The 139400-nt window shown below is 41.9% G+C and overlaps 1 protein-coding gene across 5 annotated transcripts; it reads left to right on the top strand.

Moving 5' to 3' along the window:
- Nucleotides 1-48346: 48346 nt before the first annotated feature.
- Nucleotides 48347-138975, top strand: LCOR (ligand dependent nuclear receptor corepressor). Of its 5 annotated transcripts, none has more exons than XM_040992388.1 (8): nucleotides 48347-48473; nucleotides 49463-49536; nucleotides 83625-83690; nucleotides 84016-84095; nucleotides 101389-101521; nucleotides 107716-108003; nucleotides 110603-110696; nucleotides 130869-138975. In XM_040992388.1, exons 6-8 carry the CDS (start codon nucleotides 107766-107768, stop codon nucleotides 135184-135186), a joined length of 4650 nt encoding a protein of 1549 aa, XP_040848322.1. In that variant the 5' UTR covers nucleotides 48347-48473; nucleotides 49463-49536; nucleotides 83625-83690; nucleotides 84016-84095; nucleotides 101389-101521; nucleotides 107716-107765; the 3' UTR covers nucleotides 135187-138975. The 5 variants fall into 5 exon arrangements, with proteins under 5 accessions (XP_040848322.1, XP_040848321.1, XP_040848323.1 ...); XM_040992387.1 differs by having other exon boundaries at nucleotides 48347-48477; XM_040992389.1 differs by lacking the exon at nucleotides 83625-83690.
- The last annotated feature ends 425 nt before the right edge of the window (nucleotides 138976-139400 follow it).

The following is a 139400-nucleotide window of genomic DNA, read 5'->3' as shown; positions in this document are numbered from 1 at the left end:
TCATGGCTTCATCCTGACATGCCATGGCTGCTGCAGACATTTGGGAAGCAAACTAGCATATAGAAGATCTCTTATCTCTATTTCTCTCTCTTTCTTTCTCTCCCTGTCTCCCTCCCGCCCCTCCCCCCGCCTCGTGTATGACTGCCTTTCAAATATTTCTTGTACATTCTGGCAAACATGGGAACCAGGGCAGCGGGCAGGCCTGGTGGGCGTTATTATGGGTCGCTCTGACTAGCCTGCAGCTCCTGCTGGTTTATATAAGGGCCGAGTGTGTGCTGGGCAGAACCAGGCTAGAATGCAACACCCATTGGTTCCAGTGGAAGTCAGGGCTGGAAACAGAACCAACCCAGCGATTGCAACCACCAGCTGATTGGGGTGATGGGCTGTGCCGGGCCCTGTACTTGCTAGCACATACAAGAATCTGGTCTGGGAACATCTCAGACAAAGTTTCTTTGAGGATCTCCCCAATCGAACTGCCGGACTCAGAACCCTAACCATGAAGACAAGTACAGGTTCCATGGTCTACCATGCAATGCAAATGTCAGAGCCGAGCCTCCTCAGAGGCTCAGACGGAGCAGTGGACAGCATGACCATGTGCACATGGAGGATATGGCAGTCTATCAGAACCTGCAGAGGATACGTGGCACCACAACAGAGGACAGAACAAATCAATCAACTACCCCAGCCATGTGTTGGCAGTGAAAAATTGGGCAGAGACTCTAAGGTGGACTGTGTCAATCAGTGGATTCTGCAGTGACTTCATCGTGCTTGAAATGGCGAGACTGGCAGCAATTCATAACTGTTGAACTATCAAAACCACTTGAGCAAGACCCTTGAAGCATGCCCCATATCAGGGACCTGGGATGGGTAGAAAGCTGGGAGGAGCTTCTCCCTTTATCTCCCCCTTTATCCCAGACACGGGGAAAAAAAAAAAGAAAATGTGGAAATAACAGTCTTACCCACTTTCCTGTAGCCCTTGAACTTTTGGGCCCTAATTAACTATGTAAAGATTGTCAAAAATTAAGAAAAAAATGTGCAAAAACATTAAGTAAATAGGGCCTGGTGCTGTGTACTTTTCGCCAGATAAACTGTGGTAGCCTAGTGGTTGAAGTCCTTGCCTTGCACGCCCCAGGATCCCCTATGGGCGCCGGTTCTAATCCCAGCAGCCCAGTTTCCCATCCAGCTCACTGCTTGAGGCCTAGAAAGACAGTAGAGGACTGCCCAAAGCCATGGAACCCTGCACCTGGCTTCAGGCTCCTGGCTTCAGATTGGCACAGCTCCAGCTGTTTTGATTGCTTGGGAGTGAATCAATGGATGAAGATCTTCCTCTTTATATATTTACACAAAAATTAAATAAATCTTTAAAAAAAACAAGTAAATAAAACAAAACTATTACTGGAAGTAACTAACCCATCATCACAACCATGACATCAATGCATTTATGAGGGTGAAGTTGTCATTATCTAATCACTTCTTAAAGTCCTAACTCTCAAAATTGTCATAATGGCAACTGAATTTTAGTGTGAGTCCTGGAGGAGGCATTCATGCCAAAGCAGGAAATTGGTTAGTTTGACTACAAACTGAGTTAATAGTGAAAGTGAGAAGAGGCCTTTAAATTTTACTCTGAGTTAGAAAGCTATTGGAGAATTCCAAGCAAAGAAGTTGATTTCTTCTAAACACCAGATACAATTGTTAGATTAAATAAATCTAGGAGATTATGGTGAATTTAGCCCGAGTTTCTTCATCTCTAAAGCTCAGAGTTCAAAAGCATAGTGAGGGAATAGGAAGAGGAAAAACATTCGCTTTCTTTTTTAAAAAAAAATTTATTTATTTTTATTATAAAGTCAGATATACTGAGAGGAAGATCTTCCGTTTGGCCCAGTGCTTCACTCCCCAAGTGAGCAAAATGGCCCAGATTCAGCCTGGCTTCACTGCTGGTACTGTGCTGGAGCCAGGAACTTCCTCCAGGTCTCTCACCTCCAGGTCTCTCACGCAGGTGCAGGATCCCAAAAGCAGGGAACTGGATGGGAAGTGGAGCTGCTGGGATTATATCCTGTGCCCATATGGATCCCGGGGTGTTCAAGGCAAGGACTTTAGCCACTAGGCCATGCTGCCAGGCCCAAACATTCTCTTTCAAACCCTCTTCTCCTAGACCTGGTTTGAAGTTAACAAGGCTTAGTTCCAGCATATATCTAACTGCATGCACAAGAAGGAAGGCAAGCAGACAGGCTGGCAGGCAGGCAGGCTGGGTGGGCGGCAGACAGCAAGGCAGGCTATTTATGTACAGTAAAGAAAGAGATAATGACAAATAATTCCAATGAATACTATCACATTTTCTGCCACTGAAGTAGAAATTGAAGAGCATCCCATATGAACTCCAGTTCAAGTCCTGGCTGTCCCACTTCTAATTTGGCTCCTAGTTAACGCATCTGAGAAAATGGTAGATGTCCGAAATGTTTGGGCCCTTGCCACTCACATGGGAGAGCCAGATAGGAATTCCAGGCTCTTGGCTTTGGCTTAGCCCAGTCCTGGCTATTGTCCAAGAAGTATCACACTCTTTCCCCCACCCCTCTAGACCAAACATACCTCAGGCACCCCTCAAACCTTCCAAAGACAGATATAAATTCACCTTCCTTCATTTGGGGAGGCCTCTAAACCCTCCAAGAGTCCAAGGGACTAACTCTGTCATGAGTCCCAGTGCAGACAATTAGGGTCTTTTCAAGATTAGGCCATGCCCATTGGTGACATTCATTCCTTCCCAGCCAAACTTCCTGTGGCCCCAAAGCCAGGTACTTAATAACCATGTCCCAGGCAAGTCCAGGCACTGTATTCACTATCTACTTCTGCATAATAAATCATCTCAGATGGAAATGTTGTTTGTTTTACTCCATTGGATATAAACAAATGATACCCCCAGATAATAGAAAACATGTGAAAGGGCATGCTTCAATTGAACACTAGAAAATCAATGCTTAGCTTTAATCATATGGGGATTGTCCCATGGGTATTGTCTTACCTAACACAAAGGACACTTTGTAATAGAAGCTGACTACACAAATTTGCAAAACTCAAACCAGTTTTCCAACCTATAAATCCTTCACAAGTATAAGGAAGGCCATTCTCTTTTTAAAAAAAGATTTATTTATTTTTATTGCAAAGGCAGATAAACAGAGAGGAGAGACAAAGAGGAAGATTCTCTGTCTGATGATTCATTCCCCAAGTGGTCACAATGGCCATAGCTAAGCCAATCCAAAGCCAGGAGCCAGGAACTTCCTCCAGGTCTCCCACATGGGTGCAGGGTCCCAAGGCCTTGGGCTGTCCTAGACTGTTTTCCCAGGCCACAAACAGGGAGCTGGATAGGAAGCAGGGCTGCCAGGACAAGAACTGGCACCCATGTGGGGTCCCAGCACGTTCAAGGTGAGGACTTTAACCACTATGCCACCACGCTGGGCCCAGGAAAGTCATTCTTGAGAGTTTTTCATTTTTTCTACTTCCTAAAAATCAGATTATTCTTGTGTAAATGGGCAGAATGCTTGTCAAAATGTCATTCCACCATAGTAAAAGTAAAATTAATTCCCAAAATGTCCATATAATCCAATGGCAAAATCCACTACCAATATGCCAAACAACAACAACAACAAAAATTATTGGAAGAATTCAATGTAAATTGTTTTCTCACAAATTGGAAAATGCCATTCAGTTAAATATTAAAAGCTATTTGGGTGACCAGTGCTATAGCACAGTATGCTAAGCCTTCACCTGCTGCACCAGCATCCCATATTTGAGCACTGGTTCAAATCCCAGCTGCTCCATTTCTCATTTAGCTTCCTGGAGAATGACCCAAAGCTTTGGGACCCTGAACCCTCATAGGAGACCCAGAGAAGGCTCCTGGCTCCTGGCTCCTGGCTTCAGATCAGTTCAGCTCCCACTGTGAAGGCCATATGGGGAGTAAACCAGTGGAAAGATAATTTCTCTCTCTTTCTCTCTATAAAATCTGCTTTTCAAATAAGAATAAATAAATCTTTTTTTTTTTTTTTTTAAGGAAAGTAAAGCTATTTCTGAGTAGGCTTTTGGTGCAGTGGTTGGACAGCCTGGAAGAGCTATGCAGCACACTGGGGTACCTGGGTTTGAGCCTCCTGCTCATGGACATCTGGCAGGCAGCAGGAGATAGATCACATACTTGGGTCTCTGCCATTCATCTGTGAGACCAGGATGTGATTCTGGACTCCAGACCTCCACCTGTCACAGTCTGGGTTACACTGGGCATCTGGGAAGCAAACCAGCAGATGGGAGATATTGGTCCGTGTCCCTCTGCCTTAAAAAGTAAACAAACAAATAATGTAAAACATTTGAGGGGCCAGGATTATGGAGTAGTGGGTGGGACCATTGCCTGTCACACCAGCTTTCCATATGGGCTGGCATCCGCTTGTTCTGCTTTCATTCCAGCTCTCTGCTAATGCTCTGGGGAAAGCAGCAGAGGTCCCCTACCACCCACACAGGAGACCTGGAAGAAACTCTTGATTTTGTCTTGGCCCACCCCTGGCCAAAGCTGTGGCCATTTAGGAAACAAACCAGTGCATGAAGCATCTCTCTCTCAATCTTTCTCTCTCCCTCTGTGTGTGTGTGTAATCCTGACTTCCAAATACACATCATTTAAAAAGACCATATTTTTAAAAAAAACATCTTATTATTTATTTTTATTGGAAAAGCAGATATACAGAGGAGGAAAGACAGAGAGGAAGATCTTCCATCCGATGATTCACTCCCCAAGTGGCCGCAATGGCTGGAGCTGAGCCAATCCAAAGCCAGAAGCCAGGAGCTCTTCCAGGGTCCCAAGGCTTTGGGCCATTCTTGACTGCTTTCCCAGACCAGAATCAGGGAGCTGGATGGGAAGCAGAGCTGCTGGGATTAGAACCGGTGCCCATATGGGATCCTGGTGTGTGCAAGGCGAGGATTTTAACCACTATGCTATCGTGACAGGTCCCATATTATTTTAATATTTATTTATTTTTATTGCAAAGTCACATATATAGAGAAGAGACAGAGAGAAAGGTCTTCCATTTCATGATTCACTCGCCAAGAGACCACAATGGCCGGTGCTAAGCTGATCCAAAGCCAGGAGCCAGGAACTTCTTCCAGGTCTCCCATGCAGGTGCAGAGTCCCAAGGCTTTGGGCTATCCTTGACTGCTTTTCCAGATCAGAAGCAGGGAGCTGGATGGGAAGCGGAGCTGCTGGGATTAGAACTGGTGTCCAGTACATACAAGGCAAGGACTTTAGCCACTAGGCTATAGTGCCAGTTCCAATATTATTATTTTTAAAATTCTGAGTAATTCATCATAAATATTAACTGTAGATGTGCAGGATTTAACATATTGTGTGGCAATGGTTCTCGAACTTGAACTAGCATCAAGATCTCCTAGAGGGATTGGTAAAAGCCAGATGGTCTCAGGCGCGGGGCACTCTCCAGGAGGTCTGTGCTGGAACCTGGCAACTGTCATTTTTCTCAAGTCCCCAGTAGACGCTAAGCCTACCTGGGAAGAACTCTGAGAGCCACTGTCTCACTGCCTATTAGACTAATTATAAAACGGGTCTAAATTCTGTTTTCATCAGGGCAGAAGGGAATCCAAATGTAACTCTAGCCTGGTGAACCAACCCAAAGCTAGCTGTCAACCTTTTCTTTGGGGTTAACTGCTTTCTGCAGTGCAAGGGAAATGCGAGGAAGGAGGCTAGGTTCCAACAGAGGTGGAAAGAATGTTGATGTCACATTTTGTATGTGAAACCAGCCTGCTGGAACCACCAAAGTAGAAGTGTGATGGATGCCATGGGCACTGAAATCTCACCTCAGCCTAGCCTCTGCACCCTGCCTTTCCCACATTCTTGCCCTTTAAAAAAATGCAAAAAGAGTAACCATCAGGGCCTGGCACAGTAACCTAATGAGTAGAGTCACTTTTCATGCACTGGGATTGCATATGGGCACCAGTTCATGTCCTGGCTGCCCTGCTTCCCATCCAGCTCCCTGCTTGTGGCCTGGGAAAAGGTGACCCAAAGCCTTGGGATCCTGCACCCCTGTCGGAGACCGGGAAGAAGCTCCTGGCTCCTGTTTTCAGATTAGCTCAGCTCTGGCATTGCAGCCACCTGGGGAGTGAAGCAGCAGATGGAATATCTTTCTCTCTGTCTCTCCTTTTCTCTGTAATTCTGAGTTTCTAATAAAATAAATAAATAATTTTTTTTTTAAAGCCAGTGATTTTTTGCTGTGATCTAATCTCTCAAAGAGTGTGAATTAGGTCATGAAGTTTGCCAGAAGTTATACATATAATTTGTTATTAACATGCTGAAAAGCACTTTCACAATACTAGTCTCAGATCTTGCGGAAATAAAAGTGAAGTTTCAACAAAATTACTAATTGAATGAGCCTTGTCAAGGAGACCCAGGAGTCTCTAGGAAACAGGGATGTGAAAGCTGGTTAGTTCCTCCCTCTCACCACTGGCATGTGAAAGGGCCTATCAAGGACGGACACTACCCAGAGGCTTCAGGTGCCCACCAAGAGTCGTCCAAGCCTGCTTCTACAGTCACACACCCTCTTTGTTGCTCTCTATTTGTCTCATAGCACCTGTTCGCTCATAACATTCATGCAGCTCAGCTAAGCTCCACTTTTCCTGTGTTGCTCAGAACACTTACTCAAAACTGTCTAAACCTAGGCATCCCAAACTGCAATTCCTAGGATGACAAATTAAACCCTTTTTATTTAGGCAGTTTCTGAGTCTGCATTAACAGGCAATCCTCAAAGTACTCCTACTAGGTCATTGAACAGTTGAGGAAATTACACCATACTGTGGACAAATGACTGGCTCAACCTTATAGTTAAAAAATTGGCAGTGCCAAGGCACAAGTATAGGCATTTGAAGATCAAGTACTCAAAGTTTCTTTTTTAACATATGCCATTCTTTTTTATAAGATTTATTATTTTTATTGGAAAGTCAGATATGAAAATGTACATACCTGAACATCTTAAACTTTTAATGCTTAGGGCCCAGCGTGGTAGCCTCGTGGTTAAAAGTCCTTGCCTTGCACGCCTGAGATCCCATATGGGCACTGGTTCTGATCTCAGCTGCTCCACTTCCCATCCAGCTCCCTGCCTGTGGCCTGGGAAAGCAGTCGAGCATGGCCCAAAGCCTTGGGACCCTGCACCTGCGTAGGAGACCCAGAAGTTCCTGGCACCTGACTGAGCAGCAGCTTAGCTCCGGCTGTTGTGGCCACTTGTGGAATGAACCAGCGGTTGCAGGATCTTTGTCTTTGTATCTCCTTCTCTTTGTATATCCCACTTTCCAATAAAAATAAAATAAATCTTGAAAAAAATGTAATTTGAAAACCAGTCAGATTATCGCCCCAATTAAGATAATAAATAGATTCATCAGTCTTTAAAGTTCATGCTCATTCCCTGTCTCCCGACTTTGGGCAATCACTGACTGGCTTTCTTTCACCATGCATTAGTGACAGCTCTGCATACATGAAATCATACCACGTGCACTCTTTCCCCCTAAAGTCTTTCATTCTGCATAATTCTAGACTCATCCACATTGCCACACATATGAACAGTTCATTTCCATTCACTGCTGAGTAGGATCCAGTGGCACACATAGACCTTATACCTACTGCCTCACATTTGAGTTGTTACTGTATGTTGACTATTTCAAATAACAACAAATGAACAATTACGTGCACGTCTCTGTGTGGACATAGGCTGTCATTCCTCTGGGGAAACACCTGGGAGTAGAACACCTGGGTTACATGATCGGTGAATTTTCACTGTTAAAGAAACTGCTAATCTGTTTTTCAAAGTATTTGCATCATTTTACATTCCCACATCCTCATCAATCCTTTTCATTTTGCCCATGCTAATAAAAATATAGTAATATGTTGATGAGATTTAAACTTGTACTTGTTGGGCCCAGCACAATGGCCTAGCAGCTAAAGACCTCACCTTAAATGTACCGGGATCCCATATGGATGCTGGTTCTAATCCCGGCAGCTCCACTTCCCATCCAGCTCCCTGCTTGTGGCCTAGCAAAGCTGTCAAGGACGGCCCCAAACCTTGGGACCCTGCACCTGCATGGGAGACCTGAAGGAAGTTCCTGGCTCCTGGCTTTGGATTGGCGCAGCACTAGCCATTGCGGTCACTTGGGGAGTGAATCATCGGACAGAAGATCTTCCTCTCTGTCGGTCCTCCTCTTTGTATATCTGACTTTGCAATAAAAATAAATAAATCTTTTAAAAAATAAATAAACTTGCATTTCCTTACTGGCTACTGATGTTGCCAATATTTATGCATATTTCCTTGCCATCTGTGTATCTTCTTTAGTAAAGTGCTTTTATTGTTTTCTCTTCAGTTGTTTATGTTTTTTATTGAGTTTTGAGAATTCTTTCATATTCTTGGCCCTGGTTTTCATTAGATAGATTTAAAGTTATTTCCTCTCCACTTATGGCTTTTTTTCTTTGCACTACCTGTTACTAAGAGAAAAAAATCACATTTTGATGAAGTCTAATTTATCAATTTGTTCTTTTATGGGCTTATGTTTTTGGTGTCTTTGCCTAAGAAATTGCTGCCTATTCCCAAATATATAAATATTTCCCCTACATTTTTTTCATAAAAGTTTAACAGCTCTGGATTTTACATTTTGGTTTTACATATTGGATGTATTCCAAATTAACTTTTGCATATAGTATGAAATGTAAATTGAAATTCATCTTTTTAGTATAAATAAGCAAATTGTCCCAGCATTACTTGTTTGAAAAACTTTCCTCTTTGTAGTGAATTGCAGCTTTGTCAAAAATCAATTGTCTGAATAAGGGGAAGTCTACTTCTGGACTCTATTAAGTTTGATTCATCTGTTTGTCTTTCTGAGCCAATACTACATTGTCTCGATTAGTGTGGTTTCGTATGTCTTGAAATCAGATTGCATTGCTAGAATAATATTGTGTAAAATGTGACAATACCCATATATATAAAAGGTAATAAAAACATAAACCCTACCCCTTCCCATTCTGTACATTTTTGGCACTTTATTGTCAGGAAAATAAATAGAAAGAAAAGTAACTCTTATTTAAGTATTTTATGATCATTTCCCCCTCCTTGTGGGTTTAGGCAATATTTTTTAATATTCAATACTTGAGAAATCATTACATCAAATAGTTCATCTCTATGTGATGGCACTATCCAGTTTTTATATTATTATTATTATTATTACAAAATCAGATGTACAGAAAGGAGGAGAGACAGAGAGGAAGAGCTTCTGTCCCATGATTCACTTCCCAAGTGACCGCAACGGCCAGTGCTGCACTGATCCAAAGCCGGGAACCAGGAATCTCTTCCAGGTCTCCCACACGGGTGCAGGGTCCCAAGGAACTGGGCCATCCTCGACTGCTTTCCCAGATCAGAAGCAGAGAGCTGGATGGGAAGTGGAGCTGCTGGGATTAGAACCGGCACCCATATGGGATCCTGGTGCATTCAAGGCAAGGACTTTAGCTGCTAGGCCATGCTGCCAGGTCCTGCACTATCCAGTTTTTATATATTTTTATTCCATTTCACTTTATTTGAAATGCAGAGAGAGAGAGATAGAACAGAGTTTTTCTACTAGCTGGTTCTCTCCCCATGTGCCCAAATAGCCAGGACTGAGCCAAGCCGAAGTCAGAGACCAAGAAACAACACTCAGCTCTCCCAGGGAAATGGTCCTAGCAAATGAGCCATCACTTGCTACCTACCAGGGTGAACAATAGCAGGACGCTGGGACTGCAAGCAGAGCAGTGACTTGAACCCAGCCACTCCGATATGGAATGAGGTGTCCCAAACGTCTCAACTCCTGTATCAAACTTCTGCCCCTGCTTCTTTTTAAAGTCTATTATAGGTATAGTGATTTAGCATTTGGTGTCAGTGGTGCTAAACTGAGATAAGTAATTCACCATGACTCTCCAAAGGAATGACAAATGTCAGGGGCCAGCACAGTGATCCAACAGGCTGATTCTCTACCTACAAGTGACGGCATCCCATGCGGACACCACTTCCCATCCAGCTCCCTGCTTATGGCCTGGGAAGGGAGTGGAGGGGCTCCAAGTACTTGGGACCCAGTACCCAGGTGGAAGACTGGGAAGAAGCTCCTGGTTCCTAGCTTCTGAGTGATTTAGCTCTGGCCATTGTGACCATTTGAGGAGTGAACCAGTGAATGAAAGATTTCTCTCTCTCCCCTCCTCTCTGGAATTCTGCCTTTCAAATAAAAATTAAACTTTTACAAAGGAGGAGACAAATAAACAAGCTAATACAAATGGGCAAAGGATAGGAACAAAAATTCAGAGAATTCTAAGGCAGCAATAAACTATAGCCAACATTGTGGGGCAGCAGATCAAATGATGGTGAACACTGGAGGGCTAAGTCCCAGTGACTCCACTTCCCACCCTGCTTTCTGCTAATGCACTTGAGAAAGCAGTTAGTGGCATAAAGTACTTGGCCTTGCCAGCCATGTGGGATACCAGGATAGAGCTCCTGGCTCACCATGTTGCTGCCCTGCCTGTATGGACATTTAGTGTTTGGGAAGTGAATCAGTAGATGGAAGATCCCTATTTCTCTGCCTTTCCTTCTTTGCTATTCTGCCTTTTTATAAATCTTTTTTTTAAAGATTTATTTTTATTATTTTTTTTTATTGGAAAGGCGGATATACAGAGAGAAGAGACAGAGAGGAAGATCTTCCGTCCGATGATTCACTCCCCAAGTGAGCGCAACGGCCGATACTATGCCGATCCGAAGCCAGGAGCCTCTTCTGGGTCCCCCACACGGGTGCAGGTTCCCAAAGCCTTGGGCCGTCCTCGACTGCTTTCCCGGGCCACAGGCAGGGAGCTGGAAGGGAAGCGGGGCTGCTGGAATAGAACTGGTGCCCATATGGGATCCCGGGCATGCAAGGCGAGGACCTTAACCACTGTGCCACCACGCCGGACCCCTATAAATCCAAAAAAGCAATAAAATGGGCCCGGCGCGGTGGCACAGTGGTTAAGGTCCTCGCCTTGCATGCCCGGGATCCCATATGGGCGCCGGTTCTAATCCCAGCAGTCCCACTTCCCTTCCAGCTCCCTGCCTGTGGCCCGGGAAAGCAGTCAAGGACGGCCCAAAGCTTTGGGACCCTGCACCCGTGTGGGGGACCCGGAGGAGTCTCCTGGCTTCGGGTCGGCATAGTATCGGCCGTTGCGCTCACTTGGGGAGTGAATCATCGGACGGAAGATCTTCCTCTCTGTATATCCGCCTTTCCAATAAAAATAAAATAAATCTTTTTTAAAAAAGCAATAAAACGATGAAATGTTCATTCCCGGGGTAGTACAAGAACCACACACTTACACTACTAGTTATCGGCCTCGGCCATGAGATGGAAAATGGCCCGTGTGGTTGAGGAAGGAGCACACCTGCTCACTCTCCCAAGGGACTGGTTGGAAATAATCCAAATTCCTCAATGTTTCTTTTCTTGTCTGAGAGGTTCTTTCTGGCATATTATATCACATTGTCAGCCACAGAAGACAGCCCTGAACAGGACGTGAAGTAGCGCCACTGAAACGGTGGTGGTGGCGCTTGGCAGCCTGCACTCAGCGCTGCTCCTCCTCTGTCCCTCAAACACCCTGCACTGTGGCTTTCATAGCTCAGAGAAAAAGAGGTGGCCGGACTGCCTCTTGACCATTTCAGACTGTCTCCTGAGCATGCTGCTCCTGTGAGCCTCATGAGGGGGTGCCGCAACTGCTGGTTGTTTTCTTTTGTTTTAAATTGGAAAGAGAGATCCACAAAGAGAAGGAGAGATAGAAAGATCTTCCATCCACTGGTTAACTCCCCAAGTCGCCACACAAGCTGGAGCTGAATCCTCTGATCCAAATCCAGGAGCTTCTTCCGGGTCTCCTACGCGGGTGCAGGGTCCCAAGGCTTTGGGCCTTCCTCCATTGCTTTCGCTGGCCACAGGCAGGGAGCTGGACGGGAAACTGAGCAACCCAGACAAGATTCAGCATCCCCTTGGGATCCCGTCACTTGAAGGGGAGGATTAGCAAATTGAGCCATTGAACCAGCCCTGCCACTCTGTGTCTGCCGGTAACTTATCCGCCAAAGGACTTACCAACAACATGCGCCGGAAAATTCTCATTTTACAATAAAGCCTTTCGCTTTCTTGTCTTCTTTACTTACAGGTCAAGAAAGAAGAAGTATTTAGGGGAAGCTTTCGAGGGGATTTTTGATCCAAAGAAAGAAATACAGTTCAGAAAGGGAACCTCAAATTTATCTGGCTGCCTTGTTCATATAGAAGAGGAAACTGTTAGGGAAGAGAGGAAAGACCTCAGATGTCAGAAATGATGTAAGTATGCAACAATTGCTCCTAGATGTTGCCATAGCTCACACAAAGGGTGGTTACTCTATGGAGGCAGGCCTGCTGAACACTCACACACTTGTCAGTAGACCCTGCTGCACCGACTCACCACTAGGTGGCACTGTGCATCACGGGGCTAGCTATGATAAAACACTTGCCCGGCCAGACCCCTTAAGTTTCTTTGTTTTCATTTGTTTGTTTTTGGGTTTTTTAGGATTTTTTTTTTTATTGGAAAGGCAGATACTCCATCCAATGGTTCACCCCCCAAGCAGCCACAGCGGCTGGAGTTGTGCCGATCCCAAGCCAAGAGCCAGGAGCTTCTTCTGAGTCTCCCACCTTGGAGCAGTGTTCCAAGGCTTTGGGCTGTTCTCAACTGCTTTCCCAGGCCATAAGCAGGGAGCTGGATGGGAAGTGGAACAGCAGGGATTAGAACCAGTGCCCATATGGGATCCTGATGCGTTCAAGGCAAGGACTGAACTGCTAGGCTATCGTGCTGGGCCTGCTTCAGTTTCTGTGGACTTGTGCCTTCCAGGCCTATTAACTCGTGATTTTCCAAAATCCATGAGCTCTAGCCAATTTTTTAAAAAGATTTATTTATTTTTTTATTACAAACTCAGATATACAGAGAGGAGGAGAGATAGAGAGGAAGATGGGAAATGGAGCTGCTGGGATTAGAACCGGCAACCATATGGGATCCCGATGTGTTCAAAGTGAGGACCTTAACCATTATGCTATTGCACCAGGCCCTGTTACTGTTTCTTGATGGCTACCCAGGGCTTCAGCCTAGAAAGGAGAGGCCATAGGAGCCAGTTACATCACCAGCGGGATTCCAGCCGACCAATGATACACCTGAACGGACATTCCTTACATAATTGGGGCATAGACAGCCCATTTGCCAGCCCACATGTCCAGAGGAGTATAAAACTCTTCAGTACTATCTCAGCTGCCCTTTTCACTTTCTCCTTCCCTCCACACTGCACGAAGGGGGCCCAGGAGCAGATTTTCCAATAAGGCTTCCGTTACAACCATGGACAACTTGCTGATATTTTTCCACCAGCGGGCGGGCAGTTGGCGGTCATCATCTAACATTTCTTACCTATCAAACTGGTAAAAATTGTCCAGCAAATTCATCTGGAGAAGATGTGGGCCCGTGGAAGTCCACAGAAGCACAACCATTCCAGAGAGGAATGTGATTATACCCAACTACGTTCATAATGTTCTAGAAACCCACCTTAGGAGTCTACCTGGAATCTATACCTCCACCAATATGTGCTACACAAGAGCAAGGTGCTTCACCACAACATTGAGCTGAATTACAAGATATTGGAAACAACCTAAATTCTCTGCATGAGAGACTGATTGAACAAACTATGACACATCCACAAAGTGAGTACTTTGCCTCTGTAAAAGAATGAGGAAGATCCTGTGAATTGCGGTGATGCACCAGCTGTCTTAAATGAGAAAGAGCAAAGTGCAAAAGGGCGTTTACTCAGAGATCCTGCAGCTCTGTTTCTCTCTCCCCAGTGGCACAATCGCTATCAAGGAAAACGATTATAGGAAACATTAACATCCAAAAAAAGTTTAAAGGTTCTGAAACCTGCCCTAAGGACATACAGGAAATGACGAGGGAATTATTCAAGAACATCTACTATGGCGGGGCTGGCGAGGTCGACGAGAGCACTTGCCTCAGTGACAGAAGCCACTCCTAGTGCCATGCTTCCATCTTCCCTCAGCCGCCTGCCCAGCACCAGGGCATCTCTCCAGGAGGGTCGGGAAAACTCCTTACCCTCCCCAGCTCTGTACAGCACAGCATAAATTCAAGGCAACATCTGACAAGAGGATTAAAGTTCCCTCCTCATAGTCCAGCCTCCTGAGTCCTAGAGACTACACCCTGACAGCAAGCCTAAGACACTGATGCCCCAATCCCAGCCCAATGGCAGGTGCAGGTTTTTAAGAGCCACCTTTTCTGCACAGGGCCTTGTTCATGAAGTAAAACTACCTACTAGGAGAAGCTGCCACTGTCCCCACCCCCAGCTCTACAGTTATTCACGTGAGTCCCCCTCACCCACAGTTACGATTTTCAGCATTCGTTGCCTATGGTGAGCTATGGCTCCAAAGTATTCAGTGAAAAATTCCAAAAATAAACAGTTTACGTGTTTGGAATATACCTGCCCTTCTAAGCTGTATGATGACATCTGCAGCCCAGCCCGATCCCACCCTGCAGGTGCGTCTGGCATATCTGTACTGTGGATACTCCTGCCCTGTAGCCACTTCACAGCTGTCTCTGCCATCAGACGATCACAGTGCTTGTGTTCTAGTAATCCTTACAATTCCTTTGAAAAGATTTATTTGGAGCCCAACATGATAACCTAGCACCTAAAGTCCTCGCCTTGAACGCACTGGAATTCCATGTGGGCGCCAGTTCTAGTCCCGGCAGCTCCACTTCCCATCCAGCTCCCTGCTTCTGATCTGGGAAAGCAGTCGAAGATGGTCCAAAGCCCTGGGATCCTGCACCTGCGTGGGAGACCTGGAAAGAAGTTCCTGGCTCCCGGCTTTGGATCGGCACAACAACAGCTATTGCGGCTACTTGGGGACTGAGCCATCAGACGGAAGATCTTCTTCTTCTCTGTCTCTCCTCCTCTGTGTATATCTGACATTGCAATACAAATAAAAACATTTTTAAAAATATATATTTGTTTATTTGGGGTCCGGCATGGTAGCCTAGTGGCTAAAGTCCTTACCTTGCATATGCCAGTGATCCCATGTAGGCACCAGTTCTAATCCCAGCTGCTCCACTTCCCATCCAGCTCCCTGCTTGTGGCCTGGGAAAGCAGTTGAGGACGGCCCAAAACCTTATGGCCCTATATGCACGTGGAAGACCCAGAAGAAACTCCTGGCTCCTGGCTTCAGATCAGCTCAGCTCCGGCCATTGCAGCCAGTTGGGGAATGAATCAGTGGACAGAAAATCTTCCTCTATGTCTCTCCTCCTCTCTGTATATCTGACTTTCCAATAAAAATAAATACACCATTTAAAAACAAAGATTTGTTTATTTGAAATTCCAGAGAGGAGTGCGATTATATCCAACTATGTACATAATGCACTCACGTAGCAATGTTCTAGAAATCCAACTTAGGAGTCTATAGAGTTACAGAGATTGAGGAGAGATGGTGAGATCTTCCACCTGGTGGTTCATGCTCCAAATGTCTGCAAAGCCTGTGACTGGGCCACAGTGAGCCAGGTAGAAGCTGAGGACCTGGATGTCCTTCTGGGTCTCCATGTGGTTGCCAGGGGCCCAGGCTTTCGGGCTGTATTCACTTGCCTTTTCGGGTTGATTAGCAAGGAGCTGGATCAGAAGTGGAGCCAACAGGACTCAACCTGGCACTCATTTGGGGTGTTGGCTTAACCCCCTGTGCCACACACCACCCCTCAAGCAATCCTTATTTTACTTAATAATTGTCTTGTTGTGCAAAAGTTCTGACACTATCAATTCATAAATGGCCAATTGGGTCCCGGCACAGTAGCCTACTGGCTAAAGTCCTCGCCTTGCACATGCTGAGATCCCATATGGATACCAATTCTAATCCTGGTAGCCCTGCTTCTCATCCAGCTCCCTGCTTGTGGCCTGGGAAGGCAATAAAAGATGCCTAAAGCCTTAGGACCATGCACACATGTGGGACACCTGGAAGAAGTTCCTGGCTCCTGGCTTCAGATCAGTTCAGCTCTGGCCATTGCAGCCGCTTACGGAGTGAATCATCAGACAGAAAATCTACCTCTCTGTCTCTCTTCCTCTCTATATATCTGCCTTTCTAATAAAAATAAATAAATCTTAAAAAACACACACACAAAGAAAAGAAATGGCCAATTGGAAAGTGCTTCCTTTAACCCAAAGGTAAAAGAAATACTTCCATTACAGTACATTGTTATAAATGCTGTATATTATTATTTGTTATTATTGCTAATATTGTATGAATTATAGGTATGCAGTACAGGGGAGATAGTATAAATAGAATTTGGTATTTTCTGAGATTTAAGCATCCACCTAGGGTCCAGGAACAATTTTTTAGAAATATTTATTTATTTTTATTGGAAACTCAGATTTACAGAAAAGGAGATACAGAGAGAATGATGTTCTGTCCACTGGTTCACTCCTCAAGTGGCTGCAACATCCAGAGCTAAGCCGATCCAAAGCCAGAAGCCAAGAGCTTCTTCCAGATCTCCAAGGCTTTGGGCCGTCCTCGACTGCTTTCCCAGGCCACAAGCAGAGAGCTAGATGGGAAGTGGAGCTGCCGGGATATGAGCCAGTGCATACAAGGGATGCTTGTATGTGCAACGCAAGGATTTAGCCACTAAGCCATCATGCCAGGGCCCCTAGGAATAAATCTTATGAGGATAACAGGGACTAGTGTATTTTAAAATAATACAAGAAAAGAAATGCTGTAAGACTGGACTTAGGATTCTAAGAAACCAGGCATGAGCAGCAGTTGGCCTTGGGGTTAAGATGCCTCTTGGGACACGTGTGTGCCACATCGGAGTGCCTGGGCTTGTGCACCAGCTTCACCCCCAATTCCCCTGGAGGAAGCAGGGACAGCTTCAACACTTGGGTCCCTGCCGTCCAAGAAGCATCTGCCTCCTGCCTTTGATCCAGTCCAGCCCTAGCTGGTGGAGACATTTGAAGAGTGAACCAGTGGACAAAAGTTCTCTTCCTCTTTCTCTTTATCTCCACCTTTCAGATAAAGGAAAATGAATAGTTTTTGATAAATTAATCCTAAAAGTATCCTCAAATGTGTGAGGAATCACACTCTGTTCCTATCTAACCGCAGACTGACAAAAAAGGCCTGGGAGCTCCGCGGGTTGGGGCAGGGAGCGGGATTTCACCTGGGCTTTATCATGGAGTGATCAGGATGGACTGCTTTGTGGGAAATACCTGAGGTCATTATCTTTAAATCTTTCTGAAAAAAGAAACCATGAGAACCAGCCTTGTGGTATAGCAAGTAACCTCGCTGCCTGGGAAACACATTCCTTAAGGGCACCAGTTCAAGTCTGACTGCTCCACTTCCAAGCCAGTTCTCTGCTAATACCCTGGACAAAGCAATGGAAGATGGGCCCTGCCACCCATACGGGAGACCTGAATGAAGCTCCTGAGTCCCATCTTGAGCCTGGCTCAGTCTTGGCTGTGGCAGCCATCTGGAGAGCAAATTAGCAGATGGAAGGGCCAGCACGATAGCGGAACAGTTAAAGTCCTCACCTTGAATGTGCCGGGATCCCATATGGGCGCTGGTTTGTATCCCAGAAGCCCTGCTTCCCATCCAGCTCCCTGTTTGTGGCCTAGGAATGCAGTCAAGGACGGCCCAAAGCTTTGGGACCCTGCACCCATGTGGGAGACCTGGAAGAAGCTCCCGGATCCTGGCTTTGGATTGGCGTAGCGCTGGCCGTAGTGGTCACTTGGGGACTGAACCATCAGATGGAAGATCTTCCTTCCTGTCTCTCCTCCTCTATGTATATCTGCCTTTCCAATAAAAATAAATAAATCTTAAAAAAGAAAAAAAAATTAGCAGATGGAAGATCTCTCTCTCTCCCTACCCCTCTGACTTTCAATAAACAAATAAATAAATAAATACTTTGAAACAGAGAGAAAGAGATTGAATATAAGGCAACATAAGGCAGTCATTAAGAGCATACAGTTTGAGATCCACCATTCATTTGCCAAGAGACTTGGGTCAATTTATTTAACCTCTGTGGCCACAGTTTCCTTATCTTTGAGATGGAGATAATTTCAGGGACCCACCTTAGCACAAAAATTAAGAGGTTTGTGCATATAAAACTGCAGTGAGTACACAGACGTCACTAAACAAGCATTAACTAGTGTGGTTATCACCATTGTTCTGGGCAGAGCTCCCATCTCCTGTCTGGAAAACATAATCCTGGCTCTTCTAGCAGGGAGCAGGAGAAAATAACTGACTGCACTGGAACAGCTGACTGTTCTCTTTGCTCTTTCCTTGTGGGTTTTTGCCCATATTTCCCTGTATTGTTTCCTAGTGGGACTGGGCAAAGAGCAGTGGCTAATGTCCCTATCCAACCCATCATTGCCAGAATGATTTGCCAAACAAAACTCTCAGTAGTGAGAAGTTGAGTAGGTTAGATTACACAAAAATCTAAGTTACATACCTGAAAAACATTATAAGCAACCCATACAATCATCTTTAAAAAGCACTAAAAAAAAAAATCTAAGATAACCAGCCATGTGTGAAAAGGAATTGTAATACATGTGGCATGGAAATGAAGACCTACTTAGGGCTTATGGTTTGCAATGCCAAGGCAGCTAGCCAGTCTCAGAAACCTGCCAGGGCAATGAGGGAATTCACAGTAAAAACAGTGCGTGGATTCACCTGCGTTCTGACTGGAGTTATTTGGCCAGCCAGAAGGAAGGTATCTTACGTGACAGGACATGGGAGCATATTTGGTTTTCTCTGGCTGACCTTGAGGTATAACTTAGAGGGAGGAGGCAAAAAGCAAGAAAGCCATCAGTCCTTACTATCTGGGTGGGCTACTGGGACAGGGTAGCTGCAGGGATTGTAGGACCCACTGTCATACATGATCTGTTTTTTTATATTTATTGTATATATTAGAATGGTGAAGAGACAGAGAAGCATGATATTCCATCTGCCAGGTCACGCCCAGATGTCTACAGTCAAAGCTGGGCCAGGCCAAAGCCAGGAATCAGAAACTCCAACTGAGTTTCTCACATGGGTAGCAGGAACAGAAATGCTTAGGTCTGCTGCCTCCCAAGTTCATTAGCTGAATCCAGAATTCAATCCCAATTCCCACATGGGATGTAGTTGTCCCATGCAGCAGCTTATCCCACTGCACTACAACACCCATGCCATGACCTGTTTTATACTGTACCAGGGTTATTATTCTGTGTAGCCTATAATCTAAAGGAATGAAACAAAAATTTCTGATGTCCCAAATAGTTAATATACATTTTATGGGTTTAGAGTTGGAAGTAGCCAAATTAGTAGATTCAAATCATTAAAATATGACTCCACTATAAATATTAAAATAATTCAACCTCACAAGAAACTTAGAATAAAATAGTTATTTGACAAAGATATCACATTTTAAAATTTTATGTATACAAGGACAGGATGAACAGAGTGAAAGATAGTCTTCCGCAAAATGGAAGAAAATATTTGCAAACTGTAACTGATAAGAGATTATTATCCAACAAATGAAAACAACTCCTACAATTCAGAAACAAAAGAAACAGATTGAAATTGGGCCAGGTACTTCAATAGCCATTTCTCCTAGATAAACAAACAAATGGCTGACACACACATGAAATTTTCCCAAATCATTAGAAAAATGCAAATCAATGAGCCAATGAGATATCACTTCCTACCCACTGAGATGGCAACTATCAACAAGCAGAAAATAGGGAACAGGCTTCAGGCTGAGAGGCCACTGCCCGCATCAGAGTGCCTGGGGCCTCATCCTGAGCTCCAGCCCCTGCTATGCAGACCTGGAGAGACAGAGTGATATCTCAGGAAATTCGGTAGCTATAACCAGTGTGGGAAACCTGGATCAGGTTCCAAGCTCTTTTCTTCTTTTTTTTTTTACTTTTTAAAATATTAATTGCATAGGTGACAGAATTCACACCCATGTGGGCCTCCCATTGGGAGGGGGGTGGGGTTGAAGTATGGAGGAAGGTAGGTGGGGAAGAGAGTTTGAGGATGTTGCTTGAGTTGTTGGATAGTTCTGACATGCCAGCAGCAGCTTCACTGCACCACGGTTGAGAAAATCTTTCCAAGGTCCATTGGCTGACCAAGTCCACCTTAGTGTCTCCACAGATCCAGGAACACGCTGCAAGGCTTGGCCAGGAAGATGAGCCCAACTTGTGCTGCTTTTGATTCTCTGACAGGGAAACCCACATCCTCTGCTGGCCTAGATGATCTTGCTGTCATGTCCCCTGTGTGCATTGCACAGGCATCAGCAACCGAGGAGGCTCAGTCTCGACACCTGCACTCCATGGTCGAACCACATTATTGTGATTTTTCCCTGTGGCTGGGATTTGAGTCTCTTCCCCACACTGGGGTCTCTAAGGTGTGATCAAATGACTGTTCCACATCCCTGGGTGCTGATATAGTTTGTTAGCCAGGAATGGTGCTCTCCCCTAATGCCCCTGCAGGCAAGGGAGAAAAGAAAAAAACTGGAAACATTCGTCCCACCTACCTTATTCCATACTTCAACTCTCCCCACCCTAATGGGAGGCCACATGGGTGTGAATTCCTGTCACCTATGTAATTAATATTAAAAATAAATATTATATTTGAACTAAAAAAGCAAACAAAACGTAAGAGGACAGTGAGATACTAGGAGGCCAGGGCTTGGTGTAGTCAAGGGGAAAAACAGCTCTGAGTGCCAGAGTTGCCTCCTGTTAGGCTCCATGCCCATGTCCCACAGCCACCCTTTCCTGAAGGGACAACCCATCCTGTCAGACCCTGAGGATGTCTTGGACAAATGAACCAGGAAAGGGAAACAAAGTAGAGAGCAAAGATAAGAAGCAGGACATCACATGCAGCCGTACATTTCTTAAGTCCTGCCAGTCATGTTCATCCATGTCTAGACGTAATCTATTGGCAGACTCACGGGCACCATGAATTAATTTCACTGCGTACTTGTGATTTTATGCTGTTGTTTACATAGTGAAGATTTTTGCTAACCTTTCCTCAGCAAGATTACAAGACAAAGCTTTTCTCTGTCTTCACCCCCAACCCTTTTCAATATAAAGAAGGACCAGGTGTTCTTCTGGTATAGGATTTCTCAGACCTTAATGAGCCTAAGGATCATCTGGTGGACTCAAAAGAAAGATTTCCCTCTCAGCACAGAGATTCTGATCTTTTAAAAGGTCCCAGGTGACCCTATTGTGCAGCCGTTTTTAAGGTGCTTTCACTTGTCTTGCTTGAAAGTGTGCTAAATTGCCTGCTCCCTAATCTCAAGCAGAGTGCAGTATGACCCAGTTCAGCCAATTATATATTCTGAACTTTGACTTTTGAGGGAGGGAGTCCAAAGTCTTGGGGTCAACTAGAAATCACTGATGAAATTGCAGTAAAACTGACACAGTCCAGAACTACAGGATCTTATCACATGCTAAGCAAAACTTTCCTGGGTGGGATAAAGCCCACTGATTTTGCTGAGCCTTAAAGATGCTTTTTAAAATCTTATCTGACAGTTGGATGTGAAACTTTGGATGCATCAATTATTGAAACTCCTTAGCACACAAAAATCTTTTTCCAAAAATGCAAAAACTACAGTCAGTTTAACAGAATGTCCTAATGCTGTGGGGCAGGCCTCTGACTAGGCTTGTTCCAGCTTTTGTCTCTACATGAGAAAGGATTAAATGAAGAGACACAAACATGAGCATGAAAGCAAGACTCACTTAAATTCCACACTCAAAGAATGAATATGGGCAAACTCACAACAGAATGAGCTGCAGTTAATAAAGGTTGGGATTATCCTTTCACAGATCTGGAGGTATAAGGGTGATTAACTGAATATTCATATAATAACCAGCCATTTCTATGCCCCCTTTTGTGAGATCTAGGAAGTGTCATGTCCTCAGGTACGTGATGTACACTGAGTTCAAGTGCATCACAGGAGTAATATGGCAATCCTGGAAATTTTATATCCCCAGCAGGCACACTGCATATTTCTAGTGAACGAAATCCTGGCAGATGTGCCTGTTAGGAAGGGGCTGGCAGTCATCAGTTCCTCTTTGCTCACTAGCTCCCTGCCTATATCATTTAACCACACAAAGACTGCTACTTCTTACATGTGAAAAGGAAGTCCTGGGTAGGCATTTGCCTGGTGGTGAAGATCCTGTTTGGGATATCTGCATTCCATACCAGAGTGCTCGGGCTCACTTCCAGTTCTACTTCCAGTTCAGCTTCCCACTAACACATCCTAGGAAGAAGCAGCAGTAAAAGCTCAAGTGCTTGAACCCCTGCCACCCACATGGGAGAGTTCTAGGCTTCTGGTTTCAGTCTTGTCCAGCCCCAGCCATTGTGGACATCTGGCAAGTGAAACAATTCTCTCTGCCTTGTTAATTATTATTATTATTTTTTTTTTATAAAGGATGTCCTAACCATCTTCTTCATAGACTCTTTGAGGGCATAAAATGAGAATCCGTGTGTGGAAATCCTACAAAGAAATTTATTAAGATTGGTTGGGTGTCTATGCCCATGTGCTTTTGTATACACAAACTTCGTGAGTACGGTAGGATTTCAGATATTTGTAGAATGAATAGGATTTGAACTGACAGGGAGACATGATAATTTACCATGTAGGAAAAATGAGTGGATATACTGAAGAGTAGTTCATCTAAACCAAATCCAATTACAGGAGAAACATGAGAGGCCATAATGATGCCCATTACTTACTATAATTATTATTTACTGTTTTGAAAATCCTTTCCAATGCAGTATGGAAACATAAGCAAGGAATGTATATTAAAAAGGAAGAAACAAAGTTCATTATTTTAGATTATTGTGTTTTAGTACTAAAAAACTAAAAAGATTGAAAATATTGAAATTAACAAGTGGATTTAGGAAAAATAGGAAAAAAAATCCTATTTACAAAGAAGCAATACAATTTCTGTAACAGGCAGGAAAAGCCTGCAAAATTCTGCATACCTGTGATTCTGAATGCACTTGCCCATCAGCCCCCATCAAGCACCTGGTCCAAGCTCATGCTCCCCATTCTGTTTTCCTTTCTACTACCATCTCCGTCAGCCCACACTGATTGCTCCCTGAAGACAATCCCACGTGCTGCACACATTCATTTTTAATGAACAATAATGAGAGACCATCTTTTGTCTTATGGGTTTTGTGCTAACATTCTAGGTGGAAAAATCTTCCCTGAGAAGGGAGCTTCACAAGGGTCCCTCATAAAAAATGTTATTGATGCTTTTCTTGATGCTTATCTGCCCTCCTCCTTCTAGAGCTCACTTCCCTTCCGTCCTTCTAGAGCTCACTTCCCTTCCGTCCTTCCAGTGAGTACGATGGTGAGACATACTAACCTGCAGACTTGGAGATAAGCCTGTCATAAATGCCAGTGTTTATACATGGAAGTAAGCAGCTCAGACGGAGGGAGACTTTATAGTCTCACAGCCTCTCTTAGCGGGAAGCCATCCCTGAAGTCATCAGTCTGGTCCACCAAGGCCTTCTGAGGATGTGGTAGCCACCTCCTAACTGCTACCTGCTCTCGGAAGGGAAGCATCACCAGTGCCTTACCCTCAGGTCTGGAGTGCCTTTTCCTGTCTTGGGCCCTGTAGGGACTTGGGCCCTAAACTGAATTTAAAGTTGAGGAATGTTGGAGGTGCTGGGCTGCAATGGGAGGGCTGAGTGATCATCCAAAACGAGGCAAGCAGAGTGGGAAATACCCCTAGCAGTGTTAGCAGGGCTAACATGTGGGCCAGATTCAGCACTGGCAAAGGCACACTGAGGAGTTTCAGTGGGTGCTAGTGGGCATGACGCCTCCAGTTCTCAGCTCCTGCTATGCCAGCTCAGCTGGAAGAACGGGCAAGGATGGATATTTTAGGCCTTGAGGGTTTGCCTGACTCAATTTCCATCCTCTGCAGGCCCACCCAGTTCCTGCCTCCAACACATGCGGTTTCCTAGGAAGTTGAAAGGTGCCAGTGGGCTTTGGCTACCTTACATGGATTAAGATCTTACTCTATGTCAGGCACTTTAGTTTCAAAGTATAATTTAATCCTTCCATTGAGCTATTAAAATGGAGCTAATAAAAAGGAAGCAAAAAACAAACAAAAAAAAAAAAGGAAAACAAAACAAAAAATTTAATAAAAATAAAACTTAAGAAAAGTAAGTGGCAGCATAATCAAACTTTAGTCTAATGTCTGATGTCACTTTACAAAATAAACATTTTTAAAATAGTATTTTTGATGATGTTTACATAGTTGAAAAATATTTTCAAACTGGCCAATCACTTTATATTTACAGAAAAGATGTAAAGTTAGTACAGGGGGTTCCACATAACCTTTTAACTAGTTTTACCATTGTTAACATCTTACATTAACATGGTTCATATGCAAAATGAAGAACCTAACATTGGTACGCTAAACTCCAGACTCTCTGTCTCTGGTTTTAAATTAGTATTAATAAAATTTCAGAAACATTTTTCACTGTTTCTTTCCCACTAATGTCCTTTTTGTGTTTTAGTATTCAACCAAGCACATCACATGATATTTAAGAAACCAAGTTCTTTTAATTATCATATAAATCTGCTTAAAAGGTCATTTCCAACTCCATTCTTATACTCCCTTCTGAGACACTGCATCAAGCACAGGATAGGGACCAACAAGCCAAGAAGTTGTGTTTTAAAAGCTACCTAGCCACTTCCTTTTTTAAAAAGACGTGTGTGTGTGTGTGTGTGTGTGTGTGTGTGTGTGTGTGTGTGTGTGTGTATCCATATCCAGGAACCAGGAGCCTCTTCTGGGTCTCCCACGTAGGTGCAGGGCCGTTCTCAACTGTCTTCCCAGGCCACACGCAGGGAACTGGATGGGAAGCGGGGCTGCCAGGATTAGAACTGGTGCCTATATGGGATCCCAGTGCATGTAAGGTAAGGACTTTAGCCACTAAGCTACCACACTGGGCCCAGCCTAACCACTTATCAGCATTTCCTGAACTAGCATCTAACAGGGAAGGTGCTAAGGAGCTCTGCTATTAAAAAAAGAGGGAAGGAGATTATAATAAAGTGACCTAAGAAATACTAGAGGCCAATTCCCTTCTTTTTATTTTCAGGATTAATTTCTGTTTATATGGAAGGCAGATTTACAGAGGAGAGAGAGAGAGATCTTCCGTTTGCTAGTTCACTCCCCAAATCATCATAATGGCCAGAGCTGAGCTGATCCTAAGCCAGGAGCCAGATTCTCCCTGGTCTCCCATATGGGTGGAGGGTCCCAAGGGCTTGGTCCATCTTCTGCTGCTTTCCCAGACCATGAGCAAAGAGCTGTATCAGAAATGGAGCAAATGGGACATAAGCAGTATCCATATGGTATGCTGGTGCACAGGGTAGAGGATTAGCCTATTGAGCCAGGGCACCATGGGATCAGGATGGATTCTAGTTTGGGGATTTTTTTAAAAAAAAGATGTATTTATTTTTATTGCAAAGTCAGATATACAGAGGAGGAGAGATAGAGAGGAAGATCTTCCATCCGATGATTCACTCCCCTAGTGACTGCAATGGCTGGGGCTGTGCTGATCTGCAGCCAGGAGCCAGGAACTTCTTTCCGGGTCTCTCACCCACAGGTGCAGAATCCCAAAGCATTGGGCCATCCTTGACTGCTTTCCCAAGTCACAAGCAGGGAGCTGGATGGGAAGGGGAGCTGCCGGGATTAGAACCGGCACCCATATGGGATCCTGGTGTGTTCAAGGTGAGGACTTCAGCCACTAGGCCACGCCATTGGGCCCAAGTTTTAAAGAGATTCCCACACTAAGTTCAGATGGCTCCTTGTCTTTCTCTATTGTGGAGGACAATCTGGATATGATTCTTTATCAAACTAAACAGGAACAAAATGTTTCTGTTCTCACTTATCATTTATACTTACATCATTGCATCTCCCACCCATAGACTAGGTATCTGTACTTTGTACAGTTCTTCCTAAAGTCACGCTACTTTTAAATTTAATTGTGTTTGAGTAGGCGGATATGGCAAGAGGGATGCCCATAGTTAATCAGTAATAGAGAGCAGTAGATAAAGCAGGTGGTTCCAGCTGGGTTGGGCACCATTTGGCCTCCCCTCTCCGTGAAGTGGCCCTGAAACATGAATATTCTGCACTTGTTGCCTCTTGCTGGCTTTCATCCCAAGAGCCGAGAACATGGATATCACTCACTCCTTTTCCCTTTGTCCGGCTTCTTGCTGAGTTGAGTAGGTTTGACTAAAACATCCACCACTCCTAGCCAGTATCCAACATTTGGACCAGAGTTACTCATTCCTTTCCTCAGAATATTAAATACCTGTAACAAGCCCAGCCACACTAGGTCAAATGAGTAATAATGGATAATATTTACAGATCTCTTGTTCATGTGTTAGGCATTCTTTGTACATTATCTCCTAGGACAACCCTGTGAAGTGGTCTTTTTTTCTCCCCATTTTAGATTCAGTAAACCAGGGATCAAATAACTTAAATAATATTTTGATTTTACATAATTAACCAATGACAGATTAGATATTTGAACCAAGGAATATAAAATTAACACCAAGGCAGATACGTATAGTCCTACCCATAGTTTTGGTTCTCAGAAACCTCATGCTACTTTGATGTCATGCTGCATTGGGTGTGTTTTTATTTTCTATCTTTCCTTACATTACATCCTCCTCTTGTCTAGTAATTTTTATTGATTTTTATAATTGTGGATGCTGTATTATAGAGCAGAATTTTTTCTTCCTGGCATGAAATTAATTTAACTTAAAACACCTATATCATGCCATAGGCTTATTTTTGGATTTTTAAATAGCTGGCCTATAATTTTCTTATTTTACAACTAAAACAGCCTTATTCAAAAATAGTAAGGGGAGGGCCCAAGGCTTTGTGCCGTCCTCCACTGCCTTCCCAGGCCACAAGCAGGGAGCTGGATGGGAAATGAAGCGACCTGGATACAAACCAGCACCCATTTGGGATCCCGGCACTTGGCAGGTGAGGACTTTATCCAAAAGGTTACCACACGGGGCCCATGCATATTTCTTGAGCCCTTTTTCTGTGCAAATCTCTCTCTAGCCTCCACGTCACACTCCACAGCAAGTTGGGTCTGATTTGTCTCCTCAGCTTAGCACCCTCTTCATGCTCCTCTTGGGCAGGATTGGGAAAGTGTGTCCTGTACCACAGCTGGGGGGGAGGGTTGTGCTGAATCTGAGGCTCACATCATATATTTCCATTTGGTTAGGGATAACAGCTAAGCATGACCTGTTGTTCAATGCCTAAAGACAGTTACTTTATATATTTTGCCAATGTTATAATTGTTAGCAGTGGGAGAACAAGTCTAATATCCACTACTTCCACCATATCTGGAAAGCCTAGAATTCTATTTTGTAACAGTCTGATAATTTCTGAATTTTAACTGGAACCTTAATCCAAATAGATTAATTATGATTATTGCTGTATCTGAATCATCATCTAACTTTTTGCTATGCACAGCTTTGCAAATTTTATTATTTATTTTCAAATATTTGAAAGACAGAGAGACAGACTTTCCATTTTCTGATTTACTCCCCAAATGTCTACAACAGCCAAGGCTGGGTCAGGACAAACCTAGGAATCTGGAACTCTAGTTCTCTCACATATATGTCAGTGGTACAAGCTGCAGCTTCACCGGGTCCACATGAGCACCAAGCTGGATTGGAACAGAGGAGCCAGGATTGGACTCAAGCAAACTGATCACGGATACAGCCATCCCACGCAGCATCTTCACTGTTGTTCACATAATTGAGTGGGATGTATGTCCATGAGGGCCACTGATCAGGTTGGGGAGGATTAAGGCATGGAGGGACAATGAGACAAACCTTTCCATTTCTTTTCTTTATCCCCTGTGTCTACTGGGTGGGGAAGGAGAGGTGGCCATTCCTTGTGTGCCCAAATGACATCAGCACCTGGGGATGTGGGAGAGTCATTTGATGTTGGCTTAGTGACCCCGGTATAGGGAAGAATGTTCCAAAGATGTACCTGAGTGGTTTTGATAGTTCAGAGACATTGTTGGTTTTCATTACTCCAGGGGTGAGAAAATCTTTTCAAGGTCTATTGACTGATCAAGTCTACTTTAGTATATCCACAGGTCCAGCAACACTGCAAAGCTGCCCAGGAGAATAGATGCAACCTGTTCTGCTTTCCATCCTCTGATGAGGCACTTGATGTCCTCTTTGAGCCTAGATGAGCTGGCACCTGGGCATGCTGTCCACTGCACAAGCATCAGCAACTGAGGAGACCCTATCCTGATACAAGCACTCCAAGGTTAAAGTACATATATTGTGGGCCCGGTGCTGTAGCATAGCCTGCGGTTTAAGTCCTCGCCTTGCCTGAACGCACCGGGATCCCATATGGGCACTGGTTCTAATCCCGGCAGCTCCGCTTCCCATCCAGCTCCCTGCTTGTGGCCTGGGAAAGCAGTGGAGGACGGCCCAAAGTCTTGGGAACCTGCACCCATGTGGGAGACCCAGAAGAGCTCCTGGATCCTGGCTTTGGATTGGCTCAGCTCCAACCATTGCGGTCACTTGGGGAGTGAACCACTGGACCGAAGATCTTCCTCTCTGTCTCTCCTTCTCTTTGTATATCCGCCTTTCCAATAAAAATAAATAAATCTCTAAAAAAAAAAAAAAGGTACATAAGGTACATATATTATGATTTTCCCCTGTGGCTGAAATTTGAGTCTAGTGGTCTAGTTGGCAAGCTCCCAGGATGCCTCATCTGGGGTGACCCCAGACCTGACTCTTACATGCACCAGGTTTGCTCCATCCTCTGCAGCAGCTAACACATGTACTAAAGGATGCAACTACCTGGTCAGTACCTCCCCCAGTTCCATCTCTCATGTGAATGGATGGGTGTTGCAGCCTAGCCCACCCAGCCCTCCACAAACCCAGACCTCATGCACACCAATGGGAACTGTAGACCACTAGGCCGGCATGTCAGCTCCAGTTCCTCTGTGTACCAACATGTGCAGCAGTCTACTCTGACCTGTCTCACATCCCATCTGCCTCTTAACACACTCATGGGTGATGCAGACCTAGCACACACATGTGCTGATGGGTGGTGCCACCTTGCACAGCCTGGCTCGCTCCCAGATCTGGCTCTCATGCTCACCAGTGGTAGATGCAGCCCAGCAAGGGGGTGCCCACAGTTCCCTTAGTATGCCCACTCTCAACCCCAGATCTTGTGCTTGCCAGTGGGTTCTATGGTCCAGCCTGACATGACTTACACACAGTCTTGACACTTGCCAGCAAGATGCTGCAGCAAAACCCAGCTGGCCCACACTTATTCTGGCTCTTGCATGTGCCAGTGGGTGCAATGGCCTAGCCTAGCCTGACCCTCCCCCAAACCTAGCTCACATGCAGGCCAGCAAGTGTTACAGCCATGCTCAGCATAGTCAACCCCCAATCTCAGCTCTCATGTTCACAAAATGAGAGCAATAAATCTAGCAGGGGATTCTCTGAAGTTTCACTACTAGGCTTAACTTCTGCCCTGCGTCTCGTGCATGCCAGTGTGTACTACAAACTGCAAAATGGCCCAGCCCGTTCCAGCTCCTAGCTTATGTTAGCGAGTAATGTGGCCCAACCAGCCTCCAGTCCCAGCCCACATGTGAACTGGCAGGTGTTGCGGCCCAACCTGGCCCGGAATGCACCAAGTCTTGGCTCTTGCACCTGCCAGCAGGTGCTATGAACTGGCCTACAGACCAGGCCCATATGTATGTGGATGGATACTGCAGCCTGGCCTGGCCTGGGCTGCTCCCAGCCTTGGCTCATGCACTCACCAGCAGGAGCTGCAACCTAGAAAGGGAGTTCTCCAAGTTGCCCTTTCAGACCAGCTCCCAGGCCTGGATGCTTTGCCCAGCCTGCCATGTATGCCTGGCATTCACTGGCATGTACTGCAGCCTTGCCCAATCAGCCTGCACCATTTCAGCTCTCACCAGTGGATGTTACAGCCCAACCCTGCCTGATCCATCATCAGACCCAGCTCTTATGCGGACTGGCGGATGCTGCAACCTAGCCCAGCCCATCCCACATCCACACAGTGCTAGCAGTTTTTGAGGCTTGGCTTAGTTTGGCTTGCCTTCCAGGATGTCGTTGCCCTGCAGCGATGGACTTGGTGCACAGAGTCAATAACAACATGCATGGACTCTGACTGATGGTCCAAAGCCAGAGTTGATTAATGGTATCAGACTTTATAGACTAAGGGTCATATGGGATAAGGGAGGAGGTATTGAGCTTATCAACAAAACCCATCTACTGTTTCTATACTTTTGTTTGGAACTCCTTTTGTTTTGTATATCCCAAGTATTCTCATTCACATGCTGTCCCCTCAGCTGTTCTCACACAAATGATACCCATTTAGTTATATGAATGGTATACACTTGGTTGTTCTCTTACAAATGATGTCCAATCAGTCATACAGATGGCATCCATCCAGTTCTCATACAAATGTTATCCAATCAGTTGTAAATTTGTGCTCACTGATCTTCTAGGTCAATGTCGTTCTACACCCAGGCACAGCTCACACACATGCTAAGGTGTGTTGCAGCCATGTCCAGCCCAGCCCGCTTCCAGCTTTTAAGCTCACCAATGGGAACCACAGCCTAGCAGAGGAGTCCTGTTAGTTCCCCTACCGGGCCTGTTCTCAGCTTGCATCTTGTACCTGCCAGTGGTGCTATGATCCAGCCTGGCATGGCCCACTGCCTAGCTCAGCTGACACCACTGGGGCTCTCACAGAAACCAGTAGGGACTGCAGACCCACATGGGTGAGCCCACATATCCCCTACAGAGACTGTCTCCAGATCCAGTTCTCTCAAGTGTTTGTTCGAGTTGTTGTCATAGTCCAGATTTCTATGGCCCATCCCTACTCTGACACTTACTGGTGGATACTATGGCTCAGCTGGGCAAAGGTAGGCTCCAAGCCCTAGCTTTCACTGGCAGGTGGCAGACAATGTCACCTAGTCCAGCCCATGTCTCCTAAATGGGCAGGTGCACTGCTCTAATGAAGTCATGCCCTCCGGTTTCCCTTCTCTAAGCCACCTGGTCTCAACCCCCTTGTTTATCTGTGAATGTAGTGGCCTAGACCGTGGAAGCCTCCAGAAGTCATTCCATACCTGTAAAGTAATCCCTTGGCAGCCCCCCATTCCCTTTCCTTCCCACAAAACCCTTCCCTGCATGGGCTCCAGAGTTGTCTTCTGGCAGAGCCTGCTGGCTACCTCACACATATCTTAAAAAAAAAAAAATAGGCAAGTATACTGACACACTAGAATACTTAATATAAATTTGGCATTAGCCTGGCCCAGGATGCCTGCCAGCTAGTGGCTGCTTTTCTGCCAGCAGTTTAACAATCTAGGCAGTTCCTTATAGCCTGGGTCATATTAGTTCTTCAAACATTTCTTTTTCTTTATTTATGCTCACCAGTGAATTTCCCAGAAATCCATAAATCAGCTCTGTTCTATTTTTCTGGTCTTTTCAATCCCACGTTCATAATTTTTATCCCCTTGTGTTTTTTTTTTTATTTTTTAAAGATTTTTATTTTATTTTTATTGGAAAGGCGGATATACAGAGAGGAGAGACAGAGAGGAAGATCTTCCATCCAATGATTCACTCCCCAAGTGAGCACAACGGCCGATGCTATGCCGATCCGAAGCCAGGATCCTCTTCTGGGTCTCTCCCGCATGGGTGCAGGGTCCCAAAGCTTTAGGGCGTCCTCAACTGCTTTCCCGGGCCACAGGCAGGGAGCTGGGTGGGAAGCGGGGCTGCTGGGATTAGAACCAGCACCCATATGAGATCCCGGGCGTGCAAGGCGAGGACCTTAACCACTTGCGCCACCACACGGGGGGGGGGGGGGCTTGTTTTCCTCATTACATTACAGGTAATTTATTCAGATTCTGTTTCCTTAACACAAATTGGAATTTTTAATGTTTTTGCTTCAGCCAACAGGACTACCATTTTGGGAACGGATTATCTTTTTTTTTTTTTTTTTAAGATGTATTTATTTTACTGGAAAAGCAAATGTACAGAGAGGAGGAGAGACAGACAGGAAGATCTTCCATCCAATGGTTCACTCCCCAAGTGAGCACAACAGCCGGTGCTGCACCGATTCCAAACCAGGAGCCTGGAACTTCTTTCTGGGTCTCCCACATTGGCGTAGGGTCCCAAAGCTTTGGGCCATCCTCCACTGCTTTCCCAGGCCACAAGCAGGGAGCTGGATGGAAAGTGGAGCTGCCGGGATTAAAACCAGCACTCATATGGGATTCCAGTGTGTTCAAGGCGAGGACCATTAATGCTATTGCTATCTTGAGGGGCCATAGATTATCTTTTCCAAATACTTTTCCTTATCTAGGCCTCTCAGTTTGAAGAGGCTTATCTGGAAATAGCCCAAGATTTGGAGTCTGATCAACTGAGGCATTTAGAGTTTTTTACCTTTACCCTTAGAGCAATACAAATTTGTAGGCCTCTTACTATTCATTCTGTTATCCTGCTTTCAGCTTACTTTCTGTGAGTGACCACAGAAAGTGGTTTTATTAACCTCAATTTCCACAAAGTATTAAAGAACCTCTTCTGGGTTTGGCTTATCACTTAGGATACTAGTTAAGATGCCCATCAGAGGTGCCAGCATTGTGCTCTAAAAGGTTAAGCCACTACTTGCAGCGCTAGCATACAATTTTGATGGGTACCACCAGTTTGGTGGGGGTCAATTCAAGTCCTAGCTGTTCCACCTTCCAGTCAACTCCCAGCGAAAGTACCCAGGAAAGCATTAGAAGATGGCCCAAGTGCTTGGGTCCCTGAATCCATGTGAAAGAGCTTAAAGGTCTATTCAGATTGGCTTAGCTCCAGCCATTGTGGTCAACTGGGAGTGAACCAGTGAATCAAAGATCTTTCAGTCTCTCTTTCTCTCCATAGATCTGCCTTTCAAAAAAAGAGACAGACACCTCTTATTGGGTGTGGCTGATAACTTCTTTCCTTTCTCATGATAAGCTAAGAACTCAGAAGGGTGGAATGGCATTTTTGTCTGCTAAAAATACCTTTTGGGCAGAAGTATGCATTTGTACACTTTTAAAGACTTCCTCTTTTCTCATTACTATAGAGAAGTAATCCCGACTACCTATTAGCCTATCTATCACAGTTACAAATTCTGGATAGGCTTCTCAGCCTAGCTGCCTACTATTGCAACCTGAAAGGCAGCAAATGACGGCTAAAGTACTTGGATTCCTGCCACCTACATGAAACACTGATTTGAGTTCTGAGTTCCTGGCTTCTGTCTTGTCCAGTCCCAGCTATTATAGGCATTTGAGGAGTGAATAAATAAGTGGTAAATCTCTGTTTCTTCGCTTTTCAATAAACAAAATTAAAATTTTAAATGATTCTTATACACTTCAGTGAATAACTGTAAAGAAGGTAAAATACAGGCCCGGAGTGGTGGCCTAGCAGCTAAAGTCCTTGCCTTGCAACTAGCCGGGATCCCATATAGGCACCTGCTTTTTTTCTTTTTTTAACTTTTTCCATTTTTTAAATTATATTTCTTGACAGTCTTTACATAGTTAATTAGGGCCCAAAGGTTCAAGGGCTACAGGAAAGTGGGTAAGACTATTATTTCCATATTGTTTCCTTCATGTATCTGAGATATAAGGGAGAAGCCCCACCCAGTCTCCCACCCACCCTAGGTCCCAGATGTGGGGCATGCTCCAAGATTCTTGGTTAAGTGGCTTTGATAGTTCAACAGTTATGAATTGCTGCCAATCTCACCACTCCAAGCATGATGAAGTCACTACAGAATCTACTGAATGACATAGTCCATCATAGAGTCTCTGCCGTTTTTCACTGCCAATATATAGCTGAGGTGGTTGATTGACTTGGTCTGTCTTCTGTCCTTTTATGGTTAGGGCTCCGAGTCCAGCAGTTCGATTGAGGAGATCCCTAAAGAAACTTTATCCGAGGTGTTCCCAGACCAGATTCTTTTATGTACTAGCAAGTACAGGGCCCGGCACAGTCCATCACTCCAATCAGCTGGTGGTTGCAATTGCTGGGTCGGTTCTGTTTTCAGCCCTGACTTCCACTGGAACCAATGGGTGTTGTAGTTTAGCCTGGTTCTGCCCAGCACACACTCAGCCCTCACATAAACCAGTGGGAGCTGCAGCCTAGTTGGAGCGACCCACAATAACCCCTACCAGGCCCACCCCCCTACCCTGGTTTGCCACTATGTGTAACAGACCAGTCCAGTCTGTCCCACACCCCATTCCACCCCAGCCGCTGCTGTCTTAGTTTTATGTCCTCCCTTGGAAGTGGTAACCCAAGAGGGATGAGCCCACTATTTCCCTCCCAGGCCTCTCCCACTCCCAGATTCCAGCTGATGCTGTGGCTAAGCCCAAACAACCCTCGCCCACTCTAATATTGTTTGCACTAGTAGGAATAATCAGCCCAGCCCGGCTTTTCCCTGATCTAGTCCACATGACGCCCACAGGTGTTGCAGCCCTGCCTGGTCTAGTCTGCACCCATCCCAGCTCAACCTCTCCAGTGGGAGTAGCTGTCCAGCAATGGGCGCCGGTTCTAATCCTAGCAGCTCCGCTTCCTGTCCAGCTCGCTGCTTGTGGCCTGGGCAAGAAGTCGAGGATGTCCCAATGTCTTGAGACCCTGCACCCATATGGGAGACCCGGAAGAGGTTCCTGGCTCCTGGCTTTGGATTGGCCCAGCTCCAGCCATTGTGGCTACTCGAGGAGTGAATCATCAGATGGGAGATCTTTCCTCTCTGTCTTTCCTCCTCTCTATATATCTGACTTTCCAATATAAATAAATAAATAAATTTGTTTAAAAAGATCTGCAACGAAGATGGGAATTAAAATAGGTAAGAACTGAAGGTTTTAGAGAGTATTCTGGTAACACTGAGAATCTACAGATGTATTTTCCTTGGAAACACACTGATTCAGGAGGGTAAGGATCCGGGGTTTGCTCCAGAGCAGAAAGTCCCAAGTCAGAGAACAGTTAAATGGGCAGAGATCTTGGTATGGTGGAGCTTGCAGGAGGAAGTATTCTAGGGGTTAAATGGAGGCATCTACTAGCTCTTAGCCTTTGAGGAATGTGGTAACTTTTGAAAATTTTTGAGGTAGCAAACCAAAAATCTTGTACAAGTGAAACATACACTGCAGAAAAGCTTCATTAAAAAAAAAAAATCCTGGTGCCCAGCGCAATAGCCTAGCAGCTAAAGTCCTCACTTTGAATGCACTGGAATCCCATTTGGGTGCTGGTTCTAATCCCGGCAGCTCCACTTCCCATCCAGCTCCCTGCTTGTGGCCTGGGAAAGCAGTCGAGCATGGCTCAAAGTCTTGGGACCCTGTACCAATGTGGGAGACCTGGAGGAGTTTCCTGGCTCCTGGCTGCAGAATGGCATAGCACCAGCTGTTGTGGTCACTAGGAGAGTGAATCATCAGACAGAAGATATTCCTCTCTTTCTCTCCTCCTCTCTGAATATCTGCCTTGCCAATAAAAATACATAAATCTTAAAAAAAAAAAAAATCCTGTTTCTCAAAGCCCTAAAGAACCATTTCCTAAGAACAGAACAAATCAGGTAGATTTTGTCTAGCTCATTCCCATTATATCCATCTTTGGTCAGTCCTATACTGAGATGAGATCATTAGCTTCTTCTTCTGTGAGCTCAACAGATTAAAGGTTGAATTCCCAATGAAAAAGCAATAAACAAAAATGACAGGAGGCCATGTCTGCCTTGAGCTTCAACAGATCAGACTTAAAATCAAACGGAAGTCATCCAGGGTAAAATTTCATGCCACCAAACTGGAACTCAACTGTTTTTCTAATCTCCTAAAAAGCAAAGCAAAACAGGAGAAATAAGAGCTAACTTTCCCAAACTGGACAATCTCAATCTCAATGACAATGAGGTTCCCTCTCCCTTATTCCTTACACAGAAAAGATAACCTGAAATAAGATGTCAGTCATTCAGTTATTTTTCTATTGCTCTGCATCCCTTTCCTCACTTACAAAGAAAGTAACTTTGAAATAATCAATTTGCTTTTCAGTCTCTTTCTGCTTTTTGCAGCTCTTCTCTGTTCAAATAACTAACCCCATATTACCAGCCCATTGGGTCTTACTTCATTTTATGGAGTTGTTTGCTTTAGAACTGAAAATGAAACAAGGTGTAATCTTTAAAATTGTTATAATTCTGTTTTTATCTTTTCGAAGATTTATTTATTTGAAATGCAGAGTGACAACGAGGAGAAAAGAGTTCTTTCATCTGTTGGTTCACTCCCCAAATGTCCACAACTGCCAGAGTTGGGCCAGTCTGAGGCCAGGAGCCTGGAATCCCACCTGGCTCTCCCACTTGTGTGGCAAGAAATCAAGTTACGTGGACCATGATCTGTTGACTACCAGGTGCACAGCAAGAAGCTGGATTGGAAGTGTTACACGGTGTGAGCTATATCATGCCAGACATGGCTAAGGTTTATTAAGGAGTCTTTATTAACCAAGCTTGGTGCTAACAGGGCCCACCAGAAATAGCAAATCACAAGTCCATGTGGCAATCCAATCAATCATAACCCCAAGAGGAACAAATGGTCATTACCCTCAAGTCCATACACTAAGCTAAAGATCTATGTCCCAGATTCCCCAACAATATAAGTTATCCTAAGAGACACGCAAGGAATAACCTGGACACACTTACAAAGCTGTGGACATTCACCCCTACTTGGTCCCCATGCCCTCACTCCACCACTGCTAAGCCTCACCTCTCCAGGAACCCCTGAAAGCACACAAACCAGAAATACAATGCTATCTTCATTGTCCCACCCAAGCAGTAAACAGAGGGTGAGGAATACAGACACACAGGGACCATGCTCACGGGATACCTGTCCTCAGAGATACTGGAGAGGCCAAGAGTCAGAATGCTAGAGCAATGGGAGAACATGACCGAGAGTGCTAGTCCTTCCTCACCATGAGCCTTTGTGTGGGCCTGAGCAGAGTGGTTACACTACAATGCAATAATGCCCCCTCTCAGATGACAGGTTAGAGTCACAGGTGGACAGGAGAGAATGCCGTGGTGGTGCGGCGAGGTGGCTCCCAAGCTCCTGACCTTGATTTAGCTGACTCCTTCACGGCAGGAAGGACAACAAATGTCGCTCAAATGAAGCACATTGATATGAGAATACAGGTACCCAAAAGGTGGCTTAACCCGTCATCCACAACACTTACCCCTAATTTTGTCTTTTGACAGCTGATCCAGTGCATTCACAGTCCTTTAGACATGATCTGTAACACAGGATTGACAGTATCTGGGCTGAGAACGCTGAGACTAAAAGGCAGATTCACAAACCCACAATTATCATCAGAGTCTTCCTTGAAACTTAAATTGACAAAACAGGCAAGGATACAGCAGAACAAAAATACTACTAACTGAATTTATTTTATATAACAACAGCAGAACAAATTGGTCTCAGGAATACACGCAACATTTCCCCAAGACAGATGGTATTCTGGGTCATAAAATGTTTATAAATTGAACAGGATTAAAGCTATACATATGTTCTCTGACTAAAATGGGGTTAATTCAGAAATGAGAAATAGGGCCCTGTGCAGTAGCCTAGTGGCTAAAATCCTTACCTTGCATGTGCTGGGATCCCACATGGGCGCTGGTTCTAATCCCGGCAGCCCTGCTTCTCAATCTAGCTCCCTGCTTGTGGATAGTTGAGGATAGCCCAAGGTCTTGGGACCCTGCACCCATGTGGAAGACCTGGAGGAGGTTCCTGGCTTCAGATCAGCACAGCACCAGATGTTGTGGTCACTTGGGGGGGGGGGGTGAATCATCAGATGGAAGATCTTTCTCTCTGTCTTTCCTCCTCTCTGTATATCTGCCTTTCCAATTAAAAAAAAAAAAAGATTCTCTTTCTGTTATTCTCTCTCTCAAATGATTAAATAAATACATCTTTTTAGAAATTCTTATTTCGGCCTAGCACGATAGCCTAGTGGCTAAAGTTCTCATCTTGAATGCACTGGGATCCCATATGGTTGCCTGTTCTAATCCTGGCGGCCCCGCTTCCCATCCAGCTTCCTGCTTGTGGCCTGGGAAAGCTGTCAAGGACGGCCCAGTTCCTTGGGACCCTGCACCCACATGGGAGACCCAGAAGAGCTCCTGGCTCCCGGCTTCGGATTGGCGCAGTACCGGCCATTGCAGTCACTTGGGAAGTGAATCATTGGATAGAAGATCTTTCTCTCTGTTTCTCCTTTTCTCTGTATATCTGACTTTGCAATAAAAATAAATAAATCTTTTCTTTTTAAACAGAAATTCTTATTTCTTTTCATTTGAAAGATATTCAGAAAGAAATAGATCTTTCATTTACTCAAATGCCTACACCAACCTAAAATGGGTCAGCAGAAGCCAGGAGGCAGAAATCCAATCCAATTTTCTCAAAAGAGTGGGAGGTTGAACTGTCCTCTCCTGCCTCCAGGTGCACATCAGTAAGAAGCTTCAACTGGAGGCAGAATTAGGACTCAGGTCCAGGCACTCCAATACGAGATAACAGATAATAGCACGAGATAACAGTCTAAACTACTATGCTAGAGTAAAACATTTTAAATCTATGTATCTGGCATCTATTTGGTATATCAACTGGGATCCATGTCCCACAACAGAGTGCCTGGGATTTGAGTCCTGGTCCTGCTTCTGATTCTAGCCTCCTGCTAATGCACACCCTGGGAGGCTCAGTGATTGCATCCCTGCCATCCAATGAGAATTGGCTTGAGTTCCTGGTTCCTGGCTTCAGCCTGGCCCAGTCCTGGCCACTGGAGACATTTGGGAAATAAAATCAATGGATGGGAACTCAGTCTATTAGTCTGTACCTTTCTGTTGCCTCTGCCTCTCAAAACAAGCAAAATTCTGCGTGTTCTATTTTCTCCATCTCAAAAATGAGACTTTTATGTTTTTTCTCTCCATCTCTCCAGTAACTCTTTCAAATAAATAAATATTTCAAAAAGTTCCACATTGCAGAACTCTTGTCAGCATTACATGAAATAAGGCAAGTAAACATGTTTAAGACATAGGGCTTTGAATCCTTAGTCATTACATAGTGGTTTTTATTTTTGATCTTAGAATTCATATATATTATTCTGGTGCTTCCTAAACTGACAGATACTTAACATGTCTGCATCAACTTTTTTTGCAGTAGCAATTACTGTACTGTATATTTGCAGGAATATACTTAAGATTCACCCACAAGGGTGAAAACGCTGTTTCTGACCATCTGCATGCAGCACTACTTGCAGCAGCAAGTGTGAGTTCAAGGCCCAGTTCTATTGCTCTGCCGCTTCTACCCTGGCAGTTGATCGGAATCTCTGCTGGAGTCTGCACCCTTCCTATTCAGATCCACGAAAACCAACTCTGCCAGCCGGCTGCTGGATAGCTGCTACACAACAGGATCTGAATATCAACCTTTTACAAGATTAAATGAATGCTAATCAGAATGGCTGTTCAGTACTGAGGAATCATTTCTATTTCGTGGAATTTTTAAAATGTACATTTACTAAATCTCCGCAAGGGCAATTAAATGTTTTCTGTGATCCTAGCAAAATTTCCTTTTCTTATTTAAACTAAATATTTTGAGGACTTCCCTGGGTTTTAAATACTTTCATTTAAAGTATTTATACTTATTATACTCAGATGTATTTTACAACTTTTCAAGCATAAAAAATGCAACAGAAAATTTCCATGGAAACAGCTTTTGATTGCTAGCTGGTTATAAATAACTCTCCTCTGGTTATTCTTTCAAAATGACTCCTTCTAGTTATCTAACATAGACAACAATAAATGACTTCTTTTCTAAAAACTGGAAGAAAATATCATGAGTTTTGGTCAATACAAATCCAAACCAAATTTAATTTTTGAGGGTTTAAGAAAGAAACTAAGAAACTAAAGCTATGCTAAAGATAAATATCTTCTTTTTTTAAAATGAAACATTCTTTCTTTCTCTCTCCCTTTCTCCCTTCCTCTATCTCTTTTCTTTCTTATTGGTAAAGGCAAACATATATAAAGAGATATAGGAAAAGATCTGTCAGCTGGTTCACTCCCCAAGTGGCCATAATGGCTAGAGGGAGCTGAGCTGATCTGAAGCCAAGAGCCAGGAGCTTCTTCTGGATCTCCCATATGGGTACAAGTTCTCAAAGCTTTTGGGTCACCTCTACCACTTTTCCAGGCCACAAGCAGGGAGGTGGATGGGAAATGGGTCCACCAGGATTAGAACCGATGGCCATATGGAATCCTGGGAGAGCAAGGTGAGAATTTAGCCACTAGGCTATTGCATTGGGCCCAGATACAAATATCTTCTCTTAAAAATTTTAATTATAGGGCCCGGCACGGTGGCGCAAGTGGTTAAGGTCCTCGCCTAGCACGCCCGGGATCCCATATGGGCGCCGGTTCTAATCCCGGCAGCCCCGCTTCCCTTCCAGCTCCCTGCCTGTGGCCCGGGAAAGCAGTCGAGGACGGCCCAAGGCTTTGGGACCCTGCACCTGCGTGGGAGACCCGGAAGAGGCTCCTGGCTTCGGATCGGCATAGTATCGGCCCGTTGCGCTCACTTGGGGAGTGAATCATCAGATGGAAGATCTTCCTCTCTGTCTCTCCTCTCTGTATATCTGCCTTTCCAATGAGAAAATAATAAAAATAAATCTTTAAAAAAAAATTTTAATTATATTCATTTTATTTGCGAGATCTTTCATCCACTGCTTCATTCACCAAATGTCTGCAACAGCTAGGAGTCAGCCAGGCCAATGTCAGGAGCACAAAACTAAACCCTGTTTACTCACAAGGGCGGCAGGCACCCAACTTGAGCTATCACCTACTGCCTTCCAGGATGAGCTTCAACAGGAAGCTGAATCAGACACAGAACTGCTGACTTGAACCCAGACTCTTTGATAGGAGATGTGGGTATTCCTAAGAGGTAACTTCATTGCTGGGCCAAATGCAGGCTTAACTTAAGTTTTTATTGCTTAACACTGTTCATAGCTTAACTAGTGAATTGATTTTACTGTCATTTGGAAAATATCTCATAAATTCAAAATTTTACTTACATCATTGTGTAGTTTTAGTCACAGATTCTTTCTATATAGAATTATAGTACTATTACTAATATGAATATGCTGCCCTCTTTTATTTTTGATTAACTCTTTAAAATATTTTTTAAGTTTTTTTTTAAAGATTTATTTATACTTACTGGAAAGTCAGATTTACATAGAGGAGAGAGAGAGGAAGATCTGCCATTCACTGGTTCACTCCCCAAATAGCCACAATGTTTGGAGCTGAGCTTATACAAACCAGGAGCCAGGAGCTTCTTCCAGGTCTCCCACACGGGTGCAGGGTCCCAAAGGTTTGGGCTGTCCTCGACTGCTTTCCCAACCCACAAGCAGGGAGCTGGATGGGAAATGGAGCAGCTGGAACATGAACAAGCACCTATATGGGATCTTGGGTTAATCTTAATTAACCAAATGAACTAAAAGTAAACAGTCAGATACCATGTTTATCATTCTAATTGGCCAGGTCATTCTATATAGATTGATTTAACCTACGAGTAGCAAAGATTGAAGCCTATGAACATTTATCATGGTAATCATTTTTATACATATGAATCCATCCAGCGTTGCAGGATTTGCTCCTGGGTTACAATTTACCACATTTTGTAAAAAATTTTCGCTTTTTTTTTTTTTTTGAGATTTATTTATTTTCATTGGAAAAGCAGATCAGATTTAGAGAAGAGAGACAGCGAGAAAGAGCTTTCATCTCTGGTTTACTCTACAAATAGCCACAACAGCCAGAGCTAAGCCAATCCAAAGCCAGGAGCCAGGAGCTTCTTCATCTCCCACATGGGTGCAGGGTGTCAAGGTTTTGGGATGTTCTTCATTGCTTTCCCAGGTCACAAGCAGGGAGCTGGACGGCAAGTGGAGCAGCTGAAATACAAATTGGTATTCACATGGAATCCTAGCACGTACAAGGCAAGAACTTAGCTACTAGGCTACCGTGCTGGGCCCTAAATAAATTACTTGTTTGTGTGTGTAAGAGAAAGGGGGAAGGGAGGGAGTGGGAAAAGAAACAGGGAGGAAAAGAGAGCAAGCGGGGAGAGGGAGAACAAGAGAGAGATTTCCCATCCTCTGTTCAATCTCCAAATGCCTGCAATAGCCCAGTAGATGGCATGTGCATGGTGATCACATGGGGGCACTCTGTGGAAGGGGCTGCAGTAGAGGAAACCTAATGAGGAATCAGTGTAGCTGGGAAATCATTACATATGGAGGAAGATCAAACATTTAAGTAAATGCGTTAGAGCAATATTTAAAAATGTTTGTATTGTGTTTTGAGCAACGTGAAGGCACAGTGTTAAGATGCACTTAGAGATGCAGACATAGAGACACTTTGTCCACATGTACCTATGTTCTATCTTTGACAGGGCCTAAAATCAGTGACATTGCAGTGGCAATGAGCATGTTGAAAGCCCAGATCTTTCTTTTCTTTTTAAAATTTATTACATTTTAATGGCAGAAGGGATGGGAGGGTTAGAGAGAGTAGGAGAGATGGATTTTCCATTCACTGGCTTACTCCCCAAATGCTTGAGACAGTTGGGCTTGGCCAGGAGCCAGAAATTCCACCAGGGCTTCCCACGTGGGTAGCAGGGACCCAGATAGTTGAGTCATTCCTAGCTGCATCCCAGGTACGTTATCAGGGTGCTTGACTGGAAGCAAAGTAGCCAGAATTTGAATCAGTACTCTGATAAAGGACATGGGTACTGCAAGCGACAGCTTAACCACAAAACCCACCCAAAGAACCCAAATTTTGATTTCTAAACACTATCTTCCATCAAAGAAACCAGAATTTCTTGCAGAACTGACTCCAGAGACAAGAAAAATACAAGGTGAGCCTAAAACATTCATTTGCACTAGAAAATAAGCTCGTGCTCATATAATGAAGGGGAAAGACCAACAAGACCAAGAAGTAAGCTTGAACAGGTTCTCAATGGCCAAATCGGGAACAATTTGAAAAGGAAAATAAGTAACCATAGTAACAGTAATACATTACAAGCCACTGAATGATATGGGAATCCATAAGCCCATACTGAGATCAGAAACTGAATAAGTAAAAGGGGACAAGAAAAATGCTTACATTAGGATGCTAACTAGTAAACACAGAAGGAAAGACAAAAAACCATAATGACTGTGTGGGCATCACCATCGAGGTGACCAATGAACTGGTATGTGAAGAGGAATGGGATCTTGGCATGATCTCAGACCCTCCTCCCAAAAATACTTGTCAAGTAGAAAAGAAACAATGGTGATTTTATGGTAGAAAAAACCATTGGAGCAGATCAGTAGCGTTCTCATCCAAATGGTATGGCAGATCCACACTGCAAGCCTTCTGAGTAGGGGTCCTTAAAGGGTTTTGGCCTGCTGCTTTGTGGGTTTCTTGTTGACGCAGCAGGTGGCAGGGCCTGGTCCTGAGCCAAAGCTGGGCAGAGGGGAGGAGACTTCTGATGAATGCCAAGGCTACTGTCTTCAAAACCATTAAGGTCACACAATGTTAAATCAAGGAACTTTTCCTAATGGAAAGAGATTGAAAATTCATGACAATTAAATCCAAAGTTCCCAGACAGGAGTTCAGGTAGGTTGAAACACTGTTGAGTTAAATTTTAAGGTGGTCGGTGTTGTGCCAATGTTGATTTCTTGATGTGCAGGGATGTACATGGTTATAAAGGACAGTGTCTGCATTGTGGACACACACACTAGGTATTTAGAATATTTAGGATAACAAGGCATCAGTTCTCCTGTTTTCTGTCAGGTTGTTCAAAAGGATTCCAATTAGCAACCAAACGATATGGATAAATACAGAGCAGGAGGTGGGGGGAAGTAGATGTAAAAAGCCAGGGACTCAGTATAAAGGGGACATGAGAGTTCCTGTGATTTCTTTTTTGCCTTTGAAATTATTTCAAAATAAATAAGGAACATTTCTGTTCACATTAAAATGAATGCACAAACTTGTCTACACAAAAACTGTGTACCAATATTCATAGCAGCATTATTTATGGCAGTCAAAATACTGAAAATAATAAAAATATCCGGGCCCGGTACTGTGGCCTAGCGGCTAAAGTCCTCTCCTTGAATGTGCTGCATCGGGATCCCATATGGGCACTGGTTCTAATCCTAGTAGCTCCACTTCCTATCCAGCTCCCTGCTTGTGACCTGGGAAAGCAGTCAAGGATGGCCCAAAGCCTTGGGACCCTGCACCACGTGGGAGACCTGGGGGAGGTTCCTGGTTCCAGGCTTCAGATCAGCACAACTCCGGCCATTGCAGTCACTTGGGGAGTGAATTATCAGATGGAAGATTGGAAGATCTTCCTCTCTGTCTCTCCTCCTCTCTGTATATCTGACTTTGCAATAAAAAAAAAAAAGAAAGAAATCTTAAAAAAAAATATTCATCAGCTGGAATCTATACACAAAATGCACAAAATGCCATGTATCCTGAGGATGAAGCAGCATCTGGGAATGAAAAGTGAATCCTGACACAAGCTGAAACACTGCAGAATCTTCAAAGTAGTGTTCTGGGCCCAGCACAGTGGCCTAGCGGCTAAAGTCCTCGCCTGAATGCACCGGGATCCCATATGGGCGCTGGTTCTAATCCCGGCAGCTCCACTTCTCATCCAGCTCCCTGCTTGTGGCCTGGGAAAGCAGTTGAGAACAGCCCGAAGCCTTGGGACTCTGCACCCGTGTGGGAGACCTGGAAGAAGTTCCTGGTTCCTGGCTTTGGATCGGCACAGCACCGGCTGTTGCACTCACTTGGGGAGTGAGCCATCGGACAGAAGATTTTTCTCTCTGTTTCTCCTCCTCTCTGTATATTTGCTGTTTCAATAAAAATAAATCTTTGAAAAAAAAAAAAAAAAGAAAGTAGTGTTCTGTGTGAAAGCAGCCAGTCACAAAAGAGCACATATCATAGGATCCCATTTATAGTGAAACGTCCAGAAGAAACTTCACAGGATCACAAAGTAGGCTTGTTGAAGGGCCTGTGAAGAGGGGGCAGCTGAGTGGCTGCCGAGGAATGTGAGATGATGAAAACATTCTAAAAGGGATTTTAGTTGTAATAGTGCAACTCTGTGAACACACCCATGGCATACTTTATTTTTAAAGATTTATTCTACTTTTATTGGGTAGTCAGATATACAGAGAGGAAGAGAAACAGAGAGGAAGATCTTCCATCTGCTAATTCACATCCCAAGCGGCCTCAACGGCCGGAGGTTAGCCAATCCAAACCCAAGAGTCAGGAGCCTCTTCTGGGTTTCCCACACAGGTGCAAGGTCCCAGTGGAGAATCAAGATGGCGGACTAGAGTAAGGACACGTTTAAACGGAGAAACATTTAATCAGGATGAAGCACAAAGGACATATTGCAGGAAATAGGAAAGGACAGAACAACAGCAGAGGGGTACCTGGAGACTGACAGACACAGGGAAGCAGTGGGCACAGCAGTGTGGTGTTGCAGTGACTGATACTCCAGCATGGCAATGTAAACTCCACCAGCAGCCGGAACTCCACCAGCAACCAGTTGCGAAGAGACTTTCACTGGGAGCTTGGGAGGTGAATCCAGACAAAGAACTGTCCATCCTGCTAGTCTGTTTGATTTGACCAGGAGCAGAGATAGAGCAGCAAATCTCAGACAGGCAGTGTGAGAAAAGAGTGGATTTCACAGCCCAGTCAGTCCCCTAGAGCTGAATTGGACGCCATTTTGCGTAAGGAGGAAAAGGCAAGGGAAAGGACTGAGCATGCTCTGAGCTGGGAGTGAGCTCATTTCTGACTCAGTGAACTGCAACGACATAGCATCTACAGGTTCCACCCGGAGCAGATCTGGGTAGCCCTCAGATCTGATGGCCAGCAGATCAAGAACAGGTGCAGGGTCCCAAGGCTTTGGGTCATGCTCAACTGCTTTCCAGGCCACAAACAGATTGCTGGATGGGAAGTAGTGTTGCCGGCATTAGAACCGGTGTCCATGTGGGATCCCAGCACATTCAAGGCAAGGACTTTAGCCACTAGGCCCCTGGCATACTTTAAATGGGTGGATTTTATGCTCTATTATTAACAGTGTGAAAGAAAAATAAACCTCACATACATACAACATAAAGCTGGTGGTAATGAGGGTAGACTGAGAAGAGAGGGACTTTGCAATTTTTTCATGGAGCAAAAATAATGATTGTAGGACAAGTTCCTGGAAAACCACCCACCACGCCAAGTGGCGCTCCTCTCTCCTCTCGCTCTGGGCCGCATTTCCCTGGCAACACCAGAGGCCAAACAGGGTGATAGCAGACTCTGTAGCCAGACTGCCCTGGTGTTTGAATCCAAATCTACGATAACCTGCGTGGCCTTGGGCAAATTACTTGACTGCTCAGTGTTAAGTCATTCCTTCTTACTCTCACAGACTGACTGAGCTGCACTCTGGGCAGGCACACAGGAGATCAGGAAGACCTAATCACGAGGCGGGATGTGCCCCTGTGGCTGACAACATGCCAGCAGCTGAAGGCAGACCATTTCACCTCACCTTCACAGAGCCTGATTCTCTCTCCCTGAAACTCTTAAAGAGAGTACGTTGAGAAGGAATTAACTTTAGTTTGATTGTTTCAAATCAAAATTACGTGAGGGTGACTAGAGAATATATTTATCAACTCATTTTTGAGCTACATGTCCACATGTTAGAAATTTTATCATACTTTTTCCAACCAAAGAAACTTGCTTAAAAGCCGCAAAAAGACTCAAACCCACCACCTAGCGGTGAAGATCGGCCGGTTCAGGGCGGCGTTGCAAGGTGTTGCTAGCCCCAGGGAAAGGAGGGTCTTGCAGTGCAATCTTTCATCTCCCACCCCTCTCTCCTCGGCACTCCGGACCTTAGTGTGCGCGCACTGACTCCGCGCTCGCAGCCGTAGCGGCCCGACCATTTTTTGGCAATTATCTTCGGCGCAACAAGTACTGTGGACTTCTGAGAACCGTGACAAGGTAACTGGGCTGGGGGGTGGGGGTGGGCAAGGGTCTTTCTAGCCACGCATATGCTACCAGTCCTGCCCAGGAGACAGACCCTGTCCCTCTCTAGGCGGGGACACTGCCTTTGAAAAAAATCCCATCCAAACGCCGAGGGGATCCCTAACAACCTGGCTAACCCTTCACAGCCGTTTGAATTTAAATATCTAAAAGATCTAAAAGCAAGAATGCCTTGTCATTAATCTTATCCCTAAGAGTGGGGGACCGAGACCAGAATCCTAGGGTACCAGGCCTTTGGGTCTCCTCCCCTCCCCCATCTCTCTCCTTTACCTTTTCGGTTCCCCACCTTTCCAATGTTTGAGTGGAACAGACAGCGCCTTGTGCACGGTGATTCTTCCAGGAGGCAATTGGGAATCTCTCCTCCTGGAACACATTCCTCTTCCAGAACCTGGCCTGACACTGGGAATTAGAGCACTTCCCAACAGTCTGTTCGAAATAGTTCTACTCGAACCTTCTCTTGAGACGCCACAATTTTCCCACAATTTTCTGAGAGCCCGTGAGACTGTCGCGCGGGACCAGCCTAGCTACCGAAAGCCTCCTAGTCGTAAATTAGACTTTTTAAGTTCACGAATGTCGGTCAAGCCTTGCAAAGACTTGACACCGCGCGTCCACTTCACGTCTGAAAGCCTCAGGGCCTCCCGGGCCCCCGGGCTTTCGTTCTTATGTGTGCCTCTCGAGCAGGCTCCGGGAGGGGCAGTTCCGACCGCGAAGTTCAGAGGAGCAGTTATGCGGAAATTGCAACAGTTGGCGTCGAGCGATAGGTACGTTGGGAGTGATAAACGGGCCTGACTTAAAAAAAAAAAAACAAAAGAAAGAAAGACGCAGAAAAGAAACACAAAAAGCCCCAGGGAAGGAAGGGGTAACCATGGCCTTGGGGGACTTGGCGAGGGCGGCGCGGGGCTGAGCCCCCTGGCCGTGGGAAGGCGCCCGCCCAGGCAGTCTGAGGCGGCGGCGGCCCGAGCAGCGCAGCCACCGCGGCCCCCGGCGGGAGGCGCCCCGGTGCGTGCGGGCCGGCGGCGCGCGAACCCACGCCGCCCCGGAGCCACGCCGGGGCCACGGCGAGGTGAGGCCGGCCCTGCCCCCGCGCCGCCCCCGGCGGGAGGCGCGACGCCCAGGCCGCGGGTGCGTGCGCGGCCCCGGGCGACGCGGCTGGGCGTGCGCGGAGCCGCGACGGAGGCAGGGCCGGGCGGGCGGCAGAAGATGGCGAGGGTGTGTAGGCGGCAGCAATGCTCAGTTGAGAGACGCGGCTTTCGGCAAGAACTGGACTCGTGGCGCCACAAGCTCGTTCACTGTGTAGGTGAGACTCTCCGCCGGGCCGCCGCCGGGCCCCCGAGGCCGCCCCGCCGCCCGCCGCCCACCCCCGGACGAGGGAGGGAGCCCGAGGGGCAGAGGCGACCGCCGCTCCGGCCCGCCCGCCCTCTCGGGCTCCGGCGCCCCCTCCCCCACCCCCCGGAGCGCGAGCGCGCGCGACCCCCGGGCGGGCGCTCCTGCCGCGGCCCGGGCGCGCGCGCCGGCCCCTCCCCTCCGCGCGCCTCCCCGGGGCGGGCTCGCGTGCCCCTCCCCCTCCCGCGCCGCCGGGCCGTCCCCTCCCCCCTCCGCGCCGGGCCGCCCGGTCGCCGCCGGCCCATTGTGGAGACTCGCCCCTCGGTGTCGCCGCTGCCGGCAGCTGCGGCTGGACTGGGGGTGGCCGCGAGGGCCGTGGTGGGGGGGGGTCGAGAGGCGAGGACCCACCCCCACACCCCCGCTGACCTCGTCCGCGCGCCCCTCCCCCACGCGCGGCCGCGCGTGCTCTCCCCCCCCTCCGTCTCCGCGTGCACGCGCGGCTGGCGGCGGGCGGGCGCCCGGCGCTCGGGCGTGTGCGAGGCGTGAGGTGGAGATGGGGGCGGAGGGAGCCGGAGCTGTCACAGGCCCCGGGTCCGCCTGACCGAGCCCAGTGGGGTGTCATGGCCGCGGGGGGCAGCGGCGGCGGCGGCGGCCGGGCAGGGAGTCCTGGACGCACGGGTCGGTGTGTGCGTATTTGTGTTCGGTGTGTGCTGCGCGGCGCGGCGGCGGGGGTGGGACCGGCCGGACCGAGGCGTCCCGGCGGGGGTGGCTCTCGAACGCTCGCCCGGGATTGGCCGCAGCCGCCGCCGCCTCGCGGATGGCCCGGTCCGTCCGGGTGTCCTGGGGGCCTCGGGCCGCCCGCGGGACCGGAGGGAGTGTGGAGTCGGGGCGCCGCGGGAGGGAGGGCGGCCGAGCTGCGCCTCTCACGCTGTGTGTTTTGTCTGTTTTTCTCTCCCAAGGTCCCGTTTCCCTCTGTGCGGCGGCCGGCGGGACCATAAGGGCTTAACTCATATATTTAACCCCCCTCCAAAAAGTAAGTGGCCCGTGTGGGTGTCTCCGCCCCGCCCGCCGCCCCCAGCCCCGGCCCATCCCTGTGTCTGCCTCTCGTGTCCTCTGGCATTGTTATTTCTCGGTCTTTGCTCCGCTGCCGATGTTTGGGGGAGATGACCTCTCGCCATCCGTGGTCCTCCACGCCCAGTCCTCGGGGAGGCCCAGAATTCCGGCACCCCCAGCCCCCGCCGCATATTCTTGGGAACCAGGTCTTCCCCAGCAGAATCTAGATTGTACCGTTCGCTTGGGCCCCTCGTCCCCTCCCCGACAGGGTTTCGTTGGAAGGAATTATGCAAATCCTGCTTTCTGGTGTCCATTCAGCGGCAATTTCATGCGGTGAGAAGTTCTCTTTGTTGTGCGAGGGGGCGAACAGACACTGATTTAATAGACATATCTGTTGGGGGGAAGGGTGGAGGGGTTGTGGGGAGGCTCAGTTTGGAAGAATTACAGCACTTGGTTAGCTGCACGTCTTTGTGTTGGACTCCTCTGGCTTGACAGGAGGGTCTGCCCTTTACAATGTCCCACGAGGGATGTTTTCTGTAATAGATGGAAAAACAAAACAAACTTTAAACAAGTGAAAAATACGGTAACCTTTACCAAGAGCCACGTAAGCCTTTCCAGTTCTCTGGTATTCATTGAAATGTGCTAGGTGAGCTTTGTGAAGAATTTAGGCCATAATTTCAAAATTAACACTCCCAATAGGCAACAATGCTTTAAGGTGTCGGAAAGCACTTTGGTTGTCCAGTAAAAGCAGGGATTGCTATAATTTGTCCTGTGATTGCATTCTAAAATTCTCCTGTCAGCCCAAGCCTAGCTTCTTTTTCCTCCAGCAAACGGCCTTTTTGGCTGTCATTTATCCGTAACTCTGCTTGTTTTATTCTTTCAAGCCTGTCCTACCTTGACTGAAATGTTTTCTCGGGTTAAGCCCTTTTTGTGTTAGTAACCGTCACATAAGATCACATCTGGAAGGTTTGAGAACCATAAAGTGAATGTGCTGATAGAATTGTGGGTTAGTTGTATCTGGCTACTTGCTTTTAGAAAGTTTTGCAATGGACAAATATAATCCTGTAGATTTTAAAGTTAATGTTGGTTTATTTGACAAGTTGTTTATATTATTATAATTGTTTGCTTTGAATCTGCCTTCTGCCTCAGGCCCCGTTTTTATCAGTTATTGCTAGCTATCTTTTAGTGGTTAGTTATTCCTGCTTTAGGGTTTTTTGTTTGGTTTTAGTATTATCGCATAAAATATTTCTGTAAGTATCTGTTTGATATTAAGATTTGGGTTCATGTTCTTGAAGGAACATTTTAATCTAGAGATCAGTTTTTTAAGAACATACTTTTAGCTCCAAATTTCCACTTTTGAGATAGTAAAGTCCAAGAGGAATTCAGAGTTCAGAACAGTATTTTACCCTGAGAAATAATGTATTATCGATAGCCTCCCTGCTAAAATAAATTGTTCTCTTAGTTTTTATTATATGTGATTTGGTTCTGTAAGAGGAGATTGTAAATGAAGAACTTCCTATGTTCATAAGGACTGGCAGTGGTCTTCTTGAAATCCAAAAGGTGGCTGTGTTGTTTACTGTCCCATGTAGTAATTCCTCTTTCATTTTAATGAGTGAGATGGGTTCTGAATAGTTAGCCTTTTGTTTGATTTTCTTAGCTGATTATCTTAAATGCTTAGGGCCATTTAGTTTTTAAAGGATATTTGATTTACAGTTAAAAATAAATTCTCACCTTTTTTTTTTCTTTTCGAATTTTAACTTTCAAAATCTTATCTCCTCCCCTTTTATTTTAGTGAAGAAAGGGTGGTGCTGATAATAAGAGTTGGTGATTCTGTGGTTAGTTTGGTTCAATCAGAGTTAGTACAAGTTTAGCACCCTTATCCAAAATGCTTGGGGGAACACAAGTGTTTTGGATTTCGGAAAGCTTTTGTGGTTTATACTGGTAGAGCATTCTTCTGGAGATCCAAAATCTGACCCCTTTTGAGTGTCATGTTGATGCTGGGCTTTGCAGATTACAGGTGCCTGACCTGCAGGGGTTGGACATTAATTGTGATCAAGATGGGTGTTTGGTTTCCAGGTGGTCAGTTTACTAAGAAGGTCCTTTGGAACCCTGGTGAACACCTCCAGGAGGACAGGCTCTGCTGTCCGATGGGATGTAACCTCTTGCTGTACTGCTCCTCACCCTGACTATTTCTCAAGCAGCTCCCTTCCCAGTGTGCAGAAAGCTGTAGTACTTTCATTTTTAGTTCTAGCTTATTCACAAAGGACCGTAGGATGAGTTTCTGTGAGTTACAGAGAGTTATTTCCTATTGCCTTTAGTCTCTCAAATGTACTTATAGTTGGAGCAATTCATTTTTTGGCATTATGGGGTTATTATACAGAATGGATTGGAAATTCTTGTGAGTGTTGGTTATTCAGTGTCTGTGGGGGAAAATGCCACTTTTGAATGTCTGTAGTGTTGTCTTAGTAATACGTGCTGTTTTTAGGGACAGAAGGCACTGTTAGATAAATGCTTATTTCATCTAAATATTTATTGTCTGCTTTGTCCCGGCACCGTGAGCAAGTAAGAATTCTTGGGGAAACTGCCCTAGACCTGAGGAACCTTTTTGTTCTTAGAGAAAATGCAGTGTGTTCGGTTACTATACAAAGGTATGAAGTGCCAGTTGAAGCCCATTTTGGGGGCGGATTTTTGCTTAAAACAGAGGGATTTCATTTGTGAGAGACAGGGTGAGCAAAAAGAAAAAATGGACAACAGTGAATTGTTACAATTTTAGTCCATGGTAAGGGAGAGGAGCGTATATGTGATAGGGTTTGTAAAGGTAGGTTATAGGAGTTTTAATACGTAAGTGGAGAATTTCTGTTAAGCAGCTTTGGTTTGCTTGTTTCTTTGGCTTAGAGGAAAAATGTTTGCTTTTTAAGTATTTCACTGATTCTAAAACAATACCAAATGCTTTTTAACTGCCCTGACAGAGAAAGGAATATTATCTACAATGACACTCTAAGTAGGCTCAGCTGAAGGTTACACCTTATTCCTCTGTACAAAACCTGTTTTTGAAATTTTATGGTAAGAATGGCAAAGTAATTCCTTGAATATGCTTAGTATTGGTAAACTTCCAACTGTGTTTGATTTGGTATTTGGAAACAATCAAGACATAGTTAAGCGTGGCAAATAAAGGCATAGGTTAGAGAGTAAGATTTTGATTTTTTCTTTTTTTGCTGGCATGCAGACTAATTGGGCAGAGGGACTTGGTCTGTTTTGATGTCCCGCTGAACCTCTGCATTTTTGCTTCGTTTATGCCTGCCTGTCTGGATCCTTACTTCCTTGCCATCCATCTGCTGTGTAGAATCTGAGTCTGTGATGTTGCTTAGATGAGAATAAACAAAGCTGTTATTTTTTTTTGGTAGCTTGAAGTTAAAAGCTTAACCTCACAACTGCACAAATTAATCCTAAAATCTATCTGCAAATATTTTAAGAGATCTTTTTACTATTTCATGTTTCATACTTTAGACGTTTCCTTAGAAGTAACTTGAGCAGAATCTTGTTTCATTCACTTATTTTTTGCATTAAGGAATATCCCAAATCCAGTTTTTCAGATTTTTTTCTTTTTTGAGATATAACCTACATAAATTCACTCTTCTGAATTTAATTGGTTTACAGTTAATTTGTTCATAAGATTAAACAAGTATCACTATCGTTTTTAAGGCTTGTTTATTTTATTGGAAAGGCCAATTCACAGAGGAAAGGAGAGACAGAAAAATCTTCCTTCCATCCACTGGTTCACTCCCCAAATGTCCACAGTGACTAGAGTCGAGCTGATCTGAAACAGTTAGACAGGAGCTTCTTTGGGGCTTCCCACGTGGGTGCAAGTTCCCAAGGTCCCAAGGCCACAAGCAGGAAATTAGTTGGAAATTAAGTCAGTTGGGACACGAATCAGCACCCGTATAGGATGCTGGTATTTAGAGGTGAAGGACTAGCCAGTTGCGTCGTTGCACCAGCCCCGCAAGTATCCTGTTTAATTCTATAACATTTTTTAGAAGAATTGTTTTTAATTTAAAGACAGTGACATCTTCCATTGGTTCATTCCCTGAATACCCACAACAGCTAAGGGTTAGACCATTGTCAAAGCCAGGAGCCAGAAACTCCATGTAGGTATCCCTTCAGGATGGCAGGAACCAGGTATTTATTTATTTATTTATTTATTTAAAACTTGCCTTTAATTTGTTCTTTATGTTTTGAAAGTGAAAAGAAATAGTGTTGAGTGAATTTTTTTTTTTTTTGCTTTTTAAATATTAGGAACCAGGTATTAGTTGATCATTTGCCTCCCAGGCATCTTAACAGGAAGCTGGATTTAAAGTGCAGAGTAGCTGGGAGTTGAGCTGATGTGTGGGATTCCCAGATGGGGTCTTTGCTGGCACCACAACTCCTGCTCCCAGTACATTTTTGTTACCCAAATTAGAATTATTTGCAGGTATTTGTTTTCCATTCCTTCCTTGAACCGGCTCCTGGCAGCTACTCACCTGCTTCCTGTGTCTGGATTTGTCTGTTATGGGAATTTTTCTGTAAATAGAATCATAGAATAAGTGGCCTTTTTGTTGTTATTGTATATTAAGTAGCCTTTTCATGTCTAAGAATGTTTTTGTAGTTTTTAATTTTTTCTTTTAGTTTTTCTAAATGGTCACAAGGACCAGAGCTGAGCCGATGTAAAACCGGAAGCCAGTAGCTTCCTGTAGGTCTCCCAGGATGGTGCAGGGTCCTGAGACTTTGGGTCATATTCTACTGCTTTCCCAAGCTATAACAGGGAACTGGATGGAAAGTGGAGCAGCTGGGACACGAACTGGTGCCCATGTGGGATGCTTGCACTTGTGGGCAGATTAGCCAGTTGGGCTGTCGTGCCAGCACCTCATGGTTTTTCTTACATGTTCCATGTTTCGGAATTTTTTTCCCATTTGTGGCTAAATAATGCATTCTGTGGGCATGCCACATTTTGTTTATCCATTCAGCAGTCAGTGGACATTTGAATTTCTACTTCCTTGTTAATAATGACTAGTGCTGTTGTAAACACATGTTTTTAATTCATTTGAATATATACCTAATATGTGATTGTTGGATCATAGGATAACTTTGTGTTTTAACTTTTTGAGGAACTGGCAAAAGCGATTTTCCAAAGTAGCTGTAGTGTTCCCATCAGCAGTGTGTGAGGCTTTCGATTTCCTCACATTGCCAACATTTTTATTTCTTAACTATGTCCTTGTGGGTTTGAAGTAGTAATTCATTGAGATTTTGTATTTTCTCTAATGACTAATGTTGGATCTTTTTACATGTTTTTTGGCTGTTTTTGGAGACATGTCTATCCACATATCTTGTTCATGTTTTAATTGGGCTGCTTTTTTGTTGTTGAGCTGTAAGTGTTTAAATGCTTTGGGTACTAGATCTTTATTAGTATATGCCTCCATATTTTTTTTCTCATTATACCTTCTGCTTGAACACAGTTTCGTATTAACACATAAGCAGATATAATATAACAAGGGCTAAACTACAGGATGCCATTTGAAGGGAATAACAGAATAATCCCAGTTAAACAGTTGCTCAAGAAAGACTTGCTAGGGTTTAGGGAATTTGAGCCACTGCTTGGGACTTATACGTCCCATATTGGAGTGCTGACTTGAGTTAAGGCTACTGCTCTTCCAAACCAGCTTCTTGCAAAATGTAACCTGGGAAACAATGGATAATTGCTTGAATGCTTGACCCTTTGTCACCCCTGTGGGAAACCTGTTTGCAATTCCAGGTTTCAGACTTGGACCTGGGCCAGACCTGGCTGTTGTGGGCTCTTGGAGAGATCCAGTTAATGAAAGCATGGGTGTGCACTTTCTCAACTAAATGGGAATTTAACTCTGTGTGTGTCTCTGTGTGTGTTGTTGTTGTATGTATGCTGGCAAGGATGAAGGGAAAAGATACTGTAATCCATCCACTGTTGATAGGAATGTAAACTAATGCAAACATTCTGGAAGACAACATAGAGATTTCTCAGATGTTTGAGAACAGATCTACCATGTGACCCAGCCATTCCACTCCTGGAAATATGTATAACAGAAATGGAAATCTACATATGAGAGAGTTACCTCTAACCCCATGTTTGTAAGCATTGCATTACATACTTGCTAAGATATGGAACCAACCCATATACCCATCCAGCGATGACTAGATAAAGAAAATGGTGCATGCACACCATGCGATACCACTCAGCCATAAAAAGAATAAAATCTTTATTGTTTGCAACAACTTGGACGCAGCTGGAAACCATTATGCTTGGTGAATAAGCCAGTCCCCAAATGACATATATTGTATAGTCTCCCCAAGCTGTGACAACTAATGGACAAACCACAGAGATTGTAACCCCTATGAGATTAGCATACAGGGAATTAACTGCTGTGTATAGCAAGAGTTTAAACTCATGAGTAATAGAAGGATTTTCATTTACTTTTATTGTATATAATTTAGATTTTTTCCCCTTTTCTCTTTTTCTTCTTGCTGTGTCATACTATATCAGAAAGTTAAGTTTGTTATGTAAAGCCAATAATTATACTATTGAAATAATTTGGGAAAAGATAGTAAGAGGGGAGAGGGATACCTGTGCTTCTAAATATGTATTATGAAATGTGAAACCTCATTTTATAGAAATGATAAATAAGAATAAGAAAACTTTAAAATTTTCTTAGATATCCTTTTCTAGGAGTTAAAGTTATTAGATATTTGGTGGAACTGTGTAGCAAGACAGGTATACCTTGGTGTATCCAAAACTAAATTCTCGCTATTTTTTTTTAAAGATTAATTTATTTTTTATTGGAAAGTTTGATTTTTCAGAGAGGAGGGACAGAGAGAAAGATATTCTGTCTGCTGGATCACTCTCCAAGCACAATGGAAAGAGCTGAGCTGATCTGAAGTCAGGGTTCAGGAGCTGCTTCCAGGTCTCCCACGTGGGTGCAGGGTCCCAAGGCTTTGGGCTTTCTCTGCTCTTTCTTGGTGCACAGGCAGGGAGCTGGTTGGGAAGTGGAGTAGTCAGGACATAACCAGTGCCTATATAGGATCCTGGTGCATGCAAGGCGAGGACTAGTCACTAGGCTAAACTATAGGCCCAATACCATATTTTTGAAAGAAAAATATGGATTTGTTTACTTTTATTGGAAAGGCAGATTTGTAATAAGAAGAGACAAAGATCTTCCACTTGTTTCACTACCCAAATGACTGTAGTGGCTGGAATTGAGCTGATCTAAAGCCAGGAGCCAAGAGCCTCCTCTGGGTCTCCCCACATGGGTGCAGGGTTCCAAAACTTTGGCCCATCTTCGACTGCTTTCCCAGGCTGCAAGCAGGGAGCTGGAGAGGAAGTGAAGCAGCCAGGACATGAACCAGCAGCCACATGGGATACTAGGGCTTGCACAAGGTGGTTTTGCCTATTGAGCCACTATGCCAGCCCCTTAAAAATGTTTAAGATTCATTTTACTTTGAAAGAGTGACAATGAGGGGAAGAGACAGAGTTCTTCCATCCTTTCATTCACTCCCCAAATGACTGCAACAGCTGATCTGGACTGATCCAGAGTTAGACCTTTGTTGGCAACGCCCGCGTCGCCACGTACCCCGAGCTCCAAGTCAAGCGGAGGGACTAGGGTTATGAGACAGACAAGACAGACAACACACAGACACAGTGGGTCATTCGTGCGGGGAGAATGCCGAATGCCGTTTATTTGAAGTTAAGCTGCATCTTTTATAGTCTGCTTGGCCCCTCCCAGGATCCTCCCAATGGTTAAGCCACACCTAAGCTCCCCCAAGGACATGCAACAAGGGGAAACAAGAAGGAGGGAGATTGCTAAGCCACACCTAAGCTCCCCCAAGGACATGCAACAAGGGGAAGCAGGAAGGAAGGAGATTGCAGTCAAGCCACAGGCTAAATGTATCAGGCCATGATTGCCTTTCCTGTTACACCCTTGAGAAACAAGCTGTGCTGTGGAGTTAATCCTTGGGAGACTGGGGCCTACAGACCTTGGAACTCTTGTCTTGGTCTCCTGTTAAGGTAGCAGGGACGCAGGTTTTTGGGCCATTGCTTTCCCACATACATTAGCAGGAAGCTAAATGGGAGTGAAAGCTGCCAAAAAAACAGAAACTGGCACTTTGGTATGGGATGCTGGTGTTCCAAGCATGGCTTAATCTGTTGTGCCACAGCACAGTCAACTACATTGACACTTAAAATATTTATTCATGTATTTGAAAGGAAAAAAGAGCTTCCTATTACAGTTTCACTCCCCAAATGCTTGAAACAGCTGAGGTTTGGCTTGCCACAGCGCACAGTCAAGGAGCCAACAATCTGAGCTGCTAGTTGGTGCTTCCCAGGGTGCACGTTAACAGGAAACTTGAATGGAAGTAGATTGGAGACTTGAACCCAGGTACTTCATTGTGGCTGCAGGTGACACAGAGAGCATTTTAGCCATAATACAAGATGTCTGCCTCGGCATGCACTCATGCATTCTTGTTTTTCATGGGGCTTTAAAAGTTATTCCCAGTTCAAGGGAAAGAAGTTTAAAGAAAATTTTCCTGTGAAGTATCATTTAAGTATGTAAGTTTTTTGCTTTTGTTTTACTAATTCAGTTAGTAATGTTTCTTAAAAGCTTTCATGTATGCCAGACAAGTGGAGAAACAGATTTAGGGAGACTAATGATTTTATTTGTGGTCATTGAGATACAAAGTGGTAGACCTGGGATTGAAACACAGAGTCTGATACTCATTTTTTAAAGATTTATTTATTTTTATTGGAAATGCAGATCAGATTTACAGAGGGAAGGAGAAACAGAGAAAGAACTTCCATCTTCTGGTTTACTCCCCCAAATGGCCACAAGGGCCAGAGCTGAGCTGATGAGGTGCCAGGAGCTTCTTTGAGGTATCCCACGAGAGTGCAGGGTTCTGAGACTTTGGGCCAGCCTCTACCACTTTTCTAGGCCACAAGCCTGGATCTAATTAGGAAGTGGAGCAGCTGGGACACAAGCCAGCACCCATTGGGTATCCTGGTACTTGCAAGGTAAGGACTTAGCTGTTACCATGCCAGGCCCAGAATCAGATACTTTCCAATCTTAAATTTTATGGACTTTTTTAAAGACCTATTTTTATTGCAAGGTAAAATAAACAGAAAGGAGGAGAAACAAAGAGGAAAATCTTCCATCTGCTGGTTCATTCCCCAAGGTACCACAACAACTGGAGTGGAGCCAATCGGAAGCCAGGAGGCCATAGCCTTTTCCAGATCTCCCAAGGCTTTGGGCTTTCCCAGGTCACAAGCAGGGAGCTGGATGTAAAGTGAGGCCACTGGGGTTAGAACTGGCACCCATATGGGATCCCGGTGCGTTGCAAGACGAGAACTTGAGCTACCAGGCAACCACACAGGGCTGGGGCCCTTTTTTAAAGAATTTCTTAAATTATAGTTTTGACAATCTTTACATAGTTAATTGGGGTAAAAAGGTTCAAGGACTATAGGAAAGTGGGTAAGACTATTATTTCCATATTGTTTCCTTCATGTTTAAAGGAGGTATTAAGGGAAAAGGTCCACCCAATTTCCCACCCTCCCCAGGTCCTGGTTGTAGGGTATGCTCCGAGGTTCTTGCTTGAGTGGTTTTGATAGTTCACCAGTTAAGAATCGCTGCCAGTCTTGCTACTCCAAGCACTATGACGTCTTTGAAGAATCCACTGATTGACATAGTCCATCATAAAGTTTCTCTTTGCCCTGTATTTCGCTGCCAAGATATAGCTGAGATGGTTGATTGACCTGTTCTGTCTTCTGTCTTTCCTTGGTTAGGGCTCTGAGTCCAGCATTTCGATTGGGGAACTCTACAAAGAAACTTTGTCTGAGGTGTTCTCAGACCAGATTCTTGTATATACTAGCAATTACAGGGCCCGGCACAGTCCATCACCCCAATCAGCTGATGGTTGCAATCGCTGGGTTAGTTCTGTTTCCAGCCCTGACTTCCACTGGAACCACTGGGTGTTGCAGTTTAGCCTGGTTCTGCCCAGCACATACTCACCCCCGCATAAACAAGTGGGAGCTGCAGCCCAGGGGCCCTTTTTATAAGGGTTTTTGTTTAGGATTTTTTTTGTTGTTGTTGTTATTACCTTTGTTTCCAGTTACTGATTACTTACCACTTTATATAAATCCAGATTTTGGATTTTTTTTTTAAGATTTATTTTTATTGGAAAGGCAAATAAACAGAGAGGAGAGACATAGGAAGATCTTCCATCCGATGATTAACTCCCCAGGTGACCAAACACCCAGGGCTGTGCTGATATGAAGCCAAGAGCCAGGAATTTCCTCCAGGTCTCCCACATGATGCAGGGTCCCAAGGCGTTGAGCCTGCCTCAACTGCATTCCCAGGCCACAGGCAGGGAGCTGGATGGGAAGTGGAGCTGCCAGGATTAGAACCAGTGCCCACGTGGGAATTTGGCGCATTCAAGGCGAGGACCCTAGCCGCTAGGCCACTGTGTGAGGCCCAGATTTTGGATTTCTTTACCCATAAGTCTTAGCATAAATTACTTTCTATTATCTGGCCTAGCATTGAATGCCTGGTCATAGTTTTCAGTTGTTACAGTACGTTTTTTACTTTTTCTCTTCAAGAAGTTGTTTTGTTTTGTTTTGTTTTGTTTGTTTCTTTTTGGTGGTCGTTATGGCATTTAGAACTAAATAAACTTCTGAAGTGAATGTTTAGCTGCTTTAATGACTGATCTGTGAGTAATAGGCTTGGAGACAAAGATAGCAAAGGAAGTCCAGGGCTATTGCTTGTAGGCTTCAAGTTTCTTAAGTTTGGACCAGCAAAGCCCTTACAGTAACATTGCATCGGTGTTTGGTCTTCTATTCCTTCCAAGAGACCTGGGGATCTGGACTGACGAACAAGGGGAAGCACATTAGGGTCAAGATGCGTGCTGCTGGATGTTAGCTATGTGCCTCCTCAGAACTAGTGCTTTTGGCAATGCATGTTTTAAAATGTGTGATAGAAAGGGAAGTTGCTGAGTAGTGTGTACTTGCTGAGTTGCTGAGAATTTGCCAAATTTTAAAATGTGGATTTGATTTCAAAGGAAAAATGAATTCTAAAATTTATATGATAACTCGTACATCACTGGTGGTGTTTTGTTTAGCAGGCATAGGAACATAGTGTAATAAAGGTAATATTGGACAAAAGGATATTTCCATCAAAACAAAATCAGAAGCTCCTTACTTTCACTAAGAATTAAAAATGAAAGGAACATAAATATTTGTATTTTCCTTTGATGGGATGTGGCTTGTTTGAGATTTGACTAATTGACTACTAATCTTATCATGTGTTAGTGTATGAGTGTTAACGTATATGCGTTTTCATTCAGCCAGTAAGGAAGCTGACAGTTTCACTTGTATAAGTGATACTTTAATCACTGATAGGCATTAAGAATCCCATAAATCATAGTCATTACTGAAAACATCTATAAAATAGTCATTTCCCTATGAATATTTAATGTCTTTTCAAAATGATTTTAATGTATCACCAATGTTCAGATGGTCAGTGCATTAAAATTTTACGTAACATTTATTTGGAACTTCACCATTATCTTTAGTAATTTTATTTTAATGATACTTTATCTAAATGTAGTTTTTGTTCTTCATTGAGAATTTTGGATAATAAGGAATCATTTCCAACAGCTTGAATTTTGACTGACTTTAAAAGTAAAATAATGAATGAATGAAGTGAGAAAACCGTTTGCTCTGTGAGCCTTAGTGCAGCCAGGTTCCGTATGTATGTTTACTGAGTACAGCTTTTTCCTGTGTAGTACTTGAAATAAAGGCATATCTGGGATCCAGAAATTCAAATGTATCTACTTAAAACAGTTTCATGAAGACTTATAGCTTTGAGTGTATATTCTTACCTAGATCATAACATCTCTTGGCCTCATTATCTTTGCTTACCTTTACAGAACATTTCCAAATCAAAGAAATTGATGGTAAAGGCATTGCTAAATGCATAAATAGGATAAAAATAGAAAAGCAAAGCTCAACTTTTTCATGGTGGGTGAGAAGAGTTTAGGCAGGAGTTTTCAGAAGCTATAAATAAATATGTGGGGCTTAGGTTTTCTTAAAAATGGAGGTCACATAGATGACAGTCCAACCAAAAAGAATTGCTTTGGTCAGCTGTTAAAACGGGGCCAATGTTGTGATGCAATGCTGGCATCTCATATGGTGCCAGTGTGAGACTTGGCTACTCCACTTCTGATCCAGCTCCCTGCTAACACATGTGGGAAAGCAACAAATGATGGCCCAGGTGCTTGGGTTCCTACATCCACAGAGACCAGAGAAAGTTCCTCAGCTCCTAGCTTTGGACAGATCTGGTGCCAACCATTACAGCCAATTAGAGAGTAAACCTTCAGATAGAAGATCTCTTTCTCTTTCAGCCTCTCCAGCTCTTCTTTCAAATATGTAAATCTTTTAAAAATGTTAGGAAGATTAAGTTAGTGACAGATTTGTTTGCTCATTTAAAAGATAATGTAAGCTAATGGAGAGGATAAAAAGATGTAACACACATTGTAGCATAGATAAGGGGTTAGAAATACTGAATTCAGGCAGTGTTTGGCAGGTTTTTTTTCCCCCCTAGGGTTTTAAACATTATTTTACAGTGTAGATTTATTCTTGTTAAATGATTAATTTTCATGACTAATTCTCAAACACTATTATGTAGAAATTTGTATTTTTTAAAAAAAATTTATTTATTTATTGGAAAGTCAGATATACAGAAAGGAGGAGAGACAGAAAGGAAGATCTTCTGTCCGATGATTCACTCCCCAAGTGAGCCGCAACGGCCGATACTATGCCGGTCCAATCCAAAGCCAGGATCCAGGAACCTCCTCCAGGTCTCCCACATGGGTGCAGGTTCCCAAGGCTTTGGGCCACCTTTGACTGCTTTCCCAGGCCACAAGCAGGGAGCTGGATGGGAAGTGGAGCTGCTGGGACTAGAACCAGCGCCCATATAGGATCTTGGCGCTTTTAAGGCGAGGACTTTAACCACTAGGCCATGCCACCAGGCCCAGAAGTTTGTAGTTTTAAAGATTTGTTTGTTTGAAAGACAGAGTTACAAAAAAAGGGAGATCAGAGATAACCATCCATCTACTGCTTACTCCCCACATGGGTGCAAGTCTGGGCTAGTCTGAAGGCAGAAACTATATCCAGGTGTCCTACATGGATGACCAGGGCCCCAAACACATGCACCATCTTCTGATTTCACAGAAATCAGTTATTAGCAGGGAATTAGATCAGAAGTGGAGCATCCAGGATTTGAACCAGCATCTATTTAGGATGCTGGCACTTCAGCCAGCAGCTTTGCCTGCCATGCCATGCCATTGGCCCCAGTACTGGGAGCCTTTCTAAGTATGTTTTATAAAACCCTGTGCTTTTTACCACTGTGACTTTAAAATATGTACTCTGTTTGAAAACCATAGGCATAATAATCAGTTTTTAAGATTTATTTTGTTTGAAAGGCAGTTACAGAGAGATCTGCTATGCACTGGTCCACTCCCCCAGTTATTGCAGCATTCATGACTGGGTCAGGCCCAAGTCATTTCATGACTGGGTCAGGCCCAAGTCAGAATGTGAGCCTTAGCTTCCGTGGGGGCCCAACCTGCGCTGCTGTTCCAGGAGCATTAGCAGAGAGCTGGACTGGAAGCTATGTACCTAGGGCATAAACCAGTGTTCAATGAGATGCCAGCGTTGCAGGCAGCAGCTTAACTTTGTATGTCACAGCACTCATCCTGCTGCTTCTTGTTTCCTGCCTTGTCCTCACTTCAAGTTAAACTAAGTCTTTTACAATGACAAAAGAGCTAATTTTTTTTTTTTAGTATAAAAGTACAACTTGTTGTATTTTCTTTCCTCCTTTCCCTGATGCTGCTTCTTTTAGTTAGCATGCTTTAATTTTTTTTTTAAGATTTATTTTTATTATTTTTTTTATTGGAAAGGCGGATATACAGAGAGGAGAGACAGAGAGGAAGATCTTCCGTCCGATGATTCACTCCCCAAGTGAGCGCAACGGGCCGATACTATGCCGATCCGAAGCCAGGAGCCTCTTCTGGGTCTCCCACGCGGGTGCAGGTTCCCAAAGCTTTGGGCTGTCCTCGACTGCTTTCCCAGGCCACAGGCAGGGAGCTGGAAGGGAAGCGGGGCTGCAGGGATTAGAACCGGCGCCCATATGGGATCCCGGGCGTGCAAGGCGAGGACCTTTAACCACTTGCGCCACCGTGCCGGGCCCAATTTTTTTTTTTTTTTTTTAAATTCATGTTTGGAAAACAGAAAGCGAGCAGTATGGACAGAGATCTTCATGTCTACTAGACTAAAACCAGGAGCCTGGGACTCAGACCAGGTTTCCCAGTGGATGACAGAGACCCAAGTATTGAAGTCATCATTGGTTGCCTCCCACAGTGCACATTAGCAGAAAGCTTCATTGGGACCAAAACAGACTGGACTGAAGTAAGCACTCTGATGTGGTGTGGGTATTCCAACTGGTATCTTCACCACTGCACCAAATACCTATCCCTAAGCATTTTGCTATACTTTCAGTTTTTGTTTACAAAATTTAAATCAGGCTTTAAAAAAATTCCCCCCTTACATCTAATGATCACCTATGAAATATCTTGTTATATAGTCAGCATGGTGGCAAAGCATATTTAGCTTTTCTCTGTGGCACAAGCATCCCATGGGTACCAGTTCAAGTCCCAGCTGCTCCACTTCTAATATAGATCCCTGCTTATGGTCTGGGAAAGCAGCAGAGAATGGCCCAAGTACTTGAGCCCTGCACCTATGTTGAGACCCAGAAAAAGCTCCTGGTTCCTGATTTTGGACCAGGCCAACTCCTGCTATTGTAGCCATTTGGGGATAGATTTCTCTTTGTCACCCAAACTATCAAGTAAAATAAATAATTCTGTTTATGTATAGTTTTTAAAATTTTATTTTTAATAATTGTTCTCTTAGTTAAAAGGGATGCGTGCTCATGTGAGTCTGAGGGAAAGGAGTGGAGGTAGGGAGGAAGTTGGATGGGACAATTTTTTTTTTCATAGAGGAAGGTGAATGGAACAAATCTTTCATTTTTTCCTTTCTCCTTTGTTCACAGAGGGGGGAAGAGGAGGGAGCTGTTCCTTGATGTTAAATCGCATCAGCACCCAGAGATAAGGGATAGTCCTTTGCTGCAACCTAGCCTGGTTTGTTCTGCATCCCTTCTGGCTCTTGTGCATACCCATGGGTGCTATGGCTTAGCTCAGAACCACCCAGCCCCAGATCCAGCTACACGTATGCCACAGGGTACTGTTGCCTTGACCAATTTGACCCACCCCCAGCTCTGGCTCTCATGATCATTAGCAGGAGCTGCAGCCCACCAGCAGAGTACCCATAGTTCCCCTGCCAGGCCTGTTCCCAGCCCTGGATCTTGTGCCTGCCTGGGGATACCGCATTCTAGCCTGACATGACTGGCTCCCAGGTGCTGTGGCCTAACTTGGCTGACTTGCAACCATTCTGGCTTTGGTACATGCCAGCTGGTGTGGCACCCTAACCCAGGTTGATTCATCTACAGCCCCAGCTCTCAAGCTCACCAGTAGAAGCAATAACTCAGCAAGGGTGTCCCCAGAGATCCTCTGCCAGACCAACTCCACGTCCAGGTTTCATGTATGGCACTGGGTGCTGCCACCCAGTCTGAGATGGTCCACCCCCAGACCCAGCTCTCTCCAGTGGGTGCAGAAGTCTAACTTGGTTTGGTCTGAGTCTCACCTGGATTTTCGGTTGTGCCAGTACGTGCTGTGGACTGGCCCAGCCTGGCCTGGTCTGCCCTGCCCCCAAGTCCCAGCTCTCACACTCACCAACAAGAGCTATAGCCTAGTATGGGAGTCCTCCAAGTTTCCCTATCAGACCGGCTCCTAGCCCTGGATCTGGAGTGTGCTGACCATTGCTGCAGCCCAGTCTGGCATGGCTGGCCCCTAGTCATGGCTCTCACCGGTGGATGCTGCAGCTTAGCAAAGCCTGGCACACACCCTGATCTGGCTCTCATGTGAACCAGTGAGAGCCATGGCCTAGCCCAGTCTGTCCCATACCAGTTCTGGTTCTTGTGAGCAGCAATGGTAAACCCACAAATCTCTACAGAATCCGCCCAGATCAGATTCTCTTGCATTCTTGTGGGTGCTGGGGCCCAGCCTGATATGGCCCATGCCTTTCCCCAACAGTTATGGGTGGGTACTGTGGCATGGCCCAACCGGGCATGCTGTCCAGCCCAGCTTTGGCATGTATCAGTGGGCAGCTGGCAGTGCTATTTAGCCCAGCCCAGGTCTCTCTTGTAGGCAGTTACCTTGGCTCTCTGGTTTCCCCTCTATAAAGCACTCCATCTCAACTCCCTAGCTTAGGTGCAAGTGAATGGCCCCACCCCTTGTCATCTCCCTGGCCAAACATGCCCTCAGCTGTTCACCCTAATGCTTTCCCATACCTTGCTCCCTGGCATTCTGCAGCCCTCCTGGCTGGGGGCCCGGGTGGTATGTCCTGGCCTGGAATTCCTTACCTTTCTTCCTCACTTGCATATCTTTAAAAAATGGTACACAGGTATAGTTAACACAGATTTGGCATCAGCCAGGCTCAGATTGCCTGCCAGCCGTGGCTGCTTTTCTCCTAGAAATCTAACAGTTGCTTAGGTACAGTAGGTCAACCTAGCTAGGAGGTTGCCTGCAGCTGGAGTCTTTTAACTACTTTAAAAAGGTAAAGAAAATTGTTTAAATTTTGCCCAATGGCCTCATCTTCTGTATTTTTGGGCAGTTGGTGAAATAATTGTTACCTAGTCAATATAATGCTGTAGACATTTTTTGCTTTTCTTTAATTGGTTTTACAAAATGCTGGATCTCTTTTATGATGCTTTTTGTTTATAACCTCACCATTGTATTTTTATTTTTGGTACCTCATTTTATTTGTCAGTCAGCATTCCTTTTACTGAGTGTTTGAGGTACTGTTTTGAGTTTTTGGTTGAATATGTTAGTAGTGTGATCATGAATCTTTGTTCCTGAGTAGTTGTTTCTACAACTATTAAATATTAAATATTGTCTTGGGTGAGTATGTTAACATTGTTACTTTATTTCATTAAGTCTGATAGCTTAGAAACTACATGCAAAGCACATATTAAAATACATGACAGATTAAAGGTAATAAGGATAAATGTTCCCAGGTTTGCTTTTAATTTGTATTTATTTTATGCATTTAATGCTTATTGCTTTATAAACACTTCTTTTTTCTTTTTAAATATGTATTTTGAAGGGCAGAAAGAGATCAGTCTTCTATCCACTGATTCATTCCCCAAATGGCCAAAACAACTGGAGCTGAGCGGGTCCAAAGCCAGGAGCTAGGAACCTCCTCTTTGCCTCCCACCTGGGTGCAAGGGCCCATGGACTTGAGCTATCCTCTGCTTTTCCCCACACCGTAAGCAGAGAGCTGAATGCATAGAAAGTAGAGCAGCTAGGACTAAAATCAACACCTGTATGGAATGGTGTCTCTGCAAGACAGAGGATTAGCCTGTTGAACCACAGTGCTGGCTCAGATATTCCCAGTTAAGAAGGAACCTGCAGGCAGAGGACATCTTAGCTAAGTTGACAAGGAAGTAGATACTGGGAGACTCATAAATATTAATCCAAAATATTCCATGTTAAATAAAGATATATTGACTTAGAATGAATGTTTTGAAGGGGAAGAAAACATTTGTTTGCCTTGAGACCAGTGTTTGTTTAGATGGTTTGATTGGATTGCATTTTGTTCATTGAACCAGATGTCTAATGAGCATTTCTACCAGCTGTTAAACACTGTGGTGGGTATGGTGATATCCAAAGCAGAGAGCTCCTGCTTGCAGTACACATCTAGTCTAATAAAAGAGACAAGGTCACTATCACAGTAAGAATATAGTTGCTTATGGGAGGCATAGTGAAAAATGTAGCATTGAAAATGCAGAATTTAGGGGCCCAGTGCCACAGCGTAACGGTTAAAGTCCTTACCTTGAATGTACCAGGATCCCATATGGGCATTGGTTCTAATCCTGGCAGCCCCACTTCCCATCCAGCTCCCTGCCTGTGGCCTGGGAAAGCAGTCACGAATGGACCAAAGCCCTGGGACCCTGCACCTGCGTGGGAGACCTGGAGGAGGCTCCTGACTCCTGGCTTCAGATTGGCTCGGCTCTGGCCATTGCGGCTACTTGGGGACTGAACCATTGGATGAAAGATCTTCCCCTCTGTCTCTCTTCCTCTGTGTATGTCTACCTTTCCAATAATAAAAAAAAAAAATCTTAAAAAAAAAATACAGAATTTAGGAGAAAAGTTAATCGAGTTAAAAGATGAATACACATTAACTAGGGAAATAGTGGTGTATAGAAAGGATTTTTATAGACAATATTTGCATATGCTTTCAGATGATAGAAAAATTAGATATTGTTTTCCTCTAGGGATTTAGAGTGTATATATTATTGTATTCCCTTTTCAACACTTAGCACACAAACATGCTAAATTAGAAGACTCAGTTTTGGGTATGGGATACTTAAACTTGTTTTCAAAATTTTAGAAAAATTGTGTGGGAAATTGAAAGAAAGACATTGGCTGAACATATTTTTAAAATCTAGGAGTGAAAGTCAATTGCCCTTGGGTACTGGAAATTTCTGCAAATGCATAGCTGTATAGTTCTGTCATTGAAGATGCGCAAAGACATGTCAGTTCTTTTGAGTTGACCCTTTTTATTATTTTTATTGAAATAATTTGTGTATATACCCCTGTAATCTGTGCCCAGAGTAAGGTAAGAATACATCCAGATTCCTAGAAAGTTTGCTAATGTCCATTTCCAGCCAGCTTCCCACTACACCGTAATTTATGTCACTATCACTTGGTTTTACCCAGATTCTTACTACTTTTCAAATAAACATAGTATTTTAAGAGGTTTGAAAGACAGAGTTACAGAGAGAAGAGAAGCAAAGAAATCTTGTATCCCATTGGTTTATGCCCACAAAATGATTCAACAGCCAGAGCTGGGCCAGTTCAAAGCCAGGAAACTTTTCTGTATCTCTGCTCTTGTTGCAGGGGCTCAGATACTTGGGCTATCTTTTTCTTAGAGCTTAATTAGAAGTGGAACATATGAGACTCAAACCAGTGCCTATGTGGGATGCTGATGCAGCGGCTTAGTGCAGTACCAGACCCGACCATATTCTTCATAAGAGGAATCATTTAGTATATACTGTTGTGTCTGGCTTCTCTTTAATAAACAATAATGTGAGTATATTTATTAATAATTCACTCCCTTTTTAGTGGATGTGAGTTATAATCAATGTCACATATATCAGTTTATCATTTCTTCATTATATATATAATTTATCATGTCTTTATTAGCAGTTCTGCAGCCACTAGCATAATCAAATTGTGGAAGTCACTGCTCATCCTACCCCAAATTTGTGTTTGTAGATGATCTATCCTGAGTATTTGTTTTTATTGCCTATTTGGCAATTTATATTCCATTGTGTGCACCTGCTAGTTTGTTCATTCTGTTGGACTTTAGGATTCTGTTGGACTTTAGTTGTCATAAATAAGGCTGCCAAAGACATTTTCTATTCAAGTTTTTTTTGGTGGAATCTTTTTCTTATTTTTAAAATAAATTCCTAATTTAATTACTGAGTCAGAACAAATGATTTGATGCATGTTTAGTTCATTTATTATTTTTTAAAATTTTACTTCTTCTTATTATCATTTTATGATACAGCTCCATAGGCCCTGGGATTTCCCCTGCTCCCTCCCCAACTCCTTCCCCCTTCACTGAATTCCCCTATGTCATTACTATAGTATAGTTCTTCTTACACAGTCATATGTCCATCATTGCAGTCATGGACAATGGCAGAGAATCCAGCATCCTGTTGTCAAGATATAGTAAGCAGTTTCATTGGGAGTCCATCTTTGGTCTGGAAGTAGAGATGCATACTACATTGTATTCTCGCATCTGGATATGATAGTCTCCATGACACAGTTACTGTACATCCCCTATTCCGTCATGTTGATTCTCTGCATATTTAATTTAACAAGAAACGGCCAAACATGATACAGAGATTATATTCACTGTACATTCCCCAACAGTGAGGGTTCAGTTATTCCACCTTCTCATCAATATTTGATTTTTGTCTTTTTTGTTTTGAACACTTTTTTCCCCCATTATAAATTGCAGTTCCTTATTTTGTATGCAAAGAGCATGATTTTTCAAAGTGTCGATATTAGAGCATGCATTCAAGAATCCAACTTGATGAAGCCAGTATCCTTGGTGTACTGACAGAAGCACCGGAAGCATGTGTTCAGGCTGCATTTCCAGATCAGATCATGCTGGTTTGAGCACACACAGCAAGAACAGGAACCATTCACAAGTGGCTCTAGTAGAGCTGCTGGTGACTCATCTTGTCTTCAGCAGGGCAACAAAGCAAAAGTTTTTTTTTTTTTTTTTTAAAGACAAATCTTCGTTTTTAAAGAAAATTATTTTTATTAGAAAGGCAGATTTGCAGAGTTCTAGAAGGAGAGACAAAGCGAAAGATCTTCCAACTTCTGGTTCACTCCTTAAGTGGATGCAACAGATCCTAAGTGGGTACAGGGTTCTAAAACTTTGAGCCATCTTCTGCTGCTTTCCCAGGCCATAAGCAGGGAGCTGGATGAGAAGTAGAGCAGTGGGATGTGGACCAGTACTCATATGGGATGTCATCGTTTGTAGACTGAAGATTAGCCAAGTGAGCCCCCGTTGAACATTGTAGTACTTAGGAATTATATGGCATTGTGGTTTTGATTTCCCTAGTGACTAATGTTAAACTCCTGCCTGTGTTCCTATTGGACTTTGGTATGTGTTTGTTTCTGAAGTATTTTGAAGCTCAAGTATTTCTCCATTCCAAAATTGGAAGTTTGTTATATAATCAGAAATCTTAAGTATTTAAAACTGCCATCTTCTTTGAGATTTAGTTCTACTGCATTAGATCCTTTTGTAATTTCATACAGATTTTAGAAACATCTTGTTTGTTTCTTGAAAGTGTCCAGGAATCTTATTTATTTACTTGTTTATTTTCATATACTTGAAAAGTGGAGTGATAGAGAAGGGAGAATGATCTTGTATCCACTGGTTCACTCTGTAAATGCATGCAACAAACAGGGTTGATTCAGGCTGAAGCCGGGAGGCTAGAATTCCGTCCACATCTGTGTGTAGATGACAGGGTCCCATGTGCCTGAGTCATTTTCTGCTGCCTCCCAGGATATGTTGCAAAGAAGCTAGATCAAAAGCCAAGTAAATATGAATCAAGTTGGCATTCTGTTGCAGATGCATATGTCTCCAGCAATGGCTTAACATGATGTGCTACAACACCTTCCCCTAGCTTTAATTTTTCTTACCTGTTTTACTTAAGAGGGAGAGAATGAGGTGCTGGCACATTTTCTCAAAATGCCTGCAGTAGTGGAGCTAAACCAATATTGAGAGCTGAGGACTCAGTGGGTCACCCATGTAAAAGACAGAAACTGAACTACTTGAACCACTGCTTGCTGTTTCCCAAAATGTGCATTAGCAATAACTTGGAGTGGGGAGTAGAGCTGGGACTTGAACTCGAATATAGGTTGTAAGCATCCATGTGACAACCTTTTTTTTTACATTTTTACTTATTTTATTGGAAAGTCAGAAATACAGAGAGCAGAGAAGAGGAGAGACAGAGGACGATCCATTCCCCAAGTGGCCACAGAGGCCGGAGCTGAAGTGATTCAAACCAAGGGGCTCGGAGCCCCTTCTGGGTCTCCCACATGATGCAGGGTCCAAGGCTTTGGACTATCCTCAACTGCTTCCCAGGCCACAAGCAGGGAGCTGGATGGGAAGCTGGATTAGAACCAGCACTCATATGGGATCCCTGTGCTTGCAAGGCAAGGACTTCAGCCACTAGGCTACCGCACCAGGCCCATGTGACATCTTAACCACTAGACTAAATAGCTGCTTTCTACTGAACTGTTGGTAAAGATTTTGTTAAATCTGCATGTGAACTTGGTGCAGATGGATTTCAAACATCTGTAAGGAATGATTGCTCTTTTATTTTTAAACAGTCATCAAATTCTCAGTGTAAAGAACTAAAATTAAGGTAAAATTTTGAGTAATTGTTAAAAAAATTTTTTGGTCGTTAGTATCAGATTATTTGCTCTTGTAAATGTACTATTTTTGAACACTTTTTGCAGTTTTTAGAAAATATTTATTTACTTGGAAGACAGAGAGAGTGAAACATCAGCGATGCGGGCATAGTCAGGCTGGAGCCAGGAGCATCTTCAGGATCTTCTACCCAACTTCTTAGGCTGACATCCACTGCTTTCCTAGGCCGTATCAGGGAGCTGGGGAGGAATTGGAGTGGCCTCGTCCCCAAGTGGTGCCTCTATGGAGATGGGCATTCACAGGTGGCAGCTTTTTTTGCTGCACTGGCCCCAGGTAAGCAGGCTTTTTCCCACTGAGGTATCCTAGTCCTCAGAGTATTGCTGGTGTTCAGGGAGAGTCTTAAGGAGGCTATGGTTTAACTTTCTAGAATGTCTGTTCATTTCATAGTTAATATACCAGTTGTTTTACTGAAACAAAGTATCATTAAAATAGAAAATTATGGTTACAGACTATGTACCTTAAAATCAGCAGGCATATACTGATCTTTATTTGCTATTAAAGTATTTCAGAACCAAAGAAGCTCTGGGATGTATCAGGACCACCTATCAAAACATGCTTTTAAGATACATTTCAGTAAATGTAGAAATATTAGAAGACATCTGTGGGGAAACTTTAAGATTTATTTTTATTTTTTAAGATTTATTTATTTTTATTTCAAAGGCAGAGTTATGGAGGAGGAGAAACAGAGGGAAAGATGTTCCATCTTCTGCGTCATTCCCCAGATGGCTGCAACAGCCAGACTGAACTGATCTGAAATCAGGAGCTAAGAGCTAGGATCTTCCTCCAGGTCTCCCTCATGGGTGCAGGGTCCTCGACTGCTTTCCCAGGCCACAAGCAGGGAGCTGGATGGGAAATGGAGCAGCTGGGACATGAACCAGTGCCCACTAAAAATGCCATTGCCTGAAGGTGTTGAGCCGTGGTGTTGGCCTCTTGGGGAAATTTCTGTGAAAAAAATTTCTTGATTTTCAAGAATCAGAATACAAAGAGATTGCTTTATTTTGCCCCCGCCTTTTTTTTTGTGAAACTTTAGTTTAATTTTTGAACCATGAAATAATCCTGAATGTGTGGAAATAAAGAAGAGTTTAGGAAATGTGTCTTTAAAACAACCAACAGCATATGAACTGAAGTCATGATCTTCTAAGCCCCAATACCTACCTTGAATAAAGATCAGGATAGAGTCATAATCTCAATTCCTCTCCCCCCTAGGAGTTTGTTACATCACCCCAAAATGAACTGAAATAGTCAATACCCATGAAACTATCCTGATCAGTATTACTTGAACTACTCTGTAATTCTGACTTAAAACAAATGAGAGACAGAGAGAAAGCAGTCAGAGAAAGCAAAGATCTTCAACTCCCCAAATGGCTGAAGTTACTGAAGCCAGACCAAATTGAAGCCAAAAGTCTTGGGGTCTGTCTTCCAAATGGATAGCAGCTGGCCAAATACTTGGGCCATCTTCTGATACTTCCCCAGAGTTGGATCAGAAGTGGAACAGCCAGGGACAAGAACTGGCATGGATACCAGTTAATACAGGTGGTTTGTTAACCCTCTGAATCACAGTAGCAGCCTTAGTAGTAGTTCTTTAAAAAGTGTGTGTGTCTGTCTGTACCTCTGTATGTATTTCTTTTTTTTTTTTTTTTTACATTTTGTTACTATCATTTTATGATACAGTTCCATAGGCTCCTGGCATCCTGGCATTTCCCTTATCCCCTCACCAATCCCCCCCCAACCTAATTCCTCTATATCATTGATAAAGTATGGTTCTTCATACACAGTATTATGTCCCTCATTGTGGGCATGGACAATGGCAGAGAGTCCAGCATCCTGTTGTCAAGATACAATAAACAGTTTCATTGTAAGTCCATCTGTCTGGAAGTAGAAATGCATACCACACTGCATCTTCACATCTGGATGTTAGTCTCCATTTCACAGCTATTGTACATCCCCTCAAATGAAAAGTCATAATACAACATCTACAATAGAAAGAAAAATAGAAATTTACAATGCCATGAAGTTAAATAACATGTTACTAGATATGACAGTCTCCATTATGCAGCCACTATACATCCCCTTAAATGAAAAGCCATAAAACAAAATCAACATCCGGGAGAAAAAAAGAAATTAACAACACCATGAAGTTAAATAACATGCTACTAAATGACTAATGTGTAGGTGAAGAAATGAAAATCAAGGACCTTCTTGAAGAAAATGATGCTACTGTATGACCTACGAGTCATTGAATGATTTAGTTAGAAGAAAGTGTTTTGAAGAGATGAAACTAACTGAAAACATCAAAACCCATGCGATGTCATTTTGGCTGGTTTTTGTATCTGTCTGTTTCACTCCCCAAGTTGTAATGCGGCTAGAACAGAGCCAATCCAAAACCAGGAGCCAGGAGCTTCTTCCAGGTTTCCTACATGGGTTCAGAGTCCCAAGGTTTTGGGTTATCCTCTACTGTTTTCCTAGGCCATAACCAGGAACATGGATGGGAAGTGGAGCAGCTGGGGCATGAATCAGCGCTCATATGAGATCCCAGCACATGCAAGGCAAGGATTTAGCCACTGAGACATCATACCAGGCACAGTGAATAAAATTTTTTTGGGAAACGAGAAGGAAACAGATCTACTGTCTGCTGGTTTACTCCCCAGATGTCCCACAGTAGTTGGGTCCGGGCTAGACCAAAATCAGGAAGCTAGATCTCAGCATGCATCTTCCACAAGGAAAATGGGATGGGAGGCAGGGATATAAAAGTTGAACCATTACCTGCCTTTAGCATGCTCATTTATGCAAAGCTGAAAAGGAAGAGAAGACCTGGGACTTAATTGAAAATGACCTTCCTCATCAGAACAGTAAGATTCCTTTAGGACTAGGGAAGAGAGCTTTCTCTGGTCCTCACTTAGTTCCAACTTTGGATCCCCACCCTATCTTGCAATGACCATCAGGGTCTCTCTGAAGCCCCCTACCCCAGAACACACATACACACACACATGTACACACACACAAATTGGAATAGATGGAAAACAACAAGGAAAGCTTGGAACCAGACAGGAAATGATCAGCGTGGACTCACACATGCCTTACTAGGTAGGACACAAAGATTAGTTACTCCTCATTAAGGTATTGAAGATTTCTCTGCACACCCCTCCTAAAACTGTTCTGTACTTCAACTGTTGACATATGCCTTGTTCGAGTTATAAACCAGTTTAGACTATCCCAAAATCTGCCAAGTTCAGCAAAATTAAGCTTCAACACTATAAACTGCTGAATGCTAAAATGAAAATAGTCACGAGACAACTGACTAGTACCCTATAGCCATTTTAAGGTGTATAGCAGCCAGTTCTGTGTATACACCAAAATTGAAATGTCAATGAAGTAGTCAGATGATGCGGTTAAGAACTTGCATCTTTAAACATATTTGTTACTCAATACCATGTCAATTAATTCCATAATGTTGTAAATTGATGTTGATGTTATGTTGTGGCTTTTAATTGATTGGGATGATATTCTGCCAGCTCTGCCTTCAGACCAGAGATGGTCTCCCCAAGAAACCGTTGACTTTATCTGGACAATAAGATGCTGGACTCTGTGCTTGCAATGAAAGAATCATAACTGAAATTGAACTGTAACACTGCAACAAGGTGTAGGAATCCACCATTGGGAGAGGCTATGGGGAGGAGTTGGGGGAATCCCAGAGCCTATGAGAAAGTGTCACATAATGCAGTGTAATCAATAAAAAATAGTATAACAAGGCTCAAAAAAAAAGGAAAATGACCTTCCATCTGATTCTTCCAACAATTGCTTAATAGTTCCTAAGGCTGTATCAGGCAGGCTGAAGTCGGGAAGTTTGTCTTGGTCCCCCAATATAGGTGGCATGAAGATCCAGTTACTTGAATTTTTATTAACAGGAAGCTGGAATCAGGGCTGGAGTCAGGACTCGAATCCAGGCACTCTGAAATAGAATGTGAGCATTCCAAGCAGTATCTTACCCCCATGTACCAAATGTCTGACTAGTGCTTTGAGGGATTTTTTTTTAATGACTTAAAAGGCAGGAAGAGGTAGGTGACAGACAGACCTGTCTCTCATTGGTTAATTTACAAACAAGCTGGAATATGGGAACTCTTGTCATAGTTTCCCAAGTGGTTGAGAGAAGCCCACTGCTTCTCAGATCAGTATTAGCAGGAAGCTGAGAACAGGAGCCAGCTAGGTTTTGAGCCGAGGTTCTTTAATATATGGATACAGGCAAATTAATTGCTAGGCTAAACTCTTAGTTTCAGTAATGTTTCCTAAATAAATTTCTCATTTTGTACTACAAGATGTGTCCTGAAGAGTGTTGGCTATATATGCAAGCATGGTTTTTTTTAATCTCATTTCAAAACAGGGTTTACAGATTTACTGATTTTGTCATGACGGAGGTCCTCCAAGGAATTGTGATCCACAGATTGTGACCGCCAGATATAATTAACTCATTCCTAATCACTATTGATTTGCATTTGAATGGCTTCTAAGTATAATTACTGTACCCAAGACAGTTCACTGTAATGGGAAAAATGAACCAAAACTGCCCTTGTTTTTATGGGTATCTAAATATATCTGACCTAGCAACTTAATACCATTGTGATTTTGGTTACTTATATTCTGAATCGGTTTATGGTATTACGTCTAATAAACAAAACTGTGTGATATTATTTTGGTAACTATCTATTTGTTCCTTATCCTTACCGCAGTTTTTCAGGACTTCATCTTATATATTTGTTTTCCTGTGATTAATGCATTGCACATAAAAAAAATGCTTGATGTCCCCTCTGTTTATGGACTAGCAAAGAGAACCAACCCTTCATTCTGATTTTAGTTCACAGATGCAAAAAAACTAGCTGCATTGGAGCAGAAAGCCATCTCTTTTCAGATAGCAGTTTCCTTTCTGTTCATTTCATCAAGCAACATGTCAGGCACACAGAATGAAGTCCTCACAAATGGAGTGTCTTGCATTCATTCAATAAACATCTTGTATTTGAGCACTTGAATCAAGACTGTAATTTAGGGCCTGGTGCGGTAGGTTACAACATCTGGAGCTAATGTCTTTGGTCTTTTTCATGAGGCAAAATGTTTTCAAGATTTGTTTGTCTGCATTGTAATTTTTAAAATTTGTTTTCTTTATTTGAAAGGCAGAGTTAGAAAAAAAGTTTTGGTTCAATTTTCCAAATGACTTCAACAACCAGAAGTAGGCCAGTAGTAAGCCAGAAGTCAGGAGCTTCTTCCAGATCGCCCATATTGGAAGGGACTGAAACACTTGGGCCCTCCTGCTTTGCTTTCTTAGTCACATTAACAGGGAACTGGGTCAGAAGTGGAGTAGCCAAAACTTGAACTGGCATCCATAATCCACAAGGCCACATTGCCAGTCCCCATAATAATTTTTTTTTAAAGATTTATTTTTATTATTTTTTCATTGGAAAGGCGGATATACAGAGAGGAGAGACAGAGAGGAAGATCTTCCGTCCGATGATTCATTCCCCAAGTGAGCGCAATGGGCCGATACTATGCCGATCCGAAGCCAGGAGCCTCTTCCGGGTCTCCCACGCGGGTGCAGGTTCCCAAAGCTTTGGGCTGTCCTCGACTGCTTTCCCAGGCCACAGGCAGGGAGCTGGAAGGGAAGCGGGGCTGCAGGGATTAGAACCGGCGCCCATATGGGATCCCGGGCATGCAAGGCGAGGACCTTTAACCACTTGCGCCACCGTGCTGGGCCCGCCAGTCCCCATAATAATTTTATAGATATCATATTTCATTTGTCTTAAATTGTTTCTTTCTTTCTTTTTTTTAAGGGAAAACCATAAAGCCATAAAGGAAGTCTTTTTAGGGCCCAGTATGGTAGCTTAATGGCTAAAGTCCTTGCCTTGCATGCACCAGGATCCCATATGGGTGCCAGTTCTAATCTCAGCAGTCCCGCTTCCCATCCAGCTTCCTGCTTGTGACCTGGGGAAGCAGACAAGGATGGCCCAAAGCCTTGGGATTCTGCCACCCAAGTGGGAGACCTGGAAGAGACTCTGGACTCCTAACTTTGGATCAGCTCAGCTCTGGGCATTGCAGCCACTTGGGGAGTGAATTTTTGAATGGAAGATCTTCCTCTCTGTCTCTCCTCGTCTATATCTGACTTTCCAATAAAAATAAAATCTTTTTTTACAAAAAGGATATTGTAGTAAATACATGAGCCAGTAGCATTAATCTGTTATAGCTTTTATTAAATCTAGGTCCTGTACATAATTATACGTGCAATGTTCTTACATGAGTGGCACTGCAACATGAGCACAAGCCTGTGAGTTCTGTGTTCCCTCGCACCATCGAGTTTTTAAAATGTAGTTTTTGCTTAGTTTTGGTGGATGATACACTCTAAATTTTTTTTTCCAGGTTCTAGCATTTGTTTGTGTGTGTGTGTGTGTGTGTGTGTGTTTCAGGTTGAGCCAGTAGTTGTGGTTTAAGTTGTTGCTCTTTCGATGTATCTGGTCAAATTTTGTCATCAGTGCTGGATCATTCTAAGAGCTATAAGGGAGCCAGCAAATGGCATCCAACAGAGTACATGGGCTTGGAACTGTTTGTCAGGGAGAGAGCCAAAATTGTAAGTCATTTTACTTGTCCTATAGTAGGATGTAGTACCAGGATTGTGAGATGAGCAAGGTCAGCATTACTCATTACCTTAAAAAGTTCACCTAGACTGCTTGTTGGATGACACACAGGATAATTGTAACACCAACTGGAAGGGGCCAGTTACCTTATTACCTTGAATAGCATATAAATGATTTAGTGCTTTTAAATGATTTCCACTTGTGGCTCTGAGCGTTCACTGAGATAGAGCCAAGTCACACACCCTGGGATTTAACAACAAACTCAGATATTCTCAGTCTTCTTTATGAGGGTATTAATCAATAGCTATTACTGGAAAGCACCTTTGAACTGATACATTATAACATAAAATTTAAAAACCTTACTGAAGATTTTGCACTAAGCTTGGTACTAATTTGAGGTCAAGATCCATGAAATCTGGGTGTAAAAACTCATATAGTTTTCTAATATGCTGTGTATTTTGAGTGTGGCAGCATAAGTCAGTGTCTAAGAACCTTACAGTGCAGCAATTTGGGGAGTTGGGGGCTGTTGGGAGGTATTTGGGTTATGGAGACAGAGCCCTTATGAATGGATTTTCTTTGAGAGTTCTAAGCTTTGGGGCCCTGGATTAGTAATCATGAGAGCAGGAGATAAACAAGTCCACCCCTCGAGTTCTCCCTCTTTTTCCACAGCCAGCCTGTGCTTCCCTGTTTTACCCAGGAGTTGTACATCTAGATCCTGACCGAACACTGCATATGTGTCAGTGCTATGGTCTTGGACTTCATAGCCTCCGGAACCATGAGCATAATAAACCTGTTTCTTAAACAGGAAATAGAGTGAAACCAAGCCCTACGTTTCTTGAGTATCCCTGTAATTTCTCATCTCTGTGCTGGTCAGAACCAGCCTTTCATTTTCTCCCTGCAGGCTACATTGCTGACTTTCGTTACCTACTCAAGAGTCCTGTCCTGTCCTGTTACTTTCATGAGTTTCTCTCTCCTTTGATTAGAAATAGGGAGTAAAGAATGTGATTTAGATTGAAGGGAGAAATTTGAGGAAATTATAATTATCTTTTGCTTTTTTAGAACTGTGAAGTACATTAGAATCTAAAAATCTGGCTTGTGTAGCCTTAGTATAAGAAAAATGACATGGGACCAGCACTTTGTAAAGCTATCACCTGTAATGCCCACATCCTATATGGGTACTGGTTCATGTCCTGGCTGCTCCATTTGTTATCCAGCTCCCTGCTAATGGCTTGGCAAAAGTGGTAGAATATGGCCCAAGTGCTTGGAGCTGCTGCTGTCCCCATGGGAAACATGAAAGAAGTTTTAGCACCTGATTCAGCGTGGCTGTTGAGGCCTCTGGGAAGTGAAGCCACAGATGGGAGAAGAACCTCTGTGTGTGTCTCTCTCTTTCTGTAACTTTGATTTTAGATAAATCTTTAGAAGCGGAAGAAAGAACAGAAGGAGAGAAAAAAAGAAAGTCTCTCCCCCTCTCTGTAACTTTGACTTGAAATAAATAAATAAATCTTTAAAATAAAATAGGAAGAAAGGAGAGAAGAGAAACAAAACTTTCCTGGTCTTCTTGTCGGTAAAATGTAAACCTGTGAAAGAAAAATAAAGTGGTAGCCATGACAAATTTGTTTTATAAACCAGTCATACAGGTAGTGCTTTATATGTGGCTAAATAAATTACAAAGAAAACTAGAAAGCAGAGTTACACAGACAGGCACGGCATCTGTTCAACGCTGCCTGTTCGGTGTCTATCATTGACTCTTGTTTATGTGAAATACGTATTTGTTGAACAGATTAAGATACTGTATTTAAGCAGAAGTGAGCAAAGGCTTCAGAAAATATTAGAAGTTAGAAGTAATCACTGGGTACTGGACGACGTTTGACCAGTGGAAATGAGCAAAAAAGTTCTGGGAAATGGTCAACTAAAGTGGCTTTGGATTAAATTATAAGAAGTTTACAGGCCCAGTAGGATGGCTCGTTGGCCTAATCCTCACCTTGCAAGTGCCAGGATCCCATATGGGTGCTGGTTCATGTTCCTGCTGCTCCACTTCCTATCCACTTTCCTGGTTATAGCCTGGGAAAACAGTAGAGCCTGCATCCAGTTGGGAGACACAGAAGGATTCATGGCTCCTGGCTTAGGATCAGCTCACCTCCAGCTGAAGGATCTTTGTCTCCATTAATCTGACTTGCCTTTCCAATAAAAATTAGAAAATAATGGGCCTGGCACAGTAGCCTAGTCCCTGAAGTCCTCACCTTGCAAACATCAGGATCTCAAATGGGTGCGCCGGTTCATGTCCTGGCACTTCCACTGCTCTTCCAGCTCCCTGCTTGTGGCCTGGGAAAGGAGTCAAAGATGACCTTGGGGCCCTGCACTCATGTGGGAGACGTCTTTTTTAAAAATTAGAAAAAAATTGAAAAGGAAGCTTCCGTTACTAGACTAGAAATTTGGGAGTCGTATATTTAAGTAGTGTTAACTTTGAAAAGGGTAGTGTGCTGTTAAAACAGGAATAGTCTTGTTTCTTTTAAAGATTTATTTATTTTTATTGTAAAGTCAGATATATAGAGAAAGAGAAACAGAGAGGAAGATCTTTTGTCCATCAGTTCTCTCCCCAAGCGGCTGCCATGGTCAGAGATGAGCCAATCTGAAGCCAGGAGTCCGCAGCCTCTTCTGGGTCTCCCACACCGGTGCAGGGTCCCAAGGCTTTGGGCTGTCCTCTACTGCCTTCCCAGGCTACACAAGCAGGGAGCAGGATGGAAGCAGGACTGCCAGGCTTGGAATTGGTGCCCATATGGGATCCTGGTGCATGCAAGGCAAGGTCTTTAGCCGCTAGGCTACTACGCCAGGTCCAGAAATAGTCTTTTTTTATTTCCCCAAGAATAGTCTTAAGATCTACTGTAGGGTACAGTGAGGAAGAGTGTATGCTGGCTTTGACACCATTGTTTTGGGTAGGAATACTTTTGAAAGTAATTGAATCCAATAAGATAATTTTTATTTGTATTATGTAAAAATACTCTTTATACCTGATGATTGAATTTAAGGACATGGCATTCTTTTCTGGTGTTTAATTTTCCAGAGCATTTTGTCTCTGTTCTTCATGGTTTTTCTGTGAGCTCATAGTAAAAATTTTTCGTGTATTTGCCCTTCCCTTATTTGCCTTTTGTTAATGTCAAGCACAACACATGAGAACAGTCCCTGTTGCTATGCAACTGCTAAATTCAATATTTAGTATTAATAAAACTGAGTGACATTAACACCAGTGAACAGAGGACTGCAAATTATGGCTTTGCAGTATAAAATCAATAGTATTTGTTTGGCTTAGTATATTCTTTATAGGAGCCAAAGAAGACTGACTTTTTAATAACTACTATACTGTATTCAGCAATATTAATTATACCTAACATTTTTGAGAACATTTTTGGTTTTTTTTTCTTTTTCCTTCTTTGTACTGTTTTATTTCCCAAAGCTTTTATTTGCTTTTTTTTCTCCCAGTATTGTTTCTTGTTATATTTACATCCTTTTTCTTCATGCAAGCTTGGGATTTGTTATAATTCCTTATAAATGTAATAGAATAATAGATTATGTTCTTCAGGATAATAACTACCTGTAAACTCGCAACTGTTTTTGCAGTCTGTATTTGAGTGTATTGTTGACATATTTTAATGTTCCTGAACTCAAAATTCTTTAGGAGATAGGATTTAAGAGTTGCAAGCAAGCCATAGATTTTAAAAATTTTTTGGTTTTGAAGGTAGCAATTGCTGAGAGTATATCTGTCTCTAGGACAAACAAGACTTAGCTGTTGTGTGTCTGTGCCTCACTGCCACCTTACTCACTCAGTGGAACCTTACTCAGCGCCTCACCACCACCTTCTCACCCCCACAAACACTGTCCCAATTCTCTTGCTTCTCTAGTGTAAAAAGAGAGTGGAGGATAGTGATTTTTTAAATGTCTTAATAAATAATACGCATAGGTATTTCTTGTGTCTTCAAATGGGCACTTCAGTTTTGTTCATGTCATTGTAATGATTTCGAAGGGGAAAAGAAAGGAAAGTTGAAAGTCGGTTGTTTGCTAATAATAAAAAAAACAGTCTTAAATAGAATTAAAAAATCAACTAATTATCACTCTACACACTACTGCTGTATTGAAAATGATGTTACTATCAAGGACAAAAAAAAAAATCTTTACATTACCATACTACTCTTATAACCAGAAAATTAAAATACTACTGTCTGCATTGAATCATCTTTCCTGTCACCTTATTTATCAGATTCTTCACAGTGATTGCATTTGTGATATGGAAATTTTATGTTTGTGACTCATATCCAACTGGTTATTGCTGGTTTTTTTAAAATATTATTTTCATTTACTATTATTACTATTATTTCATTTACTATTATTACTATTACATTTTGAAAGACAAAGAGGAAGCTTCCATCTTCTGGTTTAATTCCCAAATTCCTACAACAGCCAGGGCTAAATTAGACCAAAGCCAACAGCTAGGAACTCAGTCTGTTTCCCTCTTGTGTGGCAGCTACTCAAGTACCTGAGCCTTTACCTGCTGTCTCCCTTGGTGTGATGTTGTAAAAGCATCTAAAGGCCTCTTTCAGAATGTTGCATTGTGTCTGTTGTGAATGTTTCTGTGGCATACAAGTTTTCAATGAGGACTTCCCCCAAGAACCTGTTGTTAACTTGAAAAATCTGGTCTCAATTGGTGTAGAGAAATATGCTATTATGGTTATTTTAGAAAGTGGTCCAAGTTGGGAGAGAAACTTTTTGTGATATGTTTTATTTGAAAGGTAGAGTTACAGAGAGAGGAGAGACAGTGAGTCAAAGTATGTGAGTGAGAGAGAGATGAGACTTAATCTTGCGTGTGCTGGTTAATTCCCCAAATGACCAAACTTGTGTAGCTGGGTTGGTCTTAAGCCAGGAGGCCAGAGCTCCTTTTGGGTCTCCTTTGTGGGTACAGAGCCCCATGGATCTAGTCCTTCCTCCCTGCTTTCCCAAGATCCTTAGTAATGAGCTGGATGAAAAGTTTAAATAGCAGCTGGGACTGCTATTTTTGTCTTGCTCTTGAATCCAGATGTTCCTTTTGGGGGTCATTGCTACTCTTTTCTCAACATCCCTTTGGTAGTAATGTAGGATCCTTGAGAATTGGGAAGACACCATTTTCTTGTGCAACGGATTGCTATTATACAGTCATTACTGTGATAACTGATTTTCTTTTTATCCTTTCAGGGTTTGAAAGTATTCTTGAGGGGCTCTTTGGAACTACGTTATTAAAAGATCTCAGTTTATTTAAAGGTATTAAAAAATATTTTTGGTATTTCAAATTCTTCCTGGTAACATGATACCTTGGTGATTTAAAGTTTCTTTTTCTTCATGGTTTCATGTGTGTTAAAACTTTATGCAAACACCTTTTGTATTTAGTTGATGCTGTTAATATGTATGTAATGTGTAAATCAGGCAGCAGTTAAAAATTAACTGAAGAATTAAGAGTTAAGACTTTTAAGACATGTGGTACCTGTCTACTACTTAGTGATTTTTTTAAGTATTTGAAAAATTATTTCTCGTTTACTTTCTGCATAGTTTTATTTCATAATTACTAATTTATTACTGTTTTTTGCAGAGTGTGATCCTGAAAGCATTTCTGATTGGACTTTCGATGAAAATTGTCTATTCTGTTGCTTGAGAAGAGATAAAGTAAAGGTAACCAAGAGGCTTTGTTTAAAAAAAAAAAAGCCTTTTATATGATATGCTAAAGATTCTGCTTAAATTTTACCACTTTTTGTTTGGAGGGTTTTTAGGAAAATAAAATGTGATTTTGTATTTATAAAAGGGTTTGTTAGTAAGTAGATTTTGAAACTTAAGTTTCTAGTCAGTTGACTGGTCTGTCAAAATATATGTATTCCAAAATATTACTTTATTTATATTGTTCAGTAGATACCTAAGCTTAAGCTTATGTTTATTTAAAATATGAAATATATGGTAATTTAAGTAGAAAGAATCATTTGTAGTGGAGAAAGTTCTTTCATAGGACTTATTAGTTCCTGCAGATTCATGGTGTATTGTGATTTATGTTTGAACATATTTTCCTCATCTATTTGATGTGATGCTCCTTATACTCAGTTGTAGAAACTCGGTGATCATTTCAGTTTCTGTTGTTTTATTGCTTTGTGTTAAATAGAATTTTGGTTTAGAAACATTTCAGTTGTTAAAGACATTTACTAATAATGATCTACTGTTTGATTTTTTTTTTTTCCTGGTACTTTTCTCTGTTTCAAAGCCTTGGAAATTCTTTGATTCCTTTTTCTTCCCCTAGACACTTTTACTTCAAGCATTGGTCAGCTCTCACATAAGAATATTGTTTTGCATTTTCAGTTATCACCATGGTTAATAACATTAGCATTTTTCTGGACTATTGTAATAGAATGCTTCTCTCTGTTTTCTTATTTCTGTTAAATACCGATAACATAATTAATCTCCTTACTAATTTCACCCATCAATAGCACAGGTCTGTTACCCAGAAGTATGCTCAGTTTGTAATGACTTTCTCATTACCTTCAGGATTCATTAGTCCATAACTCAGTGCCCTAATACCTTTCAGAATTCCATCCACTGCTTTTTCTGATGTTGCCCCATTCATCTTTTGTATAATTCCCCTTGAACTAGAATGGTCTGAACAGGCTTTGGACAGAACATTGTATATGTTGTATACCAATTCTCTAGTGTTTGAAATTCCTTTGCATTTACATTTACCTAAAGATCCTTGCTTTGTTATAAAAATAATATATTTCTGTTCCTGTTGCTGTTGTAACCTTTCATACTGTTAATAATATTATCTATATAATTATTGGTTGATATTCTGCGTATTCCTTTTCTGTCTGAATTTTGTGTTCCTCACTGTATAAACCACTGCAGACTGGACCATAACTTCTGCTTCACAGAGCCGCTGCCTCAGTGTTTAATATCATTGTGGACCAGTTAAAAGCTGATAGTTGGCATGAGAGCTAACATGTAGTCAATTTAAGGGCTTCTTACCTTTGTTTCTTTGTGGCATCTTGTTTCCTCCACAAAACATTGTCGCTGAGCTTATGTGGAATGGTTTTCGCTGACTTAATAAAGAAGGTATTTTTGAGATTTAATGTAACTTGGAAAAGAGGATCCAAAAAGTAAAGTAACATTGTTTGGTGTTAAACTACACATGAGGTTATGTTCATAATTTTAAAGGGTTTGTATTTCTGTATGTTATAGCTTTTTAAAAAAATCTCATTTTTTGAAAGTCAGAAAGAGAAAATATGAATATTCCATACATCAGTTCACAACTAAGCAGGGAACTGAATGGAAAACAGTAACTGAGACTTGCTCATATGGGATGCCAGTTTTGTGGGCAGTGGATTATGTGTTCTACCACAGTTCGGCCCTGTGGCGTGTGTGTGTGTGTGTGAGAGAGAGATGATTTTTACATAGTTGATTAGGGTGATAAGCATCAAGAGCTAGAGGAAAGTGGGTGAGAACATTGTTTCTAAATTCTCTTTTTTCCTTCCTGTATCTGGGGTAAGAAGGGAGATAAGGGGAGAAGCCACACCTAGCCTCCCAGACATCCCAGGGTCCCTGATGTGGGGCATGCTCTCAGGGTCCTGCTCAAGTGGTTTTGATCATCATCAGTTCTGAATTGCTGTCAGTCTTGCCACTCCTAGCACGATGAAATCTCCCCAGAATTCACTGGCATATAGTCCACCCTAGAGTCTCCATTTGCCCAGATATTTACTACCAACATATGGCTAGGGTAGTTGATCAGCTTATTCTGTCCTCTGTCCTCTGTCCTCTTTATGGCACAGGTGTCTTTTGCAGGCTCCAGTGTACTGCCATGTCCTCCATGTGCACCTGGATATGCTGTCCACTGTTCCATCTAAGCCACTGAGGAGGCCCAGCTTTGACACATGCACTCTACAGTCAGACCATGGAACGTGCAAGTTTCTCCATGGGTGGAATTCTGAATCCAGCAGTTCAGTTGGGAGATCCCGAAAGAAACCTCATTTGAGACGATCTCAGACCTGGTTCTTGTGTGTACTTGCCAATACAAGGTCCAGCACAGTCATTCGCCTCAGTCAGCCTATGCACACACAGGTGGTTGCAATTGCTGAGTCACTTCTGTCACCATTCGTGCCTTCTATGCAAACCAATGGATGTTGTAGCTACCACACACTTCGCCTTCATGTTAACCAGGAGGAGCCGCAGCCTAGGTGGAGCCACACACAATAACCCCCACCAGGCCCACCCCTTGCCTTGGTTCCCATGCTTGCCAGTGCATACAGTAAACTGATCCAGTCTGTTCCACATCTCATTTCACTCTCATACATGTCAATGAGCATTGAAACCTGCTTCAACCCAATCAGCCCCAGTGTCCAGTCTGCACTGGTGCAAGCAGGTGCCACTCTCTGTTAGCCATGCCTTCCCCTCCTCATGGTTCTCATGTTGACCAGTAGGAGTGGCAACCCAAGAGGACAGTGCCCACTATTTTTTCCTACTGAGCCCACTCCTACTCCTGGATCCTGCACTCTCCAGGTAGTTTTGCAGTTTGGCTTAACAAAATTTGCCCCCCATGCCAGCATCTTCCAACTGATGCTGCAGCAAAGCCCAACCAGCCCACAGCTTTTTGGCTTATGCATGCACCAGTAGGAATAGCCAACACAGTCTGGCTTTCCCCTGATCCAGCTCACATATAGGCCAACCTGTGTTGTAGCCCTGCCTGACCTGGTTTGCCCTTAATTCCAGCTCTCACTCACCACTGGTAGTGGTGATCCAGCAGGGAAGCCCCACACAGCCTCCCTGCTGGGTTTGCCTCCTCCCCCACCCCCACCCACATGTGCTGGTTGAACACTGCGGCCCAGTCTATCACGGCCAACCTCACCTCAACATTTGCCGGTGGGTCCTGTAGCCCATCCCAGCCAGTGTCCCAGCCCTCATGTGAACTGCTGGTATTACAGACAGACCTGACATGACCCATACACCATTCTAGTTTTTGGAATTGCCAGTTGATGATATGACCTGGCCCAGCCTGGCTTGCCCCTGACCTGAGCCAAATGTATACTGGTGGGTACCATTACCTGGCTTGTTCTGGTCTGCTCTTTGTTTTGGTTCGTACACTCACTTGCAGGGACTGTGTCCACAGAGGAGTTCCCCAAGTTCCTCTATCAGAACCTCTCCCATTTCTAGATCTTGCTCACACTGGTTGATCCACCTCTTGTCCTAGAGGAACATGGTTGTTTCCCGACAGGCCCTCATCCATTCTGGTTCTTCTAGTTGGGTGCTACAGCCTAGCCAAGCCTGGTCCACACCCAGGCACAGCTTGCACTTAGCTCAGCAGGAGCAGAAACCTAGCACAGCCCATGGTTCTCATGTGCAGCAGTGGGTGCTGGAGTCTAGCCCAGTCTGGCACACTCCAGACCCAGTCCAGACCTGTGCCAAGGGACACTACAGTTCAGACAAGACTGCAGCTCCCACTCTGGCTCTCACACTCAGCAGCAGGAACTACAACCGAGCCAGTATGTCCCCTTAGCTCCCCAATCAGGCCTATTCCCCACCACAGATCTCACGCTTGCCAGTGATTGCTCTGACCCAGCTTGGCATAGCTCCTCATTTGTCTTGGCCTTTGCCTTCTGAAGCTGCAGCCTGGCCTTGCCTGGCCTTACCTGGCCAGCACCCAATCCCAACTCTTGCTGGCAGGCTACAACCAGGCCCTGCTCAGTCTGCTTCCATCCCTGGCTCATGCAAACTGGTAGATGTGATAACCTAGCCTAGTGTGATTTTCACTCCAGCCTGATTTATGCACTTGACAGTGGGCTAAGGTTTGTTTGGCACTGTCTGGTCCACCCCCTTCCAAAATCAACCCACACACTTGCTAGTGGATGAAGCTACCTTGCTCATCCTTCCCAACACCCATCCTGGATCACATGCTGATCAGCAGAAGCTGTGACTCCCTAGGGGAGTTTCCCAAGTTCCCCACTATTCCCTCTCCCAGACCCATATCTCACACATGCCAGCAGGTCCCAGGACCTTAACTGACATAGCCTGCCCCCTCCATCCTGGCTTTTGTATGAGATGGTGGATGTTGTGGCTCAGGCCGCCCCACTCCCTATTTTAGAGTGTGCATGCAGGTGCTGCAGCTTGACCCTGCCTGTCCTGTTCCCACCCCAGTACCTGTAAATGTTGGCAGGTTCCATGAATATGGGTAGCTCAGCACATCACTACCTCAATTCTTAAACTGACCAATGGGATTTGTAATCCTGCAGGGTTAGACCCACAAATCCCCCATAGAATCTGCTCCCGGACCTAGTTCTCTTGGTTCGTGTCATGGCCCAGCCTAATGTGACTTGTCCCCTGTTCCAACACTCACTGTCAGGTACTAGAGTCTAGAACTGCAAGAAAGGCTGCAGCCCTAGCTTTTGTGGGGGATGGCATGTGGTGGTCAGCAATGTTCCATGCTAAGAAACCCAGCTCAGGCCTCCCATATGGGCTGGCCTATTGGTCTGACCCATATCTCCCCTGCAAACCACCAGGTCTCAGTCCCCTCACTTACATGCAAGTACAGTGACTTTGTTGTTGGGAGTCCCTCAGGAGTTATTCCTTTCTTGCTAGATATGCCCATGTCAATCCTCCCTACCCTGTATTCCCCTTTCTCATTTCCCTAATCAATCAGCATCCCCACGAGTGCGTGAGTTCTCCAGCCCAGCCTTCAGAACCCTAGTGGGTGGTGTGCTGATCTGGAGTTCTGTCCTCCCACCAAAATCCCAAGCTTCTGGTACATGTGCTGGCCTGGTGCCTTACCCCTCAATAAGTTCCAGACCCATTGAAGTTCTCTAGGCCTGGTCCACCAGCACCAGGGGAGAGCATGCTGACCTGGGGCTCTCTTTGCCCAGGAACAAGGACGTGGAGAAATCCCCAGGTTTGCTCCACCTGAGTAGAGGCGAGTTCCCAGGTCCTCACTTGCCTGCTGGTGCTATACCCCTAGCCTTCCCCCTCAACCCCAGCCTGCATGGTCAGACCCCCATGGCTGTCTGCCGTCCTCTATCCTGCAGCTCGCTGATACGGGAATGGACCTGTGGCTTTTATTGAGCAAATCATTTAATATGTTTTAATGGTGTAGAAGAAATGGTGTTATTTAGTCTTTTGTCCTGATTGGGATTCAAAGGCATTCATTCTCTGATAATACAATAGCCTGTTAGTATCATTGAGAAGTATCTATTGCTATTTATGAATATTTTTGTGAAATAACAAATAAATCATAAAACAGTGAAACATTTTTAACAACTTTTTGCTGTTTGGAGTTCTGACACGTTACTGATTTTCTAGGATTTTTAAATTTTCTTTTTAGTATTGCTTTCCTGTTGAGCCTCTGAATAGGATGGGGAGGTTCAGATATGGAGGAAGGTGGGTGGGACACGTTTCAGTGGTTTTTTTTCTCCTGTATCTGCAGGGGAAGAGGGAGAGAGGACCATTCCTTTCTATCAAATGACATTGGCACTTAAGGATGGGAGACAGTCATTTGTTGACATTTCTAGAGACGCCACTGTGGGCAAGAATGTTCTGAGGGTGTTGCTTGAGTAGTTTTGATAGTTCTGACACATTGCTGTTTTTGTTGCTCTAGGGTTGAGAAAATCTTCCAAGAGCAGTTGGTTGACAAAGTCCACCTTAGTGCATCTGCAGGCCCAGGAACATGCTGCAAAGATTGGCTAGGAGAATTGTCCAACTTGTTATGCATTTCATCCCTGATGTCTCCTACTGGCCTGGATGAGCTGGCCTTAATGTCCCCATGTGCATTTGGACATGCTGTCCACTGCACAGGCATCAGCAACTGAGAAGGCCCAGTCCAGATACATGTACTGCAGAGTCAAACCATGTATTTTGTGGTCTTCCTTATGGCTGGAGTTTGAGTCCAGCCGTCTAATTGATGAATCCCCCAAGAAACCTCATCTGAGGTAACCTAAGACTTGATTCTTGGAAGTGCCAGCCAGTGCAGGGTCAAGTTTGGTCAGACATGCCCTTGGCTGCTCCTACTTCAAGGTGTCCCCAGGACCTCTTCCCCCTTTCTCCCTGCCTGAGGGCTGGGGTGGCACTTCCCTGCTGGGGATTTCCCCGCCTTCCCCATGGTATAGTTAACACAAGTTTGTCATTAACTAGGCCCTGAATACTCATCTGTCTTGGCTGTTTTTCTCCCAGCAGTGTAACATTTGACTAGGTACAAGGGGATTGAGTTGATTTTGTAACTAGAAAGGGTATTTCCATTTGGCATCTCGCTTGTCCAGGAACAACTTTTTTTTTGGAAAGGTCAAGTTACAGAAATGGGAGGAGAGATAGTGAGTCTCCCATCTGCTGGTTCACTTCCCAGATGAACGTAATGACTCGCTGTAAAGCCAGTTCAAAACCAGGAGCTTCATTCAGTTCAGGTCTCCTATTTGAGTGGGTACAGTGACCCAAGCACTTCGGCCATTCTCTGCTGCTTTCCCTAGCTAGCATGGAGCTGAATGAAAACTGAAGCAGTAGCATCCTTTTGGGATACTGGTATTACATGCAGCTGTTTCACTTTGTGGACCACAATGCCAGTCTCCAAGAAAACCGTTTTTTCCCTTTAGGTGCTACCTGTTTTTGACAGTGATTTTTCAGAGGTATTGTTTAATCTATAATGGAAAATAAGGAAGGAGAATATACTGGGAATGTAAATTGTCAAGAAGCATGTATTTTTTATTATCTTGTATTTAGAGGTGGAGCTCTTGGTGCTTTTTATGCAGACACTTGGAGCATCTGGTCTGAGATGTTGGAATTTTGAAAAATAATATATTCACTGGTTGACACTCATTTTAGATTGGCTTAAGTCTCTCCAAAAGGAATATATATGGAGAATATGGTAATAGCCAGTAGGTGGCAGCATTGAGTATGATACTGGAATATTGTTCTAAAGTTGGTCTGTATCTAGGAGGTCAGAAATTAGTGGCTGATATCTGGGACAGAAGTGCAATGTCTTGTTAAGTTTATTTTCAGGAAGTAAACCTGTTAAAATGGATATATTCATATTTACTTTATACTGTAAGAAAGTGCTTTTTTGTTTCCCTGTGGTTTTGGAATCTAGGTTCTTATTACAGTCACTAGGTCATCAGCTGGTATGCCGGATTTGGCCATTAGGAACCAGTCCTTTACGTCATTTTCACATGTTCTGATTGCTTTCTTGTGTGAGATGTCCTCAATTCCTGCTGCAACATTGTAGTCGCTGTTATTGTTGTTATTATTTAATTTTTTTTTAGAGATTTTATTTGGAAGAGTCACACAGAGAGGGAGAGATAGAAAAAGAGCAAGAGCATCATCCAGGTCTCACACGTGTTGGCAGAGACCCAGCGGTTTGGGCCATTTTCCTCTGCTTTTCCCAGTTTGCAGGGAACTGGGTGAAAAGTGCAACATAGAGCAATAATTAGCCTCTTCATGTATTTCTGTTGCTATAACTGGGGTAAGGGGGAGTCACAAAAACTTTATAAAAATGTTTATTCAGCTCTAGGTCTTTAAGACAGGGAGATTTAAGGTCAAGGGGAAGCATCTGGCGAAATTTGCCTTGCTGGTAGGCCCTCTGTAGTATTGTCAGCTTGCATAGGTTTATTCAGCTCTAGGTCTTTAAGACAGGGAGATTTAAGGTCAAGGGGAAGCATCTGGCGAAATTTACCTTGCTGGTAGGCCCTCTGTAGTATTGTCAGCTTGCATAGGCGTCACTGGCAAGAGGCTCTTTGAAGAGAAAAGAACTAAACTGGCTTCTGGAGCAACATACTCTTTAAGATAACATGCCATTTCATTTATCCATGCATGATCTAATCACCTGAACCATTCCCCTGGTCTTATTTGTTATTGGAAAGGCAGGTTTTACAGGGAATTCAGACAGACAGAAAACTTATATCTACTGGCTCACTCCTCGAATAGCTGCTGAGCCAATCTAAAGCCAGGAGCCTCTTCAGAGTCTGCCACATGGGCTTAGGGACCCATGAATTTGGAACTTGGATCATCCCTCGTTGTTTTCCCAGGCCACAAGCAAGGAACTGTATCAGAAGTATAGCAGCCAGGACATGAATCAATACCCAATGTATACTGGCACTTGCAGGTGGAGGATTAATCTGTTGAGCCACCGTACTACCCCCTATTTCTTTACATCTTACAATGTAATTAAATTTATCTGATTATAGGTTAGGGCAAAACCCAGTGGCTTCCTTCTCTTCATTTGTATGAATAGTGAATGAAGCCCATCAATAAATTCATTGTCATTCAATGTAGCTCAAGAATACAGAGAAGCAGCTGGCAAGTATCTCACAGTAGTTCTTGATCTGACAGAATCTCCTCTGATTATGAACCTACAATCTAGGCGGGCCAGATCTTGCATCCTGAATGAAGCATCTGCTACAAAGTATCCAATATCATATATATTTTAGTAAGCAGAGATAATAAATTCAAAGAAGAGCAGTTTTTTTTTTTTCATTACAGAACAGTGTTTTTATTTGCAATGACATGTGAAGGCACTTCAAAAAGCATATACAAATGTGATACTAAAAGTAAGATTCTTTTGGTTCAAAAAGTATTTGAAATGTATGGGTTTTTTTATAATTAAAAAATACTTAACTTTTATTTTTGTTTGAGAAGCAAGGCTCTTTCATCTTCTGATACACTTCCTAAATGAGCCCTGTAGCCAGAATTAGAGCAGGCCAAAACCAGGTGTCTAGAACACAATCTGCGTCTCCCACGTGAGAGAAAGGAGCCCAAGTCCCTGGTGCATCATCTGCTGCCCACATGGCATACGTTGGCAGAAGTCTGGAGCAGAAAAGGAGACTTTATTCAAAAACTCCAGTTGGAATGCGGATACACCAAGTAGCAACTTACACTAAACTCCTGCTTAAGTGTTTTTAGAATACGCATTTTCTATGAAATTTTGGAAGATATCAGCACATAGTCTTTTTGGAATTCAAACAAGAGAGCAGGCAGATAGCAGGATCCTGATTCTATTTTTTTAGACTGAATACATACCTTTTTGTTCTTACTGTGTTTGATTTTGATATAGGTATATACAGTGAAGGAGAGTAAGCTGTAATTTGCTTATACATCAGAAGTTTTTAACATAGTAACCAAGTGCAGTTAAGTTCTACTTTTGTTTGATTTTTGGTATTTTTAGTCTTTGGTTATTTCTGCTAAACCAAGTAAAGTAGTAATTTAGCTAGTGAAAATATTTATAGCCAACCATTTGAACTCTGTAAAGAACACATTTTTTAAAAATGTTTCTTTTTGTTGTTGTTGCAAAAGCAGATCTACAGAAAGAAGGACATACAGAATGAAAGATCTTCCAGCCACTGGTTCATTCCCCATCTGGCTGGGGCTGAGCTGATCCAAAGCCAAAGAGCCAGGAGCCTCCTCCCGACCCTCTACATAGGTGCACGGTGCCAAGGCTCTAGGCCATCCTTGACTGCTTTCCCAGGTCACATGCAAGGAGCTGGATAGGAAGCAGGGCTGCCGGGTCATGAACCCACATGTATATGGAATCCCAGTTGTTGCAAGGTGAGCATTTGACCACTAGGCTATTGCACTGGGTCCTATGCAGAACCATCTTAAAGGCGTGCAGCAACTAAATATTTGTTTGAGCCACATCACCTACTTAGAAATAGACTTCCTCAGCACAATCTTACGGAGGCTCTGCTGAGACCCAGGGATAGACATTTTCTCAAATGTCAAACTTGCTTTGTGGATAAGTTTTTCCAGACAGGAGGGGTAAGCAGATTAGGGTTCCTTTTCTCTACTTAATCTTTACTCAGGTTCTACCTCAAGTCACTCCAGCCTTGAAGATACTAGAGCCCTATTGTTCTAGTTCCTGCTAATTCATAGGGCAGAGGTTCTGTGCCAAGAACAGTTAAGAAAGGTCATGGACCAGCAGTGTGTTCAGAGCACAGGTGTCACTCGGAGAAAGTAGGTCACTGTCCAGCACCTAGTTGGCAGTTCAGTGGCACAGTAGTTTTTCAAGGGGAAGAGCAGGCCTGCAAGGCATAGTAATCAGCTGTTCTGCCTATGGGGTCTCTGTGGAGCAGAGCTTAAGAAAGCTCATGCCCGAACTGGAAAAAAATGAAGACAACAGGTAGAGGGGTTTGTGAGTCTGTGATACCAGTAGTAATGAGTAAAATAGACAGTTAAATGGGGGCTGGGACCTTGGCTCAACTGGGTAATCTACAACCTCCAAGCTCTTGCATCCCATATGGACACCGGTTCATGTCCTGGCTGTTCCACCTCCCTTCCAGCTCTCTGCTTGTGGCCTGGGAAAGTGACAGAAGATAACCCAAAGCCTTTAGACCCTTTACTCAGGGAGCTCCTGGCTTCTGACTTTAGATCAGATGAGCCATTTATGGAGTGAACCAGTGGATGGAAGAGTTTCCTCTGTCTCTGCTTTCTGTAAATTCGCCTTTCCAATAAAACCAAATACATCTTTTTAAAAATTTAAAAAATATGTCTAAAAAGAACTTTCCTAGGATTAGAGCAAACCTAAAACACTGACAACATTTTGCCTAACTCACCCTGCCCTCTGCTGTCTATTAGATATGACTGTAGAGCAGTTTGTCCCAGAATGTAATGAAAAACAATCTAGAACAGTCAGCTAACAGTTGATGAAGGTTAAACAACTGGGTATGTGATGCCATTACTAACGGATAAGCCAGAAACATAAAAGCAGAGCAGAGAAACTGTAACAGCTGATTGTCACTGCCAGAGAAATAGACTTAATTAATTAATCCATGGTTTTAGAACACACTCTAATTTCTATAAGAGCTATTTCAATAGGAAGACATACTTATATATACAGCTATCAGCAGAGTCCCTAAATGTATGGAGTGGGATTGAGACAAATAGACAGTTGAACAGAAACAGACATGCCAATACCTGATTTCCAGTCATGAATCTGTTGTGGTGTAATCAGGCAGGTAATTAAGCTTAGTTGAGCTTTAAATTCGTGGAGGCCTGCAATGTAATGTTCCTTTAACTGTTGCCTTGAAACACCTAAGTTCCCAGGATACACCTTTTCTTTGGGACCGGGGTGCATGCTAAGAACTGACCTCATATGTTTATACTACCGGGAGGGGGAGGGACAACAGTTTTTCTGCCAAAGGCCATTGGATATTTTTAGCATCATTCACAGATCATAAGAAATCATGAACTAGAATTTAACCTTTAGGACCAGTGTTGAAGTGAAGCAAAGTAAGACACCTGTAACAGTAGCATTCCAAGTGAGTGCCAGTTCAACACTTGGCTGCTCCACTTGCAACCTATTCCCTACTAATGCTTCTGGGACCCTGACAATAATGTGGGACACCTGGATGAAGCTCCTGGCTCGGACCTACCCAAGCTCTGGCCTTTATAGCCATTTAGGGAAATGAACACAATACCTCTTTCTCTCATTCTCTCCATCCTTCTCTCCTTGTAACTCTGCCTTTTATATAAGTAAATAATACTTTTTAAAAATTAGCCAATTATCAGGCCTGGCACAGTGACCTAGCAGCTTAAGTCCTCGACTCTAATAAATTTAGTATTGAGCAGACCCAGGATGCCTGCCAGCTGTTAGCTGCTTTTCTACAAGCAGGGTGACCTTAGCCTAGGTACAGTGCAACCTAACCCATTGCCTACAGGTGGGATGTAATAGATTTTGAATTGTTTTCTTCACACACATATGCTGAATTCCTAACCACTGACACGTGTGGATGTGACCTTGCTGTCAAATTAAGACGGTAGCCTAGTGGCTAAAGTCCTAGCCTTGCATGCTCTGGGATCCCCTATGGACGTCAAGATCCCATGTGGGCATCAGTTCATATCCCAGCTGTTCCACTTTCCTTTCAGCTCCCTGCTCGTGGCCTAGGAAAGCAGTACAGGATGACTTGATGCCTTGGGACCCTGCAGCCACATGGGAGACCCAGAAGAAGCTCCTGGCTCTTGGCTTTGGATCAGCTCTGTTGCAGCCATTGTGACCACTTGGGGAGTGAAACAGCAGATGGGAGACTTTTGTTTCTCTTTCTTTCAGTTAAAAATAAATAAATCTTTTAAAAATGAGATCATACTAGATTGGGGTGGATCCAAAATCCATGTCTGTAATAGAGACATTGAGGGGAGAAACTACGTAGCGATGGAGGCATAGATTGTAGTTAAGCTGTCATAAACCAAGGAACTCCAAAGACTGTCAGCAGCTATTGGAAGCTAGGAAGTAATATGCTTGGACTCATTCCTAGAGCCTTCAAAAAGGGAATGCCTCCCCTTGACACCTTAATTTAGGACTTCTGGACTTCAGAGCTATGAAAGAATAAATTGACCACCAGTTGTGGTAATATGTAAAAGCAGTTAGGAAAATTATACAACATAAAACAAGAATTGAGAAACTTGCTTCAAAAAAAAACCTACAACCATGTATTTTCACTGGCTATTCCTATCATATATATAAAGAGGCATTAATACCAGCTTCTTGTCTGAGGAAAACTTTGTTCTAAGTAGTTTTTTTTTTTTTTTCCTCAAAAGGAAACAAGTTTATTTATTTTTTTTGTCCTTTCCTGATTTTTGGTATTTTAAAGTGTGTGACACTGCAGTCAGTAAAGAGAAAGTGGTTCAGAATACCCCAGTGAGATATGAAGGGCACCCAAGCCAGGAAAATACATCACAAGAAAACTATAGAACTTACAGTGAAAAAAATTCTAAATAAGACATTAGTAAAACTCCATCAACACATAAAGAGCAGTAAACACCACAACCATGTGGAATTTATCACAAATAAATTTAGCAAAGATGTATATGGTTTGGTAGACAGTAATTTACAAAATATCCTTGAAAACAATTAATAGTTGAAAGGCTTCCAGTGTTTGTTCATGGATTAGAAAACAATATTAAGATGATAACACTCCCAAATTGGTGTATGTTTTGTACATTCTTTGAAATCCCAGCTGCCATCTTTGTAGAAATTGACAAACGAATCCTAAAATTCCTGCAAAAATTCGAGGTACCTTGAGTGGTCAGAACAGTCATAAAAAACAACAAAGTAGAAGGATTTACTCCTGATTTCTAAAAACCACAAAACTGCCGTGATCAAGAGTGTGATCCTATATAAATCAGTGAAAAAATTGTCCAGAGTTAAAACTTGCTGGCTGGTGATTTTTTGACCTAAGTCCCAAAACAGCTGTATAGGGAAAAGAATCATCTTTTCAACAAAAAGTGCTGACACACTGGATTCCCTTCCATACACCACATACAGAAATCACCATTATCATAAGCTTATGCATAAAGTAAATCTAAGTAATAAGATTAATCCCTTAGAAAAGGAATTATTGAACTGAATGTCTGTGACCTTGAATTAGCCAAGTTACTTTAGATAATATTCCAAAAACGCAATTGACAAAAGATAAATCAGAATTCAAAAGAATGGGAGGGGGAGCACCTGGCGCAGTGGCGCAGTGGTTAAGGTCCTCACCTTGCACGCCCGGGATCCCATATGGGCGCCGGTTCTATCCCGGCAGCCCCACTTCCCTTCCAGCTCCCCGCCTGTGGCCCGGGAAAGCAGTCGAGGACAGCCCAAGGTTTTGGGCCCTGCACCCGCGTGGGAGACCCGGAAGAGGCTCCTGGCTTCTGATTGGCATAGCATCGGCCGTTGCGCTCACTTTGGGGAGTGGATCATCGGACGGAAGATCTTCTTCTCTGTCTCTCCTCTCTGTATATCCGCCTTTCCAATAAAAAAATAATAATAATAAAAAATAAATCTTAAAAAAAAAAAGAATGGGAGGGGGAGAGAGAAAAACTTGTATACTTATGTTGACAGTGCCATCAAGTGACATGGCAAGTACACTACCCAAAAGGAAGAATGTATTTGCAAGTTATATATCAAATAATGAGCTTGCATCAGAACATATAATGTCTTACAGATCGCCAAAAAAAAAGTTGATTTATGAAATGAGTAAATGACTTGACATCTCTTCAAGGAAAATCTTTAGCCAGCCCATAATCACTGAAAAGATGCTCAGTATTGTGAGTTATTAGGAAAATATATGTTTAGAAAAGAGTTCTTGCTTTCACCAGCTCACTTTGCAGGTGACTACAATGCTTTGGCTTGCTTTAGAGCAGCCTCCAAATAGGCCTCGAGCCTCTTGTGGGTGTCCCTCAGGGGTATAGGGTCCCTAGGGTTTAGAAAATCTTGTATTGCCCTTCTATGCTATAGGTAAAGAGCTGGATTGGAAATGGAGCAGCTGGGATACAAACTGGCGCATACCTAGAATGCCAGTAACACAGGGCAGAGGATTAGCCACCCTACTGACCCCAAAAATATACATTTAAATCATGAGATACCATTCTTAATTAACAGGATAGTAGTGATTAAAAAACTAGTAGCAACCTTCACACAATGCTATTGGGAGCATGGTGCAGCTACTTTGAAAATTAATTTAAACCCACTCAGAACATTAACATGTGACCCAGAAAGTCTGGTGTAGTAAGTATAAATCTAAGGGAAATGGAAATATGTCTAAATACAAAAACTTGTCTAGAAAAATTAATAGTATTTATTTCATAGTTCAAAAGTGGAAACAACCCAAATATTCATCAGGTGGTGAGTGGTCAGATAAAATGTAGTATGTTTATGTGGTGGAATGAAAAGGGAGGTAATAGATATACTACATTGTGGAACAATCTTGCAAACATTCAAGGAGAAAAAAGATATTCCCCAGAAAAAACACACAATTGCATTTACATGAAATATCAAAAATAAATTGTAGTGACAGTGTAGCACTCAGTGGTTGCCTAGGGGTGGGAACAAGTAGAGGAATAGGGATTTGAGTATTAATTTTCACAGAGTTTTCCTTTATTGGAAAAGCAAATTTATAGAGAGAAAGATTTTCTCTCTGCTGGTTCACTCCCCAAGTGGCCACAACTGCTGGAGCTGAGCCGATCCAAAACCAGGAGCTTCTTCCATGTCTCACGTGTGGGTGCAAAGATCCCAAGGTTTGGCACTGTTTTTTTTTTTTTTAAAGATATTATTATTTTTTTTATTGCAAAGTCAGATATATACAGAGAGGAGGAGAGACAGAGAGGAAGATCTTCCATCCAATGATTCACTCCCCAAGTGACCACAAAGGCTGGGGCTGCGCCAATCCAAAGCCAGGATCCAGGAACCTCCTCCAGGTCTCCCACATGGGTGCAGGTTCCCAAGGCTTTGGGCCATCTTCGACTGCTTTCCCAGGCCACAAGCAGGGAGCTGGATGGGAAGTGGAGCTGCTGGGACTAGAACCGGCACCCATATGGGATCCTGGTGTATTCAAGGCGAGGACTTTAGCTGCTATGCCACACTGCCGGGCCCGGCACTGTCCTTGATTGCTTTTTCAGTCCACAAGCAGGAAGCAAGATGGGAAGTGGAGCAGCTGGGACTTGAGTGAGCACCCGTATGGGATCCCAGCACATGCAAGGCTAGGATTTAACCACTGAGTCATCACGCTGAGCCCTAAAATGAAGTTGGATTGTTATGATATAGATTCACATTATTTATTATATATTTTTAGGTATTATTAGATATTAGGGGTAAAATTAGAAAGTCATGTAACACTAGGGTACTTCAAAAAGGAGTCAGAAGATTAGGTTTTCTTTGTGCAGAAAGTTTTCTGAAATCCCTGCAAAGGAAAAGTCTTTTAAAAAAAATTCATGGGATATATGTACTATGTGAAAACTATGCATGGCTTTAAAATGTTGTGTGCCAAACTGTACCATTCAGTTCTGTAACTCCATAAACCCAGTTTAATACAGTGCTAATTGAGTCACGAACGAGCCTATAATACCTGTTTACTGAATGCTAGGTTGGTCATTCTGAATTAATTATGATTAGAAGATGGCGTGACTACTCTTCAGTATAGGACCATAGAGTTAAGTGGTTTATGTTACTTGTCTGGATTTTTAAAAATGAGTAGACAAAGAAATGGCACCAAAGTTAATGTTGTTGAGGATCTTTTAATTCTTAAATTCATATCAAAATTACCTTATTTTATTTGAATCAGTTTTAAGAAATATTTTGATAGATTTTTAGCATATGAAAGAAAATGTTGGTGAATGTAACTAATTGTGGTTCTCATGGTTTTAAGATGACCTAAAATGTTTTGTTTAAAACTGTCAAGATGAATTATGTACCAAGCTTATTGTTTCTTACATTACATAGTTAAAGGTTCATTGCTTCAGTTTAAATATGCAAGTGAGTTTTATTTGTTTGCAGTGTATAATTAATGTCATCATACATCTGCAAAATGCTTAAGAAGTATTGCTAGCATAGTCATGAAATCAGAAAATGGTTATGAAAATCATTTATGAATCATACATTCCAGTTCCTCCATATAAATATAGGGACCCGGGCCATTAGCAGTAAGCTGATCAAAAATGGAACAGCCAGGACACAAAACTGGTGCTCATATGAGGTGCCTGCACTATTGGCCAAGTTTTAACTTACCATGCAATGATGCCAGCTACAATAGGTTTTCAAGTAAAATATTTTAAAGAATAAAATTAATTTATAAAGAACCAGAAATATTTGTGTTTTGTGTATAGAAAAAATAGATTTCATACTAAAAAATATCAAACAAAGAAAAATGAGATTTAAGGTTTAGAAATCTTTAAAGGAACATTCACTCTGAAGTGTTGAGATAATGTAGCAGAGCCAATGTCTTTGAATGCTCAAGGAAAATTTCCAGAGGTAATTAGTGTTCAATTTACATGTTAGTAATGAACGAAACTCATGATTGAAAAACAAGGATAAAATCTGCCTGAAGAATGTTTATATCATTTTGCTTCTCTGTGTTTGTGGTTATGTTTTTATCCAAAGTTAAAGTTTAAAGTATGTTAAGCTAATTTGTATTATTTACTGTTAACATTTGTCTTTAATTATGCATCTGTTTTTTGATATTAAATGGGGAAAGATTTTCACCAAATATTTTTGCAGGGACACTTAGTTGGTCTGGATGAACCAGTTTCGGGAGCTGGTCAAGAAGCTCTGCCTAAACAAGAGCAAGCAAAAATCATCCGATTCGAGAGACAAGCAGAAGAGTTCCTCAATGCAGTCTTTTATAGAAAAGGTTGGTTTCAGTGAAGAATGACATTTAGCATCTAATATTAATTCTCCTACATTTCACTCTCATAAAGTCATTCTTAAACATTTGTTCTTAATTGATTATTTGCTTTATATTTTTCTTTGTTTTTGGTGAGTTAAATTTGCAATAGGATGAAATGCCCTGAAATGATGGTGATGGGGAGTTTTACATAGTTCAAAAAATCAGGAAATTCTGAAAATTGTAAGGTCTTGGTACAATATTTTGTTAGGCAAATCTTCGCTTATAAATAGTATTGATTATTGAGAATCAGAAAACTAACTCTAGAATTTAAGTAATTCTGAAGTTTCATTGTACAGAAACTGTTATTAACTATAATTTAAAATAAATTTGTTAAACTTTCTCTTCTCTCATAGTTGGCCGTTTTCACTAGAATTTAAGATTTATTTATTTACTTTTGTTTTGGGAAAACACAGAGTTAGGAGTGGAAACCTAACGAGACAGGCACAGAGGAGAAGAGAGAGATGTGGGTCTTGAGAGAGATCGTCCATCTGCTGATTCACTCCCCAGATGGCCACATTGGCCACAGCTGGGCTCCTCCAGAGTCAGAACCAGCAGCTTCTTTTTTTTTTTTTTAAGATTTATTTATTTTTATTACAAGGACAGATATACATAGAGGAGGAGAGACAAAGAGGAAGATCTTCCATTTGATGATTCACTCCCCAAGTGATCACAACGGACGGTGTTGCGCCAATCCAGAGCCAGGATCCAGGAACCTCCTCCAGGTCTCCCACATGGGTGCAGGTTCCCAAGGCTTTGGGCCACCTTTGACTACTTTTCCAGGCCACAAGCAGGGAGCTGGATGGGAAGTGGAGCTGCTGGGACTAGAACCGGCACCCATATGGGATCCTGGTGTATTCAAGGCGAGGACTTGAGCTGCTAGGTCACACCTCCAAGCCCTAATTTAGAAATTCTTCATGGAGAGATTTGATTTTTTTGTCCCTGATTATAATTGCTACTTGAAACTTTTTTTTCTTTAAGATTTATTTTTATTGCAAAGGCAGATTCACAGAGACAAGGAAAGACAGAAAGATCTTCCGTCTGCTGGTTCACTACCCAAGTGACAGTCATGGTCAGAGCTGAGCTGATCCAAAGCCAGGATCCAGGAGCTTCTTTTGTGGGGTCTCAGTGCTTTGGGCCATCCTCTACTGCTTTCCCAGGCCACATACAAGGGCTGAATGTGAAGTGAAAACAGCTGGGTCTCCAACTGGCATCCCTATCCCTATGGGATCATGGTGCATTCAACACAAAGTTTTAGCTACTGCTTATGGCTCTGGTGTTGTTCCTGAAACTTTCTTTCATGATCACTATTTATTTACTTCCAAGAAATTCTTTTCTAAAATGAATCTGTAATTCTTAATCATACTTTTCCTCTTGTTTAAAAATGCAGGTGGACCAGAGTAGGTTCTGAAAAAATAATTTTTTACATAGTTGATAATTTGGATTATTTTTATGTAGTTTTCAAGAGACTTAGTGATAAAATATTTCTCTGTTTGTCTTCATTTATGCCACTCATTCCTCTGGAAATTTTCCAAATTATTTTGATGTATGGAGGGTGTGTTTTGATCTTGTACAGTGATTGAAACAATAATTACTGATTCTGATTGGCATAACATTTGCACTTCAACATGATTTGATCAGTGTTTTCAGATAGTGGCATATAGTAAAGTGCTCTATCAAATTGAAAGTATGTAAGGATTATTTTTTCTAATGGAACTTTTTCTTTGCATTTCTTTTTAGATTCCTATGCAAAACTAAATTTTAATACACCCCTATTTTTCTTTTAATACCCACTAGGACTCTGATTTAAATGTTCCAACTAAATTTGCCATCCTCATCTTACTGTTTTCAGAAAGTGTTTTGAATTCCAAATTTACCTTAAATGTAGACATTTTCCTAATTGTTTTATTAAAACATTTTACTTTTAAGGTATAAGCAACTGTTAGAGTTGTTCTCTGAATTTAAACAAAGGAACTATTTTCAGCTCCTTTTAGGACATATTCAGGGTCTTTGGTGTGGTATCATGTAATAAGCTTCATTATCTGAAAAGAGGAACTCCTTTCCCTAACTTCCACGGAGGAACAACTTTTCATCTGTGTACTATTTTGCTTTTTGTTAAACTAAAACTTGAGAAGTGGATCTTTAAGAAAGAAAGGTTTATTTCTGCTTGTGATTGGAAGTTACAGGATTAGGTAGCCCCATAGTCTGACATGTAATAGAGACTGGTTATGGCCGGTATGGGGAGAAAAATTCTATTCAATCCACTAAATAAGGTCAGTCATAAACAGATTCCTATAGAGGGATTCCATTGTCTTCTCTATTAGTGACATCCGTTTGTCATAGAGGAAAAACTTTTCTTAGAAGTTTTCTTGTTTAGAAATAAGACCTTTGAGGAAATAATTTTTAGAGAGTAGTTGTTGTTGTTGTTAAGATTTATTTATTTGAAGACAGGTGGTAGGGATCCTCCGTCTGTTCATTCACATTCAATGGCCACAACTATTGTACTGGCCAAATCCTGAAGACTGGGGCTCCATCGGAGCTTCCCACATGGAGCTGCTTTCTCACGTGTCTGTCAGAAGAAGAGCAGCTGGGACTTGAGGGGCCTGGCCAGGCACTTAGTGGCAGCTTAATCGGATGTGTTGCACAAGCTGTTCTATGGAAGTTTTTGTATTTGTTGGTGTACTGGAATGCAGTGCTCAGAAAACTGGCTGCTTTGAACTTGAAATTTCTCTCTTTCTTGCCTAGTGTGTTGATGTTTTCTATATTTTTATTCATCATGTTTGAAATATCTAAAAGATAGGGATCGGTACTCTGAAAGTAATATTCAGTGTTCTTGAATGTAACAAAGATTAGTCTAGGAGGAAACCTTTTGTGAGTGTAGGTTGATGTTATCCAAAATGCTTGGGACCAGAAATGTTTCAGATTTGGGAACTTTTCAGGTTTTTTGAATATTTTTAATATTTGTATTGTTTTTTTATTTTTGTTTGTTTTTTTTACCAGTTGGGCATCCCTAGTCCTAAATGAAGTCCTAAATGTTCCAAAATCCAAACCTTTGTGACAGCAAATTGGCACTCAGGAAAGTTAGGTTTTGGTTATTTGGATCAGTTTGGATTTCAGATCTTTGAGTAAGAACATTTAATATTAAGATGCTTGGATTTAGATCTTTCCACTAAGTGTTGCATATTACTTGTTTTAGATAAGAATATACAGATGCATCAGAAGTAGGCCTTCGTGTATACCTTCCACAGCTGTCATATTCATATTGTTTTTAACCTTGCTTTGTCACATGCCACAATACCAACTTCTGAAAGTCAGATTTGCTCTTAAAAATACTTACATGGCTGTGATTCAGCTTTGGCATGTTTTTCTGTAGTTGTATTTTGATTTGATTTGCCTTTTATTTGACTCAGTTGTGTTTCCCTAGGCATTTCCCTAGACATTGCCCAGAAATGTTGTATTTTTAAGTACATGTGTGTAGAAAACTTTGTAAAGATGTAGAAATTTAAATGAAGAGATACCTTTCATAAACCCCGCACATGTTCCATCTGACGATTGCATTAGTCCTTCAGGAAAGAGGCAGGCTATGCTTTAGGCATTTAAATCTTTTTTGTTTTTTTAGGTTTTTTTTTACATTTTATTATTATTGCTATCATTTTATGATACAGTTCCATATTCCCTTACCCCCTCCCCAATACCCCCCCTCCAGCTCCTCTATATCATTACTAACATATAGTTCTTCATACTCAGTCATATGTCCATCGTTGCGGGCATAGGCATTTAAATCTAAAAGATAATGCTTCCGATCTTTGACTCTCCATGCAGCTTCAAATGATATTTCTTAATGCTTGTTAAACACAGCAGTAAATCATAAATTATTTCATTTTCCCCAGATTGGAAGATCCTCTTTATATTAATATCACCTAACTTTTCAAGAGGAAAATAGTTCATTAATACATTAAAATTTGAAATTTTAAGATTTATTTAAGCTTTTTATTTGAAAGACAGATTTTACAGAGAAAAGGAGATAAAGATCCACTGGTTCACTCCCCCAAATGATTGCAGTGGCTATCCTGAGCTTATCCAAGGCCAGGAGCTTTTTTTGGGTTTCTCACATGAGTTGAGGGTCCCAAGGCCTTGAACCATCCATTGATGTGTAACCATACCATAAGCATGAAGCTGGATTGGAAGCAGAGGAGTATGGGGGGATTCCCACCTTGCAAGGCAGAAGATTAGCCTGTTAAGCCACCATTCTGCCCCAGTGGCTTTTGATTTTAGAAAACATGTATTTTATTTATTTGAAAGAGTGACAAAGACAGAAGCAGAGAACTCTTATTTAATTCTTCACTCTGCCAAATGTCTGAAATAGCCAAGTTATTGCCTTTTCAGGCTCCTTAGCATGAAGTCAGATTGGAAGTGAAACAGCCAACGCTCCATCATGGGAGGCAAGAGGCAGCTTAATGCACTGCTCAAATGGCCAACCTCTGAAAAGGGATGTTAACTAGACAGTTAAATGTCTGTGAATTGGAAAATACATTGGGAAGAAATATTTCAAAAGAGATTCTAAAAAATCTGTGGGTAGAGAAATGAAAAAAAATCATGACTAAAATGTTTGAAAAACATTCTGAGGAATCACTCCATAATTATAGGAACTGCAAAACCTTAAAATTTTTTTTTTATGAAATCATGTAGAATGCTTATAGTCTGTTTTATAGGGAGGAAAATGGAGTTATAATTGGTTCTTAGTAAGGCAAAAATGTTGACTCGGCAAGATTTTTTAAATTCCAAAGGATAAGACAAATACTGTGACTTTTTCTGGTGTTGACTGTGGTCCTTCATGGAAAAAATGATTTGTTTTAAGAGTCGTATGAGTCTCAGATGATATGTTTCAGGTTTTAGTAGTAGTGAGAGTCAGTTCTTCAGCCTTATAAATCAGCCTCTTGAGTTCCTTCCATGTTCCCGTTTACAAAAAGTCAAGGCAACAGGAATGCAGTAGAAAAGAGTGAGTTACAGGTGCAGCATTATAAGATCAGTGGCCTATCACTTACTATCTGTACAGATTTGTAGAGGCCATTTGCCCTTCAAAGCACAATGCTCATTTGCTTTTTAAGAAAAGTATTAGATGGTGATTGATTTGATTGACCCCAGGAATTTCTCACAGAAAAGTTAATGCATACTTTGCACCGATCGAGACTTAAGCAAAATCTCTGCTTTCAGAAGCTCCATTTCTGTGATGGACTTACAGTGTTCTGATAACAGGGATATTGTGATGATTGTCAGTTCTTCCCCATTTGACCTTCAGGATCTTCCCTGGTAGCCAGTTTTATTTATTGAGTTCATATGGTCTGTTTTAAACTTCACACTTGACTAGAAATTAACAACATGAATGTTATTTCATCACTACCCCAGCAGTTGTAATAATAGGCAGGATGTATTTAAAGAATTTATGGAAAATATGTAGTCTTAAGATTTTTGTTTTCAGTAAACAAACTAGCCCATGGGTTCTCAAGTTGTAATCTCTATCATCAGTAGCATATAGCAGGGTGTTAGAAATGTCAGTTCTTAAGACCCCCATCTGAGAATAATAGGTTTAAGTCTGCTTTTACAAGCTTCTTTCAAAGTAAATTTGATGATAATGATGTGTGAAAACTATTGCTGTAGCCTGTCATGGATCTTTAAATATCTCCTTCTATAACCTTGACATATCCTCAGGCTCTAGCAGGAAGGAAATTAAGCACTCATGTTGAACCCCATGTGGAACAACTTAGGCAGCAGTGGCTAAGGGAAAATCTAGGAGAGTGTGTAGGATCAATAGGTTTTGTCAAGGCAGTAATTATTTCCTAAGATAAGGGCTTTGAGATTTCTGCATCAGGTAAGTGATTCTTGCCCATAATCTTGACTTCTGTCATCCCTTTTTAAAATTCCATAAACCTGTGGGGAGGGGGATATGTTCAGAAATATTTTTTGTGAAAGTTTTATTTTTAAAAATCTGCAACTCAAAATTTTAGAGATTAAAAGTGTAAGTCAGAGGGTGAATACTATTTTCAGGATATTGTATTTGCAAAAAAAAATAAACTGGAATTTTATGTTTGCTTGAAAGCTGTATTTTTTTTTTTTTTTAGTACATTGTCCCACTTTAAAAGTAAATAAATCTCTGTTTACAGAAAGTCCCTGGGTCTCCGACCCCAATATTCCCCTAGTGGCCCGTGAGATCATGCAGCGAATGATCCAACAATTTGCTGCTGAATATACCTCAAAAAATAGCTCTACTCAGGACCCCAGCCAGCCCAATAGCACAAAGAACCAAAGCCTGCCGAAAGCATCTCCAGTCACCACCTCTCCCACGGCTGCAACTACTCAGAACCCTGTGCTCAGCAAACTTCTCATGGCTGACCAAGACTCACCTCTGGACCTTACTGTCAGAAAGTCTCAGTCAGAACCTAGCGAACAAGGTATGGTGGAACGTCAAGGTCTCCTCTATCCAATCAGAAAACTTTGATTTGGGGAGAAAAAAAATACTGATAAAAAGCGACCCAGCAGCAAGAATAAAATTTTAAATGTTGTAAATCTTAATTTATTCCTGACTGCAATAATGGAAAGGTAGAGATCTAGTGTTAAAACCTTACCCATTAGCTGTATAGTTATTATGGATCTACCACCAAGGAAAGTCAGGTGGTTATAGTTATTCCTCATCTTTATGTTATTTGATTTTAAGAGCATTTTTCACTTTTCAGAATATTGTCATGCCCTTTTTATAAAAGCTCCTTTAAAATAGTTTCTCCCCTTATCCTTCAATGTGTCTACCTGAGAAATAACACCTTTACCTGTTATATAGAAATGATAATCTGCAAATGAGTTCATGAGGAAAAAATATATATTTGCAGCTTTTTAGAAGAACCATTAAGGGATGTTTAATACTTTAAGTATTAACAATGTTTTTAATGTTTTATAAACACCAAAACAAAAATACAAATGTGCTGTATTAAGAGCTAGCCTTAAAATGTTTCCAAAAGGGATTTATTGATAAAGACCCACATTAAGTGAATAGGTTAGGAGTTACTGGTTTTGCTTAGCTTATACTTTTTGAATCAGTCTCTACGTGTTTATTATCTTAAATACATTACATAATCCTGTTACTGTGTGATCTCTTTTTACTTTTAATTTCATATAGATGAAGTGAGCGTTTCCGTTCAGCTATTGTTTGAATCGCGACAAATTAGAAATTAATAGTGTTTATACTAAGATTTTATTTTATTAGTGTTTATACTAAGATTTTTTTGAAATCCCAAAAATTACTTATTTTGGAAAGATTATAAGATGTATGAATTCACTGGAGATTAGTACATATTTATTTTGAAAGTAAATAATTTAAAGAACCTCCTTAAAGGATGATCTTTGCATTTTCTGTTTTTTTTTTTTTTTATGTTTAATGGAATACTCAGATGTTATTGCTTACTAAAAAAGTATTCTTTGAGTTGTTTTTCTTTGCTTTTTCCCCGTGTCCTGTAAGTTTTGACAAGTCTGTATGGGAGGCCTGCCAGTTTTTATGTTCACAGTAGTCAGTCGCTACCACATTTGCAGAGCTGTGACTTTTCTGTTTTATTGAAGATTGTATTCTTTAATTCTTCACTACAAAAAGATAGTTTCCATTAAAAAAAAACCTCTTTGTTGCGAATATTGCATCAAAAGTTTTAGGTTTGTAATAAAATGACATCGTAGAGGTATAAAATACTGATAATTAAAGTTAGTATATAGTGATAACATTCGGTTTAATTTAGCATGGCAGCAAACTCTTATCAAGAAAAGTTTGAAAAATACAATAGCATGTATGAAATAAAATTCTTATAACACTGTCTTAATTTTAGAGCTTCCAACTTAAATTGCAGTATTTTGAGACATAGACTTAAAATAAGTTGCTAATTTGATACAATTTCAAATTGATCTTGAAGTCATTAAATAACACTGCCTTCAGTTAGAAATATTTTTAAGCAATGCATTTGCTCAGTAGAGATCTAATAGATACTTGGTTCTAACGGCCCGAAACAAGGAGATTGTCCTCAGATACAAATAGATCTTATCCCAAGGTGATTTTTATTACTACTAGGTAGCAGCACTTTTCTGTTGGCAAACTGACAATCAGAAACATTGCGTAGTATCTTGCTTTGTTAATGTTGAGCAGAATGGCAGCTTTAAAAGTTGTTCAAGTTATGAAATTTCTTTTTTGGGGCGGGGAGGTAAGATTTCTTTTGTAGGTATGTCTATAAATGGGTAAAATGTTTTTGAGGAAAAGGAAAGGTTTCAAATGTTACAATAATATGAATTTGTGATTTGATCTAGCTTTCAGGTTACACTCCCAAACTCTCATTAGTGCCAGGATTGTTGCATTATTCTTTAAACATTGCCCTACAATTTGTAACACTTTTTTAATTGAAAAATTTCAGAAATTAAATTTAAAATATGCAAATTTCCAAATTTCCCCTTAGAGATTTAACTGAAGTCTTTTTTTTTTTTGTAAATATGTCCAAAAAACAATAAGGACATACTTCTTGCAAACTACTTTGTTTAGTGTATATACTGGTAATTTAATCTAAACATTTAGAGATTGTTTTATCTTAACGGTTTCACATCCAAGTTTAATGTACTTTGTGAGTCTAAGGTACAACTCAGAGTTCTTGAAAAACTTAGTTTTTTTGTTCGAATGATATTATGAGGCATTAAAAACACAATTTGATCCATATGTTTAGAACATAAAGTCTAAAATTCTTGGAAAAACTTTATGCCTGTTGTTTCTAATACTTCAGTCCTTTAATATCTCTGTAATATGTTTTACTTTTTCTGGTTACCTTATTAGTAAACCCCTTAAAAATATTAGATATAACATGCTTACTAAATTAATGTCATTTCAAGAGGGAAAATATTCTGGTTGTATTGAATTGAGTGATGTTATACTGCTGTATCTGCTGAGCCTGTTCCATTTTCACTTTTAACCTATTCAGTGTGCACTTGCGCCTAGTTTTTGACAACTTTAGGTGTGTGCTTGTGTCTCCACAGACGGTGTACTTGATCTGTCCACTAAAAAAAGTCCTTGTGCTGGGAGCACTTCCCTGAGCCATTCTGCTGGCTGCTCCACTACTCCAGGGAACGGGTAAGAGAAAGTACTTGTAGTCTTTCATTGTTATGTGGGCTATTCGTCAAAGATTGTTGCCAATCTGCTTTGTACATTTTAAACATCAACCATTCAGAATAACAGTCTTACAGGTGAGCTTTCCTTAAAATGATTTAATCAAGTAGAAATGTGATCTGTGCAATCTAGAATTGTTTAAATAGGTCAGTCTTTTTAATTTAGCATTTTAGTAAATAATATTATAGCAAGATTATGTCCTTGTATTTTTGTTGTTAAGTGTTTGGGAATGTGAAACCCAAGCTAAAAAACTCCAGAGTTTTGAAGCAAAGACAGTATTATTGAATGAAAATCAGGTTCCAGTGTTTATTTAACTACATGTCTAGTGGGACTTCTGTATGTATGTGCTCATTTTTGTTTGTTTTGATTTTGTTTGTTGATATGAACTGCAGTTTTAACTCTGTGTGGCAGTTCTGGAAAACATATTTCTTTGTCTCTTAGTCCAGAATTGGTTGTATATGTTGATGGATGACCATCTAAACATTATTACATGCTCAATTTTGGTAACTCTTAACCGACAATACTGAATTCTCTAGCCACTTAATTTTGAAGTATAAAAAGTATCTGTCTCTGTGTATGTAGTAAATACTTAGAAAAGTCAAGAGTTAAGGTATTTAAACACCACTGTGGAAAGCCATTTTCGTGAAATTGTGTTATAATCAACTTTACATATAAAAAACTAGTTTTATAGGTTGAAATTAGGTAATACTTTTATAACATCAACATGAGCAAGTTAATTGTATTTTAAAGGAATAAAAGTACACTAAATGGTTTTCTGTCACCAGTTTTATAATCAAAACCTTTATGAATGATTAACCTTTTCCAACTTAATTACCTTCAAACTCCAGGGTTTCTTTACTAGCTTCTAAAATTACCCTCTTTTCTCTAAAATTTCATCATATTTTTTCTCTTTTTCTTTACTCATTCTAAAAACTTAATGCATTTTTCGTAGTTTACTAATTTTTTTTATCTTAACCACTAGCACTAGTTTTCACTATGGTTTATACAAATGTAAGTCACATCACCCCGGATCTTTGGTTACTTTTATATATCAAACTTGAGTTGTAATTAGGAATAAATACATTTAGAAGAAACCAAATGCAGACTATATAAATGAATCTCTTACCTAAGATTCACCTTGAATTTGCCTGCCAGGTCTGTGTGTTGTGTTGTTACAGCTCTGTTTATCCACTCTGAAAGTAGTTTTTACCTGGGTTTGTTTTACAGAAGACAGGTGTAAAAGCAGTAGTATACTCCCATCTTTCAGTTAAACATTCCGTGTTTTCCTTATTGTATGGCTTACTGATAATGGCAATCACTGTAGAGTTTTGAAGAGCAAAGCTGATTTAATGTTTTGGCAAGGTCCTACTTTTTCACCTAGCTGATACAATCATTCTCCCTTGGGCATGCTTTGTTAGTCACCGATCTTAATATTGATAATCTTTCCCTACTATGAAAATTGAAACCTGGTATTGAACTTGGTGCAGGTTGTTGACATTTTAAAACATCATTTGAAAGCTGTTCACTTGAAATTTCAGGAGATGTTTGGTATTTCAAGAAGAAATTACCTTGAGTAGAACTTAAGGAACAAAATATTGGGGGAAATAAAGGGTAGTTTTTAAAAGCTTGAATTATTTCAAATAGAAAATCACAGTACTTATGTGCCTGCAACTCATAGTTTCTTTAAAATGAAGAAATATGGTAAGTTACAATACAGCGTGTCTTTGGTTCTTTTTCCCCCCACTCCCTTGGGGAGCTGGTTGACATATGTGTATTTTTTCCAAGAAAAATAAGAGGTGTTATTTGGAATTGTTTGATTTTTGATGAAGAATATCAACTTGTTTGTGGGAATGAATGAGCAGTCATCTGTGGGTTCCAGCAATGTAAATAGTTCCAGTTTTATAGCTAGCTGTAATGAACATTAAATATACTTTATTAAAATAAATCATTTGACTTACTCTTTTATTGCTGTACTTGTTTAGTGGTAACGTCACATTGGTAACACGATTCTGTGTAGATCTATGGAGACTGATGATTACTTTGTAATTAATAATTAAAGTGCTATTTTCAAACAGTTGCGCGAAACTTTTTCTCCGAAAATTTGTGAACCCAACCAGAGACCAGCCAACAGGTTTAATTTTTCTTTGCCCAAAAAGCTCCTGGGTTGTTGTTTTTTTTCCTTTTTCCTTTATTTTTTCCTTTTTTCCTTTTTTTTTTCTTTATTTTTTTCTTTTTCTTTTTGTGAACAAGTTTTAAAGCTTCCTGCTGAGACCATTTTTTTTTTAATTTTTAGAGAAAAATAAATAAAAAACACAAAGTGATGTTACCCAAGCAAGGCCTTCTAATAAAGGAGTGGTCCCCTCACCCACCCCTCCCTACCTGTGCAAGTCCTGCTCACATCAGTTTCCTTCCATCCAATTAGGCGACCTGGGAGACCCAGCCAGTACCGCCCAGACGGACTTCGCAGTGGTGATGGGGTACCTCCAAGAAGCTTACAGGATGCAACCAGGGAAGGTTTTGGACACTCCACATCACTCAAAGTTCCACTGGCTCGATCCCTGCAGATTAGTGAAGAACTACTGAGCAGAAACCAATTGTCCACAGCTGCCAGCCTTGGGCCATCTGGATTACAGAATCATGGACAACATTTAATATTATCCAGGGAAGCCTCTTGGGCAAAACCACATTATGAGTTCAACCTCAGTCGCATGAAGTTCAGGGGAAATGGTGCACTCGGCAACATCAGTGACCTTCCTTTTCTTGCAGAAAACTCTGCCTTTCCAAAAATGGCACTTCAAGCAAAACAAGATGGAAAAAAGGATGTGAGCCATTCATCTCCTGTAGACTTAAAGATACCACAAGTTCGAGGAATGGATCTTTCTTGGGAATCTCGCACTGGTGATCAGTACAGCTATAGCTCTTTGGTAATGGGTTCACAAACGGAGAGCGCGCTTAGTAAAAAATTAAGGGCTATTCTTCCAAAACAAAATAGAAAAAGCATGTTAGATGCTGGACCTGATTCTTGGGGCTCAGATGCTGAGCAGTCTACCTCTGGACAGCCATATCCCACATCGGATCAAGAAGGAGACCCTGGCTCCAAGCAGCCTCGGAAGAAAAGAGGGCGTTACAGACAGTACAACAGTGAGATACTGGAGGAAGCGATCTCAGTGGTTATGAGTGGAAAAATGAGTGTTTCCAAAGCTCAGAGTATTTATGGGATTCCCCACAGTACACTGGAGTACAAAGTAAAGGAGAGGCTGGGCACTTTGAAAAACCCTCCAAAGAAAAAGATGAAATTAATGAGGTCGGAGGGGCCAGATGTTTCTGTAAAGATTGAATTAGATCCCCAGGGAGAGGCAGCACAAAGTGCGAATGAATCAAAAAATGAGTAGGAATTCTGTAGAGTGCCAATTACTGTACAAACTGGGTGAGCACTACTGCATCGTTGTCCAGCTACCATTGCTTGCACCTAACTTCATTTACTGTGACACTTGTTTTTTTGCAGAATTTGCATTAACTTGTGTATGCAGAGATGAATGGTGCATTCTGAATGTTAGGTAATTTAAAATTTCTTGTGCAGTATGGCTCGGAATATTGTTTGGCCTTTTGCATGTTTCTCTACAAAAGAGAATTTAGTTACCTCACAGAGAACAGATACATGAAAGTGGACTCCTTGCCTATAGAGCCTGCATGTTTTTCTTTTTCTTTTTCTTTTTTTTTTTTTTTCTTTTTAAGTTATATTTGCCTTTATTTAAAAAAGAAGAAGAAGAGGGAAAAAGCCCCCTTTTAGAAACCGCCTTTGCCATACTGGGAGCTTTATCATTGGAAATTGGAAAGCCATCTTAAAAACTTCATTTTTTTTTTCTTCTACAATTCAGCTAATTGAAGGATTAAGCTAAAGAAAAAGCTAAGAAGAACAATGAGCCTTTGAATTTAAGAAATTTCGTTATTCAATGCTGATGAAAAATGTGGGTCATTTCTAATTATATTTTATAATTTTTTCTCACTACTAAATTCACTTAATAGATTAGTCTGTTTAGTGCTCACCCAGAGGGGAAGGAGTTGGAAAATGTGCACACACTACCTTCAAAAATGCTTCAGTTAATTACTTCAAACACTACCTTTGCTGTAATTTTATTTGGGATTTTCTAAGTGTAGAGATTGGTCTCACCAACAAGTGAGGATGTAGCCTTATCTCACGGAGGACGAGCTCCCTTCTTACTCAGGAGCAGTCAGGGTACAGTACATAAAACCGTGGAGGATGCCTCGTTTTTGCAAACTAAGTTTCTTTGTATTCGGTCCTTTTACAGAATTGGTCATGCTCTGTATTCTTGCAGCAACTACTTTGTTCTTCAGAATGTGTTAGGAATGGGAGAAATAGGGACAGAAATGCGTGTTAAAAAAAGTATGATACTACAAAAAATAATGCTTAGGTTTCTCATCTTCAGTCATCTTCCCAGCATCTGCATTAAAGAGGGATCTATGTTTATAATTACAGTAAAATAACACAAATCCAAATAACTTGATAAGATTTAGGCTGCATATCAATTTTAACAATAATTTGATTAGTAGTTATACTCAGTGGAATTTCTTTTTATAACTAATTGAAATACTGATACAAGGATGGGAGAGGTTATTTTTGGTTTTTTATTTAATTTTGGTTATTTGAAATTTTTTTTGGCATCCTACTTTTTCTGTTTTCTGTGGACTTTTTTAAAGCTGTGTGTGTGTGTGTGTGTGTGTGTGTGTGTGTGTGTGTGTGTGTGTGTGTGTTTCACACATTTCAGGACCTTTTAGATCATGTTTGAATAAGCACTCCTTAAAAACATTATGTTTTTTCTGAGATGGGCTTTTTAAATTACAATAATTAAGTTTGGAAAGCTTATTTTCTAGGGTTTTTATAACAATAACTGATAAGTAAAGCTCATAAGATATGATTCTGCATTGTAACCAGATTAGAACTGTTAATTGTGCAAAAACAAAATTCTTACCATGTACATTGTATACTCTTAATTTGCTGCGAAAGGTATTCAGGCCCACCTATGTGTTTAATCAAAAACAGACAAAAATCACTGGAAAATTGGTGTTACAGTAATTTCAGATCCAGAGCATAGATTAGATCAAGTTGATGATTTCAGATGGGCAATTAAATGTTTTCAGGAGAAGTAGGTCTAGATATTTCCAAGGCATAGATGCTTGCCTGGGAAACTTTTAAGCAGTTAATTAAGGATTAAGGATAGTTTGCCCTCAGCAACCTACATGTTCAAAGGTTAGGCACACCATTGCTGTCATTAAAATACATGCACTGCTCATTCTTGACATAGCCTGGGTATGGGTTCTTCTTTTGGTTATTTTGTGTAGAAGTTTAATAAGTGAGTTTCTGAGCCTGTTTCTTCTTAGCTTTCTAAGTCTCAGCAGAAAAAGCTACTTTAATTAAGTAGCAATACATGACTCTGCAGTATGTTCTAGCCTAGCTGGAAGTTGCAATAAAATTACGTTATGAAATGTAGGGTTTTCATCTGCAATTAAAGGAAGGTGTAGAATATTTGCTGAAAGCAAAAGACTAAGCTCATGAAGGAATTTCTCCTTTGTTCCACACTCAAGATTTTGTCAGCACGTAATTGATTACAACCATCATGTTTTTCTGCATGATATATTTGGGTTATTAGGTAGCCCAAAATTGCTGCGAAGAAATCTTTTGAGAAATTAATTTGTGCTTGCTTTGTCCCCTCTCAGAAACATATCATTAAAGGCCCATTTAAAAATCTGGCCCTAAAAGTTTAACTTGTAGTTTTACTGTTCAGAGAGGTTTAATACTATGTGGTAGTCTATACAAGTGATGTATGAGTTGAGTTATGTAAATTTTGTCATTGTAGTGTATCTGGAGTGAGCATTTTACTAACATAAATATTTTCTATGTGTGTTTCAGTGGATGACAATCGAGCAGCAGAAGAATGGTGTGCCTACCCTTTAATGCTGCAGTTTAAATAAGAGAACTTGTATTGTGTCATTTCAGATTGTAGGCTGAGAGTTGTAAATAGTAAAAATTTGAGTACTTATTATTTGTTTTGGTTAGAAAGTGAATTTAAAAAACAAACCAAACTCTAAACTCTCTCAGATTAAAAGTCCTGAGACCTGAAGATTGTAATATTCATGTCTGTGAAGCTTTTAAAACATTACACTTGAAATCAGTCATGACTTGATATTCAGGTAAATTTTCTTTTCCAGGAAGCTTTTAAATAAGCATTTTCTCCCCAAAGGTCTCTTTTGTCTTTTTTTGAGTGTAGATTATTTTAAAGCACTAATTGCATTACATTTGTAACTGCAATATAAAATAGCCATTGTTTTGTGAAGCATGGTTGAAATTAGATAGTGGTCCCTTTTAAAATTTCATGAGCCTCTCAAAAAAAAACTTAAAAAAAAAACAAAAAGCTGCTGAATATTTCAAAAGATATATATTTTACCTTATTGTAGGGTTGTAAAGTTAGTTTGTAATATTCAGGTGCACTTTTACTGTTAAATTTTGTGTTCAGAGTTCCATCATACTATGTACTTCTCAGAGGTGGCTCATCACGTGGCTGGTTGGCAGTCTTGGTGCCGCAGCAATCCCTTAATATTTTATTTCTCTCTTGATTTGCCACTGTTCTGTCTTGGCACTTTCAGTGTAGATATTCTAGTTTGGGGCCTTTCTCATATGTGTGTAATGAAGATTGGTCTATTCGCATGCTTAATTTCTGCCAATCAGAGTTTTGCATGGCCCGGACAGCAGTTGATCATTTTTATGGTATGCAAAAGTGTAGTTCACAACTGTCTTTGTCACAGAAGCCTGTTTTCATCCCATTTTCTAAATAGAAAATGGTAACATTACTCAAATATCATATTACCCAAACTCTAATACTAGGTAATTTGATTAAATTGTTGGATTTTAAATGAGAGCATTGATATTTTAGAGTAGATAAGATACAACACTGTGAAAGCAAAAACACTAGTTCTGTGGAAGGATGTGTAGTTGGTATTTTATCATTGGCTTTCTCATTTCTGAGCACGGTGTTCAGACTTGACACTAGTGCATTGGGTCACATTAATTTTTCAGAAGACTTACAGGTGACTCTGAATTAGGTTTGTGATGAGCTATACACTTCTTTCTGTTCCCCAAATACCATGAAGGACAAGGTCTCTCTTTCAGGAAAAATAATTTATATTTGTGTATAATACTTTTTAATATTAAGTTTGTTGTTATTCTGAAGTTTAGATGTTGCTTGATAAACCTTTGCTGCAGTGGATCATGAATATGAGTAAGGCTTTGTGTGATAATAGGGTTTCTTATATGAAGTTAATTACTGTTCAGTTCTGGTGAGCAAGCTCAACAAGTGGGAAGTATGTATTAGCTTTATTTGGTACACTTTTACTTTACAATATTGAAGTGCTTTTAGAACTCTGATTATCTTATATATAAACCATTACCTCAACCAATTGGCATTTTTATTTCCCAGCATTTTATAACATGAACTGCATGGGATCAGATAGGAAAACAATAAAAGGCACAATGAGATGTTGAGTTCCCAATTTTCTGGAGAGAACCTGTAAATTACACTAAAAATGACTACCTGTTAAGGCCCGTATTGTTAACTACCTTCTGTCATTAGGCAGTACATAGCAAACTGAGCTGCTAATGAGCTACATGTCCCCCTACCCCAAGTAAGCACATGGTGCCAGGCTTGGCTTCTAAGCTTGTGATTCATTTCATTGACTCATAGTAGTAAAACTTGAATTTGCTTGTCAGAAGCTAAAATTGTTTAGTTGCAGAAGATACATGGCAGGTTGATGTCATTTACTTTAACAGCTGTTATCCTTGTAGATTTCATTTTGAAACCACATGTTTTTGCTCTTATAATTTTCTTTAACCAAATGCCAGATACCATATTTATGTAGATAACTCTTGCTTATATTCTGGTTACTGTCATTGGTGATTGAATTGCTCCACTTAATGTTTTATAGGAAATACTGAAAGTTATAGACTAAATTTTGGCTTTTATGAGGTTATCAAAGATTGTTTTCCTTGTTACCTTTCCATCAGAATTAGGTCTCCATTAAACCATGATCAGGCCACTATTGTAAAAACTTGATGGCTTTGGCCAGATAGCCCATTTGGGGACTGTTAAACTACTTAGGGAGTGTTTTGTTGGTGGTGTTGTTGTTATTGTTGTTGTTTTGAATCTAATTGCTTTCGAAATCTGAAAAGCAGAAAAAAGTAATTGTAATACCAGGAATAGAGATCTCCACACTCTTGTTAGTTGATTTTGGATTAATTCTGTCCTTGAGACTTGAGGAAGGTTTGTGAGCATGCAGACTGAAGAGAAAATGGATGAAATCCTTCTGTATATGCTCTTTGATTCCCAAAATATACTCTGTCACCTTTCTAAAAAGTGGACACTAGTGCTGGAGCGAAATACTCGCTGTGTCCCCTAAGTGTTATGATGGAGATTAGGGGAAAGTGGTGGAAAGTAGAAGGGGAACATATGTGACTTTTCAGAAGACATTAAAAATTCTGCCCTATAATACTAAAAATGAATCAATATAGAATGTGGTAAAGTTGGGCCAGTTTCATTTGAATTGTTTGAAAGTGAGAATCAAGGCTAATTATTGTTGATTTGATAAACTATAGAGCAGTTTATGGGGGGAGGGTAATTTTAAGGTTTCCAATTCATTTAGAACTGTATCAGTAAAAGGTGGAAAGCAAGCACTTTTAGTTAATTATAGATTTATTGGATGTAGCAAATATTGTCATGAGACTTAATCTTCACTGTTTGAATGTGGAAATGAACTTTTTACTCCATCTTGAGCTGTCAGTGAACAGCTCAAGGTGATCTTTGATCTTTTCAACACTGGAAATGACCCTACACACGTACCAAAAAAAAAAAAAGGCAGTAGGATATATCTGAAGATCCATACCTCTTAAGCTTCTTAGGATTTGTCTTGGGGAAAAAATTTATGAACCTATAACCAGTATTAGTGCAGTCTTGGGTCCCTTGTTCTGCATAATTGCACCCTTTCTCAGGTATGTCCTGAAAACATAAATTTTAAAATAATCTCTTTAGAGATTAGATTCTCAGTGGATAGTGTGAAAGGAGCCGGGGTGGGGAGCGGGTTGGGGATAGTTGGACAGAGGACACTGACAGTAGAGCAGGGATTTTTAACAGTCAGTAGCCAAATAAAATTTCCGTTTAGAATATTTATAGCCCCTCAGAATGACTGAAACAGTTCCTGTTATTTGGTAGATACCTGGTGCTACACTCCTAAAAGTCTTTTCTTTCATCCAGGTGTTTTTATTTTCTGCTTGGTGGAAGGGTATATAGTTAACTTTATTATCACTAGAAAAGCACTTGTCCAAAATATTTAAAGTACTAGAAAAGGGATAAATCAGCACTTTTTCTGTTACAACACTAAAGTCTTAATTTATCTTCAGAGTCTTAGGTACTGTAAGTTTTAGGATAATTATTTAAAAATGTAAAACATACTACATAATATGGGGTCAGATCACATTTATATAAATAATTCTTATTTTAAAAGACAGTGACATTTTGTACCTTTCTATCAATTCCAAGTGATTGCCTCATTTTCCCCATTTCATTAAGCATTTCAGGCTTAAGAATTTGGAATTTGAGAGAAGTTGAGGGGAAATTAATTTCCCAAAATTGGAAATTGTGTCAGACCATTTTAGAAAAATAAATCACTAGGAAAATGGGTAGGGATTCTCTCCCCTTTTAAGTCTTCAGGGAATGAGCAGTATTTAGAATCTTTGGCTGAAATTCAAGCCTTTTTACTGTGTAAATTTTTAATATTAATTCACTGACATGCTTTTTACATCAGAGGACTGAAAATGGATCTTAATGTTTTTAAGTTGTGGAAGGGTATATTTCTAAAATGGGTGGGGGGATAATTAGCTAGATTAGTATTACCAGCATTAGTAAGTTTAAGGGGTTTTAGTATGTAATAGCAAAGTGTTTGATTAAAAGTTTAATCCTATATTGCTAGTTGAAATTAGTTACATTCTGATCTAGGAAAGATATAGTAATTGGATATTGATATACTGTGCTGTCAGAAATGAGACTTAAGATAGAAACCTTTATCAGTAACTTCCACATGTTGCTTGTTCTGATGGGATGTACAGCACATTGTTGCTGCTTTGGGGGAAAAAACTGTATAAACTATACATTTGGAGTGTTTGCATATAATTCCTTTACAACCTCCACTTTAAACTGTCAGACCTTGGTATTTTATCAATCCACACTGCTAAATAAAACTAATGATCTTAGGAATCCAACTTGTACACACTGTTTAAAAACCCTCAGGGACAGTTTACACACTCTTCTCACTCAATTCAGGTACTTTGATGCTATTCTTAAACCTAACAGTGACTTGTATTCTTCTGTTTGTTTTTATTTTGACGTGCTGGTAGCACATCTTTGATGAATGTCAACTTAAAAACTCAGTTCAGGTATCCAGGTATAACTCAGCCAAACAGATTTTAAAGCTGCATATTACTCTCCAGCACACGGTGCCTCACACTCTTATAGTGGCATTCTGTATATTCAGTTATTACTACTGAGCAGATAATATGGGGGTTCCTGTTAACAGTGTATTTTTGTTCAATGAGTATGAATAAATAGCCAGCACATATACACAGTTAAAATTACTTTTCAATGCCACTAATAGCCAGCACAATTTAAACAAAACACATTCCTAGCTGCTTCTGGAAATATAAAACAGATGCAGTTCCTCCTTGATGTGGCTCTTGCTTTTTCACCATGACTACTGCTAAATTCAAGCACTGGCCCTTGGGTGTCTGACCTCTACATTCTAATTTATGCAATGTCTAGAAAATTCTGTGCACTGGCCACTGTGATGAAACCATTGGGCCACAAGTGCTTTGAGTTTATCAGTAGTGATTCTGCCAAAGTTGGTGTAGTAACATGATATGTAAAATGTCAAAATTAGCAGAGCTCCAGATTTGCATATCATCAATTTTGTTTATTTTGTATCCTTGAAGTTTCCAGTGACAAGCTTCTGTTGATGTGAAGCTCTGATTTCAGTATTTTAGTCCTTCACATCTTTAGTGTTAGGCTTGTCTCTTAAAAATCTCTTGTTTTCTGCAGTACTCTCTATGGTTAAAAAAAATTAATTATTCCTCTGCTTTGGTATTTGATATCTTACATCTAAAATAAATTCTCTCCATATATAAAACCCATAGCTTTTGAAGATACGGGAAACAGCATCTTTCAGATATCTAGAAGTTAAAGTGTCAGGCAACAAAACAGGAACCCCCTTTACTCTTATGGACCTCATTTCAATATACTGTTTACAGTTTGACAGAATTGTATAATTTAATATTTCTCTTGTACTGTAGTTTATATTTATTTACAGATTTTTTTGTACTGTGTGATTTGAACTTTTTGTTCCTTGCTATGATCAATGTTTATGTAGTAGAGCACTTATGATCACAAGTTAAGTTTTTTTTGTTTGATTGCACTACATAAATTTTTTTTAATGCAGTTCTGATTTTTGACTGGACTAAAGCTATGTCTTAATGTATGTGATGAGTACTTAAAATTTTAATCCATGTGCTTCTCCCCCTCTCCCCTTTTTTGGCATTGTATGTCAGAAACACTAGTTCTTTCATGCATGTGTAAGATTTAATGGTTCAATTGTATTATTTGACCATGACATTTTGGAGAAACATTCCCAGCTGTAATGTTGTGTATGGTAGTTCTCACTGGATGCTAGACTTTTCAAAACCACTATTCTTCTAATAAATTTTGTTGTGAAAAACTATTTTGAAAGCTTGGTTTCTACTTCCTAAGGCTTTAGTGCTTTAAAAACAAATCACACTGACTAAGAGTATACTGTGAAAGCAGGATTAATTCTTCATACCTGAAATCTCCTATTTAGCTGTTGTAGTATTCAGATGTGACAGTGTCTTGTATCTTTACTAATGTCATACTCTAGACTACCTCAGTTTTCATTGGCTTGTTCTGACTTAAAACTTCTTAGCCAAATAAGATGAGTTGGTGTTTTCATAATAACTTCTGGGTGGACTTAATGTTTTGTAATTTTCATAGAATAAAATGATATGCTGAAATTGCTAGTCAAAACAGTAACATTTTTGGTTAGTTCATTCTCCCTCTCCCCCCCCCCCTTTTTTTTTTTTACTGAATTTGTGGTCTCTTTTTTTTTTAATATGTATTTTTATATTGATAAGTCAGATTTACAGAAAGTAAGACAGAGAGGAAGCTCTTCCATCCACTGATTCACTCCCCAAGCAGCCACAATGGCCAGAGCTGAGCTGAGCCAAAGCCAAGTGCCTCCTCTGGGTCATCCATGCAGGTGCAGGGTCCCAAAACTGGGTTGTCCTCTACTACTTTCCCAGGCCACAAACAGGGAGCTGGAAGGGAAGTGGAGCAGTTGGGATATAAATAAGTAGTGCCCATATGGGATCCTGGCGGCACATGCAAAGCGAGGACTTTTAATCACTAGGCTGCTGCATTGGGCCCAGCTCATTTCTTTAGACATTAAGTACAAATGTAACATTGCCCGTCATTTATTATAGTTCTGATCCTTGGGAGGAAGCTTTATTTTTTGGTGGGGGTGGGGGCCAGGACAGATAATGAGCAAACTTTTACAGTTGAACATCTCATAAAATGTTTTAGTGTAATAATCCTGTTTGTCAGTTGATACTTAGCTCTTTGGTTTTGGTTGTTTTTTTAAAAAGGACTTTTTTTAAACAGTATCTTTCCATTCTTGTTCTCCTGAGAGGGGATTAGTTAGTTCAGGAGCCTCTCTGTTGCAACAGTGGTGGGAGTTAGAGAAAACATGTAAGAGAACAGGAGTAGCCCAAACAGCAATTGAATGAAAAAAAGTAGACCTGATTGTTTTCTGTTAGATTCTGAACTATGGATTTCTTATTCCTCTTCCCAAACCTCAAACTGAATTTCTCGTGCTAGACATTTCTTTTCAAGCATAAAAACATTCACTAAGATTTGGGGTGTTTTTTGTTTGTTTTAAGATTTATTTATTTATTTAAGAGAGAAGCAGAGAGAATAAGCTGTCTTCCATCTGCTGGTTCACTCTCCAAATGACCACACTGGTTAAGGCTGTGCCATACCCGTGCCAGGAGCTTCATTGAGGTCTCCCATGTGGATGTAGGGGCCTAAGTACTTCATCCATTTTTCTACTCCCTGCCAGTCATTAGGATAGAGTTAGATCCAATGTGGAGCAGCCAGGTCTCCAGCTGCACCCATATGGATATGAATGGTTGTTATAATCTGTTATACCACGACACCAGGCTGTGATGATGGGTTTTGTAGCTGAAATGAATGATCCCTTTTTAATAAAAAGTATTTAATTGGTAATATAGTAGATAGCAGTCCTTGTTAATATTTTGTGTCTTTGTCGTTTGCTTTCAAAAGGTAAACCTCCAAATACCATCTTATACGTAACCTTCACTTTAGACTGTTAAACTTGTTTTAGGTGAATATGGCATTTTGAGTATTAAAAATGAAGCAAGCAGATGTTATTTAAGAGATTAGTGAAAAAGATTCTCAAAAATTGTTGAGTATCAACTTTTGAAAGAAATAAAAGTAGATGAGAACAAGGAAGAGGGAAAAAAAATTGATGAGTATCTACCAAGACTTTGGAAGAGTTCAGCTAGATACAGAAAGTAGGCAAAACTATCCATTATATTGGCCTTTTACAAATAGGCATGTCTCATTTATACACTAGAATCAGTTTAAGGGAGTGAGTTTATTGAACCTGTATATTTTCTAAATGTTTTACAAGATTTATTTTTAAATTGTGGTTATGTATCATGTGACTTACCATTTTCTGATGTATCATTCAAATGATGTTAGGCTTATTCACACTGTTGCCACAAGTTTGACTAATGCATTGATTAAGCAATATTAATCCCATTTAAATCTTCTTAGGTGAAAAACTGTGGAGCTTGGGGACATTAATGGACTTGTTTGTCCTCACTCAGTGAGTTGCCTATAATATTGGTGAATCCAAACCATTCATACTTAGCTCTATGCCACTTTGGTAGTCTTTATTCAAACCAGAATTATTCCAGTATGTGTGCTGCTAAAATGAGCACTCAGCCCAGAATTATAAAGAGGAATTTATAAGAATTTTCCTTTAGATTCAGATGTTAGAAGTTAGAGATAGACACTTCTTCAGTGCTCTGGTTTGGTCCCTTGATACTGCAGTGGCAAGCCCTGGGCCAGGCTGAAACCAGGAGCTTCATCTTCATTGCCCACATGATTAGCAAGGGCTCAGTCATTTGGCCCGTCTCATGCTGCTTTTACTGGCCTTTAGCCAGCAGCTGCATTGGAAGTGGAGCAGCTAAAATATGGACTGATGCCCTTGCGGATAGTCAGCATCCCGGATGGTGACTTCATCCACTATGCCACAATGCTGGTTCTTGGATATAGTTTTAGCTAATTAAATTTCAGTTTAGTTTGATTCTTGAACAAACTTAACCTTTTTTAGGAGAAGAATGAAATCTGTGTCATGAAATTAGCAGTAAAGAAATTGCGTATAAAGCTTTAGCATTAGCTAAGTTTGGGGAACCCGTCTTAAAGCAAATAAAAATGGAGATGTCCCAAGTTTGAGAGAAAATCTAATAGGCCTTGTTTAAAAACAAATTCCAGCCCTTTTATTTTTTAGCAACTGTGGTGTAAACAACAATGGGAAGAGAAACTCAAGGTCAGAAGCTCTGTGCAGTTACAACACTAATTTTAGAATATCAGTTTTGTTAATATGATAAAGTAGTTGCAACTTTAGTAGCTTACTACCTGATCTTAAGTTGTTGGATCTTTCTGACTTGCTTAACCTATCAAAGGGGCTTGTACTTACATAGTTATAGATTTGCTGTGAGCCTTAAGTGAGATTCTGTACACGAAATATTTAGTAGCACCTCAGGTTCTTTACAGATGCTCAATAATTGAAAATAAGATTCAGAGTACATGACAGGCGTTAGTTTAGTACAAAGGGTAGGAGGATGAAAAAAATCCAAGTCAAAGTGGAAAAGAAACTACATTGATTAGAACTTTGAAAATGAAGCTAATGCATGTATTTTATTCTGGGGAGACATAGAGGGTCTGGTAAGGCCATTATACTTCTGGAGAGGAATTAAAGGGTTAGGCTATCGTGTCTAATTACCTGTCACCTTCTCACTTCTGCTCTCCAAATAATGTTCTGATTATGTTTTGGCTTGTAGATACATTTGCCTCTGAAGTGACATCATGTAAAACAGCATGAGAATCTCATTGTACTCCGAGAATCTCCTTAGCTATATTTTCACTGCAGTTTAACAAATTTGGTTAAAGTGGAAAAATACATCTGTCATATTTAGGAATCTACTTGGAATAATGTTTTATCAGAGATTTTCAGCACTAAAGTACAGAAAAACTAGCAAGTGAGTGCCTCTTGTCTCTTTGTCACCACTGGAAATGCCTTTTCTCCAGTTCATAAGCTTTTGAAACCTGTGTTTGGTAATTTAGTTCAAACATGGTAAACTTCAGAAGCCCTTTCAAAGAGATTGTGTGCCCCCCGCTTTACATTAGTAGTTCATTAAGAATCTGAAGAAGTGATGCTGCCATTGTCAGTTGGGACTCACTGAGGCTGGGACTCCTGTAGGGGTGGGGTAACCAGTCCTCCATGATTCAGTCATCCTAGAAGGGATAATTCTTTCCCAGCCCTCATTTTGTCAATGGCTTTCCCTATCTAAACTCTATCCAAATCTAAATGTAGGTAATTTCTATCTCAGTCCCTTGTGAAACAGGTATTTGAAGAGATCACTTTCTAGTCCGAGAAATGTCGTTTCTGCCTGCGCCTTTTAATATTCAGTTCCATGGGAAAAAAAATAAAATTGATTGATCAGTGGTTTACAGGTACAGCTATATGTAGCTTTCTTGAAAAAAAGATTTCCACACTTCATACCTGCCCTCTCTAGTGTGGAATAGCTCTATGTCTGAGTGTGAAAGGCATACAGATGTAAAAATAGCCACGGACAGATGCATTTCCCAGTGTTAGAGCAAGAACTTCCCTGCAAAATTAGTCAGGCATTTCAATATACTTACGCTTTATGTGCTCATAGGACTATAAGTGAAGAATGGGGAGCATAACTAGGGAACTCAGTACCTTAAGGGGTTCATTATTATGTCTTATTTAAACAGATGAGTCAAGTTAATTTTTTGAATTAACTCCTATAACTGTAGCCTCTGGTGTAAGGCGAGAGCCTTATTTTCCTGGAACTTCCTTTTTCTGCTGCTTGGATTAGCTTCCATCCAGATGTCATTCACTGTCGCTATTGACCTTTCTTCTGTCAATAAGAATGTATTTTGTTCGTCAGTAGTGTTGCATTTGCCCATCAGACAGTCATGGAGAGACCACCTGAATCCATCATTCTAAAATTCCTGATACTTAAACTTGTCAGTTCAGCTGCTGCTGTTATCTCTTCCCTGATTGATCTTTCATCCTGAAATGTCATGAGCATTGACCATCCACAATTTCTGTTAACCACAGGAATGCTTTCCTTCAGGAATTTTAAGTACTATATTATTGACTAAGTATGCTAGTTCAGCTGTGTCTAACCTCTGATCTAGAAAAAACATCATTAAGTAAATCATTAAAGATCTGATTGTGAAACAACACATCATTCTGAAACTATGCCTTTTAATGAATATTAAATGCCTTTATGAATATTATCTTATCCTTTTACCACACCCTCTAGAATTAAGCATTGAACTGAAGACAGAAAAAGTGGTCAAGGTCATGTGAGCCATTTATCATCAAGGAGATAAAACTGACTCAGGCAGGTTCCCCCTTGTCCTCCCATCTAGCTATCCCTGTTATCTTACTCTGCTGCAGTGGTGATGTATGAGTCTTTCACTTAACAATTACAGAATCTTCTTTTTAAGCAACGGAAACATGAACTCAAGTGATAGCACCTTCTGTAATGAATTTTTGTTCTTACAAAGACTCAGATGTGAAGGACGTAATATGTGATACAGATAGTAATCACTAAACTACAACATACTGCTTCCCTTTGGGTCATTTTGGCGTCATGGTGTGCAAGCAGAAAACGCATGCTCTCTGGGTAGTCTGCAAGCTACCAGCTGCCTAAGAATATTCTGAATTAAGTCATGTGCTATATTTAGGCTTTATTCAAGACCCAAGGCTAAGGTAGAATTTGGTAGCTAGAAGCAAAGCTAGAACACTTGCCATCTAAAACTCAGGGAAAAATAACTAATGCTCATTTTGTTTTGACGTAAAAATACAAGTAAACTTTAGGAAATTGAGATTACTTTTTAAAAATATTAAAATTATAGAAAACTAAAATTCATCTGAACTTGATTCTGTTGACAAAAATTTTAGAAACAAATCGGACACGGTGGGATGCTGGGTAATTTAGAGATTGTAGCCAAAAGTGATTTTATTCCTTTTTTAAATAATAGATACTAATTGTAAAGTTAACTATTAGAACAAAGCCATTTAATGGCTCCTGGACAAAGATAAATATTCAGGTAAAGATGCCCAACTCCAAGGAAGCCACTGATGGGTTTATGCCTGTGGCTAAATTGCCCACCAGATATCTCAGATTCAGAATCTTTGAAGATTCTGCAAGTACAGAGCAAAATTCATCAGATCATGTGTAGAAAACGAGCCACTGACCTCCAGCTTTGTTGCTGGTGTTGCTCTCTGATTCTGTGGTGCTGCCCAGGAAACATTCATGATGCCCCCTTCCCTGCCCTCTTTTTACTAGAGTAAAATGGGAAGACCTACAACCTGCTCCTTATCTATCCTCAAGTAGCTTGTATCTGCTTGGGAAGCTAAGATTCTGACAAGACAAGCAGTAAAATACAGTGATCACAGTGTAAATATACAAGACTCATATAATTTCCAGGGTATTCTACAATTTACTCCTCTGCAGGATTTCAAGAAAAGGATACAGTCATTCCAGTTAAGAATAGTTTTGAGTTGGCCAGCAGTGAACCTTACCTGCTCTGTGACCTGACCTACGTTTCACCAATACATTGTTCCTGAAGCTTTTATTATTAGGAAAAGATACACATGAGCTTTTGTTGGTGTCACCTGCCAAGTTTTTTTTTTCAAGATTTATTTTTATTTTTGTTGGAAAGGCAAATTTACAGAAAGAAGAGACAGAAATAGATTTTCCATCCCTTGGCTTACTCCCCAAATGGCCTCAACGGTTGGAGCTCAGTTGATCTTAAACTAGGAGCTAGAAGCTTCCTCCAGGTCTCCCGTTTGGATGACCTTCTCTACTGCTTTCCCAGGCCATAAACAGTGACCTGGATCAGAAGTGACAGATGCAGGGCACAGGGATGCCCACGCTGCCAGTGGAAGCTTAGCTTATTACATTACCGCACATCCTTTGCAAGTTTAATCTCTCCCATCTGAGCTATATCAAACCACTATTCTAAATGGCTCTTTAAGATTGGTATAGCCTGTATCAGCATCTCTGATGCTGCTGTTTTACAGCATCCAAATTCTGAATTACATTGTCCCAAATTAGGGTTCATTGACTCCTAATTATGTTTCTTGAGTGTGCTTTGATTGGGAGACAGTCCCTCATGCTTACTTTTACTATGATGCTGTGAGATACTTATTCATGTACTTCCAAAATTTCGTGGCAAAATGGAATTACACATGAGTTTACTTTGTGTAAAATATTATTTTGCAAAATGTTACAAATACACATACATGAATTTCAAAATCTGAACCAGGAGCTGGTGTTTTGGCATATGTAGCAGGGAAAGTTTCTGCCTGTGATATCAGCTTTCCCTATGAGGAAGTATCATCCAGGAAATTCAGGGCACTGCAACTGCAAGGGCTTGCTGAAAGACAGATAGAAACACAGTCAGCTGTATCCAGGCCTTCCAAACAGGAACTACCTTTAGCCTATCTTAACTCTGGAATCATCCTTTTTGGCAGCCCCACACTTCTGATTGGGTTTGAAGGGTTTATCCCTGGATAACCTGGATAGCTTAGGAAAATGTGTGAGAGGGGTTCTTTCATGTAGAGGTTTCCTGTGGATGAGTATAGATTGAAGGTCTAGGTCTGACAGTGTACCGAGTGGGGCTTGGTGAAGCCATCGTTCTGCTGCTGCCTTATGTTGACAGTGCATGTTCCTGTATGTTTCCTCGTTTAGAGACTGCAAGTCAGGACTTGCTTATCAGATTTCAAATACAGCTTTTGTTACATCTGAAATGTAGAATTGTTGATTTCTGTGCCTCTGAGCTCCGGGAAAGGGGCTGAAGGATTACTGCATCACTTCTGGGAGTGGTGTAAATGCAGCTCATTGTTTGTACTGAGAAGCCATCCAGGAACTTCCTATTCTCTATGACCTCTAAGTCAGGATTTATATTACAGTGTGTCTGAATACTTGCAAGTGTTGTAGACTTATAACCAGTAATTGTTTCACAGGAATACCCATGTATAAATCAGAAATACAAGTTGAATATCTTGCATTCAAAAGGCATGGAGACCAGAAGTGTTTGGGATTTAGCATTATTTTTAGATTTTGAGTTACTTAGTATACATACAAGATATTTTGGGGCTGGAACCAAGACTAAGCATAAATTGCCATTATGTTTCATACATACTTTATGCATAGAGCTTGAAAGTGGCATTGTAAAATATTGTTAATATTTTTGCACATGAAATGAAGTGCCATGATGTGGAATTTTCTACTTGTAGCATCATGTCATTGCTGAGAAAGAATGAAATTTCGACATATTTCAGATTTCAGGTCTTTGAATTAAGGATATTCACCCTGTAAATGTTGATCAATGAGTTAGTAGTGGGGCCAAAATTTTATATTTTGAGGAAAAAATTTTTCAATATTCCTTTTCTCAAGATAAAATTATTTCTAAATAGTATGAAGTATTTTGTCACTAACGTTGAAGCTACAGTATGCTGGCCTTATATTTTATAGAAATACTCTAAATTGAATCATAAGTATATAGGCTACCACTCTGTGTACAGTGTGAATAACATCTGATGAATTCCATAGTGCAAATAACCATGTTAATTTATTGTTTCTTTTTGTCTGTCTAGTGAGAACTCAACAGAGACAATAGCAGTAAATTCTAACCATCAGTCGAAGTCTCCATTGGAGAACTTTATGGTCAAGCTGTGCACTCATCATCAGAAGCAATTAATTCGTGTTCTGAACGACTTGTACACTGAATCTCAGCCAGACGCCGAAGACCTGCAGCCTTCCGAGTCAGCAACAATGGATGCGTCCTTGTGCAGTGCTGCCTGTGCCCAGCTAAGCACCATACAAAAAGGTGCCGTATGTGTTGAAACAAAGTCCCTTGCTTCTATAGATTCTTCTGTAGACTCATCAGGCTCTCACAGCCCTCTGCTCTTGAATGAACAGCCTCTGAAGGAGCCTTCTCCTACTGGGACAAGCCCTGTAGATGGAAGAAAGAATACCTTGACTTTTGTCCAGACAGATGCCTCTGAACTTGCAACCACTAAACCCAGCTCTGGCAGTTCAATGGCGAGTTCCACATCAGGATACCTCACTGCATGTACTTCTTCCTCATTAAACTCCCTCCATATCTCCAAAAGCTTGGAGGGACAAACCACTGGACAGGAGCAAGACTCAAATGTGAAAATATGCAGCGATGGCCAAGACCATATGCAGAGTTCAGCTTTAGTAAAAAGTTTAAATGCAGTAAAAGTGGCAGCTGAGCATAGTGAGGAGAGCAATAGCAATGTTGTTTCTCAAAGAAATTCATGCAAAGCCTTATCTGAAGAGGCTTGGGACTCAGGTTTGATGGGGAATTCTCCTGGAACTGCTGACAAAGAGAATGCTTTACAGTGTAGCTCAAGAACACCTTCACACCAGGACTCAGAAGCAGATGAACATGATGCAAGGCCAAAGCAAGAGAACCATCTTCACTCACTAGGAAGAAATAAGATTAGTTACCATTTACATCCCAATGAGAAGGGCCAGTTTGATCATTCCAAAGATGGTTGGTTAAGCCCCATGCCAGCTGGGCACAGAGCATCTAATGGGCATTCTCGAGCCAAGATGATGTCAGCCTCCATCAAGACAGCTCGGAAAAGTAAAAGGGCATCAGGGTTGAGAATCAATGATTATGATAATCAGTGTGATGTTGTATATATCAGTCAGCCAATAACAGAATGCCACTTTGAGAATCAGAGGTCAGTACTGTCTTCCCGGAAGACAGCCAGGAAGAGTACTCGAGGATATTTTTTCAATGGTGACTGTTGTGAGCTGCCAACTGTTCGCACACTGGCCAGAAATGTACACTCCCAGGAAAAAGCAAGCTGCTCACGGCTGGCATCTGAGGCGGTGGTTACTCCTGCACAGATCCTTACAACTTCACCCCTGAGACACACAGTAGACATCCAGCTTCCCAGAGAAGAGAGCCCTGAAGAAGCTTGTCAGGGGATAACCTCCCAGCTGGAGGAAGGAGGCCAGGCTGCTTCGTCTGAAAAGGAGTCTCAAGAGCCAGAGGTTGGCTTGATAAACAAAGCAGATCCAAGCTGCTCCCTTGAGTCACAAGAAATCCCAGCTGCCAGCCTGTTGTGTCCTCTCCCTGCTCACCCTGCTGAAGAGGACAGACCAGAAAGCAGCCCCATGGCCGCAGCTCCCACAGCAAGTACAGTGTCTTCCCCTAAAGGACACCAGCAGCCAGACCCAATGCTGGATGTAGAGGAGATGAGTGCCTCGCAAGACTGCCCCCTGGTTCCCTGTACTGACATCACTGGTGTTGGTAGGGAAGCTATTTCTAGGCCTCCATCCCCTGAAGTGGTCAGTGGAGAAGAAAGTCTCCTCATCTCAGAAAATCAAAGTGTGCCAGTAGTCTTGGAGCCTACCACAAGTCTGGGGAAGGCCAAGGATGACCAAAGCATCAGTCTTGAGGCCACAATGGAAGACACTCAGGCATTGGATGCCACCCTGTGCCTGAAGGAAGGCAGCATTTCTGCTAGTGAAGACCTCAGCAGTGAGATTGAGGACTGTGAGACAGCAGGTGGTAAAGAACCAGTAAAGGCAGAGGACAGTGATACAAAATCCTCTTCAGAAAAAGATACAGGCGATGTAACCGTTGATTTACCTGAAGAGAATTTGGGCAAGAAGAAAAAAAGTAAAAAATTCCCCAAGGCCTCCGACAGATGCTTAAGGAGCCAGCTTTCTGATTCTCCCTCTGCTGAAAGACTCCTCAGAAATCAGAGTTTAGATTCCTCTCGTTGTCCTGAGGTCAAGGCTTCTAAAATTCCTAGTGCAAAACATGCTAAAAAGGAAGGTCATGCAGGCAGGACAACACCTGAGGGTGCTCCTGCTGACCATTCTCATTCAGCAGCTGGGGAGGACATTGAAAATTCACTTGCCAGTGAATGTCCCACTGAGAGAGGTGCTGAGCAGCAGGAGGGCAAAGGCAGTGGGGTCATCACCAGACAGACCTTTAAAAACATGCTGGCAAAAGATACCAACGGGAAAGAAGGAGAGGTTATATCCAGCAGTGATCCCATAGCCACCACAAGACAGCCACTGCCTGGAGAGAGACTGGAAATCTACGTTGAATCTAAGACTGGGGAAAGGAATGCTCATGTTCCCTCTTCAAATATTCCTTCTGAGAGGGGCCTGGAAGAGTCAGAGAAGCTAGAACCCACTTGCGCCCAGGATATGGAGGAGACTATGAATGAGGCAGGCAGTGAAAACGCCCCAATTAAAGGTGATAGCAGTGATGCCCTTTCCAGCGCACCTGGTTCATCCAGTAGTTTAGATGGTGATGCTGCTGAGCCGCCGAAATTGGTAGCAAGGCCTAAAAGACAGACCTGTTCAACCTACAACCTGAGACACACCCATTCTCTGAACTCTTGGGATACTATGAAAATGAGTTCAGAACAAGAAGCTGCACGAATAAACCCAATGCCAAAGGAGAATGAAGCCACCGAGAATGGAGATGCCTCGGATGAAGACGACACGGAGACAGTGGTGGATGACCAGCCCAAGTTTATGGAGTGGTGTGCTGAGGAGGAAAACCAGGAGCTTATCGCCAACTTCAATGCCCAGTACATGAAAGTTCAGAAGGGCTGGATCCAGTTGGAGAAAGAAGTCCAGGCAACACCAAGAGCAAGGAACAGGTCAGACAAACTAAAGGAGATTTGGAAGAGCAAGAAAAGATCACGGAAATGTAAGGGTTCATTAGAGGTTCAGAAGCTTTCTCCCGTTCAGACACTGTTTATGACAAACTTTAAATTATCTAACATTTGTAAATGGTTCTTAGAGACAACGGAAACGCGCTCACTGGTCATCGTGAAGAAGCTCAATACTCGACTTCCAGGAGATGTACCGCCCGTCAAGCATCCCCTTCAGAAATATCCTCCTTCCAGCCAGTATCCCAGCTCCCTGCAAGCTGAACGCTTGAAAAAACACTTAAAGAAATTTCCTGGAGCTACTCCTGCTCGGAACAATTGGAAAACACAGAAGCTCTGGGCCAAACTTCGAGAGAATCCTGACCAAGTGGATCCAGAGGACAGCAGTGATGCCAGCCTCAACCCTCATTCTGAAGATGGCCCAGAAGACGTCAAGGAAGAAAGGAACAGCCATCCTCCAGCAAACCCGCCTACTCCTGTTAGTGCCCGGATCCTTCGAAAATATTCCAATATTCGAGGAAAACTGAGAGCCCAGCAACGGTTGGTCAGAAATGAGAAAATTGAAAGCCCATTTGGTCCAGCTGTGGAAAGCAAGCAGAGTCGCAAGAGTGTTTGCATTAACCCGCTGATGTCCCCCAAGCTTGCCCTGCAAGTGGATGCAGATGGGTTTCCCATGAAGCCCAAGAACACCGAAGGAATGAAGGGAAGGAAAGGGAAGCAGGGGTCTGAAATCTTGCTTAAAGCAGAAGCTCGGAATAAACGTAAGCGAACAGAAGGCAGCAGCACTCAGGGCAGCAGAGACAGAGGACCTGGAATGAGAGCCATCAGAGAGAAGCATGTTGATGGAGCCACCAAAACCCCTCCAACCAGGAAGCCAGCTGCAAGGGACAGAGCCAGCCAAGTGCCCAGAAAGGTGTCTTTGAAAGAGAATAAAGTGAAGAATTCTAAAGTATCCCCTGGAAAGAGCTGCCCCTCCTCCAGGAAAGAAAAAGAGAATACCAGCAAGAGACCTCCCCTGCCCGCTGCCTCGGAAGCACTGAGCAAACTTGCAAAGCAACGGGGAACAGGTGAGTCCTCCTCCAGGCCCCAGAAAGCCGCAAACAGAAAGCAGAGCAGTGGAAAGACCCGAGCCAGAGCCTCAACAAAAAACTCAGAGACCAGAGCAGCCCAGAGAAAGAGAAAGCTGAAGGCAAAGCTTGACTCTACACACAGCAAACGGAGGCGGCTGGATGCAAAATGACCAGAGAGCAGCAGCTAAGAGTAAACTAGTTCTGAAGAAGTAACCTTTTATTTTGCATTAACTGAATCTGCTTTTATAAGCTTATCAAGCCTTTCAAGTTACAGTCAACGGAGAACACTCCCCCCCTTTGAGATGTCAGAAAATATGTCTCAGGTGGAGAAGGGGAACTTGCAGAGTCCTTCTCCGAGACTGAGTAAGGGAAGTTATATATTATATTGTGATCGTTCCTTGGGTTTTAAACTTGGAACCAAGCAGTTTTTGTTTTAAAAAGTACAGTGCCTTATTTATCCTTTTTGTTTTTAGATTTACAAAAGCTAAAAAGCTGATCTATGTGATCAAAGGCTTGTATTTTATACTTGATGCACACGCACTTGTACTGTAGCCGAGAAGACCACCATCATGCACATGAAAGGAGCTTTCCAACAGCCGCCCTGCAGCTCTGTCCCCGAACAGGTGTCCCACCCCGCAGACCCTGGCAGTGAACTTCCCCCTCCGTCCTGCTTGTTCCGATGATATTTGAAAGCTAAACCAAATCATTATTATGTTATATGGAAAATGCAAAGAACTTAGAATTATTTTAAAAGGTTAATGTTTCTCCCTTTGAGGGGAAGAAGATACTACTCATTGTTGGTCACTCCTTTCACCTTTAATCATGGACTCTTAAATAATGTGCTCATGGGACAAAAACACTGTCATAGGTGTAGTTTCAGTTTATGATCTTTAGAAATTAGTCACCACCCCAGAATATGTCACCATCACTTACCATCCTCTTCATTTTTGGCTTTTCAAACTGACTAGCACTCTAACAAAGTTGTCGTTGTACTTTTGGGGGAAAAAAAATCTGTTGGCTGTAATTTGATGTTTATATTGAGAATGACCATATTGTTTTCTTCCCTACCAGAGTGCTTCCATATTCAGAGAAATCCAAGATGTACTTCCAGTGATACAAGAGTGGAAGGGTGTTTGTGCACCCAGGCTTTGGGGTTTATTTGCTTGTGGTTATCAACCACGCTTGTCTCCTAATCCCAGTTTTACAGTGCAGTTCTTTTTCCCCCATGCAGTACACCAGGCTAAATAATGAGCACAAGCCAGGTATTCTAAAAATGATGTCATGTTTCCATGGGCATTGCCAGGACCATTGGACACCAGGCTGAGAAAGAGCTAAACACGCTGAGTCAGGGAAAGGTGGAGGAAGCAGCTACAGCATATTGTAGTGCACTCACACTTTTACCACTCCCAGATTCGACCCTTCAGCCAGTGCATTCTGGTAACAATGCACTTGTAGGGAGTAGGTGGCCGTTTTGCCTGATCAGTGCTGTGTAAGTAGTTAAATGCTACAGTGTCACTCCTGTCCACAGCAGTTCAGTCTCTGCTCTGGCTCAGAAGTGAGAACTGCAGTCCTTGTAATCGGCTTCATTTGCTTTTGCTTATTGAAGCCTAAGACAGGTGTGTTGGCTTTAACTCAGTGCCTATGACACTGCTCCATTGAAAAAGCAGTGTGTGTTTGACATTTCCATTGGGCCATCCTGCGAAAGAGGTTTGGTAGTCAGAGCCTCAACTAGCTTCTTTCACATGTTCTGTCACCAAAATAGGCTTGTGTAGACAGCTGCTGCCCTCTTTTTTAAGAAAAATTTCCATTTAGATTGTTTCAGATCTCTTTAGATAAACTCAGATGGACTTTTTTTTCATGCAAATCGTGATAAAACAGGCCTCTTCATCCTGATAGAGGTTTATTGTATAACATGGAAACATCTGATGATTGGGTAAAACTGAAGAACTGCATTTCATTGTGAGAAATTGAGAGTTATGTTGAATTTCATAGATAGTGAAGCTTACAATTTTAGGTGAAGCCCTCATTTTAAAAAAAAAAATCTCCTCTATCCCATGAGTCTTTTTTTTTTCTTTTTTGATGTATTTGATTTGGGCCATTCAAGAGCTACCTATATTAATGAAACTGCTGAGTGTATATGTTGGCAACCCTCTCTCAGCATTAAGTTGCACAGAAGCATTAATACGTTTTATAAGTATGTTCATTTATATTTTAAAAATGCTTGTAAAGGTTTAAAAAGTATGTTTTCACATAATTGTCACTGGATATTATTTTTGTGGTGACTAACTGATATTTGCCACTGTTAGGTATGTAGACTCTTACCTGTAAGAGTGCCTCTTGGTGCATGTAGCCTACCTTGTGAGGTGCTTGTGTCAGGTTAGGAAGAAGTTAAGTGATAAAAAGTGAGTGAAACTTTCCCAGTTTCAGGTTTATTATTCATTCCTCTACTTTTCCAAGTTCTTATTGTTTTAAAAGTTCTCTTCAAAATAACAGCCTTCTCCCATTCTAGAGTGAATTTGAAAAATTAGGTTATATACCTAACCTGCCATGGATCATCTTTCAAATCAACTTAGACTTTGAATACTACATTTGAGTAGACTTAAGATTCAAATAGCCATAATTAGGACACTTTACAGTTTAAAATTGTTTTTATTGAATCTCATCTTTGTTGATTCAGTTAATTTTTTTAATAGAGAAAAAAGATTCAGGGTCACCTCTGGAAGGCCGTTTGACCCCTCAGATGCTGGCAAAGCTGTGTGCTAGACATTTCCACCTGCAAGCTTGGTGTCAACGCTTGTTTCCATCACTTGCCAAGACCTTCCTCTAGCCGCTCCAAGTATGGCTTGCTATCATATCCGAGGGTGGTCCAGCCCACATTCTGGATTCCATATGAGGAATTCTCCTGGTTTTATATTTACTCAGTGGCATGACAACCCCAAGGTTGGATCTGAAGCTGATGTCCAGAGGGCATTGGTATTCCTTCTGAGTTTCCAGAGGGGCTGGAAGATGCCTGAGAAGCCAAAAGGGGAGCCCCTCCACAACTCCCCCAGAGCTGGGCCCTCTTCAGAAGACCCATTCTCTGTTCCGTGGGATGCCCCTAGTGTGGGAGGGCAGCATGCAGATAGCCACCTTTGTGGGGTCCAAAGCCTCATCCCTAGCACTTCCTCGCGTCTGTAGCAGGTTCAAGTGCCACCGGAAGGCTGACAGCCCTCATCCTTCAGCTGGGGTTTCCTCCAGAAGTCTGTCCCTGCCACTGTTAGTTGCATAGTCCCTCAAATTCCATAGTAGAGACTGTAAACAGCTTCATCCAAACGAATGATAGTCTGTGGGTTTCATGCCTCACTGTTGCTTGGAACAGTATGGCTGGAAAAGGTACGCTTCATCCTTTCCTATGTTGTACTTTCCAGTGGGATCTTTCATGCATCACTTACAGCACAGGCAAATTTTCTTACTGTTCAGATAAATCATCAGTAGAAGGCATCACTTCAGTATAGTTACTTTGAATTAAGGTTTTTGCCCTCTTTCTATCCTGGAGCTGTCCCTGTCATGTGTGGACGGCAATCCAATTGAGGAGTGAACCTAGGAAGCAAGCAGGAAAGAACTGCGTACTATGTAATGCGAGCTGCAGACACCTGATGCCTTGTTAAAACACCTAGAACTGGGCTTGACTATCCCAGAGGGCTAGCCCTGAAAGGCGCACAGCTGCTTCTGGGTTTAGAGCAGCCTGTGGAGGCTGCCTTTGGCTTTCTGATGATCTGTTAGGGGTTTGCAGAGTATGGGCTGGTTGTTTTTGCAAATAAAGTTTTATTGGGACATGGCTATTCCCATTTGCTTTTTTTGTTGTCTGTGGGACAGAGTTGAGCCATTGTGATGGAGAACATATCTACTGCCTGGATCTTTTAAGATTTGCTGTCACCTCTCCCCCCATCTCCACTTGAAAAACAATCAGTTTTCAGAAACAGATCTTCCCTGATTTTTCTCTTCTCTGTTTTTTTGCTTGCCTTTCTGTTCCCTTCATTCCTTCCCCTTGCTCCTTAGTTTTGTTGCTTTGTATTTCTTCTTGCTGGATTGATAGAGCACATTGACCAACCATCTCCTTAAACTTGAGCTGCCTGAGCATTCTGTCTTAGGTCACCCACCAAGGATGACCAGAACTAGTCCTCCCTAGTCTACAGAACCAGAACCCAGGAGCAAAAGACAGCCAGCCTTCTCAAGTTTTGTGGCTTGGGGCACTCTTCAACTCACAAGAGTTTTCAATCTCGGAACTGACTCTGTATTCACCTCTGATTTACTCCTAAGTAAGCCAAGATTTTTGTTTGAGATGGGCTTTAATCTGCTGAAATCACAGATACTGAAAAAGTCTCTTCAGAAAGAGGAAACAGAC

This window comes from Ochotona curzoniae, unplaced genomic scaffold (genome assembly GCF_017591425.1).
Source record: "Ochotona curzoniae isolate NIBS_2020 unplaced genomic scaffold, NIBS_Ocur_1.0 contig_66, whole genome shotgun sequence".
Taxonomy (NCBI): Eukaryota; Metazoa; Chordata; class Mammalia; order Lagomorpha; family Ochotonidae; genus Ochotona; species Ochotona curzoniae.
The sequence above is the reverse complement of the archived record's forward strand: the minus strand, read 5'-3'. Positions and strand labels throughout refer to the sequence as shown.

Bases quoted from the DNA above. Each gene is read 5' to 3' on its own strand.
- LCOR (XM_040992386.1), top strand. From the start codon at position 83,405: ATGAGCTGGATGAAAAGTTTAAATAGCAGCTGGGACTGCTATTTTTGT. The intron at 108,004-110,602 runs GTATGGTGGAAC...GTGTCTCCACAG, and splicing joins GTCAGAACCTAGCGAACAAG to ACGGTGTACTTGATCTGTCC. The intron at 110,697-130,868 runs GTAAGAGAAAGT...TTGTCTGTCTAG, and splicing joins TCCACTACTCCAGGGAACGG to TGAGAACTCAACAGAGACAA.